General features: G+C 40.3%; 4 protein-coding genes and 2 long non-coding RNA genes across 8 annotated transcripts; 4 read left to right on the top strand and 2 right to left on the bottom strand.

Moving 5' to 3' along the window:
• The first annotated feature begins 25,003 nt into the window (after window positions 1-25,003).
• On the top strand, window positions 25,004-31,072 carry LOC5569540 (cAMP-regulated phosphoprotein 19). 2 transcript variants are annotated; one of them, XM_021850969.1, is made up of 3 exons: window positions 25,004-25,157; window positions 29,948-30,052; window positions 30,111-31,072. In XM_021850969.1, the coding sequence occupies exons 2-3, from the start codon at window positions 29,987-29,989 to the stop codon at window positions 30,414-30,416; spliced, it is 372 nt and encodes a 123-aa protein (XP_021706661.1). In that variant the 5' UTR covers window positions 25,004-25,157; window positions 29,948-29,986; the 3' UTR covers window positions 30,417-31,072. The 2 variants fall into 2 exon arrangements, with proteins under 2 accessions (XP_021706661.1, XP_001652852.1); XM_001652802.2 differs by having other exon boundaries at window positions 30,108-31,072.
• Window positions 31,073-42,922: 11,850 nt separating this feature from the next.
• LOC110679336 lies at window positions 42,923-44,486 on the top strand. The gene is made up of 2 exons (XR_002502405.1): window positions 42,923-43,760; window positions 43,822-44,486. It is a non-coding gene; the product is annotated as an uncharacterized LOC110679336 (long non-coding RNA).
• A 3,510-nt stretch (window positions 44,487-47,996) lies between these two features.
• On the bottom strand, window positions 47,997-69,595 carry LOC110678340. Its single transcript, XR_002501513.1, has 2 exons — window positions 69,483-69,595; window positions 47,997-48,433 (listed from the first exon to the last, which is right to left on the bottom strand). It is a non-coding gene; the product is annotated as an uncharacterized LOC110678340 (long non-coding RNA).
• LOC5569539 (viral IAP-associated factor homolog) lies at window positions 49,113-50,409 on the bottom strand. Its single transcript, XM_001652801.2, has 2 exons — window positions 50,165-50,409; window positions 49,113-50,076 (listed from the first exon to the last, which is right to left on the bottom strand). The coding sequence occupies exons 1-2, from the start codon at window positions 50,168-50,170 to the stop codon at window positions 49,384-49,386; spliced, it is 699 nt and encodes a 232-aa protein (XP_001652851.2). The 5' UTR covers window positions 50,171-50,409; the 3' UTR covers window positions 49,113-49,383.
• Window positions 54,180-101,041, top strand: LOC5569538 (tuberin). 2 transcript variants are annotated; one of them, XM_021851080.1, is made up of 6 exons: window positions 54,180-54,588; window positions 64,637-65,544; window positions 86,248-88,655; window positions 95,919-98,202; window positions 98,270-98,437; window positions 100,603-101,041. In XM_021851080.1, the coding sequence occupies exons 1-6, from the start codon at window positions 54,513-54,515 to the stop codon at window positions 100,846-100,848; spliced, it is 6,090 nt and encodes a 2,029-aa protein (XP_021706772.1). In that variant the 5' UTR covers window positions 54,180-54,512; the 3' UTR covers window positions 100,849-101,041. The 2 variants fall into 2 exon arrangements, with proteins under 2 accessions (XP_021706772.1, XP_001652850.2); XM_001652800.2 differs by having other exon boundaries at window positions 86,248-88,685.
• On the top strand, window positions 81,171-83,695 carry LOC110678339. The gene is made up of 2 exons (XM_021851081.1): window positions 81,171-81,802; window positions 81,877-83,695. The coding sequence occupies exons 1-2, from the start codon at window positions 81,316-81,318 to the stop codon at window positions 83,664-83,666; spliced, it is 2,277 nt and encodes a 758-aa protein (XP_021706773.1). The 5' UTR covers window positions 81,171-81,315; the 3' UTR covers window positions 83,667-83,695.
• Window positions 101,042-122,379: the final 21,338 nt, after the last annotated feature.

Here is a 122,379-nt window from a genome sequence, read left to right as displayed (position 1 = left end):
GGATCGAATCCTAGGATTTAATCCTCCCATACAAAGTGCATGATTCAGTGCAAGCCTGGATTGGAAGATAATGAGCGCATGCAATCGATCTTGTCCTGTGAGTTTTCAATCTCAGCAACTCTTGGAGAGAGATTTTTTGAAGACTGCTCCCATACTAAGGTGGGCCAGTCTAATTTACATAAGTTGCCATTTTTACAGTCGTATACCGTGTGGCAGGCACGATGCTACTTCATGAGCAAGGAACTCAAAGAAAATTTCCATAACGTAAATATCCTGAACCGATAGGTAATCCAACTCAGACATCTTCAGCATGGATTTGCTTTGTAGCCGCCTACTAACGAAGGCTGTGGAAGGTCCTGATTTACACTATGTATTGTTAATTGCAAAGTAATTTTTTATGCTGTTGTAGCACTTAAGTGAAATATGTTATTATTCCCAGGAAGTCGAGAAATTTCCCAACATGAAATAATCCTATGTCAGAATATCGGAATCAACCCCGATATGTTTGAATTACCAATCCTGCACTTCGCTCACTAGGCTGACTAGAAATCTTAACATTACCATGTATAGAACCATATATTTCGCACCTTTATAATATACATACATTAAGGATCTTCCAATGTTTTTTAAATAATTATATCAAGTACCGTAATTTCGGGTGAAATTGATTATTTTCAGCGTTTTCTATAATATTAGCAGTGTCAAAAACTGAATGCGGGAAAAAAGTACTGTGGTAAACCAAATTAACTCATGTAGTGGTTAAAATAATATTTAAGATTAAAATCGGAAGATCATATTTCGTTTCCATTCTATTCTTGCTGAATATGGTGGGTCGACAATAATAAGTTCAATTTGTTCTTCGTCACAGACTATCAGTATAATAATGAGCAACAAATATCATACACTGAAATGAATTCTATTGTAGAAACTACTGAATCCATGGTAAAACTAAGAACTACACCAACAATTTTCAAAATACTACATAAATCTGTTAACTCTTTTGAAGCGTAGTCAACATCATTACACAAGAAAATTTATTTATTTAACCAGAGTTGCAGTATTTATGACCAGAAACAAACTTGATTTGAACCACACTGTGCTGTACGGTAGGTGTCACGGATTAAAATGCTTTGTAGTGAATGCTACTATGAACATGATCACATTTACTGCACAGGATGTTAACCAGATTATGGTAAACTAAACAGATTTTAGTAGTCGGTTGAAAACCGTTGATGAAGTTCTTAATCCCACCTAATTCTAGTGGTAACGTCCACGTCTACAAAGTAAAGCCATGCTGAAAGTGTCTGAGTTAGATTCCTGGTCGGTCGAGGATCTATTATTAACGGGAATAATATTGACTTCGTGCAAGACATATGCAAAGAAAGCTCTCAGTTAATAACTGCAAGTGCTCATATGAATACTGCTGAGAATATGTAGCGGAAAACAGGTTCTGTTTCAGTGAAACGTAATACCAAGAAGAAGGAACTATTCGGCACATTCAGAAAATCTTTTAAACTTCCTGTAACCTCCTGTAAACAGGGTAAAAATCAATTAGTTTGTTTTGTTTCTTGAACAATTTCGAGGAGGGGCGAAAATTAATGCACGCACCACTGAAAGAACGTTATAGGTAGTTTCGCCAGGGGCGAAGATTAGAATCGTACGAAAATGTGCTTTAGTTTTCGCCACCCTGAAAAAATAGTTTAAAACTGGTTATAATTGCTGGAATAGTTGAAAAAATGTATTCGTGTCTCTTGTTGATGCATGTATTATCAGAACTATTATTTTTTACAGATGAAATAGTTATCTTCATATGTTTTCCTTGCCTTTTAAAATAGACGCTTTTCTCATTGAACGCAAAAAATAGCGTGTCATCTTTTCAACATTTTTATATGTGTTTATTTGGCTATTTAGAAGAATGCTTTTGTTAGTAACATTTGGAAAATAAGTATATTTTATTCCAATCTTTTATATAAGTTAAAAAGTAAAACATTTTTATAATATTACAATCCAGAACAAGCAAATGTTCTACCAGGGGGGCGAAAACTAGGGAGGGGGCGAAGATTAGTACATCTACCCTACTTGAGCGATTTACGTTTCAGGTCCGTACTTGGCTTAAACACGTAAGTAAGGTACAGTGGGGGAAGTGTATCAGTGGGGTAAGTGGATCATTTGTCCATATTGAGCATAAATACTTGAAAATGTTGAATGTTATCGCACCATTGCTTCGTTTTAGGTTATGTTCTTACGTCCACACTGAAACTAATGCAAAACTGGTACTACACGTGCACTAACACAAGCAAACTTATTGGGCCGTATGAATAAAATGTAGTAAAGTTGAGTTTACTACATACTCGGTAGTAAACGCTATATGTGGAACACGAGTGGAACATGTTTGTGTCATTTTCCTTTCTACACCTTTCGAACATACTACAAACAACGCATTGCTATGAATAAAGGTAGCATTTACTACAAAGCTACTGGTAGTTAGCTTCAGAGGTTGCTACACATGCTTTGAGATTGCGGAACTGAATGGAATAATTTACTTTTGAGTAAAAATCATGGGAAAACGGTATGATTTTTGATATTTCGGAAGGTATTTTGAGTTTTGCTTAGGAATTCTGAGGTTACGAAAACATTCGCCCCGCCAATGCTGAGATTCCGGTAAGATTACCGGCAGTAGCAATTTGTAATATCCGTGTGAATTCTGGCATTACGATAATTATGTTATTTTCTAGGAATTTTAGGATGTCGGTAGGAATTCAGATATTTATAATGTAATTTGGAATTTTACTTGTAAACTCTGACATCTCAGATTTCCTTTTGAATTCCGGAATTCCTGTAGGAACTTTGGGATTCCGATAGGGATGTCGGATTTTTTATGATAATTCTGGAAGTTTAAATACCATTCTAGGAATATTGCGGAAATATTAGGAATCTGGTAAAAACTCTAGAATTGGGATGGGAATGGGATTCCGAATATTAATCTCTTGGAATTCTGTGGGTATCTTTGAGACGGTATTTCTGTAAGAATCTATGAGATTGCGGTGGGATTCCTGCGAATTATTGTGTGAATATTTGTAATTCTGAAAATCAATCTTCGTAATTATTGTAGAAACCTTTAAGATTCCGTTGATCTCCAGTTCCGTTGGAATTTCAAAGCAAAGCTTTAATATAAACGATTTGAATGTCGGTAAATATTTTATAGATTTCAATGGGATTTAAAAATCTCGACATTCTAAGTTCTAGACATTCCAAGGATACTATCAGAAACCCCACCAAAATAACGAGAATGTCGCAGAAACACTTAGAACTTCCGGAATTCAACATGCTGTTAAGAAAACACACGGGGAGCATCAAAATTCTACCGCAATTTCACCAGAATCTCAGTACTGGTGCTAGAAAATATGTGGTTCCAAATTTGATAGCTGTAATCTCAAGATCTCTTCATAGATGTTAAGCTAGTATTTAAAAAATCATCAATCACTGGCGTTGGCGAAGGCCGAAAACCACCCAGAAAATTCTTTGATGTACCATCATCATAAAATCATAGACATAAAGAGAATACCAGACTAATCGCAAAATTACACTACAAATTTTGTCAAATAACAGCACCTTCATGACTTGTGCAAATTGTCGCGTAATCGATTAGATTCCATGCATTTTCTTCATATGCATGATTGTATTAATTTTTGGCGTCACTCTGAATAGATTGTTCTTTACGTGCAGAATCACTCTGCACTCTGAATGGAAATTTCTTAACGTGCAGCTTCAGTCACTGCTCATGTTCGAAAGTAGTAAGTACTACATGTTCGAAAAGTTTTTTATTCATACCAAAAGTGTAGTAAACTTGGTGGATTTTGTTTTTGAGTAGATGCTACATGTAGTAAAGTTCAAAGTTTTTTATTCATATCACCCATTGGCTGCAAAAATCAATTAATTTCAAAATTGTTTTCCGTCAATCAAAATTCCATGCTATCTCTGCCTTAAATCAAATTCTACTAGTTTTTTCAACGCATGGTGAACATTTCAGTTCTAATTGAATAAATCACAATGAAAAATATGTGATTTTCATAAACAAATACAGATAAATTGGACATGGTACACTTACCCCCACTTTTCAATGGATTGGGGTAAGTGGATCAAATTTTATTATCATTTATTGACAGACTGCTTACGATAATTTGAATAAGTTTGAATACTTGCAAATATTGTTTTGTTTTTACTTGTTCTCATTACTAGCTTAAATTTGTCTAATTGACCATAGAAAATTTGAATTAATCCACCTGAAACTTATTTTAATCTTTCTGGTATAAGAAATTATAAAAAATGAATTTTGCAAAATTCAAACAAAACTTTTCGTGTTTCATTAAAGCTGAGTTGCAAAAGAGCAAAATATACAAATTTTCAATTGAAAACATATTATCGTACCTTATTCAACCATATAAATTGTTCTAGACAGATGATAGAAATACATTCATAAATAGAATACACTGTAAGACCAAAGTACCCTTTAAAGGGTAAAAAAATACCCTTTTTGAGAGAAACTAGTTTAACTCATAAAAAGAGTAAAGGGCCTTTACTCATTAAAGAGTAAACGGCTTGTACGTCAAATCAACGAGTAAATTTTACCCTCTATCCAAAATATTTTTTCACGAGAGACAGAGTAAATTTTACTCTTTTTAAGATGAAAATGTAATTTAATTTTTATATTACTTTTCGTAGCATAATCAACAATGAAATCTCGAGAATATAATACATTTTATTCAATATATTTATTACGATGAATTATTATTGCTCCAATGCAGGAGAATGAGCCATCTGACTAATTTGTTGATCTGGAAAATGGGGCCACTGCTACTAGAGGTTTCGGGAATGCGGAATGTTCTCAGCAGCAAAATAATCCTGCAAAATATGATAGGATAATAAATAAAACATACAAAAAAGGCAATTTATGTACCTACTTTGAACCTTTCTGCATTTCTTCGAACTTATTGTATTTTTATGAGAACAAAACTTTGTAGTATTTGGGCTGCTGCATAAATCTACCGATTGTTGCCAAGGATTTTTTCACCCATTAAAGGGTAAATAAACGGAATATGTAAAAGGGCACTTAATACCCATTATTGGAAATTGTTAAGTACCCATTATTTTGACAGCTGCATATATCGGCAAAAAATGGGCATTTTTTACTCCTTAAAGGGTAATGCCGAGTTTACAGTGTAAGAAGATATCAGTTTGTTACACAAAAATAAATGTAATTAATATTTTTAAACTACCAGTGTTTTTCAAAAACATCGTTAGGAATAATCCTACAATACTTCAGTATAACTTATGTAATTATATAGAAGAATTTTCTCCAAATAATTCTAGCTACAATTTTTTTGTTCGAATTAGTGTGAACTAATTTATAAATATTTTCAATAATAAAATAAAGACACCTTTTAATTTTTAAAGTATCAAAACATGACATAACTAGCACTAATAACAAGAACGAGAGCAATATCATTCTTAGTATACATAATTACACCATATATGTTTTGAGAATAGATTTTTTTTAGTGGTGGTCCACTTACCCCACCATGCTGTGGCAAGTGGATCATTTGGCGCAAATTTTCAAGTCCCTCATACTCAATACATACAAATCAGAAAAATCTAAATAAATGATGATATGAAGTATATTAGTCCCTCATTTGTTATCCACAGAAAAAAGTTTGAATTACATTATTCACGTAAGCTGTACATAACAATGAAGTTGACTCTTGGTTTTTCTGTATCCACTTACCCCACGGTACCTTATTTTAAAAGCTACCAATTCTCGCGTAACTTTTCAAAACGTCCTAAGTAACAAATGTAAACAAATCGAGATTATCATTGCAAATCATTTGCGTTGCACCACTTAGCAGCACACTAGAACACTCGTTCTGATATATTAACAATAAATTAATCTATTAAAAGCTTAACAAAATGACCAATGTTCAAAACTGCATCACTTTTAATCAATTGTTACATTGGACCTTTGATCAGAGAACCAACCACATGTCCTATGTAACATTTATGAATAAACACGATTCTAATGTTACATTGGACATTCCTGAATAAAGCTTTGGAATGGAGTTTAAAAGGTAGAATGATTTGTAGAGCACAAGATTGAGCATCATGATGTCATTGTATCAATCTGATTCAGATGCATGATCGATCAAGCATATAAATATGCTTCCCGGCAGCAACACGAGCAACGTACATGCGCGACTTGCTCACACATATTTTCAGAGCGATCAATCACCGAAGGCAGGAGAAGCTGTATGTATTTGTTAGGCGTGGGCTCCTTTCTCAAGTTCCTACAACAAGATGGACGGTGTCGTCATCGTCATCATTCCCCACCGCAATTTCTTGTTTCAACCGACGGCTGGTGCTGATTGCAACACAGCCGTCACCACCACCACGTCATGCAGTGGGAAACTCACACATGATCATGTGGGCGAAACCGTCATAAAAACGGGGGGAAAATTGAGGGAGAATCAGTGAGAGAGCAAAATGTCCTACATATAGCTCAACGTTTCCCCTCCTTCTGTTGTTACATAGGACACATATACGGAGGGAAGAAGTGACGTCGTGGGATTGAGTGAATCAAAACAAAGCACAGCTGGTGTCTGCGATTAGCACACCGCAACAAAATGTCGATATTTGCAGAGTCGCTCTGCCTCGCAATATTGAATACGTTCAAATAAATAACAAAAAGAGAACGAGGTACACAAAACTGTGTTTTGGCACGGCAGCAACACGAGCAACGTGCATGCGCGACTTGCGCACATATATTTACAGAGCAATCATTCACCGAAGAGCGGAGAAGCTGTATGTATTTGTTTGGCATTGGTTTTCTACAACACAATCGACGGCGCCGTCATCGTCATCATTTCCCACCGCTATTTCTTGTATGCGCCGACGGCTGGTGCCGAATGCAACACAGTCGTCACCACCCGTCGTGCAGTGGGTAACTCACACACGAACAAGTGTGGGCAAAACCAGCATTGAAACGGGGGGAAGATTGAGAGAAAAACAGCGAGAAAGCAAAAAGTCCCATGTACAGCTCAACGTTTCCCCTCCTTGTGTTGTTACATAGGACACATAGACGGAGGGGAAAAAGTGACGGCGTGGCATTGAATGAATCAAATTGTTGTTGTTTGTGAGGGATGTTGGCGCGACTATTCACCGCGCACTAAATCGACGAACTTCAAAACCTGGCAGCCTTTTAATGATCGAATGGGGGTGGATTTACGATATATGGCTGGGGCACACTGAACTGGAGAGAAAAAGCACTGACGAGAAGTGAATGTGGGGATCTTCTTTCACCGACGCGAGAGATATTGCAAAGCATGTGTACTGTGCGATAGTCGAATTATAACTGATTTTATTGCTCATCGTTAATTGTCTCCTTAGTGTCGATGCATGTGTGTGCAATTTAAATGGTTGTTCTTCGTGTATTGTGTATGTATAAAACAATAGTAATGAGGGTACTATAGACTAGGTAAGGATGTGTAGTGGTTTATAAATTGTGTTCTTAAATTGTAGTATTAAATGTTAAGGTTCAAATCATCTCCAACACGCCGGCCTCCGTTGAAACGGTTGTTTCAACTATCCACGTCCTAGGTTGACGGACCGACGGGTTCTCCACCTTTGTTCAATGCTTGAGTTTCAACGGCTGACTCATCAATAGGCAGCACATAAACCTCCGTTATTGCTCGCTTGTACGTACCCTTGGCTGTGCGGACTTCAACGACCCGTATATGACCGTCAGATCCTGGCAACACCGCCACAATGCGGCCTAAGTTCCACTCCAACGGTGGTAGACCCTCTTGTTTCAGTAGGACTAGCGATCCTACCTTAACCTCGGCACGCACACGTTGCCACTTGGAACGCTGATGAAGCTCGCTGACATACTCTCTTGCCCAGCGTTTCCAGAAGTCCTGAATGCTGCGCTTCATCTCTTGGTAACGGTTTAATCGACTAACAGACTGTCCAGTGTAATCGGGTTCTGGTATTGAATACAAAGGCTCACCCACTAGGAAATGGCCGGGAGTAAGGCTGGACAGATCTTGTGGATGGTTTGATAACGAAGAAAGGGGGCGAGAATTTAGTATACTTTCAATTTGAGCCACAGTAGTAGTTAATTCCTCCAACGTAAACGATCGACTGCCTAGGACTCTACGCAGATGGTATTTAAAGGATTTTACCCCCGCTTCCCACAGGCCACCGTGGTGGGGAGACCGAGGAGGGATAAAATGGAACGCTATGCCACTCTCCAGGCAATACCCATTCCATTGTTCGGTAGAGAACTGTTCAACGTATTGTCGGCGAAGCTGTTTCAGTTCTCGATCAGCACCGACGAACGCTGTCGAGTTGTCACAGTACAAATTCACTACGCGACCGCGACGTGCAATGAACCGTTTCACTGCATTGATACACGCGACGGACGTTAGATCGCTCACGACTTCGAGATGTACCGCCTTCACCACCATACAAACGAACACGGCGACGTACATTTTTACGTTTGCTCCTCTCCCAACTAACGGACGAACACTGAATGGCCCGCAATAATCCATGCCACTATTCGAAAACACTCGTGCGGGCGTGATGCGCACCGATGGAAGAGGACCCATGAATTGTTCTGTTGGTTTCGGGGCGCAACGGAAGCAGGTCACACATTGTCGAACGACTTTCCGGGCTAGATCACGTCCGCGCAATGGCCAAAATCTTTGTCGAATAGTCGCAAGAAGTAGTGTTGGTCCCCCATGTAGGGTTCTTAGGTGAAGCGACCGAGCGATCAGCCAAGAAAGATAATGTTTGGCCGGAAGTAGGATAGGCGCTCGAGTGTCCAGAGAAGCTGATAGCTTTGTTAAGCGTCCTCCTATCCGAAGGAGGCCAATATCGTCCAGAAAGGGATTGAGCGACTTAAACGACGACTGGAGCTTCTTATCCTTGTTGGTGAGTCGTCGTTGAGGATTTGCAGAGAGATAACGAAATTCTTCAGGAAATTCCGTTCGTTGAACGGATCGAATTAGCGATTTCAGCGAGTAATCTACCTCTGAGGGCTCCAAAGGGCCAACCTTGCGACAAGTAGGCGAACTTCGAGAATTTCGACAGAATCGGAAGCAGTAACCTATTACCCGAATTAGCTTACCGAGATCGGAATATCGTTGGATAATTGAGTGATCAATTTGGGCCACAGCGAAGGTGACTACTGGACGTGCTTCTGCATCACGAACTTCTTGTTCATCTCGAGAGAGAGAAACGATGTCTTCTGGCCAATTCTCCACGGTCTGTACGAGGTAATCAGGTCCGTGCCACCATAACGCATCATTGAGTATTTCGGAAGGCGAAATTCCACGCGACAACCGATCTGCTGGATTCAACTTAGAGGGAACATGACGCCAGCAGTCATTCATCGACAGTTTTTGAATTTCCGCTATTCTGTTCGACACAAATACTTTCCACACAGTTGGCGGCGTACGGATCCAATGCAGAACTATACTGGAATCTGACCAGAATGTCGCCGAGCCAGCGAAATTTGTTGTGTTTCGTACTTGCTCCAGCAGTTGACACCCTAGTACCGCAGCGCAAAGTTCCAGTTTAGGTGTAGTAAGGCCACGCAATGGTGCAACTCTAGATTTGGCGATTAGTAATTGGCTGTAATATGTTCCAGTTCCAGTAGTCGACACCACGTACACACACGCGCCGTAGCCGTGGTTGGATGCATCACAGAAGCAATGTAATGCGTAACTGGTGTGATCGTTTGCAAGCACTTGTCGTGGAACCTTCAACCTTGAAAGTTCCGGAATTTCATTCCGGAAACGCAACCACCAATCTCGCAAGTTCTCAGGAAGCTCGTCATCCCAAGGAATCCCAATCGCCCACAGTTTCTGAATAAACATTTTTGCACTCATCACTACCGATCCAACTAATCCGAGGGGGTCAAACAACTGTGCCATCTCGGATGCTACCACTCTCTTTGAGACTTTGTTTAAAGAGGGCAGTGATGGGATTTTGAATCCAAATTCATCAGTAACATGTGACCACAATAAACCCAACGTTTTAATGGTTCCGGAATCATCAATTTCTGTTTCCGGCGCTAACTCCTTCACTTCATCAGGCATGTGAGCCAGAATCCTGGGATCGTTGGCACTCCATTTTCTCAAATTAAAGCCCCATAATTTCAAGAGCTCTGTCAGTTGCTTGCTTGATTCTATAGCGGTTTCCAGGTCGTTTTCCCCGGATAGAGCGTCGTCCATGTAGAATCCTTTCAAAACAACCTTTGCCCCAAGCGGATATCGGTGCCCTTCGTCTTCGGCCAGTTGGTTTAGCACTCGAGTAGCTAAATAGGGTGCGCAGGACGTTCCGTATGTTACCGTGGTGAGTTGGTATCGCTGGAGTTCCTGAAATGGGCTTGTCCGCCACAGGACTTGCTGAAACCTGCGGTCAGAAGGATGAACCCAAATTTGGCGGAACATCTTCTCTACATCCGCCTTGAAAACATAACGAGGAATCCGCCAATTGAGCACGATAGCGAGAAGGGGTGGTTGTACGATGGGACCGACGAGTAACACATCATTTAACGACAACTGGGAACTTCCCTTGCAGGTGGCGTCAAAAACGACGCGAGTCTTTGTGGTGGAGCTGTCAGGGCGAAATATGGCGTGATGTGGCAGGATGAACTGTGGATTTTCGATACGAGGGCTCAACTCCATATGGCCTAGTGCTGCGTAATCCTCCATGAACTTCACATATTCACTCTTGAACTCACTGTTTCCAGCAAACTTCCTCTCAATGGCCAAAAACCTACGTTGTGCCACCGTGAAGGAGTCTCCCAACATAGCCAGCATTTCTTCACGTATCGGAAGACGGACCATGAAGCGACCATCACTTGTTCTGGTTACGGTGCTTCGGAAGTGTTTCTCACACTCTTCTTCCAAAGGAGTCATCGCTCTACGATCTTCGAAATTTTCGACTTCCCAAAAGCGCTGCAATTTACTATCGAGACTAGTTGTAGCGCTTACTACACAAATCGAAGGCTTGCGTAATACATTGGATAGCCGACCAGCAACAACGTACCCGAAAACTGTCTTCTGGAGTATCGGGAATCCGGTACGCAAACTGATCCTATGTGATTGCATGAGCGAATAGAAAAGTTCTCCACCGACGAGAATATCGACCCCAGAACTGATGTTAAATCTTGGGTCTGCGAGAGGGACGTTTTTGGGGAGATTCCAATCGGATATATCGATATGCTTGCTTGGAAGTGTGACTGTGATTTGCGGTATAACGAGACATTCGAGAAGGTAATCGAATCCACCAAAGCGAGACGAGATTTTGACCACTACCTTTGAGCGAATGTGGACAATTCCTTGCCCAATACCACTTACATCGACACTGATGCGATCACGCTTCAACTCCAGCTTGCGCGCCAGAGCTTCAGAAATGAAATTAGCTTGAGAACAGCTATCGAGAACGCCGCGGGCGTAGTGTGCGTTACCGTTGATGTCCTTCACCTTGGCAGCCACTGTTGACAGAAAGACTTCCTCGCAGGGTGCATTAACAGAACCGCCTTGCGGTGCAGCGTAGGAGGCCACAGTAGAAGAGTCCGATTCAAGATTTTTCTCGATCGATAGCGAAACGCACGGATCGACCGATGACGGAGAGGGAGAAACGACGACCGAAAACGAATACTTGTGCACCGGGTTGGACGAGCTAGCCCCGACGGTTGGCTGTAGCGCACGCGATGGTGGTGAAGAAAACGATTGCGGGTTGAACACGAACGAGTTGGGCGACACTTGAGGTTGCTCTGGAGGAATCACTTCACTGGAAACTGTCGAACATGCCAGCGTCGTTTGGGATTGCGACTGCACAGCCGCGGCCAGTGGCGGCAGATGCAAAAGCGTGTGGTGCTTCTTGGAGCAGTTCCTGCAGCTTCCACTGCTGCAATTCTTAGCAAGATGTGATCCCTTCAAGCAGTTGATGCACAATCCATTTTTCTTCACCAGCTCAAAGCGTTGCTTCACCTCCATTCCAAGAAACTGGTGGCATTTGAAAAGGGGATGGGCTTCCTTACAAAGCGGACATTTGCAAGTAACTTCGGTTGCGATGTGGGTGGAAATCGGTTTGGGTTTCAATGGCTTAGAGTCGGGAGGGGAATATGGCGTTTGTATAAGCTTAACCGACTGGAGCACTCGAGACGTTTTTCGGATGAATTCAACAAGTTGCTGATAAGTAGGGCGCACATTTTCCTCACAACTATTCTCCCATTCCTTCAAAGTAGCGGGATCCAACCGCTTACTGAGGGTTTCGACGAGCACAGTGTCCCATAAATCAGCTGCCGTATCCAGCTTCCTCAAAATGCCCACGTGATGATCAAACTCATCGACAAGCTCGTACAACGACGACGAAGTCGCTCTTTTCACAGAACTGATTGCGAAGAGAGCTGCGAAATGATGTTTCCGAAGTAGATTGGAATTATCATATCGCTCACAAACCGATTTCCATGCGGTGGCATAGTTGTCGGAATTGACTTCCAAATTTGCAATTATGCGCGCGGCCTCGCCTTTCAGAGCAGCCTTAAGGTAGTGCATTTTTTGCACTGACGAGAGATTGGTGCTTGAATGGATCATGGAACGAAAAATGTCCCGAAATTCGATCCATTTCGACGGATTTCCACAAAACTCTGGAATGTTGATTTCCGGTAACCGCACAGAATGCATTGGTTGCGCCGGAGGACGATTAGCAGCTGAGTTCCCGGATGGCGGGTCGACTGGCAGCTTACTCACGAGAGAGGCTTTGAGGTCAAAATACAGATTTTGGAACTGAATTCGCTCCGCGGACATGGTCGGTTCCGTTTCTTCATCGGAATCGTCACCAGAAACGGCATTTTCTACATCCTCAATTTCGTCCTGAATGCGTGCAAACTCAGCCCACAAACGATCGAGCGTATCGATCCTAACCTTAATTTGGTGATGTTGGCCATCCTGACATTCGTTGTTGAATTGCTCAATCAACTTGGCAGAGCCCATAATGTTAGCTCGGTGCCGCAAAAGCGTTTTCAAGGTCTTCATTTTGCGTGTAGTAGGTAGTATGGAAAAGATTCACCCACCTGGTATCGATGATTTGGTTTGACCTTACCGCTCTCTATCACTCCGTGTCGTTCTTGCACACACCGCAAATGGTCCAAAGTCCAGGCAGATCGCAGTGCCGAAATGATAAAAGCGGGATCGACGATGTATTGACCCGCTCCGAGGCCGATTTCACTGCGATGCTCAGGAACAATAGGCGACACAATGGAGTCACGTGGTACAGCCAACGACGACAATAGCTGCCTTCGAGACCTTTCTGCAACGTGGTCCCGGGTTTCGGCACCAAAAAATTGTTGGCGCGACTATTCACCGCGCACTAAATCGACGAACTTCAAAACCTGGCAGCCTTTTAATGATCGAATGGGGGTGGATTTACGATATATGGCTGGGGCACACTGAACTGGAGAGAAAAAGCACTGACGAGAAGTGAATGTGGGGATCTTCTTTCACCGACGCGAGAGATATTGCAAAGCATGTGTACTGTGCGATAGTCGAATTATAACTGATTTTATTGCTCATCGTTAATTGTCTCCTTAGTGTCGATGCATGTGTGTGCAATTTAAATGGTTGTTCTTCGTGTATTGTGTATGTATAAAACAATAGTAATGAGGGTACTATAGACTAGGTAAGGATGTGTAGTGGTTTATAAATTGTGTTCTTAAATTGTAGTATTAAATGTTAAGGTTCAAATCATCTCCAACAAGGGACTTTAACCCGAAGGTCATTCGTCCCTTCTTCAAATGAATCAAAACAAAGCACAGCTGGTGCCTGCGATTATCACACTGCAACAAAATGAGCAGTTCAACTTGAATGTTGAATCAGTTCAGTGCACGTGGATACAAAATGAAATAAAACATGCTTGCTGTGTGCTCAAATCAAAATGTCCGATGTTACTACAGTTAACTCTCCCTAACTCGATATTTCGTTTCTCGATATCGAGTTAGAGAACCATAGATAAAGTTGGTTTTCATGGCTACCTCGATGGTCCCTTGAATAGCATTTACACTGGTTTTGTGTTCTATAACTCGATACCTCCCTAACTCGATGGTCCCTTCAATATCGAGTTAGGGAGAGTTGACTGTATAACTGAAACAAAATGACCGAAGTGAATGTCCAATGTAACAATTGTTGAAACAGAACGACCTATGTGATTTATCCTATGTACATATTTTTGGTCAAAACGTCCTATCTGATGTTTTTATAGATTTCAGTGTAATTTCCAAATAAATTGACAAAATTTCATTTCTTACGTTGAACTCTATTACACTGCTTCCCTCTACAAGCAACATAGTGGGGAAAAATTGTTTCATTTTGATACAGTTTCAAAATATATTTTCACAACCTTCAAGCTCGATTTACTCGAAATGTGTGAATTGTTAGATAGGCCGTTTTGAAAAGTTACGCGAGAATTGTTCCCTGGGACCTGCCATATTTTTAAATCGATCGTTAAAAATTGTTGAGATTGTAGTGTCGCACCCGTAGGTAGAATATACGGGAATCGTCGGTGGTAGTATTTAGAGGTACGTTATGCTGTGCTTAGAGGAAATGAATAGGGTCCTAAAGCCCTGTCTCAATTTTAGTACCACACGTTTAAGTTTAGGGCAGAAACACATGTTTACTCAATTTTTAAATGATTTTCATTGGTTTAAGTACAAAAAACATTTTTTTTTATGATTTTTGAGATTTTGTCACACCCTTTGGTTTAAACTCAAATGTTGGGTATTTTTTGTTTTCCGTGTCCCTTTCGAAATGTCAGATAGGAACAACCCCAGTGTTAAAACTATATGCCCTGTGGCATTTTTGTCGAAAAGTGAATGTCAAACAAGATCACAAGTGTCAAGGTTCATATTTGGAACCATTTTTAAAATTGAAGTTTAAAAATGTTATAGCCGTTATTTGAGCTGGAAAACTTGCTAAAGTAGTTGCAATAACATGCTATTTTGTATTATTAAATAAAAACAAGAATTCATTTAACATTTTAGGACCCAATTGTAGATACCTGGATGAAATAAAAGGAACAGCAGTTGTTAGTTGAGTTATCAGTCAGTAGCTGTCTGCAGAGGAATTGACTAGCTTGTTTTCTTTGTACTCAATAAGCTATCCTGGAATTGGAATTGTCTTTGTGTACTTCCAATAAAAATGTGGTCGATGGACATCGATGAGAGTGTGACGTCTGTTGGTCTTTGCTGTTACCATACGTTGTATAGTGTTTTTGTATTGTTGTGCGGCGCTCATTTCAAATCCACATCCAACGGCGGCGATAACACGCTTACAATATATGCAACTAAGTTCTTGTAAAACGTTTTTGAAGCTGAAAATTAATGTTGATATTCAACGACATGCTTCAAAGTTTCTACAAATTTGTGTAAACAACGCTTGAACAAAGGTTGGCCATGAAAAGTACTAAAATGTTATTGAACATGATTCTGGAATAAAACTGCCATGTGTCTGTTAAATGAATGAATGTTTGTTGGGAATTCAGATGCAATGTCGAAATTCAAGTAGTCTTGGATTTTTTTCGTTCTTTAAGGACGCGAATGTTTCAAGTTTGTCTAATCTGCAACATAATATGTTATTATGGAGATTTTTATTATCACTGCGATGGTAATGGTAATATCAACATTTCAGACACACAAATTTCATAACGCTGAAGGGGGACGATGGGTACCCTCAAAATGTTACAGCTCATTTTAAATTTGCAAAATATTCATACAAAAAGTGTTACGAGGGGATGGTTGGGTGTCGAAAATGGTTATTTTCGGCGTTATGAAATTTTGAATAAACCTGTTCGGTTCAAAACCGAAGTTTAGTTTTATGTCATTTTTGTTTTATTTGTTTTACACCATTTTGTTTGAATTTAGCCCTAAAATCCATTACCTTTATGTAAACCCAAAATCATTGCCCCCTTTTCCCCAATCCCCATGTTAATTAGTCATTGCGCCTTTTCCCCAATATCCACAAAAGTCAATACCTTTCCCCATTCCCGAAACGAAAAGTAATAAATGTTAGTTTGTAAGTCAACCAATCCAAAAGTCAGCCAGAATGACAGTATTTCCCATCGCAGCAACCCTGTCCCATCCAGCTTTGTAGTTTTTGTTCTTTTTGTTGTTTTTGTTTCGCCTTTTGACGTTTCCATGAAGATGGGAGGAGCCTATAAGCCATTTTATGAGACGTTTCGAATCATATGGTTTCCGTTTGTTTACCAGCTTTGAAAGTTTCTGGCGGGCCGATTTATTTACGTTTCTTCTAGCGCTACATTTGGAAGGAGCTTATTCAACAATGGCGCTGGTGGCAGTGTAACAAAGTTTTTAATTTTCGCATGTAAAATTGAAATCAGCAGGCAGAGAAGATATTTTTCATTTACAGGTAATATAATACATGTAAACCGAGTAGAACCATGCGCTGAAAGAGACGCGGACGTCATCGCCAACAAAAATGTGACCAGCGTCATTCAGATATCAGGCTAGTTTTTTGAAGAACAACAATGAGCGGCCCGCCAGAAAACGTCATTCGAACGTCTCGTAAAATGGCTTATTAGAATCAGTCGATTGCCAAGATGCTAAAAACATAGGTATATAAGTGAACCACATTGCGCAATGCGCATCAGTATTTTTGTAACCGTTGGAGAGTGAACACCAAGAATAAATCGCCGATTGAATTAGAAACCACCAGTTTTTCCTTTCACCGAAGAGCATCCAGTTCCTGTCCTCCACTGCTAAGTCGAGCCGATCGCTGCTGCTGCCGAAACCATCGATTCAAGATACAGTCCACCGTTCGTCGCTGGCAATTGATTTGTCCGTTCGTTCCTGTCCACAAATTGATCCCACCCGAGGTAGTCGATTGTGGACACGGTTCGTTTGCACGCGGAAAACCAATTGTCTAGCAGCATTCGAGTTCCGCCGCTTCTGGAACAGCAACAAGGGTTCCATAGTAGCGTTTGTCCCCTCGATTCGATCCACAGTCAGACCTTTCCGGTAAGGGCCCATTCACAAATTTCATAACGCTGGAGGGGGTGGGTGGGTGTCCAAACAATGTTACGGCCCATACAAAAAACTGAATAATATTCATACAAAAAGCGTTACAAGGGGGTGGGTGGGTGTCCAAAATAGCCAATTTTAGCGTTATGAAATAAATGAATGAGCCCTAATCTGCTGTGGGCACCGTTTCGACTGCACACGGACAACCTACTAGCCCTGGCCTGTTGTTGTTAGCCAGTCGCTGGAACCGATTGCGCACCCGCCAGGATCCCGTTCCCTCCCGTTTGCCACTTTGTGCACCGCACAAAATCCTTCCGTGGATTTTTCTTTCAGAGCACTGGCGATCAAATGTGAGGTTATGTTGCGAAAGTTTTGCAATTTCAAATGAATATTTACGCTTCCCTGTGCTTTAAATTGCTAACTTTTTATCAGTTAAATGATTATGGTTTTTTTTTTCTTCCACAGTTATCACAAGTCACTTCGACTAGAATGCGCTAATCACCATTCAGAACAACGCCATCTTCGTATTTTAGCTTTGCGTTAGATCACCAATATTTGGACCCATTCACATATTTCATAACGCTGAAGGGGGTGGGTGGGTGTCATCGTGCTGTTACGGCTCATACAAAATTTGTAAAATATTCATACAAAAAGCGTTACGAAGGGGTGGGTGGGTGTCGAAAATGGCATTTTGTTTTTACCTTTTCGTTTATTTGAAGGCTCAAGCGCCCTAAGGCATTACGGAGCCGAAATCATGATAATCATACAAATAAAATAAATTATTTGATAATTGAAAATTATTGTTTTCGAGCATTCTTCTTGGGTGGAGATTGCAGTTGATTTTCCACCGGAAGTGTTCGGTGATGTTGAGACAGATCTTGTTTATATTTCTCTTGCCGACTTTTCCTCTCCGCTTCCCAGTGCTCCTTCTGCTCCTTTTCCTGCCTTCTCAAATTTTCTTGGTACCGTCGCTGCATGGATTTTTCATTTTTCCGGTATTCTTCTTGACGTCTTCGCTTTTCTGCTTCGTGCTTCGCCCAATTTTCTGCCAAATTCTTTTCATATTTGTTTCTATAAACAACCGGTTCCGTTTCTATCGATGCTCCTTGATCTTCGATGTGTGTAATCTCCGTTGAAGCAGGTTCCAACTGCACCTCTTCAACTACTTCTTCCTCCAAAACTTCTATGATTTCCGGTTCAGCTAATACGGGACTGCCCTGAATAACGGCAGCAGCATAAGTATTAACTGATTTATTACCTTGTCTTTCTTTCGTATGTTGCTTCCGTGCCGCATTTTGTGGACAGGAATTTCTACGGTGACCCTCCTGTTGGCACAGAAAACATTTATTTTTCAGCTCCTCATAGAACACCTTCCCTCTCCATTGAAGAACGTCCACCGTCGGGGGATGTCTTTGTCAACTTCCATGTACACGCCTCGTACACCATTGAACATATGGTCGAGGCCTAGGTTCGGTGGGAACTTCTCTCGAATCACTATTTCAATTTTTCCATATACTCCTAATACCAACGCCACATCCTCGTCAGAAATCTCTGGAGGGATATCAAAAATCCGCACGTAAGAGCATCTTTAACGGGGGCGACTATTCGGGTGATTAAAATGATCACCCCCAGAGTTGTCATTTTAGTTTAGTCACTCATTCTCACACCGGTGGCTACCATATTTAGAGCAGCCGTAACGGTGCGCGACTAAACTAAATTACATAGCGCAGTATCATTACGCTGATCCGTACCGGGCGCTGCTAACCGGGGTAGCAAAATGACAGCGCTCCCTTCGGAAAGCATCGGGTGAGCAAATTTAGCAGCGCGATAGTTGCGCTGCTATTCGATTTGAATTCAAGCATATGGTGTGGGATATGAAATTCTGGTTGGAGTTTTGGAAATCTGATGCGCATGAAGTAGAAATTTCAAAATTTTGGGAATTCGGGTAAACCTTCAAGATTTTGATAAGAATACTAGGAATCTGATGCAATTATTGGAAATCCGATAGAAGTTTATGAAATATTCGAAAATCCTCGTGAGAATTTATCGATTTCGGAGAATTATGGGATTTTGGGATTCCGACTGGAATCCACGGGATTTCGCCTGGAATCCTCGGGATTTCGACTGAAAGCCTTGGGATTCCGACTGGAATCCTTGGGATTCCGACTGGAATCCTTGGGATTCCGACTGGAATCCTTCACTCAAGAAAACAGCTCCCTTAAATAAAGGTGCATTTGCACATACATTGGTCGAATTTTCATTCTCATTAATTGTATGTGTACCTCATGTTCATTATGCTAGTAATAAATACCATGTATTTGAGTAACATCTATATCATTTGAAGAACATTCGAAGTATGTGCAAAGTTCATACCCTTCTCGAATACATGGAGTAAACAAACATGGCCTCTGAAAAATGTTTCCGCGATTGTAATCTTCTCGGTGTACTCTAATAGCTGTATTTCGGTGATATCTTGATTGAATACACAGGTATTTATAAAAGAAAAAAAACTATTCTAGAGGTTTTATAACACTTATTTACATTTGTGCAGATGCGGGAATCATGAAGCAGAGATTTCCTGAATAGCATCGGGACCAAATGTTGCAAGCCATAAATTAAATCGAAGATAAGTTCCACCAAGAATGTTAATATGCGGATGTAATTTCCGCGTGATAAATAATCTTTTAATAATTAGTTTATTTTAATAAATGTTTATTTCGTATGCTCATTATAACTGTTCATTATTTATTGTTTCTTGGATCTTATTTCATTGGAATCATGTGTGTGTGTGATTCCGGTGAAATATTCCTGATCCTAGGAATGAAAAGTGGAAATTCTTGCATTTAATACTAAGAAAAAAAGTCGATATAGGTGACCAATAAATTCCATTTGAGCCAGCTATGAAAAGTATGTGTTTCGATTATGGAGTAAATATGAAGTAATCATGATTTCAATGAAGATGAAGATTGGTGATGATTTATTGGTTTCGCACATACTATGTATGTGCAAACCCCCATTGCAAAAATCCATATGGGTTGGCACATGAATCAAATGAGAAGTTTATCTTGAGTGTTGGGATTCCGACTGGAATCCTTGGGATTCCGACTGGAATCCTTGGGATTCCGACTGGAATCCTTGGGATTCCGACTGGAATCCTTGGGATTCCGACTGGAATCCTTGGGATTCCGACTGGAATCCTTGGGATTCCGACTGGAATCCTTGGGATTCCGACTGGAATCCTTGGGACTCCGACTGGAATTGGAAAGAGATTTTGATAAGAATACCGATTGGAATCCTTGGGATTCCGACTGGAATTCTTGGGATTCCGACTAGAATCCTTGGAATTCCGACTGGAATCCTTAGAATTCCGACTGGAATCCTCAGGATTCTGACTGGAATTGGAAAGAGATTTTGATAAGAATACCGACTGGAATCCTCCGAATTCCGACTGGAATCCATGGGATTCCGACTGGAATCCTTGGAAGTGCGACTGGAATCTTCGGGATTCCGGCTGGAATCCTTGGGATATCGTCTGGAATCCTCGGGATTTCAGCTGGAATCTTGGGGATTTCGGCTGGAATCCTCGGGATTCAGACTAGAGTCCTCGGGATTCCAGTCGGAATCCCAAGGATTCCAGTTGGAATCCCAAGGAATCCAGTCGGAATCCCAAGGATTCCAGACGATATCCCAAGGATTCCAGCCGGAATCCCGAAGATTCCAGTCGCACTTCCAAGGATTCCAGTCGGAATCCCATGGATTCCAGTCGGAATTCGGAGGATTCCAGTCGGTATTCTTATCAAAATCTCTTTCCAATTCCAGTCAGAATCCCGAGGATTCCAGTCGGAATTCTAAGGATTCCAGTCGGAATTCCAAGGATTCTAGTCGGAATCCCAAGAATTCCAGTAGGAATCCCAAGGATTCCAATCGGTATTCTTATCAAAATCTCTTTCCAATTCCAGTCAGAATCCCAAGGATTCCAGTTGGAATCCCAAGGATTCCAGTCGAAATCCCAAGGATTCCAGTCGGAATCCCAAGGATTCCAGTCGGAATCCCAAGGATTCCAGTCGGAATCCCAAGGATTCCAGTCGGAATCCCAAGGATTCCAGTCGGAATCCCAAGGATTCCAGTCGGAATCCCAAGGATTCCACTCGGAATCCCAAGGATTCCAGTCGGAATCCCAAGGATTCCACTCGGATTCATAAACAATCTCAAAAATTTCCGATGGAATTCTAATAATTCCGCACCAGAATATAATAGATATGCCAGCAGAGTTACAAAAATTCCCAACCTGAATTGATCACCATTATTTTCACAACTCATATGTTAACCCAAAAAGCAACGACCGGTACGGAAACGAGTTACTAAATATGGTAGCCACCGGTGTGAGAATGAGTGACTAAACTAAAATGACAACTCTGGGGGTGATCATTTTAATCACCCGAATAGTCGCCCCCGTTAAAGATGCTCTTAGTAACTCGTTTCCGTACCGGTCGTTGCTTTTTGGGTTAACATATGAGTTGTGAAAATAATGGTGATCAATTCAGGTTGGGAATTTTTGTAACTCTGCTGGCATATCTATTATATTCTGGTGCGGAATTATTAGAATTCCATCGGAAATTTTTGAGATTGTTTATGAATCCGAGTGGAATCCTTGGGATTCCGACTGGAATCCTTGGGATTCCGAGTGGAATCCTTGGGATTCCGAGTGGAATCCTTGGGATTCCGACTGGAATCCTTGGGATTCCGACTGGAATCCTTGGGATTCCGACTGGAATCCTTGGGATTCCGACTGGAATCCTTGGGATTCCGACTGGAATCCTTGGGATTCCGACTGGAATCCTTGGGATTCCGACTGGAATCCTTGGGATTTCGACTGGAATCCTTGGGATTCCAACTGGAATCCTTGGGATTCTGACTGGAATTGGAAAGAGATTTTGATAAGAATACCGATTGGAATCCTTGGGATTCCTACTGGAATTCTTGGGATTCCGACTAGAATCCTTGGAATTCCGACTGGAATCCTTAGAATTCCGACTGGAATCCTCGGGATTCTGACTGGAATTGGAAAGAGATTTTGATAAGAATACCGACTGGAATCCTCCGAATTCCGACTGGAATCCATGGGATTCCGACTGGAATCCTTGGAAGTGCGACTGGAATCTTCGGGATTCCGGCTGGAATCCTTGGGATATCGTCTGGAATCCTTGGGATTCCGACTGGATTCCTTGGGATTCCAACTGGAATCCTTGGGATTCCGACTGGAATCCCGAGGACTCTAGTCTGAATCCCGAGGATTCCAGCCGAAATCCCCAAGATTCCAGCTGAAATCCCGAGGATTCCAGACGATATCCCAAGGATTCCAGCCGGAATCCCGAAGATTCCAGTCGCACTTCCAAGGATTCCAGTCGGAATCCCATGGATTCCAGTCGGAATTCGGAGGATTCCAGTCGGTATTCTTATCAAAATCTCTTTCCAATTCCAGTCAGAATCCTGAGGATTCCAGTCGGAATTCTAAGGATTCCAGTCGGAATTCCAAGGATTCTAGTCGGAATCCCAAGAATTCCAGTCGGAATCCCAAGGATTCCAATCGGTATTCTTATCAAAATCTCTTTCCAATTCCAGTCGGAGTCCCAAGGATTCCAGTCGGAATCCCAAGGATTCCAGTCGGAATCCCAAGGATTCCAGTCGGAATCCCAAGGATTCCAGTCGGAATCCCAAGGATTCCAGTCGGAATCCCAAGGATTCCAGTCGGAATCCCAACACTCAAGATAAACTTCTCATTTGATTCATGTGCCAACCCATATGGATTTTTGCAATGGGGGTTTGCACATACATAGTATGTGCGAAACCAATAAATCATCACCAATCTTCATCTTCATTGAAATCATGATTACTTCATATTTACTCCATAATCGAAACACATACTTTTCATAGCTGGCTCAAATGGAATTTATTGGTCACCTATATCGACTTTTTTTCTTAGTATTAAATGCAAGAATTTCCACTTTTCATTCCTAGGATCAGGAATATTTCACCGGAATCACACACACACATGATTCCAATGAAATAAGATCCAAGAAACAATAAATAATGAACAGTTATAATGAGCATACGAAATAAACATTTATTAAAATAAACTAATTATTAAAAGATTATTTATCACGCGGAAATTACATCCGCATATTAACATTCTTGGTGGAACTTATCTTCGATTTAATTTATGGCTTGCAACATTTGGTCCCGATGCTATTCAGGAAATCTCTGCTTCATGATTCCCGCATCTGCACAAATGTAAATAAGTGTTATAAAACCTCTAGAATAGTTTTTTTTCTTTTATAAATACCTGTGTATTCAATCAAGATATCACCGAAATACAGCTATTAGAGTACACCGAGAAGATTACAATCGCGGAAACATTTTTCAGAGGCCATGTTTGTTTACTCCATGTATTCGAGAAGGGTATGAACTTTGCACATACTTCGAATGTTCTTCAAATGATATAGATGTTACTCAAATACATGGTATTTATTACTAGCATAATGAACATGAGGTACACATACAATTAATGAGAATGAAAATTCGACCAATGTATGTGCAAATGCACCTTTATTTAAGGGAGCTGTTTTCTTGAGTGAAGGATTCCAGTCGGAATCCCAAGGATTCCAGTCGGAATCCCAAGGATTCCAGTCGGAATCCCAAGGCTTTCAGTCGAAATCCCGAGGATTCCAGGCGAAATCCCGTGGATTCCAGTCGGAATCCCAAAATCCCATAATTCTCCGAAATCGATAAATTCTCACGAGGATTTTCGAATATTTCATAAACTTCTATCGGATTTCCAATAATTGCATCAGATTCCTAGTATTCTTATCAAAATCTTGAAGGTTTACCCGAATTCCCAAAATTTTGAAATTTCTACTTCATGCGCATCAGATTTCCAAAACTCCAACCAGAATTTCATATCCCACACCATATGCTTGAATTCAAATCGAATAGCAGCGCAACTATCGCGCTGCTAAATTTGCTCACCCGATGCTTTCCGAAGGGAGCGCTGTCATTTTGCTACCCCGGTTAGCAGCGCCCGGTACGGATCAGCGTAATGATACTGCGCTATGTAATTTAGTTTAGTCGCGCACCGTTACGGCTGCTCTAACGAACGTTGGTTCCTGCCGGAGACATAAGAACGTCTACCGTTTTTCCATTGGAATAGCTGAATTTGGCTGATTCCAGGTTAGACTGCAGTGCATCCTCCATTGCGGCAGTAGTTCTGAATTTAATGCACAGACTCCTGTCCTCCCCCATCTTATACACGGTTTCCATGTCCATTACATCGGCATTTAACTGCTTTACGAACAAAGAAATTTCGATCCACGTTGGACGTGGTGCCGACGTAGGAAAACGAAATTTCACCGTGTTTTCAATCATTACGATAATCGATTGGTGTTGAAATACCGCACAAAAATAACGAGCGATACGAACTTGAATACAAAGCCGTTTGATAAAATGCAAAAACAAACTACCGTGTGCTATTCATCAGCACTCCGTGTACCGGCTGCTGCTGCGTCTGAATGCGACGAGAGCAAAACAACAACTGTAAATGGCAATTTTTAGCGTTATGAAATTTGTGAACAAACCCTTTTCTATCCGGGCAACTGCGGATGAAAATTAAATGTGATTTTTTCTGCGTGTGTTGACCTGGATGTCGACTTAGGGTTCATTCAAATATTACGTAACACAAAATTTTCTAATTTTAGACCCCCTCCCTCCCCCACGTAACAGCTTTTGTATGGAAAATTTTAATTTTTTGTATGGACCGTAACACTATGTAACACCCCCTGTTGCGTTACGAAATATTTGAACGTTCCCTTATGCGCTTGACTGACACCCCTTCCGAATCGATATAAGGATTCTGCAGTTCGTTCCGTTTGACGTTTGTTCGATTTGCGTCAAGCTTGAAAAAACGAACGCGATTTGGAACGAAAAACAGAAGTTTTGCACTTTGCTGTTAGAAACGTATTTTGTGCAGTGAAATATACTGGAATATTATTCATCCTTTCAATTGCAGGTGAATATTCAATCGCTACAATATAAGTAAAAGAAAAATTACTGTAAATTTAGTGATATTCATTGCCAGCATCACGGGGAGTGAATCCTCCAAACAATGTCGGAAGCAAACAAAACAAGCCTCCGTCGCATTATGCGATAAATTTGCGACCACAAAATGCTTTCAAGGCTATTGATGGCTGCTACAGAGGGTGAATTTTTCTGTACTGCTAATATTTAAAAGTTAATTTTGTACTCTAACTTGATCGGTTCATTAGAATGCGTCATTTATCAATTTCCTGGTTAATAATGCTTTCCGCAATGCATATGAAGGGAAATCTGCACAATACAGTGAACTCTTCCTTAGTCGATATTGTCCTGACATTGTCAAGACAAGCGGCCTAATATTGTGCGATCCGCGACTTTTTTTCTCATATTTATCTGACTCGTTGATTGTTCAAGCTACTTCAAGTTAGAACATACCAAGGCTATTAACAATTTCAAGCTTAGGATTTCAATTTGATGATTAGGTACATTATCTTTTCGATTGTTGCAAACTTACTTAATTTCATGATTTAATATAATACAGAATTTACGGTTACAGCTCTCTTTTTAGAGACTAAGTCTTGGTCTCTTATTTTTATGTTGGTCTATTTTTAATGGAAGGTCTCTAAGTCTCTTTTTAACCAAAACGGTCACTAAAGTCTCTACTTTCCTCTTTCCACTTGAAGTGAATTCTGATACATAAATCTAGAGGCCAGAGAAACCTACATAGAATCTTAAGCGCATATTCTCCAGGAATTCCTTTTCAAATCCATAGAGGAAAAGCGCTTCAGGAATTCTTCTGGTAATATTTCAAGAGGTCTCTACTAAATACGTTCAGGAGCTCCTCCAAGCATCTCTCTAGAATTCCCTAGGAGACCGTTCCCAAAAACTCTTCTAGGAATTCGTCCAAAAATTTCCACAAAGATATTTCAATGAATTTCAATTTTTACAAGAATTACTCTCAAGATTTTCCCAGATATTATTCCAGGGTTTCATCCACAATTTTTTTTACACTTATTCTTCCACCGATTTCTCCAGTAGTTACTCTACCAGACCTACCAAATATTTCTAAAGTTCTTACTAAAAAAATCCTAAAACTTCGTCCTAGATTTTTTTTTTGACAAACAACCATAGGCTCTTCGTTCTGCTGAACCATCCGGCTGGAAAACCTTTGTACAAATGTTTCCAGTTTAAGTAAAGTCTGTCGGCTGAAAAAAATCCTTGCAAAATCTAAGGATTTCTAAGTGAACGAAATTCGCTTACCTAATGGTGACTTTACTTCTTCTAATGAAGAAGTCTTAGAATGTTTATCCAATACACACTTCCCCGGATGTGTGGACATAGCATCTACGAATGAATCAAATGTCTTTTCATGTAGTTATGAGTCTCTGGCTTCGGCTATCAGTTCGTAACTACCTACTGAATCGATTCAATGGGCACTTAATAATTTCGCTCTTTTCAAATTTCCAGGAGCAGATGGGATTTATCCTGTTCTGCTCCAGAAGGGAGAGTTCATCAAACATGTTTTGAAAAAGGTGCTTGTAAGGAGTTTTGCCTCCGGGTATATTCCCAGATCCTGGCGTGATATTACTCTAAAGTTCATCCCGAAAGGAGGGCGTGCGTCGTATGAAGAAGCGAAAAGTTTTAGACCAATCAATCTAACCTCTTTTCTTCTGAAATGTCTGGAACGCATTATCGATCATCACATCCATGATGTTTATTTGGAAAACATGCCTCTTCATGCGAATCAACATGCTTCCCAATCTAGAAAGTCCACAGTGACTCTTACACAAAGTTGTATACGATATCGAGAAAGCATTCGAATGCTCGGAAACCGATATCTCTTCTCGGCATTGCGGCAAGCTGCGATTTGAAAATTGAGTGTTAGCGGATTGCAATCTCGTAGCAGATATGCTATTGAAGCAACTCAACAATAGGGTCCTAAAGCCCTGTCCCAATTTTAGTGCCAAACGCTTAAGTTTAAGCCAAAAACACATGTTTACTCAATTTTCTAATGTTTTCCGTTGGTTTAAGCCCAAAAAAAATTTTTTTAGATTTTGTCACATCCAACTCAAATTTTGGGTGTATTTTGTTTTCCGTGTCCCTTACGAAATGTCAGATAGGAACAACCCCAGTGGTCGAACTAAAATCCCTGTGGTATTTTTGTCGACTAAGCGAACGTCAAACATGATCAAAAGTGTCAAAGTTCATTTATGAACCAAATTTTTAAATTAAAGTTTAAACATGATATAGTCATTATTTGAGCGGGAAAAATTGCTAAAGTAGTTACAGTAACATGCTTTTTCGTGTTATTAAATAAAAACAAGATTTCATTAAAAATTTTAGGACCCAATTGCGGTTTTCCAACTTATACTTCCCTGGGCATAAAGTATCATCGTACCTGCCAGTCTGCCACACGATATACTAATGCAAAAAATGGCAACTTTGGCCAAGAAAGCTCTCAGTTGATAACGGTGAAAGTGCTCATAAGAACACTAAGCTGAGAAGCATGCTCTGTCCCAGTGAGAACGTAAATGCCAAGAAGAAGAAGAAGATTAATGTGACTGATCAAGTAAAGTATGTCGGAGTCATTCTAGATTTTAAACTTTCATGGACAACTCACATTGATTTCAGAGTCAAAAAAGCTTGCATGGGCTTCGGACAATGCCGGCGAATCTTTGGTAAAACTTGGAGCCTTAAATCCATGTATATCAAATTGATTTACACAACAGTTGTTCGACCAATATTGACATATGGATGTCTTTTGTGGAGGCAAAAGTGCGAAGTGAGAACAATCCAATCCAAATTGGACCATCTCCAAAGGATGTGCTTGATGGCGATGCCTGGTGCGTATTCACTATGTGCCACTACACATATATTTTAAACAAGAAGCACTTTCTTGCTCTTACCGTTGGATCTACTGAAGAAAAATCCAATGAGTCGTAGATCAAAACACACTTCGTTGTTTCCACTTTTGGTGAAATGGGACAAAATTGTCCTTGCTCCAAGTGATCTCACAATTGCTTGTCACTTCCTTACAGGACATTTACCACACAATTCCCTTCACGGGAAGACTGGACGTCTGGCTATCTGGAAAGAAGTATATCAAACAATATAGAGTGTCACACGGATGCCTCCCTCCTTGAAGCTAGAGCTGGTGCTGCTGTATATTCTCGTAAGCTAAGGCTGAATCAATTTCACTCACTTGGTAGACACTGCACCGTTTTTCAGGCTGAAATATTTGCTCTTGTGTGTGGAGTGCAACTTGAACAGCACGTAATGGGTAGTCTGAATATTTTTATATGTATGAAATCACCTCGATCTGAAATGTTTGATGTAATTCAAACAAGTTGGTACCGTAATCCATAACTTTAAAATTATCTTTTCAACGGGAGCAGCTTATTTGACATGAAGCCATGTTGCATAAGGTTATTTGGCATAACACCGTTCGGCATAATGATCATTTGACATAACTAGAATTATATCCCTTCTTTCTAGATGGAATTTGTTTATGTCAAACTGTGTTATGCTGAATGACCCAGAACCCGTTTTTACTCGTCACTAAAAATATACAGACTCAGAATCTTTGTTTTTTAGCATAAAACCGTGTATCGTCTAAAAAATGTGCTTATTTTAAAGGAAACGAGGAAAGCTTACTTAAATGTGTATTATACGGATTTTCGTACTTTATTTCAGTAAATAAAGGGCGCAATTTATAAGTTGCATAAGTTTTGGCAACTTTTTCTAGGGACTCAAATTTAGTGGATAAGATAAATCTTTACTCTTACATATAATTTTGTCTGTGTTTGATTTCTTATCTTCTTCTTCTTTCTGGCGTTACGTCCCCACTGGGACAGAGCCTGCTTCTCAGCTTAGTGTTCTTATGAGCACTTCCACAGTTATTCACTGAGAGCTTACTATGCCAATGACCATTTTTGCATGTGTATATCGTGTGGCAGGTACGAAGATACTCTATGCCCTGGGAAGTCGAGAAAATTTCCAACCCGAAAAGATCCTCGACCGGTGGGATTCGAACCCACGACCCTCAGCTTGGTCATGCTGAATAGCTGCGCGTTTACCGCTACGGCTATCTGGGCCCCTTATATGGTAATCAATTTCGCCTCAGAGTGTGAATTTTTATTTTTGAGGTTATTTTATCATCTGGTCAATGTTGTTTTATCCCAAATCAATTACGTAGGCTGACAGTGATCAGCTAAGAACTGATTTTCTCGAAATTAGTTATCTGGAATAACACACTGAACCCTCACTCGATATTTCGTATCTCGATATCGAGTTAGAGAGCCATAGTAAAAGTTAGTTTTCATGGCTACCTCGATGTTCCCTACTAGAAATCAAATTTCATGGTTACTATGATGGTCTCTTTAAACAGCTTTCCAAGGAGTTTCTGTTACATGACTCGATATTTCCATAATTCAATAAAAAAAAAAAATCTGACAAAATTGTCGGCATCGATGTAGTCCTACAGTGATACCTCCATGAGTCGATGTTCCATGACTCGATATCGACTCATGGAACCATACTAAAAACATAATTTCATGGTTACTATGATGGTCCCTAGAAGCAGCTTTCCAAAGAATTGCTGTTCCATGACTCGATATTTCCATGAGTCGATGGTCCCTTCAATATCGACTCATGGAGGTTTCACTGTATTATTGACCCTAAATTGATACATCAATTTGAAAAAAAATGCACCAATCAAACCAGAAAAAAACATCTGTTTATGAACAAACTGATATTTATTTTCAGAATATATTCCCAGAAAAGACAACGTTTTACGCAGCCATCATGAGTTCCGAAGAAAGCACAGAACCAACCACCACTGAGCAAACTACCGTCGATCAATCGGAAGAAGTAAGTACAAAAAAGCATACAAAAAAGAATCAATATCAGGGTATCTCATTTACAGCAGGAGCAACAACAGTCGGTTAGTGAATTGGAGAAGCAAGAGGAAGCTAAAATGAAGGCCAAGTATGGCCCAAATGCAGGCCTGGGTGCTCGTGGCCTTGGCGGCCATTCAGCGTTCTTACAGAAGCGTCTCCAGAAGGGGCAAAAGTACTTCGATTCAGGCGATTACCAAATGGCCAAACAGAAAGGTGGTGGTGTGAAACAGGTGTTTGCCAATAAGGTTCCCACCGGCGAGGCCATTCCGACTCCAGAAACGGTCCCAGTGAGAAAAACCTCGATCATCCAAACCTGCAACAAGTTTCAAAGTTAAGTAAGCTTTTTATGTACTTGCCTGTTTCATATAAACATTTATGATAGCCGCCCTTTTCCATCCCCGATCAATTTGGACAAAATATGTTTTAATTCTCATTGTACTATGTTGGTTCCCTTACACGAATTCCAGTTATCCGGACATGCTTATCCTTCACCCCTCCTTTCCGACATGTGACTATTTGTCAGTCGATCCCTTCCGCACTTCCGATTACTAGAATCAAATCATACAATTAGATACATATTTCAATTATTCAAAAATGTGCATTGCATCATCGTTATCAGTTTAAAAAAAAATAAATTTCGTAATTTAATACTTTAGTTCAGCAAGCAAACAAATATTGTAGGAAAGTACTATATATTAATAAAGAAAATAATTTGGTATGAAAAATCTCGGAGAGAAAAGGAATTCTAGCTTTTCAGTTGAAGTGCACACGTTACAATTCACACTGCACGCACCACTAGGGGATTCACACAGAAGGTTCATTCACTATCGTACGCCAATTCCCCGGTGGGCTTCAGAGGCCACAAGGGAAGAATAGAGAAGTGTCATCCCACGGAACGAAACTTGTTCTTCTGTGTAAGCGGAGAGTGTGTTTCAGTGTTCCATACTGTATATGTGAATAATTATCCATTTTAATTTAAATGCTGGGAAAACACATTTTTGATCGTTATGAGATATCACAGCCATGGAGGGTAGGATTGTTAAATTAATGTCAATGATTTCAACTGAACAATAAGATAGACCACTTTTTTGAGGTAAAACGCGACAAAATGAACCAATTAAGGAATGGACCATTGCATCTTTCTGAATACAAACTAAATAGAGTCCATGGAGAAACACTTAAAAAAGGATTGAAAGAACTTTCAGAAAAACTTCAGATGGAATCCCTACAATTTCTTTTAGAGGAATTACTAGAGGAGTCTAGTGGAATATCTGGAAAAACCTCGAAGGAATTCTACAAAGAACGCTTACCTAGCTAAATTATATAGAGAGATATTCGTGGAGGAATCCTCAAAGGAATGCTTGAATAAATTTCTGTATGAGATTTATTCTTGAAGGAAATTTTGTAAGTATTAAAGGTTGAATTTCTGTACAATTTTTTGGGGAAATTTCAGGTGGCAGATTTCTTTAAGAAAAGCGTCGGAATCGTTAAAAGAGATTTCTTCTTGAGTAATTTCAGAAATTTCTCTAAAGATTCTGCCATCAGAAATTCTTCCGCATTTCAATGGTTGTTTAGAGGATTTTCTCCATGATCATTTACAGGGACTGCCTCGAGAAAACGAGTCGAATTTAGCGTTTCGTTAGTGCACGCAAAAAAAAATCTGCGGTAAAAACTACCATTACTACTTAGCGCTCGCACCGGCAATTTTCAGCAGACCAGAAACGCGCTTGATTTTACAATGCCTGTAGTCGAAATCAGATTGTTGTAGAGTGTCCATCCCGGGACAAAAAATCCCGGGATTCGACAAATTTCGGGATTTCCCGTTTCCCGGGATTTTATTTCTGATATCCCGGGAATCCCTGGATTCCCGAAATGTACGTAGAATTTGATGAAAACCACTAAATTTCAATGAAAAACAATGATATTTTTCCTCACAATCAACCTTATTTGATAAAGCATAATGAAAAAGAGAATAAATTAATAATTCTAATTTACCAAGTAAGAAACGCATATATTTATAAGGCTATGCTGAGATAACAAATTTGCAAGTACACCTCTTCTTCTTTCTGGCGTTACGTCCCCACTGGGACAGGGCCTGCTTCTCAGCTTAGTTTTCTTATGAGCACTTACACAGTTATTAACTGAGAGCTTACTGTGCCAATGACCATTTTTGCATGCGTATATCGTGTGGCAGGTACGATGATACTTTATGACCTGGGAAGTCGAGAAAATTTCCAACCCGAAAAGATCCTCGACCGGTGGGATTCGAACCCACAACCCTCAGCTTGGTCTTGCTGAATAGCTGCGCGTTTACCGCTACGGCTATCTGGGCCCCTCAACTGCTGCAAATCGCAAGTCGGTACCATCTGTAAAAAGTTGTCATTGAGAAAATTGACTTTTTTTCATACAAATATTCAGAAAAATCCAGGAGATTGGAACATGTTTCGATTCTAATGAATTTGCTTTTCACTGTGTTACCTTTCCAAGAAAAATATAAAGTTTGGTCATCTTTCGATTCATTTTTGTGTTACACGATGCGAAAATTTTCAGTGGGACTGACATGCGTTTACTTTTCATTATGGGTCAATTCGACATGTTTTTTTTTCTTAATTTTACTGAACAAAAAGTGATTTCTCGTTAGTGCAGCTGAAAGATCATTAGAAGATATGATATAATGAGAGCTGATGTCAACTCAATTTTGACCAAAATGCAGATGCCACTGACTTGCGATTCACAGCAGTAAACTTCAGTCAGTAATTTTCAGTAATTATCTTTTAGCATGATCAACAATACCTACAATGATCTTTGATCGTTTCTTTTGTTCTAAAGTTATGGCTTTTCAAATGTTTGAAGCAAATTGCTTTAATATTATGACTTAAGTTTTTATACTTCCATTCATAAGTGTATATATAAAAAAATTGAAAAAAATTTATAGCAAAGCCGTAATTAGTCAAGCTCAGTTTTGATTTTTGTAGAAACCTAACAGATAATCTCATATTTCATTATTTCATTGAATAAACATTGTATTGTTAAATTTGAACTTCCATTTCAACCGAAATACTAGTTTTATTGAAAAATTGATAAATCCCGGGATCCCGGGATTTCCCGGGACAAGCATAGATTTTTGTCCCGTATCCCGGGACGAGAAAAATGGCCGGGAAATGGACACTATAGATTATTGTAAATTATTTCTGTCAAATGTACCAGTAATGTGCTGGGATGTGCCATAAACATAGTAAATTGATCTGAAATTCCATGGTAGTTTCATGAATAGGCGTAGTCAGCTAAAATAGTAATTTTTACCACAGAATTTTTTCCCGTGTGGTTTTGTTCTTTGGGTTAGTTTTGTTGGTGACAAAATTGATTTGTAGTAGACCAGTCGACGATGCATTATCAACTGGTGAGCTCGTTTCTCGTTTATGTAATTATGCAAAAAAAAAAATTGGTTCGTCAATCCATGTTTCGGCATACTCTTATCCATAACTTACATAATATATATTGAAAGACACATACCTTTTCTTAGGTTTTTGTAATTGCAAAACTCTGAATAGTTCGACACAAGAAGTGTCGACGTTTTCTTCACAGACTGATTAAAAACTAAACATGAATCAAAATCACTTACCCAATTGAATCCATATGCAATTCTCAAATCCTCCCTATTGACAGAATCTCTCCCCGTGATAATCATGAAGAACCTCAGGTACATACTCGGTCTCTAATAATAAAGAATACCACACTTATATTCCTTCCATTGCTTAAAGGCCGTAACACATACCGGAACATGGAAACACTTCAAACATGTCATGTTTTGTATTTATAAATTCTTTGAATGGTCGCGGTACCGACATATTTTATATTCAATCTTTATTTATGTAAATTTATAACTTTTTTAAATTGAGGTTACATGAATCGCATCACTTACCAAGGTGCACCCAGGTACCTAGTTTAGCTTCTGACTACCTGTTACTGCATCTTTAAAGGAATTTTAAACAAAATATATGCTTTTCACAAAGGTTTTGCATTTTTCCAACGAAGTAGTAACTAAAACCGTTCGGAAGATGTGCCACAATTTGTGCACATTAACGATATATGTAAAGCGCCCCACAAATGTCGAGTTAATGTTACAAGGTACCCACTTTAAATCAACTTAAATTGTATCTACTTATACAGTAATGCTAGCTTATATATACCGTTTATGTACATAAATTGCAGCTGGAGCATTATGGTTACTTGGGCAGTTATATCTTTGCATTATAATGGCACGCTATTTCGCTTTTTCTGGCATTATATGCGTATATAAACCTGTCAGGAATCAAATGACTACCCTATATGCTTATCGTACTCACTGGTTTCTCGGGTACACTCGGTCTTTCATTCATTCCATTCTCCAATGACCGGCGTCGTTGTTATCAATTATTCTTCCAATCATTTTGAAATTGTTTCATAAATTCCTTTATTTATTTATCCATAAATTATTTCAGGAAACTCTACAGCAATTATTTTAGTAATTCATCCGATTATTCATGTTCAAATATCAAACTTGAAGGATTCGGTCCAATATTTTTCAGGGATTTTCTCAGAAAATTCTACAGGATATTTTCTAGAAATTCAATTATTTGTTTTTCAAATAATTACTTACTCCTTGATACTTGATGGGCTACAATTCGCTACGATGAATCTGCGCCGAATGGATGAGTCTTCTCCACTGGGCTCGGTCTTGGGCCAATCGCTTCCAGTCGCCCTGAACGTTAAGTGCCCTTAAGTCCTCCTCAACTGCAAAAAGGCATCTTGTGCACGAAGTCGGCGGCCTCGTCCGGGTTCTCTGTTGAATATTATCTTTGCTTGTCGTTCTTCCGGCATACGGGCAACGTGATCAGCCCAACGCAGCCTGCCGTGTTTTATGTGCTTGACAATATCTACCTCTTTATACACTTGGTACAACTCGTGATTCATGCGACGCTGTAAGATGCCGTTTTCTAGTTTACCGCCGAGTATTGTTCGCAACACTTTACGTTCAAACACCCCGAAAGCTCTCCGGTCGACTTCCTTCAATGTCCACGATTCATGGCCATATAGGACAACCGGAAGGATCAGTGTCTTATACAACGCGAGTTTTGTTTTCGTTTGCAGGCTACGGGACTTCAGCTGGTTACGGAGCCCGTAGAAAGCCCGACTCGCAGCTGCAATACGTCTTTTCACCTCGCGGGTAACATCTTCAAACTTTTCACCACCTAGCATCATTTCGCTACCACTAACACGTCCGGACCCACGTTGACCACCAGCTATCATGTACTTCGTTTTTGTGGTGTTGATCGTGAGCCCGATCCTCGCTGTCTCCCTCTTGAAAGGCACGAACGCCAATCCCGATGATATCGATATCGTCCGCAAAGCCAAGCCGCCTCTTCTCTGCACACCGGCTCTCCTGATAGCACCTTCGAGCGCTATGTTAAACAACAAGTTAGAAAGAGCATCACCCTGTTTCAATCCATCTAAGGTTACGAACGATGACGAAATCTCGTCCACTACCGCACACTACATTTCAATCCATCAAGCGTTGCACGAATCAGTCACAAACAGATGATGAGTCTGCAAGTTGTACTCCCGGAATTTATCTAGGATTTGACGCAGGGTAAACATCTAATCCGTCGTTGATCGGCCCTCGAAAACCAGCTTGGTATTCGCCTCCTAATACGGTCTAAATCTGTTGAACAGAAATCCGGACATGATTGTGTACGCTGAATTAAGGAGTGTTATCCCTCGGTAATTGGCGCACTCCAGTCGATGCCCTTTCTTGTACAAAGGGCAAATGAGACCTTCCAACCAACTAGTAGGCATTTGTTCTTCCTCCCATATCCTCGAAATGATACGGTGAAGGAATTCGTGCAGCTGCTCACTTCCGTGTTTGAGAAGTTCGGCCGGGAGCTCATCCTTCCCAGCAGCCTTGTTGTTCTTCAGCCCATTGATAGCTTTCTTTACCTCATCTAGCGTTGGAGGTTCCACAGCCTGTCCATCGTCATCGATTTGAATTCTGCTACCAAATCCACTTCCGTTATCTCCGTTCAACAGTGACTCGAAATACTCTTTCCACCTAGCGGCCACCATTGTTTTATCCGTCAGCAAGTTTCCGTCGCGGTCATTGTACATGGCGAGAGACGGCGCTGTTTTTGCCCGCACATCATTGACGGATTCGTAGAACCGTCGCATGTCGTTCTATTCCATAGCTTCTTGCGCCTAAGCAATTACTGCCTCTTCATGCTCCTTTTTCTTTCTGCGATGGATCCATTTTTCGGCTGCCCTTGCTTACTTGTACCGCTCTCTGCTCTGACGGGCACCAGCATCCGGCATCTAGCCAAGTTCATCTCGTTCGTCAACCTCGTCGAACCAACCGTTCCTTGGTCTTCGTTGAGCCGTACCCACCACTTCTCGCGCTACTGTGCTCACCGCTCCTTGGACTGACTCCCAAAGATCGCTGAGGTTGACGCTTTCGTTGATTTCGCTAATCCGCTCGTCGAGCTTTGTATGGTAGTCCACTGCTTCACTATCTACTGATAGGCGTTGGATATTGAAACGCAACGATTGTCGGTTTCTAGAACTCGAAACGGTTGATTACCGCGCTCGAATTTTGCTTATAACAAGATAGTAATTTGAGTCTGAGGACCCCTGAAAGTTCTAACATCGATGACATTGGAAAAATGTCGGCCGTCTACACTCAAAAAAATCCAAACGTCATTGCTACGTGAAAAATCACGTAGATCATTCCAAATTCATTTTACCTCCACTTTACCTGACTAAGATAAAGATCACTAAGCCATTCATAACCATCAAATAGTGAATCGGTAATTGTTACTGAAGTTACCTATCGCACTTACGTGAAGTTCACGTAGGTGCCTAAGTTCATTTTGATATCTGAATGTTGTGCGTACATTCGGTGTTGAGCGCAAATCCTAAGATGGCGCCCGCTTGATTTTTGAGGAACTTCAGAAGCTGCTGGACTTTAAACCCTGTGTTAGATTGATTTCAAGGTAAATATGCTTTGAATACCGAAGAATCCCTGCATTACATCATATTTTATACCTGATTTATAATCTCTATCAATTATAGCACGCGAAGGCGAAGGCTACAACAAGACAGAATCAACTCACAACATTTGGGAAACAGGATTTATAATGCTCCGATTGAATATATAAATATCACAATCTTTTAGGTCTGTTTACATTTTCCAATTGGGAATTAGTTTTCTCCCAAAGCCTATTAGAGATAAGGTTGGTCTTTATTCCAGTTAAATTTAATGCAAAACCATCTAGGTCCTATTGAAACGCTTCGTAAAGGCTACCGGAAAATCCACGTAGCTCTTACGTGTAGCGCCGGTGGAATGGACGAAGTTCAAAAGTTCATGCGTTCATTCTGGGCTACCTATGATTAACGTAAGAGCTACGTGGAAAGTGCGATGGAAAAAAACCACGTATGTTTTCACGTAACAATGACGTTTGGATTATTTTGAGTGTACCAGAACATGGTCAATTTGGTTGCAAAGCTCGCCATTTGAGGGTTGCCAGGTGTGCTTGCGAATTTTCTTGCATGCAAAGTAGGTGCCACTTATGGCCATCCCCCTGGTGGCAGTAAAGTTCACTAAACGTAGGCCGTTGTCGTTGGTAACAGAGTGAAGGCTCTCTTTACCAATGATAGGGCGGAAGAAGTCCTCTTTTCCGACCTGCGCATTAGCGTCGCCGACGGAGCCGTGGTACCTGCGAAGGACCGGAAAGCTAGAGCCAAGGTAATTCTTCTCCTCGAACCGGTGAATTATGTTCACGTCAAGGAGGCGAAAACGACACAGGAAGTGTGGGGAAACCTGGAGCGGGCGTTCGAAGATTCAGGCCTAACCAAGCGGATCGGTCTCCTTCAAAAGCTGGTGAAAACCGATCTGATGAGCTGTTCGTCGATGTCCGAATATATGAATCGGATAATTTCGACGGCCCATCAACTCAACGAAATCGGATTCAACATTTCGGAGGAGTGGATTGGTGCCCTGCTGCTTTGCGGTCTGTCGAAGAAATACAGACCGATAGCAACCACAACCGTGGAAATCAATCGAAGCAATCCACATCATCGAAGGGACCGAAATGTAGGAAGTGTCACAACTACGGGCACATTGCGAAGGACTGCAGAAGCACGAAAAAAAGGAGACGTTTTCTGCACCGTCCTGTCTACGTTCGAAGCCGCCAGTGATGCTGACTGGTACTTCGATTCTGGAGCCACGAGTCACATGACACGAAGCAAGGCTCTGTTGCAGAACGTGAAGCCGTCCAGTGGCACTGTGGTGGCCGCGAACAAGGCCGCTATGAAGATCTAGGGAACAGGAACCGCTGCTCTCAAGCCCGTCTGCAAGGATCAAGGAAGTGAAATTTCCGTGAGCGATGTCCACTACATTCCGCAGCTGTCGGTGAATCTCCTCTCCATCAACAAAATCGTAAGTAAAGGGTACTCGATGATGCTCGACCACGCTGGCTGCAAGGTGATGAATTCGACCGGCGACCTGGTGGTTACTGGATGCCACGAAAATGGACTATTCAAGCTGGAACAGCACGGCGCAGCGGAGCCGGCAAGGCGTTGGCTTGTCCGTCGGATGATCCCATGGACGTCTGGCATCGGCACATGGACCACCTCAGCGAGGCGAATCTGAAAAAGCTAGCGAGCGGTCTGGTGAGTGGCATGAATTTCAATTCAAATAGCATTAGTGATTGTAGCGTGTGCGCCAAAGGGAAACAGTCCCGATTACCATTTGGCAAAAATGGTTCCCGAGCCAAAGAATTGCTGGAGGTCGTTCACTCGGATATTTGCGGTCCGATGGACGTACCGTCGCTAGGATGTTGCAGGTTGCAGGTACTACAGTCGCCTCTCCACATCTCGATATCGAAGGGACCATCGAGATAGGGAGAGATCGAGACAAAGAATAAATTTTTGATGAATACTAGATTGGAAAACTTTCCGTTGCCAAGAAAATAATACACAAACAGACGTCATTTTGCGCTCTTAATTTGTTTTGAATCTCAAAACTTTGATCTAGTAACCTTCGATATTGGTCATATCGACATACGGAGAGAAAATTGCGAACGAAAAATCAACAGAAACACATCGAGATATGGAGATATCGAGATAAGGAGGATATCGAGATATGGAGAGTGAAAATGTATACAGACTGAAGGGACTTATGAAATCATCGACATAGGGAGAGATATCGAGATGTAGAACATCGAGATGTGGAGAGTCGACTGTACATCCTGTTTGTGGACGACAAATCACGCCGCATGTTCGTATACTTCCTACGAACGAAATGCGAAGGTGAAGTTTTGAGGGCGTTTCAAGCTTTCCACATGATGGCTGAGCGGCAGACCGGTTCGAAAATCAAAACCATCCGAACCGACAACGGGCTGGAGTATACCAACAGGAAATTCCAGAGCTATTTGGAGAAGTTTGGTATCCGGCATCAGCGAACGAACCACACCACAGCAGAACGGTATGGCAGAGAGGGCAAACCGGACAATCGTTGAGCGTGCTAGGTGTATGCTATTTGAAGCAAACCTGCAAAAATCGTTTTGGGCAGAAGCGGTTTCGACGGCAGTGTACCTCATCAATCGATCACCGACTCGCGGTCATGGAATGACACCCGAAGAGTGCTGGAGCGGAAAGAAGCCGGATTTGTCCTACATTCGGATCTTTGGAGCAAAGGTGATGGTTCATGTCCCGAAACCGAAGCGGCGTAAGTGAGATGCGAAGGCCCATGAATGTCGTCTAGTTGGATTCGATGAAGACACGAAAGGCTATCGTGTATACGACCCGGCAACGAAGAATATATCAAGAAGTCGAGATGTAACGTTCATCAATGAGAGCGACGCCGGTACACCGGCGGCAACAATCAAAAGCAGCGCGGATGGTGCAACTGATACAGGTGAAGTCGATGAAAGCGATTGGGACGAAGAAGAATTCGAAGAAGCAGCAAGCAACATCAGTAGTTCTTCCACAGATACCGTGACTGACATCACCGTGCTCCCCCCATGACAAACTTCAAATCCACCTCCGTCACAGGTGTTGAGGCGTTGTTGGGTCCTGAGCGCTCGAGCCAATTCACTGGTGTGGCCTCTCAGCAGCAGAGTTACGAACGAGCCACGATTTCTGACGACCCGATCACGCATCAACAAGCAATGAGTCGAGATGATTCAGACAAATGGAAGGTTGCCATGCAGGAGGAGTTTGACGCTCATATGGCGAACGAAACGTGGACCTTGACGAAACTTCCTGAGGGTAGGAAGGCGATCCGTTGCAAATGGGTCTACAAAACGAAGCTGGATGCCAATGGAAACCTTGATCGACACAAGGCGCGACTTGTGATCAAAGGGTTTTCGTAACGAAAGGTGGTAGATTATGACGAAACTTACTCCCCGGTAGTCCGTCACAGTTCGGTGCGATATCTGTTCGCCATGGCGGCGAAACACAATTTGGAGGTTCAACAGACGCTGTCACCGCTTTTCTCCAAGGTGAACTGACGGAAGAAATCTTCATGGAGCAGCCTCCGCTGTTTGTCGATCGGTGGAAACCATCCCTAGTATGTCGCCTCAACAAGGCACTATACGGGCTGAAGCAGTCCAGTCGAGTCTGGAATTAGAAGCTGGACCACATGCTGAAGCAGTTCGGGCTAACTCAAGCAAAGTACGATCCCTGTGTGTACTATCGAATCGAGGGTAGCAGCATGATATTCGTGGCAGTCTACGTGGATGACGTCATGATATTCTCCAATGACAGCGGATGGATTGAGCAAACGAAGGCGTTCCTGAGTGATAATTTCCGGTTGAAGGATCTTGGTGCAGCAAAGAACTGTCTTGGAATCCGAATCACACGGAAGGATAGAACCATAGCGCTTGATCAGGAAGCGTACGTAGAAGCGATGCTGGTAAAGTTCAACATGGCGAACTGTAAACCAGCGCAGGTGCCAATGACCGACAAACTCACAAAGGACATGTCTCCCAAGACGGATCAAGAAGCGAAGCAGATGACCAACATTCCGTTCCAGGAAGCAGTTGGAAGCCTGATGTACCTCGCTCAGTGTACTCGGCCAGACATTCTGTATACCGTGAATCAGTTGAGTCGGTACAATTCCAATCCCGGAATGCAGCACTGGGATGCTGTAAAAACCCTGTTTCGCTACTTGCGCGAAACAGCATCGATGAAGTTGGTGTACCGCAAGGATGGCGACAACAATATCAACGGTTACAGTGATGCAGACTGGGCGGCCGACGTGGACGACAGAAAATCCACCACCGGCTACGTTTTCACGCTACAAGGGACAGCTATCTCGTGGTGCTGCAAAAGCCAACCGACGATTGCCTTATCGACCTGCGAGCAGAGTATATGGCACTGTCTGCTACTGTTCAAGAATCATCGTGGTGGCAAGGACTCACTGCACAATTCGGAGCGACGGGTCCAATATCCATCAACTGCGAGCACCATTGCGATTGCTAAGAACGGTGGCTACATCCCTCGGACCAAGCAAATCGACATCCGTCACCATTACATACGGGATGCGCTGGAACGAAGAATGATAAATATCAAATATATTGAATTGGACAATCAACTCGCCGATGGCCTCACGAAACCATTACCACGCATGAAGCTTGAGAAGAGTGTAGCCATGGACCAATGCACGAGTTTACTAACCTGACATTTGAGCGGTGGCAAATTCACTTGTTGCCATGGTCCCATAAATAACACGGCACCGCTCAAATGTCAAATAATGAACTCGTGCATAGGTCCATAGGAATCCTAACTTAAGGAGGAGTGTTAGATATAAGTAAGCCATGACTTTGGTTTGAATAAAATTTTCACTTTCTGTTCAGATGTTAAACGACTTGTTCGTTTTGTTCGTTTTTCATTCTTGTCTCAAGATACAATAGCATAGACGTTGATCAGGCTGTAGTTGAAGAACTTATTGCCCCGTATCCTCAATACGCAGATCCGCTCGTTGATCGGCCTCCACCTAATACGCGCTTCATCTGCTTCCCGAGGTTGTGCTACTTTTCCCCGAATGCCGTTTCCCCGAACGCCAGTTCCCCGAATGCCAGTTCCCCGAATATCCCGTTTCCCCGAATAACCCACTTCCCAGAAAAGTTTTTGGAACTCATAATTTTCATATCTTTATACAGTTCAGGGTGGTGAACGTACTGGTCATCTAATATGCACCCTTCTTTATTTGATTGGCGATTCTTACGAGTTTTACCGTCCTCAGCATTTTTGGCAACATGTGTATAGCCAAGAATGTCCAATTACCTCCTTCTTTTGATTGCTCAACCTTCTTTCTAATTCACCAGCCTGCCACTGAAAACTATTATTGTGCCTATTTGAACTACACCTCTTTTCGGGGAAACGGGTCATTCGGGCAACTGGCGTTCGGGGAACCGACATTCGGGGAAAAGTAGCACAATCGCTTCCCGATCACTATGAAACCGACTCCGTGTTCAGCTTTATCGCCACCGCTGTGGTAGATGTTGTATTTGAATGCGGTGTTAGCGATATGGTCAACCGCTCTGAATTCACGTTGTCCAATAGACATAATAATTAGACCGCTATAGAGCTTAGTGACATTTGAACACACGTAGACTAGCATACGCTCGTCATACACAGTTTGTTTTTGTTTTCCTCACAGAAACTTGCACACACTTTCCAGACTCATCAAAATGCATAGGGAAATATTACCCAATTTGAAATATTTACACCCGGTTTCTGGGTGTTTTTCTAGACTGAGTGCATATTGTTTTCCTCTAAGGTTCACAACTACATCTACACTAGGGCACTCATACCATTGGGCGTGATAACCACTATTGTCGCTGCTAATCTTGTGCCCAACATCTAGTATGCGAATTTCCGAGGTGGTACTAGAAGTGTCAAATTTCCTTCAACTTATCCATAGCAACCTGCTTTCGAAACCAAAATATTGATTCTGTCGTATCTCTAGCCTTCATCCGAGCGTGTTAGGTGAAATAATGGGTTTTCGCGTGGTTTGTGTGTCCTAGAGAGTTTTGATTCTTCATGCATTGTCGTCTAGGTGTGTGATTTATTTTAAATGAACGGCTATAAAAATATATTGATGGGTTGGTGCCTGTTATCACTGGGTAGGCATTGATTGAGTCCTCACCCGGACGCTTTAATTTGCATCATCATGAGTGTTGGAGCAAAAGTACCAGTAATATGACGGAAGGGAAAATGAAAGGCGCAGCATCGGTACCGAATTGAAGTTACACGCAGAGAATTACCAGCTGTTTAAAACAATAATTGTTCTTGTTATTTTTGATGAACACTTTTAATTTGTTGCAACTAAACGAATTGCGTTGAAGCAGCAATGATTTTCATTGAAACAAAACAGAAATATTATTGAGTTTTCTGACAGCATTTCAAATCATATTTATTTTTGAAACAACGACAAAAATACTTCATTTTAAATTGAGGATTTGTTGTTTCAGTGCGTTTGATTGTTGATACTGGTAAATAAAGATCTGATCTGCCATTTTGTTTTACGATCTTTTGTAAAAGTGAAAAAGACCAACGCGGAGAAATTACAATGCAGTAGTGTAATAAATCGACTAACTATTGAATTTCGATACATCGGAATTCATGATAGAAGTGTTTTTTTGGTAAGTTATGACTAATATTTTCTATAGTGTTGAATTAAATTAGTCATTTTTATTATTGCAGTTAACTCCTACATGAAACACTGAAACTATATCAGCCGAAGGAAATTGAGCTGATGAGTCCATCTCGTCGTTTGCGGTGCGGAACAATTTCATTTAATTATTGGATACTAGGAAGCGGCGCAGGTACATACCTATGACCATTTTTAGATTTGTTCATCATTGTGAATTTTAACTGATGGAAATTGAAATAAATTAATTGATTTTCCACACCACAGTCGATTGTCTTCATGTCAAAAGAGCATAATAGTAGGATGGTAGGGGAAGGGGGCTGGCATCAATAAACAGGTTTTATTATTTCAAATAAATGTATTACAGAATCAAAAAAGAACAAACTTTGTTTCAAAAAATAAAATTTTTATTTCAATACAAGAATATTGTTGTTTCAAAAAAATAAATTTTTAAATCAAAAATTAAGTTTATTGAACCGTATTGAATCCAGCTGTCAAAATCAAAAATAAAAATTGTTGAACCAAAATGATGGTAGTTATTAAAATAATGAAAAGCAATTATAAGCCGGCAAATAATACAGAAATATTGTTGTAATGACTCAGAATATATTTGATATTAAAATTGTTTTCTCTGCGTGTATACAATTGGTTTGCGTCTACGCGGAAGCTTGCGTCTACGAATCAGCTAAGCTCTAGGCAATATACGATTTTTTTTTTTCAACGCATTCAGAATGGTTCTCTTACTATGAAGGATACCATCGTGTTGTTCTATCGAGATGCGTGTAATTTCCGTTCTTCCATACGTAAAGATGCACCATAGAGACCTGTTAAGTTAAAAACGCATTGCTTGCACTTGTGGGTCACATCAAAACTTCCGTATAAGTTAGATCCCGGCCAATAGAGCTTATGGAATAGCAACTCTCATTATGAAGGTTTTTCTTCCACACTTGTTTCAGGCTTTTTACTCATTTCATTTTTCCTTCAACATCAAAATGTGCGATAAAAACAAAACAAATGATTTGACAGTTTCAGTACCGGTTGCTCGCGCCAATGGAATTCAAGGCTACTGTGGTGGATTCATCTGCATCACAGCCATTGTATGGAGGAAACAGCGCCTCTAGCGTTCTAATTCTAATATTTCTATTCGTTCTCCAGATCTTAACCAACGCACTTCCTGAATAACAACCACGCACACGCCAACTTTTCGCAATTCACGAGCCAAAAGGCTCACTCGCCCAGGTTCATTTAAGGTCGTGACGTCCCAAGTACCGAGTTTCCAATCATAGTCCTTATTTCGTTGCCAGGTCGGTTGCCGAAAATAACATTCGTTTCTTCTTCTTTCTCCATTTTTCGTAATGGATAATCAATTCGGTATGCTACCTTACCGGGGTAGATCAAGGGTGGAGCGCGGCTGTCAACTGGGAGTAAAATTGAAATGCCGACCACCAAGTCCAGAACCAGTTTTAAGGCTTAACGCGAAAAAGTAATAATATTTATTCGCAAAACTTCAGCTAATAAACCCTCTAATACCCAACCCCGATGTGGAGTATTTAGAGGTGCGGGCAAACATCAAATTAGTATATGTGATAACATCAGTTTTGAAGTGGTAGTTGTGCAATACCAACTTCGGCGAGCCGAAAGTTCACGAAGTAGCCGAAGTTGACGTCACGTTGCGAAAACTGCGAACAAAATTTGTCGTAGCCTTGTTGTCACCATCAGCTGATCGTTTTGTTTACATCTTTTTCGTGATCAACACTAGCAAACACATACTAAGAGCCGAACCTATATATGACATTGACCCAACCCCGCCTTTAGACGGGGTACACTTTGTAATTTTGTGTATTTTTTCGTGACTCGGAAATCAAAATAATTTTATTTTTGGCTTATACCTTGACTCATAACACGCATATGAGAAAAGTTTTTTATAACTTTTGAAACCTTATTGTATTTTTGAAAAATTGTATTCTTATATAACATACAAATGCCTGGGTTTATTTAAGGTGAAGATGAATCGAAGCCAAAGTTCAAATTTTCAAGAACACGGATCTGGTGAACCAAACATCCGTTTGAGCTGAAAACTTAATCGATTGGTCACTAGCTGGTGGTTCATCTTCACCTTAACGTGTAATAAAAAATCGTACCTTTCATATTTTTCTACTATTAACCTATAACAGAAGAAGAGCTTGATGGTATTAAAATAATTTCAAACCTGTTTTTCCGTTAATTACACGGAAAATACAAATATTTTCAGAAAAATATTTCAAATTTATTATTTTTAAAAGTACCGTAAAAACTTGAATTTTTATTATTGCCAAAAATCAGTAACTAAAAGAGGCTTCAAGAAAAAATGAAGGTTCAAAAATAAAAATTAGTGCGTTGCTGGCGATTTTTATCAGCAAATTATGCTCAGTTCATAAAAGAAAGGGGTCCGCAAAAATTGATTACTCCTTCATCATTGTTTGGTCGTAATTTTGTATGGTTGTTTACATATTAGAACCAGCTACACGTTGGGGTAGCAATAAAGAACCGCCAGTACCACCCTTGTGGGGACGGACCTGGTGTAGTGGTTAGAACACTCGCCTCTCACGCCGAGGACCTGGGATCAAATCCCATCCCCGACTTATGACGTAAAAAGTTATAGTCAAGGGAAGTAAAGCCGTTGGTCCCGAGATGAACTAGCCCAGGGCTAAAAATCTCGTTAATAAAGTCAAACCAACCAACCAACCACCCTTGTGAGCAAATCGGTGGATCCTGCTTAACATTGGTTCATTTTGCGTAAACGGGATGATTCTTTCCACCACTGTCTTCTTCTTCTTTCTGGCGTTACGTCCCCACTGGGACAAAGCCTGCTTCTCAGCTTAGTGTTCTTATGAGCACTTCCACAGTTATTAACTGAGAGCTTACTATGCCAATGACCATTTTTGCATGTGTATATCGTGTGGCAGGTACGATTATACTCTATGCCCTGGGAAGTCGAGAAAATTTCCAAACCGAAAAGATCCTCGGCCGGTGGGATTCGAACCCACGACCCTCAGCTTGGTCTTGCTGAATAGCTGCGCGTTTACCGCTACGGCTACGGAACGCAAGAGTGGATGTGTTAACTTTGAGACGTATATTACAGTAAATATGGGGGCCCGATAGCCGTAGCGGTAAACGCGCAGCTATTCAGCAAGACCAAGCTGAGGGTCGTGGGTTCGAATCCCACCGGTCGAGAATCTTTTCGGGTTGGAAATTTTCTCGACCTCCCAGGGCATAGAGTATAATCGTACCTGCCACACGATATACACATGCAAAAATGGTCATTGGCATAGTACGCTCTCAGTTAATAACTGAGGAAGTGCTCATAAGAACACTAAGCTGAGAAGCAGGCTCTGTCCCAGTGAGGACGTAACGCCAGAAAGAAGAAGAAGAAGAAGATTACAGTAAATCGGGCCTTTGACTTCCTTCAGACCTTGAGCAATATTAGGACATAATAGGTTCAACTTTACAAAGATATTTTGCTTGATATTTTTTGTAGGCATTTTAAATATAAAATTAGTTTAAATTCTCATAACGACAATGAAGGTCAGTCAAACAACATTAAATTAAGGAAATAACATTACAATTTAAAATTCTTCTACATTAACGACGACCAATCAATCAAATATATTCGATAACTTCGACCTCTTGTCCTTGTATCTTATACTACTTATTCTTTGCTATAAAGAATGAAATGTTCTGCAGCATTGATCACATTACTGTGTCAAATCTTCTCCAATTCCCTGTACCCTACCGCAACTCTCCCTATCCTATCCGATGGTGTTCATGTAGTCCGCACAGACACTCTCATTGCCCCACCAAACGCTGCAAAATGAAATAATTCCTTGGCAGTTGGCTGGAGACATCCCGGGACATTCCTGGATAAATTCTTTGAAGAATTCTCATTGAACATTACTAAAGGACCTATGTACAATTGAGAAATTCTCTCCTCTCTCACTCTCTTTCGATCATAACAGTGGAATACTAAAGCTTTTGGGAAGTTTTTCACAATAGATCGAAAGGCAATTTCCTTTACTAGCGTTTCATACAGAAAACACAACAGAAGAGGTCAATGTGACTCAGTTATTGATTAAAAAAAGTAAATAAAGAGAGCCTCTCAATGTTAGATAGGTCCTTTTGTAAGGTTGCGAATTATTCTTTGGGAAATGTCACAAAGGACTTGTGGAAAAAAAACTGAAGGAGAGGAATCTCGGAAGCAATTTCTGAAGGTATTTTATTTATTACAAATACTTGCTAAGTAAGAACAATCCTTTTAAATCGGATCGTTGGTATCGGTATCGTTGGAAATTTCTTATTGAAATCTTAAAGAAATTCTGAATCAAAATTTTAGGGGAAATCCATGGAATCATCTCTGTAGTATTTCTGTAGATATCCTTAAAAATCTGGTTGAATTCTTGAAGATGTTGTAAATTTAATTCTTGTGAGAAATCCTAGTAATATCTGTAACCTAGTAATAAGACAGTCGCTATCAGTCCTGATCCATAGCTATTCGTCAAAAGTGCAGCTGAATAGGCATATTGGAGGAAGGAATGGTGGAAAAAATCACTATCCGACAATAGTATGGAATCGCATCATCATTCGATGAAGCGCTTCCATAATTGAGACGGGTAGGACACATACCGTGACCTGCTCTAATTCCGTGTGTTGCCTAATACCGTGTATTTGGGAATTATGTGGATTTCTAGCATATTATCTTATTTATTTTTCTAAATGATTGTCACAAACGTTAGCACATTAAGTAGTATTTAGAAAGCCATTACAAACTTGAACTAAAGTTGCACACACAAACAAACAAAAATAATGTTAGAATGTAATCGCCTGGTGCCAACACACGGTATTAGGGCACGGTTGCTTATGTGTTCCAAATACCGTGTTTCAGTTATAATTCCAAAATGGCGAAGTGAAACATATATTTTATTTCCCGAATCAATCATGCAAACCTCAATGCATTGTTTGATACAAAAGTTTTATTTTTGATGCGCTTCGTTCGTTCAATTGCGAGATGTTTTAAAATATGACCCGGCAGTCGGGGTCAGATGCACGGTATTCGGAACACTGGTATGTTTAACAACATCAACTGTAACTATGGTTAAAATTTTCAAAATGGTTCAAATCATATTTTTTATGGAATGCATATAAAACGGTCTACTATATAAAACATGAAAGACTTGAAAATAATCATACGTTATTTTTATCTGATCGATTGAAACTTGAGTTTTTTTAACCTCACGGTAATAGAGCATGTCACGGTATAAAAAAAAAATAACACTAAGCTCATTAATTGTAACATAATTGGAAATGAGACTCAAGTTTTTACAAAATTTTACGTTATGTATTCGTATCATGTAAAAAATTACAATATATTTTAAATAGGTTCCAAGATGTGACGCCACGACGGTAAGAATCTTAATTGATCGTATAAATAACGTAAAATGTATAAATGTTTATTGCATTTGTATGAAAAATTATTTGGTGTTTGATTTTGAAGCGAGATGATTAAACCGAGTCCAAGGTTCGAAGGAAAGCAACAAAAAATAAGCTTTTCGCCATGCCGTAAGCGCTCTGTGTTGAACAGATCACCAATCGTTACTATCGGCCAAGTCTGCAAACATCTTGTCCTTCACGGCTCTTGCTTTGCGAGGATCCTCCGTAATTGTCGTATCGATCGCCTTGGCCTGTCCCAGCATGTACTCCAATTCTTCACAGCTTAGATTAGGGCCTCCTAGTTCGACCGATCCCACGAATTGTTTCTTCATTTGTCCCTCGTAGTAGATGAAGATCGTCGGCAGATTGCGTTCTGGATAGTTGGGAATGCAAGTCGTGGCAATAGCTTTGATGAACTTCGTCGCCGGAAACCTCATGGCCAGTTGACTCAGATGCTGATTTATCAACGTACAAAATGGGACACCGCGGCTATATAAATGCAACACCACATAGATCTCTGATCCCGCCTTTGTCACTTCTTGAACGTAATCCTGTCCGGAAATTTCCATCACTGTTCCAAATTTAGCCTTCTGTGCCATAGCTTGCATTTCGGCTATTCTTTTCTGGCGATACTCGAGTAATACCGCTTCATCCTCAGAGTCTTCCAGTTCGTCTAGTTCATCTAAACCCATGTTTGAGAGGTTTTTGCTTTGGTTCTGCTTCTGTTCGATGGTGTTCTCAATCATTCCGATAATGTCATCCTCAGTGATTTCCTTCTCCTTCTTCGGAGGAAGGATTCCCTTGGCTCGCAGTACATCATTCCATTCGGTGTCCTCATTGGGGTCCTAGTATCAAGAACGATATCAACCTTGTTGATCATTTCATCCTTATAAGGTAATGTATTAAGACACAGATGCACATGGAATATTTTACCTGCATTTTAACTTTAATTTATTGCAACACAGTTGCACTATATATTGACAAATGCGTGCCAAATAGTCACTTGAACCTTAATTTATAAGTTGTACAGTTATTCAATGACTAATGCACCAAAATAATTCAACTTTTCCTTCGATTGAAAAAACTTGAAACTTGTGCACGAATGAAGATTTTAGATCTATTTCATGTGACATGACTATTTTTTTACCATTTTTACGTCTTCGGCAGATGTTTGGGTCTGTTTGTCAGAAACTCGCTCACATAACTTTTCAAAACGTCCCACAGTGTGATTAGGTATGGGATTTGCTATGGGCAGGCATAGGCCTATTCACATGACGTCTCAAATCAGCTGATCGGGAAGCACTTTGACAGTTGTTCTATGAAAATGACAGGCCCGTGTTAGCACCGGTCCTCCACCGATGTAAACAAATGCATAGACGGATCTGTCACATGAAAAGGCCTATTGCAGAACATCGTTCTCATTTGATTTCAAAGCGAGCGAAGAACAACATCGCATTTCTAGAAAGATTCGCGAATCAGGCGAAACTGACAAAATGTACACAATTTAAGAAAATATAGCGTTGAAATTGTGGCTTGATTGTCTATTCACTGCACTTGAACTTTTCCCCTATCGATAATTTAACTATTCAAAAAACGCAAATTTGTAGAAGGCGAAACTTCACGTCATGCAAAACCACACACTTTATTGATTACGCCTGTGTTTTTGTTTATCAAAGTAATGGGCGCATCTGAAATCGAAATCAAAACACGGCGAGAGTAAACGGCGACACTGCAAACAAAAAATAAACAAGGCGTACATGGCGGGCTTAATTGAACCAGAATGTAAACACGGCGCAAAGTGACAGGCGACACTGAAAATAATATCGATTATAGGCTCATAACATTGGGCGATACTGGCATTCTCGAGTACGTTTAAGGCGAAACCTTTAAAGATTTTTCGAGTACGAAATAGCTAGGGGAATTGTAGGAGATGTGTGTGGTATTGATAAGGATTTTAAAACTAGGTTTATGAAATGTGTATTAAGGTGAAAAGGTTAAAGTTTGAGTATATTTTCTCCAATTGGGATTTAAAATTGTACATGAGAATTTCATTGATTATTTTCTCATTGTTATTGATTTGTCAGATAGGCCCTTATCGCGAATCTCTCTAGATTTATATCGGCCCATGATCGGCAATGTTTAATACTGCACTCAGACAAATGGACTATCGAAATTCATAAGAACCCCTTATGGAAATTCGCCACAAGGAATCGGGTTGAAATTCATAAATTTGCCTTATGAAACCAAAATTTGGAAACAAAAAATGTTTTCGCGGCAACCTGGAATCGAACCAAGAACCTTGCGACCGATAGGCCCGTGCGTATATAAAGCGCTCGCATTGCAATAATCGTTCCACCTTTCATAAGGCAAAATGTATGAATTTCGATAGTCCAGTTCGCTGCGTGTAAGACAAATTTATGAATTTCAACCCGATTCTCTGTGGCGAATTTTCATAAGGGATTCTTATGTATTTCGATAAACCATTTGCCTGAGTGTATACCACGCGCCTATCGACGCCTTGATGTGGAGTGATGCTGGAAGGGTACATAAAGCGCTCGCATTACAATAATCGTTGTACCTTTCATAAGGCAAAATGTATGAATTTCGATAGTTCAGTTCGCTGCGTGTGCATTGCGCGATTATCGCGACGCCGATCTTGAGAACTTCTTAAAATGCGCGTAGCGGCTACTACAAAACGTTTTGTTGTCTTCTGCGTGATTATGCGCAGAAGACACCAAAACCAAGGTATATTGAAGAAAGGTACAGCAATCTAAGCAGTCAGTGGATGCGGGGAGTGGTAAACAGTGGGGAGTAGAAAATGACATCTGGCCGGTCGGCCAGCTGGCGAGTTCGTTGATGTGATTTTCCCCTCTAGTGGTTGCCTGTGGTTGCTATCGTTTCTATAGGATTGTTTATTATTGATATTAGTGCTTTGGTAATGAGAAAAAATCTCAAAGCACCAAGTAAGTTATTTGATATTCTTTGATATTATTCTAATTTTACTATTTTCAGATTAACAATGAATTCTACGGAGCAAAATACCCAGTTTAGAGTTGCTTTCTTGCAGGGGACTGGCCAGGATAACCGCAGAAGTATTAAATGGAGGCTGTAACCTGTAGGTATATGGCGATGGTCGACGATAGTAAGAGAATCGGCTGATCAAGGGATGAGGAGAGTTATGAAATTATTGACGATGCCATTTACTAACCATTATTTTTATTTTAAGCAAACAAAACTAATCGTAACAGGTAGATGGGTGGGTGGGTGTTTTCTTGTATGATATTTCCACTGTTTTTGTATGAGCCGTAACAACTTTAGGACACCTACCCATCCCCTTCAGCGTTATGAGATTTGTGAATAAGCTCTTGTGTTTTGTTAAGCTTAATCTTTTCCCGTACAACTCCTGCGTGGTGAAAATCCACTGTCAATCGCAGTTGTTTTGTAATTCGAGATTGGCATGATGCTGAGTGTATACTTTGGAAGCGTTCCAGAAAATTTCAAACAACTGAAAACACAACTGACGTTTTCGAAAACAAAATGAATTGAGGGGAAATATCTTTTAGTTTCATGGCTTGCTGACCTACTTGAGCATAACTAACCAGCTGTCACCTTTTTCTCCAATATGGTGGAATGCTCTGTTTGACACATCGAACTACCTCCCTTCTAAATACCTTGACCAAAACGATCTGAAGTAACTGCGAGCATCTACAAGCGTTTTTTAAGATCACCGGCGCGAGAATTTTTCGCGCCACGCATAATATTGGGAAGTTGAGAATACGGAAAATGTGCTTATTTAATATATACTGTACGGAACAAATGACGAACTGTATTTATCTATGTGGGCATGTTGTTTACATAGATGGAGGACCGGTACATACACGGGATTGTCATTTCCAAAGAAGAACTGCCAACTGCAGTGCCGTATTAGGCATTTCACGGCGAAATGGATCATTAAAATAACAAAAACGGCCGCTATGGAAAGCATAGATAGCGCCACCGTAGCCTTGTGTATTTGACAGAACAGCAATGCTGTCACAATGTTAAATCCCATATGCAGTGGCTCCTTTGTTTTGATGCGGTGAGCACTGACAAAAACTACATTCAATGATCCATTATCTCTCTTTCGCTCTTCAAGAAAACTTAAAAACAATGGTGCCAGTACCTGTCAACTTTGACAGGTACTGGCACCGTTGTTTTCAGACTTTCCAAAGAAGGGAAAGAGAGCGATTTTCTGATGACGTCACCGTGCAATAAACAATTGCACAATATTTATGCTCTATCTTTCATTCTGCCATGTGATTAGTAAACAACAATATCAATAAACGTAAAAATCCCCTACAAAATCAAAACATTTCAGAGCAGCTAAAGAGCGCTGCATATGACGAGCCTAACCTCACTTATTTGACAGCTGCTGGTCCTGTTGTTTACGTTTCGGACTAAGTCGTTTTTTTCATCATTTTTTCATCTTCGCATTTCTATCACCAGCTTGCTGATTGTAACGATTTTTCACGGTAGGAAGATAGAATAATACGATCCGTGGGTATCTGCAGTGGATTTGACCTCTCCTCGCAGCAAACTTTCACGAAATTAAGAATGATTCGAAAAAAGTACTAAGTCCAAACTGTAAACAACAGGACCAGTACCTGTCAAAATTGATGCGTGACGTCACAGTGCAGTGGAGTATAGGCCTATTCATATGACGTCTCAAATCAGCTGATCGGGAAGCACTTTGACAGTTCTTCTATGAAAATGACAGGCCCGTGTTAGCACCGGTCCTCCACCGATGTAAACAAATGCATAGACGGATCTGTCACATGAAAAGGCCTATTGCTGCGCCTGATTGATCGTTTATTTCTCTTGCGGTGCTTGGATGAAGCAAAGCGACAATCATTCAGTTCAAGGCTGGTGATGTCGTCCAGTGTAGGTCCTGAGCTTAACGTTTATCCGTCAGTGGCACAATTTTTCACAGCTGTGTGTTTTAAAAATAGATTGTTCACCATCACAAGAATATTTCGGCCACAAAAACAACTTTTTTCAGTGCTTTTTTCACGAAAAAGTGTGAAAATACTATATGTTTTGCAACTATTGGCCTTTCTATTGCTTCGCTGAATACTTTGGAAACGGTTGTTGATATTTTGATTAGGTTTAATATGAGTGATACTGATGAAAAATAGAATTGAACTGGTCGTTGAAGCTCTGTTCCCGATTTTCGGCTGCTTCCATATTTTCTTCGATTGTGATCTATTCGGCTGCCTGTTAGCTGAAAGCAGGACTCGGAAACATGAGCGGCAAGGATAAGGATAAATTTCTGTCCAAGCTAAAGCAGTACTTGTCGCGCACTAGCAAAAGTGTTGATGGTAAGGAACTATTCATATTCTATACACTCCCGTACAAAAGTTTGGGGTCACTCCCTAAAACACATACAGAAGTGTTTTGTCCATATCTCTGGGATTACAAATCTAATAAAAAATCTGGTTCATTCGAAAGGAAATGTGTTCTTGCTTCGTAGGTATTTTTGCGAAACCTTTTTTTTTTGTATAATTTGCTTTCAAGTAAAAATTCTTGAGGTTGCGACATTTTTCAAAAATTACACTGAGAAAACATTGCTATTTTGCAGCATTTGATTGACCAAAATTTAAAACCGGTCAAATATTTTGGGGAGAAATTCTAACTTAGAAATTTAAAACTATTGTTCATAGCATATAGATAGACATATAGTGTCTTCGTCGAATTTGAAATAAATTTGCCGAAGATGTGATTTTTCTATTTTTTATACTTTTTGAGATACAGTCAACTCTCCATAACTCGATATTGTAGGAACCATCGAGTTAGGGAGGTATCGAGTTACAGAACACAAAACCAGTGCAAATGCGATCCAAGGGACCATCGAGGTAGCCATGAAAACCAACTTTTACTATGGTTCTCTAACTCGATATCGAGTAAGAGAGAGTTAACTTTAAATGCCGTTGTATGCAAATTACCCGAAAAAATCATAACTTTTTTCCAAGATTTTTAACATTTTGTGTTTTTCACAAAGTTTTTGTTACATAAAAACTTGTGTTTTTGCTGAACATATCGTCAAGCTATTTTTGTATTTTTATTGTATTTATTGTATTTATTGTTAGCTATTGTGTACGATAACTTGCTGTTTATACAAACATTTGCTCAAGTCAAGGAAAACAATTTTAGGATTAAATTACATTGGATAACAAAGCTTTCAACATAATAATGAAAATAAAGTGTTTGCTTCCTTAATTACTATGCGTACGCTGCTTCAAAGCTTCCTTGAAGCTTGTTGCTGATGGCATCGTTCGAAGTGCAAAGGGGAGATTATTCCACTGGGAGATGCCACTCACAAGTATACTCTTTCTAGCGATCGAAGAATACCGTGGAGTTACGAAGGTTCTAGCTCGTTCCATTTGTCCTCGTTGCATATGCTGTTGAAGATACTCAGGCAGCTGTCCATGGTATCCTAGTCTCATAAAGCAGCATACTCGTAGGTGATAGTATTGTTGAAGATCGCAACCAGTGATTGTGTTTCTGAAGGCTTGCGTCGAGTCCCTACGCCGTAGACCATAGACGAAGCGAATTGCAGCTTTGAAACATCGATGAAGTTGTTGTTTTTGCAGGTTCGTAAGTCCAGGGTAGAATACTACATCACCGTAGGTGAGGATCGGCATCACAACCGCTTGGATCAATTTTCTTCGCGTGGGCAAAGGTAACACAGGTGAAAAACGTTTCATGACTCTTACTGAGTTGAATACTTTAGACGTGATTGCGTTTACCTGTTGTGACCAACTGAATTTGCTGTCCAATTGCAAGCCTAGGTTTGTTACCAATTCTGATAATTGAATTGCTTCACCACAGTAAATGATATCAACGTTAGGTGGAAGTTCTTCTCTGCTAAATATTATCGCTTGCGTCTTTTTGGGATTGGGGTGTAGGCCGTTTCCTGCTGCCCATCGTTCAATCGCATGAAGGTCTCTGTTGATTTCTTGAATTAGTAGATGGAGATCCTCCGTTGGACCAGTGGTGTAGATTTGCAGATCGTCCGCGTAGAGTTGGTAGTGGCACATCAAGACCGAAGGTAGGCTGTTCACATATAAGCTGAAGAGCAGGGAGCTGAGACACGATCCTTGTGGGGTGCCTTCCAGGAGAGTTCGTGCGCTGGAAACATTGTCTCCCATTTTGACCACTTGGCTCCTCTGGCCGAGGAATGATTGCACCAAGTTGCAAGCAGTTGTCGAAAAACTGAATTCGTTGCGAAGCTTGCTGTGCAGCAGAGGATGAAGTACTGAATTGAAGGCTAGTGAAAAATCAACCAAAACCATCACTGTGCACTGCCTTCCATCTAGCCCGACCAATACGTCGTGAGAAACCTTAGCGAGGGTGGTTGTTGTACTGTGACGTTTGCGATAGCCGCTCTGATTCGTCGCTAGCATTGATGGCTCGGAAGAATTGAGATGCTCAGTAATCTGAGCGAGCAAGATTTTTTCCAGAATTTTAGACACAGCTGGCAGAACACTTATTGGTCTGAAGTCTTTGTGTGCCTCTGGAAGAGAGATCTTTGGAATTGGGTGCACGATAGCATTTTTCCAAATCTTGGGAAACACTTGGGAGGCGATGATTTTATTGAAAAGGTCTACCAGTAATGGCAACACAAAAGGCGAAACCATTTTTATGAAGGATATGGGGATCTCGTCACTACCAACTGCGTTAGATGTTATTTGGTGCATATATTTGTTAACTTCGTTAACATTCACAGCTTGAAAATCGAACGGAGCATTAACTTCCCTAACTGGAAAGTTCTGGGTGGTGTATCTGCTGATTTGCGCCGAGAGATGCTGTGGCTGCCCGGTGTCGTTTCCAAGTTGGCGATGCCCTTCGGCGAAGAACACATTCATCCCGTCAACATCTAAATCACCATTGCTGCAATCTTTTCGACTGTTGTTATGGACTCCCTCTCGGCGAAGATTATTCCAAAGCTGTTGTGCGGGTAGATTGGGATCGAAATACTTTTCGCCATATCGTTTTTTAGCCGCAGAAATGAGTGTAGCAGTTCTGCTGCGTTTTTGCTGATAGTCGTTCCACTGTGGATCCCCCTTCTTCCTGTTAGGGTTTCTAGCATACAATGAGTAAGCCAAATCCCTGGTCTTAACAGCTTCTTCGATTGCGTTGGTCATCCATGGCGTTCGCTTGTCACGGACGGTTATGGTTTTCTCTGGTGCATGATTGTCGAGGAGCGTACGTAGTTCCGTTGTTAGTATTTCCGTCTTAACGTCGATGTCCTCACACTGATAGAAGTTGGTCATATCCCTGCTTACGAAGTCAGCTTGTAGTCGAAGCGGATCGATGCGCCGTAGGTAACGTATTTTGATTCGTTGTGGCGGAGGTTTAAGGACCTTAACGTTAGCGATGAGGAAAATTGCTTCGTGGTCGGAAATAGTGCTGGCACATGAGGTTTTGCTGGTGATAATCGTTTCTGGAGAGCTAGTGATCATTAGATCAATAGTCGTTGAACTGTGTTCGGTGATCCGAGTAGATGACGTGGGAAGCAGTGTCAAGTCGAAGATGTGGTTAACTCGGTTGAGTGCCTCATAGTTCGGAATAGATTGCGTGGCCGCTACATTAATATTGAAATCGTTAATCACAAAGAGACGATCGATTTCGAAGTCCTGTAAATCGAGCAGGAGGCGCTCATAGCACTGTGAAAATTGTTGATTACAGGCTGTTGCGTTGTAGAGGACAACTATGCAGATGTTCAGGTTGCTGATTTTTGCTTTTACAGCCAGGTATTCGACTCGATTGGCGATGGGTTGACTGGGATCAAAGGTAGACTTGAGAATGGGTGTGGCCTTGATTCCTTTACGAATGTAAAGCCCAACACCTCCACATGTTTTTGCACCACGACCACGTCCAGCTGGCAATGAATGTCGTATAAAGTTGAAACCGGGAATGCGAATTGGTCCTAGGGGGGCAGAACCTTTAAGCTTGGTTTCTGACAGTCCAAAGAAATGATAAGTCTGATCAAGCATGATTTTTACGCCATCTATGTGGCGCTCTAACCCTCGGACATTTAGATGTCCGATCCGAAGTTTGTTCAAGTAGGTAGTCATATTCGGTGTAGGTTACGTCAGCGAGGTAGTGGAGAAAGATGTTATTGTTGAGAGGAAGCGAAACCTGAGGATTCGGCATCGAAAAATACCGAGGACTCGTTTCCAGCAGGTTCGGGTCCGACCAGCGAAAGAAGATGATGCGTATCTCTTTTATGGGAGTGTAACGCATTTGTCCTGGAAGCTTGACCGATACTCGATCATTTTTTACGTACACGGATGAAAGTTGGCGTTTGATTTTCATCCGAAGAGCAAGATTGCGGATTCTGAAAGTTTGGATAGACAGCACTTCGTTCACAGTAAAGCGGTATTCAAGAGAAAATCCAGCTTTTAGTGAACTTAGCTTCGCTGTTTTGTGCTTCTCAAAGTAGCGTCGTAGCACGTCTTCCTTTGCGTTGACAGAACTAAAGACGACGATGATTGCGGGAGTGAGCGTGCGATCTGACCACTTTGATTTCCCACCGTCGAGACGAAAGCATTTTGTTACTTGCTGCATCGCATCTGTAGCTTCGAGGAAATCAAGGAAGTTTCGCACGAGGTTCCATACGTTTTCACCCTGACGAAATGGCACTTTGTTGATCGAAATACGAAATCGATTCACCGACTGAGTACAAATTTGTGCCTTTTCATCGATCTGGATTAGCGCTTTTTTGTGCGAAGTGTATTTTTCGTCTAGCTGTATCACTTCGTTTAGTTTGCACTGTAGTCGGTCAATATTTCTCTTGTGTAGGACTTTGAGAGAGTCCAGCTCAATCTGAAGTTGATTGATGCGATTTGATAGTTCCGCAATCTGTTCCTCTGTCTTAGAGGTCTTAGATAAGCTGACTGTGTTGACTGTCGCTGTGTTGGTGGCTTGCTTCCAAATCAGACTTCCTTTGACGGCGCACTCCTCGCAAAAAAACCAAAAGTTGCCAGCCTCCGCCAAGAGCTCATTTCCGATGCAAACGCAAACTCCGTGAAACCATTTGCAGCAGCCATCACAGCATACCCATCCAATTGCTGACCTCTTTGCTTTCTTGCATCTTCGCTTTGCTGGTGGATTTTCTTGTCCACAGGTCGAACAGATGTCTTTGACCATGATATGAAATCACTAGGGCTGACGTTTTCCGAGAATTTCACAGCGCGAGCTACCGAGTTCTCGAAAATAGGTTATGTCAAGCGAATTAATGAAAAACACAAAAACTTGGTAACTGAACCGCAACTATACGCGAAAACACGGGAAAACGGACACGGACGGCGTTCCCGCAAAGGGAACAGGAAAACTTGGTGGAATTGGTTGGTTTTCCACCGGAAAATGTTTAAATTGCCGGAGCGAAAAAATACCACGACTTGATGTTCGCAGTGTTGCCGGAGTGTTTCGAAGTTATTCAAAAATTACTCTTTTTTAAAGGGCATTTTAGGGCACAATATTTGCTTCTGGTGCAAAATAGCGAAGACAACTCTAGAAAGATTCGCGAATCAGGCGAAACTGACAAAATGTACACAATTTAAGAAAATATAGCGTTGAAATTGTGGCTTGATTGTCTATTCACTGCACTTGAACTTTTCCCCTATCGATAATTTAACTATTCAAAAAACGCAAATTTGTAGAAGGCGAAACTTCACGTCATGCAAAACCACACACTTTATTGATTACGCCTGTGTTTTTGTTTATCAAAGTAATGGGCGCATCTGAAATCGAAATCAAAACACGGCGAGAGTAAACGGCGACACTGCAAACAAAAAATAAACAAGGCGTACATGGCGGGCTTAATTGAAACCAGAATGTAAACACGGCGCAAAGTGACAGGCGACACTGAAAATAATATCGATTATAGGCTCATAACATTGGGCGATACTGGCATTCTCGAGTACGTTTAAGGCGAAACCTTTAAAGATTTTTCGAGTACGAAATAGCTAGGGGAATTGTAGGAGATGTGTGTGGTATTGATGAGGATTTTAAAACTAGGTTTATGAAATGTGTATTAAGGTGAAAAGGTTAAAGTTTGAGTATATTTTCTCCAATTGGGATTTAAAATTGTACATGAGAATTTCATTGATTATTTTCTCATTGTTATTGATTTGTCAGATAGGCCCTTATCGCGAATCTCTCTAGAACTATTACTTATTTGATGAAATTACCATATCTTCCCTTCCGACAGGCGATAAAAACTTTTGTCAATGAGAGTCTATGCGTTTTAACCGTCAAATAAATAAGCCTTATGAAACCAATAGCGATCGGTAGTTGCAGTACTTTAAGAGATAGAAAGTTGCGATGCTCAGCGAAAACACGTGCTTTAAGATATTAAACAACTTTGTAGAAGACATGAAAAATGTCGTACAAGAATTATGTAACTTTTAACAAAATGTGCACAAGTTTTGAACTATGAAATGAATTTAAATTTTTAATATTAAATATTTAAATAATTTTTAATCCATAACTTTGTAGAAAACACAAAAAATATAAAAAACTAGGAAAAAATATATGATTTTTTATTTTGAACTAGTGGTCCCGGCAAACTTCGTCTTGCCATCAAGTAGGCTGTTGAAATACGCTTTTGATCGTCCCATATAAAATGATAGTTTGGTTCGCGCTCGTTTTTCAACTTTCCCGTTGAATATCCTGGGATTTTTATACACACAAACACGTCGGAACCCTTGACGAACAAAACAGAGGAAGAATCATTCAAATCCGTTGACCCATTTGTAAGGCATTTCGTGACATACAAACACCACTCCTTTTTTATTTATATAGATTATCATCATGATATTTAGGGATTATTCACATACAACGGCATGTATCTCAAAAAGTATGAAAGATAGAAAAATCATGTCTTCGACATTGTTCAAAATTACCACTTCTACAACTTTGCCGAAGACATCATATATCTATCTTAATGTTATGTAAAAACAGTTTTTCCCCGTTTGCTAGGTGGATTAATCACGAAACTTATGCATCAAAAGATGCGCTTCAATATACCAAGAAACTTCTCCAAACATACTATATCGCTAAAATCAACGAATTGGGCGCTATTCAAAAAGCGCATGAAACCGACAAAATAAAACAGTGCATATTCTCCAGAATTAACCATTCCCCAAAAAACTAAATACCTACTTCAAAGTTAAAAAAAATTTGTTCAATATATTTATTTGAAACTCCTTACAAATTTTGAAAGTTGTTTTCAAGTACAAGAAAGCCCTTCGTAGTATCATCATGGGGCCCAGATAGCCGTAGCGGTAAACGCGCAGCTATTCAGCAAGACCAAGTTGAGGGTCGTGGGTTCGAATCCCACCGGTCGAGGATCTTTTCGGGTTGGAAATTTTCTCGACTTCCCAGGGCATAAAGTATCATCGTACCTGCCACACGATATACGCATGCAAAAATGGTCATTGGCATAGTAAGCTCTCGGTTAATAACTGTGGAAGTGCTCATAAGAACACTAAGCTGAGAAGCAGGCTCTGTCCCAGTGGGGACGTAACGCCAGAAAGAAGAAGAAGAAGAAGAAGTATCATCATTATGTTTATACATCTCCAAACTTATTAACTACATTATGTAAATTCGGCAAAATAAATAGGTATTCATCACTATTCTGCACATTCAAATACATCCTACTCTACGTCAAATCTAAAAAAATGTACAAATTACTTGTTTACAATATACATCCATGGGCTGAAAGTCTTGTTAATAAAGATAATAATTATAGCGATGATGTTTTATCCGACGATATAGACAAAATGTTCCGTATGGAGACCATATGGCAAGATGTTCATTTATTAACTCATTACGAGAAACTCGGAAATATTCCTGTGGATGGAGTTGTACTGGGTCAAGTCAAGTAAAAAAGAACATTTTTTTTGGGAACATGCCAAGTTATTTTTATTTATTTCCAACATTATACATTATTATTCAACATTATAAATAAATAGGTTTGCACCGTTTAGAATGTACCGGATTTGGCCATTCGGACTTGATGCCCAGAAGAACCTGCTATAGATTTTTCGGATACTTAACCGTTCCAATTCTCTAAAAGTAGAGATCAAACATAATAGTTCACTAATAAATAAACACTCAAAACAACCTTATTCCTATAAAAATCCACCGGGCGAACTTTGATTGCATTGTTAGTCAGCAGTCTCATTTGGTTTAAGACGCATAAATACAGATATTTGAACAGTTTTGTAAATGAAACCACACAAGAGGGTCCATAATACGCATTTCCAGGTGGGTCCATAATAGGCACGTCGGCAGCGTGCCGGATTAAATGGGAATCAAATGGAGGGTCCATAATAGGAAACGTCAAATTTGTAAACATTCCTATTATGGACCACGGGAGGGTCCATAATAAGCATTCAGATAACAGTTTTCCAAATGCATATCTCGCTGGAAAAATCGTATGATTTTGTATGTTTCATAGGCGTACTATAGTCATATATGAAGTAAAAATATTGAACTTGTTGTTAGACTCCACGAAACGTATATGCGTCGAGAATGAATTTCAACTACTAAGGGGTCCATTACTAGCATTGAAACCCTAGATGTTAAGATACAAATTTGCTACTTTATCGTTAATATAAGGCGTCTCGTGGCTCCGTAAATGGTCATTTGTAGGATCAATCAAATGCAGTACCCATGGCTATCTTATTCAATCGTTTCTTAAAACGTTTACGCTAATGCGTTTTTTCTTAAAACTCCTTAATATAGTGGCCACTTTATAGCCGATTCCGGAAATTATCTGTGACTTGGGTTTAAGCCCTGAGCTTGGGATTATATTTTCCAGGGAGCGATGAATTTTGATAATTGATCGCTGTTGTTATTAGTTTTGATTAAATCTTGGGTGAATTTCAAAGCAATGGCAACCTTTTTATTACAAAATTTAGATTTTATCTTCTGACCTAAAGATTCTGGTTAAACAAGTGTACTATGCAGTTGGGCTGCACTAGGCTATCACTCATCAAAATTACTTTCACATCGGGAAAATATAATTTCAAGCTGGCGAGAAGATTACGAACTGAGGGTGGGTTAGGAGCACAATCAGACCCTTGAATGTGCAATGTGAGGTAGTAGTTGGGAAAGCCATTGACGGTTTGTAATCTTCTACGAGGTTTTCGAAACCCAACAGGGCGCGTGCACCGGGTTGCGGATAGGGGCAAAGGGAGATCAATAGCATCTACTTAAAATAATAGAGCAAAAAGCCGTTCCATGATTAGGTAATGTTTCGCGATCTTCTATGGTGTTCTAGTACTATAAAATTCTTCACTCACTGGGAATTCTGGCCTTGATAATATCAATAGTGATAAAAACATAAAATAATACCTAATACTTAATAAGTACAATGTAGCTTCAATATAGTAATACATAAAAGAAAATCAATTTTCCATACTTGACAAGGTTTTGAAGACAATCAATGAGTGAAAGAACTACCTATTAGAAAAGCCACATCAGCTAAGGCTATACATATACAAATGTTGGTCATAGGCTCATGGCGAGCATTCGGTATGTATGTCTAGAGGGGCACTAGAATACCACGCGGACAATTTCGAAACAAATTATTTGTATACATCGGTCTTACGATCCGAAAGGCTCAGCTATGCTGCAAAGTCATTTTATAAGCTATTAATTACTACTGTTTAATTGTTTATAATTCTAACAAAACTTCATAATTAACTCATTACTAATCACTGTTCCTATATTCTCTCTTTCTCTCCTTCTTATCTGTTGCATGATTATGAGCATCACTAATATAATGCATGAGCATGCACAATAAGAATAATTTCAGGATTGTAAGCAGTAAACGGATACCTGGATAGAATAGCTTCGAAAGGGTGCTCAAAATATAATATTTCTGGTCAGGGAAGTATTGTCATCAAGGGTATGTACAATATTTCCATTATTAACTCCTAGATCACACAAACAAATGAACTAATAATATCAAATATTTTTATGTAAATCAGCATCGTCAATCAGTGCAAAAACAAATAAAGTTTGTAAAGTTATAGAATTTACTGAAAGAAGGGTGTAGGTATGTAAAATAATCATGAATACCTTAGCCTGTAACATCAGTGACAAACGCAAATGAAAAAATAGAAAGGGATATACCTAAATACAAGCAGCTTTCTGGGGAATGGAATTCTGGCAAAAAATTCTGGGGAATGAGATTCTGGCGGAATTCTGGGGAATGTTACAGAATCTCCCAGAAATATGGGCAAAACACTTTTGTAGGTTTTTTAGGAAGTGAACACAAACTTCTGCACGGGATTGCTTATATTATATACTTAGTTCAGTATAGGGTTTAAAATGAATTTTTGTTTCTAGCTTCCCACCATGATCCAAACTATTTTCCGATATCCCCCGAGTTGGAACGAGAGTTGCAGCCGGAAACACCTGTTGGCCAGCGTTGCAAGGCTTTGAAGGATTTCAGCGACAATGTGATGAAATATCGCCTGGAAGCGGATGCAGTGCAGCTCCTGTGGCAATGGACTAAGGATCTTATCGTGGGCAATAAGTCTACCGAACAGAGGCATGTTGCCCTCAACTTCTACTGCAAACTGATTCAAGGGCAGTACGACAACCTGAAGATGATGAGGGCTCAATTTTTTCGGGTGATTGTTTCGCACGAAGAACCGGAGGATATTGAATATCGACTGGAGATGTTGAAAAGTCTTACTGAGAATGGGAAAAACATTCAGTACTTTGAGAAGGAAATTGGTTCCTTTCTCGTGCAATGGATCCCGCAGATAGAGCAAGTAAGCTACATCATACAGCTGCTGGATTTGATTGTAAACCTCGTCAAATACAACGCGGCCAGCTTGGAGAAGAACTTCTTGGTCGGAATCGTCAACTACATATTCGACATAACGTGCAAAGTAGAAGACACCCAAACAATTCTCATATGTCTATCGGTTCTGGATTGCTTCATCTGCTATGCCATCATACCCAATGAAACGTTGACTCTGTTCATTGTGATCCTCTGCCGTACGGTGAACAGGGAAGCCTTTTGCCAAACATCGTGGAAAATCATGAAGAACCTTTTCGGAACGGCCCTGGGGCATGCGACCCTGCTGACAATGTGCAACATCCTGAACGACAAAACGTTCTACCGCGATGAAGCTCTTCTCCGGGGTGCTATTTTCCACACCAACGTCGGTTTGTGGGGCGTTAGTGGATGTGTCGTGCCGATATTGAACTGCTCACCGTCGATTGTGCTGACCAGCTTCCTGAATGTAAGTACCTACACGCTATTTCGCAAGTTTGTATGTTGTTCCAGGATCTAAATTATCGGGAAATCTAACACGGTCAATTACTCTTTCTTTGTTCCCCTTTTTACGAACGAAGATGATAACACAGCGCAACAATAATAACATTTTTGCGTGTCTCATGAGAGTTCAACATGTTAAGAGCCAACAAGGTGAAAAACTCATCCTCTACTTAAAATCAAGATGGCGCCAAAATCCAAGCTGGCCGCCAGATGTTTTCACTTGAATTGATTAATAAATATTCTTCAATCGACTCGGAGAAAACATGAACGGTTGGAAACTTGTTTCTTTGTTGTACAATAAATGAAGTTTGCATTGATTGCACTCGTCATATATATCAAAATCGTAGAATATGATTTAGTAAATCGGTCATTTCATAGAATAAATACCATTGCTCACCTAGTTTTTGTAGCCTTTCTTATTCAGTTTTCTCTAAGCTTTCTGATACTAATGGTGAAATTGGCCGCAAAGTTCGGCACGTCCACTGCAAGGGCGACTTCGAGCTCCGCCACTGGGTCTCAGACTCCGAAGAGTTTCTGGTCGAGATGGGAGAACAGAAAGCGGATCAGTGCGTCCGGTTGAGCGAAGGAGTCCGGCATCAAGCGCGTATTGGGGATCGTGTGGAGTCCGGCAAGCGACGAGTTTTCGTTTTCCACTAAGTTGAGCGACGATCTGGAGCCATTCCTCTACGGCCAGCAGCTGCCGATGAAAAGGATCGTTATGAGCTGCGTAATAAGCTTTTTCTACCTGTTTGCGCTACTGTCCGTCTTCACGTTTTATGGCAAGATGCTGATCCAAGATCTGTGGCGAAGTGATTGAGGGTGGGACCAGCCGATCGACAGATATTGCGTAGAGAAGTGAAACAACTGGATCAGAAGATTTCCAGAGGGTGAGGGCGTTCGCATTTCCCGTTATTTCTTCCAGGGAGGGCGTACCCTTAACTACAGTACCCTTCAGCTCCACATTTTCGTCGACGCAAGCCAGGACGCGTACGATGCAGCAGATTACGTCCGCATCGAGACGACAAACTGGCCGTTGTGTTCCCTCGTGATGTCAAAGTCAAAGATGGCCCCGCTAGATCACCTATCTCCTACCCCCGCTTAGAGCTGCAGGCAGCAGTCCTTGGAGCAAGACTGGCCAATTCTGTAGTCGACGTACTTTCCCTCGATGTGAAGCAACGTGTTATGTGGTCCAAGACTGTCTTGTGGATCCACTCCGACCACTTGTGATATGAGCAGTACGTGGCGTTAACGATCAACGCTCCGTCATCGTAATCATCGTCATCATCGAAACTTCAAAAACAGTTTTTCTGTTCAAAACTGAAAATTATTCGATGAAAATGTGTTCACTGTGTTGCGGTTGGAGAATTGGGTCCTAAAGCCCTGTCCCAATTTTAGTGCCAAACGCTTAAGTTTAGGCCAAAAACAAATGTTTACTCAATTTTCTAATGTTTCCCGTTAATTTAAGCCCAAAAACATTTTTATTAGATTTTGTCACATCCTTTGGCTTAAACTCAAATTTTGGGTGTATTTTGTTTTCCGTGTCCCTTACGAAATGTCAGATAGGAACAACCCCAGTGGCCGAACTAAAACCCCTGTGGTGTTTTTGTCGACTAAGCGAACGTCAAACATGATCAAAAGTGTCAAGGTTCATTTATGGACCAAATTTTAAAATTAAAGTTTATACATGATATAGCCATTATTTGAGCGGGAAAAATTGCTTAAGTAATTACAGTAACATGCTTTTTCGTGTTATTAAATAAAAACGAGATTTCATTACAAATTTTAGGACCCAATTGAATACTGTGAACACATTTTCTAGTAAATTTTCTTGATTTTGATGGAAAAAACTGCTTTTGAAGATTCCGAAATTGATGACGGATCCTGCCCCCTTAAGGGCAGGCGAAGTGGCGCTGGGTGCCAATAAAGTGCAACGTAGCTAATGCGTTGACCAAGTGGGAGTCCATTCCTGGACGACGATGGAGTGTTGTGGATGGACGGCAGAGCGGCGCGAGGATTGTCGTTACCTTCCGAGCTGCGTTTCCCGTTAATTCTATCGAAGCAGCATCCTGTGACACAAGCTGCTAGAGTATACCACCACCAACGAGTAGCCTACGGGAACGTGGAAACTGCCGTAAACGAGATCCGGCAGCTTTTCAGGATTGTAAACTTGCGAGCAGATATGAAGCGCATCGGTAAATTCTGCATCTGGTACCAAAAGGACAAGTGTCGCCCGACGAACCCCAGGATGGCTCCACTTCCGGAGTCACATGTCACGCCGAACCTACCACGGACTACTGCGGACCGGTGACAGTGGCTGTTGCACTCCAACAATGGCATGAACTTCCAAGCTGCAAGCAATTCGATCGTGCAACAGATTCAAGCCGCGAGCGAGGACGAGTTCACGGATTTCAGAACCCGGTGGAATTTTAATCCACCTAGCGTGCCGTTATTTCTATGTTATGCGGTTGTCATTCGACTTTGCTCGGGAAGGCTGTGCAGGAAATAGGTGCTACGAACAGTGATATTCTTTGATGCGGCAATATAAATCAGCCCTACCACTGAGTCCTTCTCGTTCGTCAACCAGTGAGCACTGAACTTTTTCAATAGCCGGCGTTTTTCTATTTTGAGGTGTCGTATTCGCATTGACGGCCAAACACTGTACGTTTTTCTAGAACCAAGAGTAATTTTGAGACTTGCACACCATATTACAATACCTATTGGATAGGTACTTCTAAGCTGGTAGCACGTCTTTTTTAGGAGACTTGGTTACTATTTTAAGCCAATTCTTAATTTTTAATACAAGGTCTCTACATTCTCCTGTTCGGCCAACATAGTTTCTAAAGTTACTTTTTCCCCTTTTCGGCTTGTAAAAGCTCCAAAAGGCCTCGAAGAAATCTTTAGAGACTATAAACGTCAGAAATCTTCAGAAACGCTAAAACGCGACTATTCCTTATAATTACCAGAAGTTTCTGTCGATAAAAAGGTTTCAGGAATTTATCTACTAGTGCTTATACCATAGATTTTTTTTCTAAAGCACTTTCTTCCAGGAATCCTTTAAATATTCCATCGCTAATTATCCCGGGACTTCGCCTAAAATTCCTTTCGGAACCTTTCAAGGTATGTTTAGAGGAATTTCTTAAGAATTGCTCCAAAAACTCCTTGAGTACTCGAACACTCAAGTAAATCCCACAGGGATTACCCAGTATCCCAGGATTTTCTCTATGGATTTTTGCACCAATTCTTCCAAAGATTCCCATAAGAGCTCTTCCAAGAAAGTTTACAAAGTTTTATTCCAGAGTTTTTGATGGTATTCGTTTGGGGATTTTTTAAATAAACCCTACAAGATCCTGAGTTTTTTTTTCGATTATGCCTCCAGTCATTTCGGTATGGATTTCTTCAAGCATTCATCCACGGTTTCTGTGAGAAATTTCTAGCATTTCATCCAGGTATAACTTCTGTTGTTCTTCCAAACATTTATTGAGTAATTTAACCCTCTTCCGCCCATGGTGTCTGTAGAGCCTGTAAATTGTAGAGTCTGTAAATTGTTTTCACGCTGCTTCATAATTACACATCTCCTCTTTCACTTCAATGCCTTATTTTAGTTAAGCCAACACATTTAACATGCTTTTTTACGATAAACAATGAAGGAATGGGTTTTACCGGTCGAAAAATATTACATGATTTTGAAGCCTGATGTAACAAAGAGAATGTATCCCCACGGTAGCAACAAAAGTATTTTCCAATTGATTTACTCTTTATTTGTTCTAACATAAGTTTAGAAATGCACAATTTAGTTTCGCAATCATTGAATTTGATGGATTTTGTATGGTGCACACATGCACCACTGGGCGCACGGCACACAAAAATGCGTAATATCGCGATTTCATCATTGTGTACCGTGACCTGCTCTAATTCCGTGTGTTGCCTAATACCGTGTATTTGGGAATTATGTGGATTTCTAGCATATTATCTTATTTATTTTTCTAAATGATTGTCACAAACGTTAGCACATTAAGTAGTATTTAGAAAGCCATGACAAACTTGAACTAAAGTTGCACACACAAACAAACAAAAATAATGTTAGAATGTAATCGCCTGGTGCCAACACACGGTATTAGGGCACGGTTGCTTATGTGTTCCAAATACCGTGTTTCAGTTATAATTCCAAAATGGCGAAGTGAAACATATATTTTATTTCCCGAATCAATCATGCAAACCTCAATGCATTGTTTGATACAAAAGTTTTATTTTTGATGCGCTTCGTTCGTTCACCGAACACGAAATTGTTGTTATCAGCTCAGTTTGCAAATTTAACTGAAACATCGTCAAGAAATAAGGCAAATCTTTACGGTAGTGGTGCAGAAAGTGATTTTATCGGATTTTCCGATGAAGATTTTGATGCTTTGAATGGATTTGACAAAATACTGATAAAGTGGTGAAAATTTCTAAGCATACTCCAAAATCGATTAGATCAAGAAGTAAGTTCAAAATTAGAATCGTATCGTAAGCGGAATATATATATAGAGCTATATTACAGATTCCGTGCACTTTATCATTGTCCCGAAGGAAATGAAACGGAAGTACAGTATAACCCATAAAAAAATGCGAAAATTGTTTGAACGTGAATATAGCATCCACAAGCGTTATTTTCATTGTACTTGCATTGCACCAAACACTCTCGCGAGTTGATGAATCTTGCCAATATCCCGCAGTCCGGCTACCAACTGAAAGCTGTTAAAACTGGTACGCAGCTTAATGCCACGGACGAGGATGTTTTCAATGCCGTCATCAAGATACTACAAGACTCCAACACGGAATTTTTCACCTACACTCCGTCGCACCAACAGCCCGTGCGATTCATACTCTCAGGTCTCGCACTGTATGATTTGGCTGAGCTGAAAGAGGAATTGTTGCTCAATGAAGTGCGCCCGTTGGACCTCAAAATTTTCTCTCGAAAAAAAGTGGTCCTGAAGAAAGTGTGCTGTACCTGCTTTGTTTCGTGAAAGGATCTATCAAGCTCTCGGAGCTGCAAGGAGTAAAGACACTGTTCAACACGGTGGTGAAGTGGAGATTTTTCACCAGAAAACCTGACGATTCCGTCCAGTGCCATCGGTGTCAACGCTTCGACCATGGAATGCGCTTCTGTAACATCTCTCCATCCTGTGTTAAATGCGGGGAGAAACATCTCACAGCAAACTGCAAGCTCCCGGTGAAGGCCAACCTCAAGGATGCTTCCGTCTCACGCAGTCTTATTCGGTGCGCTAACTGCAGTGGTAATCACACAGCCAATTTCCGAGGCTGCCCCTGCCGGCTAAGTTATATCAAACAACTCGATGAAAATCGTCAGCGTGCTTCGAAGAAAACTACAGCGCCCAACACCCGCGCACCACCGACCTCTCTCCCTAGGATCAATTCCAACATTCAAAATCGTCTGAACAATCGTAGTGTTGCCGGAGGACCTTCTTACTCGCAAGTACTACAAGGTTCTGACCAACCAGATCGATGCGCAAATCTTTTTTCGGTCAGCGAGTTTCTTTGCCTGGCGAGGGATCTTTTTCATCGTTTGCAAGGCTGCCGTTCTAAGGAGCAACAATTCCTAGCTTTATCTGAGCTAATAATCAAATACGTTTACAATGACTAGCCTACCATGTCTGCGCGTAGTTAATTGGAACGGAAGATCGGTTCACAGCAAATCACTAGAATTTTTCGATTTTGTACAACGTCATGGCATAGATGTTGCTTTCGTCACCGAAACCTGGTTGCGCCCAAATATTTCATTTATTCATCCAAATTTCTCCTGTGTTCGTCTCGATCGGCCATCAAGTGATGAAGGCAGCAGAGGAGGAGGTGTACTAATAGCTGTTCGAAAAGGATTAGCTTTCAAGCAGCTGAATATTTCGACCAAAAAAATCGAGGCAACAGGCATTACCATCTCATCAGCTGGTAATGGTCTTCGCATTATCGCTGCATATTTTCCTGGAACGCGTCGGGGCTCTGAGTGGTCCAAATTTCGACGGGAAATTCGCTCTCTGGTTACGCAAAACTCACCGTATTTCATCATTGGGGGCTTAAATGCCAGACATCGTTCTTGGAACTGTGCCAAGAATAACAAAGCTGGAACTATCTTGTTTCAGGAGGCTTCACACTTCGGCTTTAACATCAACTTCCCGGACTCTCCTACGTTTATTCCTTCAGGGCGAGGGCACCCGTCCACGTTAGATATTGTGTTGTCCAATAATTTGATCAACATGTCGAAACCAACCGTACACAACGAGCTGTCGTCTGACCACCTGCCCGTTACCTTCGAGATCAGTCTGTCGTCCGATCCTGTGACAACTACTGAATCTGTTCGCTGCTACACACGTGCAGATTGGCCTGCTTTCCAACGGTTGATAAACACAAAACTTTGCCCGAACAACCCAATGTTTTCAAACATCCGTGATGAAAACGGAATCAATGCTGCGCTCAATTTCTTCAAAGATGCTCTTCTCGACGCAGAATCTGTTGCTGTGCCACTAGTCACCCTTCGTCCGTACGATGTCGCGCAAATCCCTGACGAAACAAAACTCCTCATCCAGCTTCGTAATCGACGTCGGCGACAGTGGATGAGAACCAGAGATCCTATGCTGAAACACATTGTTCTTTCGCTCAACGATCGCATTCGTGGGGAGTGCGCAAACGCACGGTTCAGCAAGTTTTCTCAAACCTTAGCTACAATGGAGCGTGGCGATAATAAACTTTGGCGCATCACCAAAGCGCTGAAGAAAACGACCAAGTACAGCCCCCCGCTGCGCAGTGGAGACACGTTCAGGGTGACCAGCGCACCGGGAAATCGGGAAAAAGCCGGGAATTTCGAATCATCGGGAGAAAACCGGGAAATATACGGGAATTTTAATTAGCACCGGGAAAATTTTGCATACCAAGTAAACCAGCACGATCTAAACCTTAGTGGATTTTTACAAAAGCTTCTAAATTCGAATCCCAAGTTAGTCAATAAAGTTTACAACATATTCATTGTACAAATGTTACTACTTGCTCTAATCCAGTAATACCCAGTAAATTAAAAACTTTTAATGAAGAAACATCTTGCGCAAAGTTTTTCATATAGTTTCATGAAGCATTTTATGTGAAAAACTACAATGTTTGGATGTTATAAATTTCTGTGCCCGATTAATTTTTAAACTATGATTTATTCAAAGATGGACTCGATCCCATCATATAAACAAGGGACAATTTTTTTAACATCGAACTTTTTCATAACAAATTCCACGATTACTTAAAGTGACCGTCGTAAAATATCGTTTCATAGATCAAACTGGAATTTAGCCAAATTAGTATAAGCCCAGAAAATTAAAATGCGCAGCAAAACATCTGATTTCCGTCTACCCCTAATAGAAATGATTTGGTTTATGACCAAAAAACTTGTACATAAAAGTCTTTTGAAATGGTAAAAAAATCGCAATAATGTTTCTTAGAATACAGTCCAAGCTCGTTATAACGACAACTTTTATAACGACTAAAGCTCTCTATAGCGACATTTTTCGGTCCCATGAAACACATTTCGATGTAATAATTATTCTCTATAACGACTTTTCTCTATTGCGACAGTCCCTTGCGATGTCGTTATAACGCGCTTCGACTGTATCATTAAACCGGGAATATTTTTGAAATACCGGGAAAAACCGGGAGAAAACCGGGAATTCCAAATTGACTTTTCACTGGCCACCCTGCACGTTATTCGCTTGTCCTAAGGGATCGTACAAATATTACGTAACGCAACAGGGGGAGGGAGGGGGTCTCACATAGTGTTACGGTCCATACAAAAATTTAAGATTGTCCATAAAAAAGCTGTTACGTGGGGGAGGGAGGGGGTTTAAAATTGACAAATTTTGCGTTACGTAATATTTGAATGAACCCTAAGGAGAAAGCCAAACTGCTCGCTGAAAGTTTTGCACTTGCTCACAACAATCAATCCACTAGCGACAGGGACACGGTTGAAGCTGTTGAGCGTTCCGTCGAACAGATCGACCTTTCTCCGCCTGTTGCCGACATCTCCTGGTTAGTTCGCCCCAAGGAAATTGCCCCAATTATTCGTAATTTGAAACCCAAAAAAGCGCCTGGTCACGATGGAATCAAAAACATGCTTCTAAAACGACTTCCTCGAAAAGGGTATGTGGTTCTCGCTAAAATTTTCTCCGCTTGCCTGAAACTATGCTACTTTCCCGATGACTGGAAACACGCTATAGTTATCGCCATTCCGAAAGCGAATAAGGACCATTCCATCCCCTCTAACTACAGACCAATCAACCTGCTGCCAACATTGATCAAACTTTTCGAACGCATCATTTTGACGAGTATCGAGAAACATCTGGAGACAGTTCGTTTGATTCCTCATGAACAATTTGGGTTTCAAAAAGGGCATTCTACCAGCCACCAAATCGTACGGCTGGTGAAGGAAGTAAGACGGAACTTCCAGCAAGGAAAATCATCAGGCTTAATCCTCCTTGATGTAGAGAAAGCCTACGATTCAGTATGGCATGAAGCGATCTTGCATAAAATGTTGGTGGGCAATTTTCCCATGTCGATTCTGAAAATAATGCGAAGCTTTCTGAAGGATCGTTCCTTCAGAAAGTGGCTGTTAACGGTTGTACGTCCGATCGAATGTCCGTACCATACGGTGTTCCTCGAGGTTCTGTTCTGAGCCCAACACTATACAACATTTTTTCCGCCGACATAGTAAAAGTCAACGGAGTCCAGTACTTTTTTTTCGTTGATGACACTGGTTTCCTTGCCTCACATCGCGATGCAGGAACAATAATCGAAACGCTACAGCATGCTCAGAACTCCATCCAAGAGTACCAAAGAAAATGGAAGGTGAAAGTCAACCCAACGAAATCGCAAGCCATATTCTTTACTCGGCGTCGTAGCCCTCGGCACCTACCCCAGAGTAACGTGTCTTGTAACGGCGTGGACATTCCATGGTCACCAAATGTTGGCTATCTTGGTATAACCCTGGATCAGAAGCTAAAGTTTGGTTGTCACGTGACCAACTGCCTCCAGAAATGCGATAAGCTCGTTAAAATGCTGTATCCTCTTGTTAAAAGACGCTCCCGTTTGGACCCTGGTACCAAGATCCTGCTATACAAAACTGTTCTCAGGCCAACGGTTGCGTATGGCTTTCCTGCTTGGCATGACTGTGCACAATCCCACCGGAACAAAGTCCAAGTTAAGTAAAACCGTTTGCTCAAAATGACGCTGAATTTAAGCCCTTTTCATCCGACTGACGACGTACATCGACTTGCTGGCGTTGAGCGGATCGATGATTGGTTTCGGAGATTAATGCCCAAATTCATGAACAGCTGTTCGTCATCTGTAAATCCTCTTTTACAAGAGCTGGCCGCATAGATTGATGTGATATTAGATTCAAGCTTTTCTTTTCTGTCTTTTTCCTAAGTAAATTCGAAGTTTTTTTTGTTCTTTTCCTTCCCGGTCCAAATAGTTGCTTGTCGTTCATTAACACAAAATGTACTCATTTGTTCTATGTCATTGTTGTAAGGAATTCCATATCTCGATTGTTAACCTCTTAACACAATTTGTAATTGCTAAGGTCAAAATAAAAATAATTGAAATTGAAAAAAAAAATAAGTTCAAAGGTTTTGTCCGCCCAAAGCTAGAAACAGCGTCTGATTGTCGTATACTCTGGTCTTAAACTTTCCACCTTCAAAAATCACACTTTATTGTTGAAAATTTTAGTTTGATACCAAAATCAGAGGATGGAGGAGTTCTTAGAGAACGTTTTTTTCATGATGACAATAAAATATTTTGCCAGGGTCATAGTTTTGAGGGCATTTTCGTTTTATAGGTTTGATATGCCTTTATTTTTTGTTAAAATTGAATAAAAATTAAATACGGAGTCGGTTTAACGGTTGATTCAAAAACATGGTAGGTGGCCAATCCGCCACCAGAAGCGCTCCTATCGTTTTTGTTCGCGTTTGACGTTTACACACTACCGCCATCTGTTGGCCTGTCGGCCAAACAAACCGATTTTAGCATTGGGCGTACATGTCCTCGTGACTATGATTTTGATCGAGATTTGCTCTAAGTGTTACGTCTGTTTGTCTGTGATACTTCCATTGTCGGAAAACATCGAAGTATTGGATTGTACTCATGTAACAAGTTAGGGGTCGTCCATAAATGACGTAGCATTTTAGGGGGGAGGGGGGGCTTCTCGAATTTGTGACGATGTGTGACGAGGGGGAGGGAGGGGTCTCAACTTGTGGACGTAGCATTTTGAATTATTTCGTTAAAAAGAGTAGAAAAATTTGACAAACAGTTTTTTATCAAACTTCTTTGTCTGAATTTTTTAACTTAAGTTAAAATTTCAAGCATTCAAAACATCAATTTTATAAAATTCTAAAATATCTAAGCAATTTGTAATTTTTCTGACAATTTAACAGATTTTATGAAGCTTTAAATAGTTATGTGAATTTTATGGTTGGTTGGTTTGACTTTATTAACGAGATTTTTAGCCCTAGGCTAGTTCATCTCGGGACCAACGGCTTTACTTCCCTTCCGAAGGAAGTCGTCACTATAACTTTTTACGTCATAAGTGACTATGTCGGGGATGGGATTCGATCCCAGGTCCTCGGCGTGAGAGGCGAGTGTTCTAACCACTACACCAGGTCCGTCCCCATGTGAATTTTATATTTTATATATTTTAATATATTTTAAATATTTTATGTGAATTTTATATTGTAGTTGTGTCCAAATTATTTGATTTATAAATTAACAAATTAAAAGTTTAATAAGTTAAGTAAAAATCAACGCTTCATTGACTTGGAAAATAATGTTGTTTTCATTTATTAACAAGACATAGAATAAACTGTTATACTTTATTACACATTTTTTGTTAGAGCTTTATTTCCTCAAAAGAATATAATATGCTCATTTAGATAAATATTAACGTTACTATAGTAAAACAAGATGTTTAAGTTTTACATGATATCTCCACTCAGTCAAATCAACAATTTGTTTTGATATATCAATGATCTTGATGGAACATCCTGGATAATAATAATCTGGATTATTGTGTTAGGTTTTAACAATATCAAAGTACTACTAATGAAATTTAACCTAAATTTAATTAAATAAAATTTAAACTGCGAACCAAAATTATGTAACTTAAACAGGAAATAAGTTAGTTTAATCTGTTTTCCAAATGATTTTTGAGCGCAACTGTATATCAAACTATCATTCGTCAGATTATCCTGACGTTTCAGTCAGTAATTAATATCAAAATTTGAATTTCTGGATTTTAATGTTTCGTTTTAGCCCAATGACTGAGGAAAACCAATTAAAAAAAACTAAGGGGGGGGGGTGCTTGATATGCTACGTATTTTCTAAGGGGGGGTATCGACATTTGTGACGAAATGCTACGAGGGGGGAGGGGGGTGTAAAAAATCAGTGAAAAAATGCTACGTCATTTGTGGACGGCCCCTTAGGTAAAGAAAGAGATAACAAACGACAATTACAAAAGTATTTGCATATAGCTCATCTGAAAAAAATCGATTAAGGTGAAGCGGCGTGTAACTCAAAGAATCATTAGAATCATCATTGATGTAACAGTAGTAGTGTCGCCTTTCCATGTATATTTTCAAAACAAACAAACAAAAAATATAACATTTGTGTTAAGTATATTTTTATGTAAACACATGGGAAACTTAGTAGATTGACGAGTATTGGAAATCAAATTCAACTGTTCAATCGTACATATCAAAAGATAACATTACAATTTAATGAAGGGCAACGGAATTTCTCTGTTTTTTATTGGATTTATCGTATATTTTTGTTATGCATCGATACGGTTTATGTTTGCAAGGGATGACGGTGTTGCCAGGTGATTGGTGACAGATTTTTCTAGCAATTGTTATATGCTTGTTTTCGGAACATTTGCTGCATATCATAAAAACTTATCATTTTGCAGTTTTCCATCATAAGATCACTGATTTAATAAAATTTAAATGATTTTTGTGATCAATCCACATTAAATGCTATGATTTTACAGATAGCAACTCTGACATCACTGCGCTCAACGATCGCGATGATTGTGCACACACGATAGACGCATCCCGACGCATCGCACTGTGAAGCTTTTCAACTATTTTGGGTGGTCGAAATTGATAAACACTTGGTATGATTTTATGCTTCGTAAAGATGGTTTCTGTAATTTGAGAGAATCGAAAAACAAACAACGTATGAGATTCAAGTTTCTATGCTTTGCCCGACCTTTCCGCACTGAAAATCAATACAACAGAAAAAAAGGTGGATATTTTAAACTATAAACACAGGCATGTCTCAGTGTGCGGTGGCGGCGTCGATTCGCAACAAGTGAAAACCATCGCCATAATTGTTTTGAGTGATGCGCTTGATAAAACTTTATAAATATTGAAATCTCGGTGGAAATGTGTTCCTTTAAAGAAAGTGAATAAAAGATTTGTTTAGTGGAAGTGTAGTGAACGCAATATGGGATCCAAAACACAAATGCTTGCCGCTGACTTACAATCGAAAAGGTAAGCACCTTCTATTTACAAGTGTAGTTTTTTTTTTTTCTATCTTTATTAACGAGATTTTTAGCCCTGGGCTAGTTCATCTCGGGACCAACGGCTTTACTTCCCTTCCGAAGGAAGTCGTCACTGAATTTTTTAGTGACTATCTCGGGGATGGGATTCGATCCCAGGTCCTCGGCGTGAGAGGCGTGTGTTCTAACCACTACACCAGGTCCGTGTAGTTGTGTGAGGCAATGAAATGCGGCATGAAATCGGAGATTTTTTTTGAGAATATAAATCTCATGTATATTGTCGCTGAATTGATAATGTTGTATCTGAAAGTGTTGATCAAATATTGAAATACCACCTGAAGCATTTTTCTTCGCATAAATTATCCATTAAATCAGGTGATTAGCAGTTATATTTCATCGATGTTGCAAATACCAATACTATCATAACAATATGTTAATGATTTTAGAAGAAGCCATTTTGGGATGACGCACCAAAAGGCCTTAAGCCATAAAGTACTCTCAGTTCCTAGTGGTGCATCAGAGCACCACCTCATATTTGATTTTAAGTTACTTTGAACACTAATTCATAGTTTAAAAACAAGGTTTTGTTTTACGATTTTGCGCAAAAATGTACATTTCTATTTTTAATCATGAAAAAAAGTCATGGGCGGGATAGGGTTAAGTGCTCGGTCTCGTATAGCGAGGTGACAACACTCAAATGAAGTGACCCTCCATGCAAACCAAATGGGCTCTCACCTTATTCAAGTCAAATCGAGATCTCTCACTTCACGCCACTCGTAGAACAAAAGGTGTACGGAATCAAATTGCGCCACTTTTAAATGACTGTAGCATCTTACCCGTTGGGTATTTTCTGTTGAAATTTTGGGTGTAATTTGTTCAATGTGTATTGGTTTCCGCTGTAATAGTTTCACTAGCAGATGTGTAATCGTTGTGTAGATAGAGTCAAAAGAACAACAGCGGCGCAAAGTAGTTTTGCGCACGTACCTTGAAAATCCGAATCTATCTCATCGAGCAGCAGAATGCTGGAAATGGTATTTTCTACGGTTTTTCGTGTTTTAAATCGGTAACAAGAACGTTCGACCATTGATCGAAAAGTAAAAAGTGGGAGAAATGGATCTCCGTATAGTGTTAAGCTTGAGCTTGAGCTTGAGCTTGAGCTTGTTTGGCCGCCCGTGGATGCACTCCAGTATCGCCAGATCAGCTGCACTTACACAAGGAACCAACCGAATGACTGCTTGGGACTAACAGGCATCCTCAGTGTATAAGTGCTGGTGATCTTCTATTTTTAGGCAACAATGGCACCTGCCACGTCAGAATGCAGACCAATGAGGGGAAGGGGGAGGAATTGTTGATGCATTGAACTGACTCCCACGTAGACCGTATATTCCACTGCATCCACGTCAGTTCATGCGGGAGTGTATGGATTGGGGGAAAGGCATGGCAGAGAGGTTTGCTTTTGTGGTTAGCAGACTGCCTATGTATCAGGCGTAAGAAAGGCGTGCGCGTGGAAGTAGGAAGCGTTAGGGAAACGGTTTCTTGTCCGTCTCTGGTTCTAGCGTTTGCTATGAACGAATAGTTTGAGTGTGATATATTTAGAATGGAAGATAGAAGCAAGTGAGAGATATACAACTACAAAGTACGAGGAAAGGGACGGGCCTGGGATTGAACCCATGACCTTCTGCATATGAAGCAGAAGCGGTAGCCATCAGACCACCAACCCCGTCAGGATCTCCGTATAGTGTTAAGGATCACAAACGGGTAATTCTAGCTTTCAAGAGGAATCCCAACAATTCAGTTCGAGATGTGGCAAAGAAACTGAAACTATCCAAAACTTTCGTGCATGATGCGAAAAAAGCTTGAAGGATTACATACCTACAAAGTCCAAAAGGCACCTAATTGCGATGAAAGGCAAAATACGGTAGGCAAACCACGTGCACGGAAGCTCTGCACCCAGATGTTGACGAAACCACATTGCCTTGTAATAGATGATGAGTCGTATGTAAAAGCAGACTTACGGTTGTCCGACATTTCGCGGTAAACCATTCCGCGGTCAACCATTTCGCGGTGTACCATTTCGCAGTTTGTATCATTTTGCGGTTTACCGTTTTGCGGTTAGTACCATTTCGCGATATGCCATTTCGCGGCCTATACCATTTCGCGGTGTGGTTTTTCCTACGAGTTGCACTGAAAATTGTTGGCATTTTCACTAATAACATTTTTATAGGTGATTTACCCTTCTTTTGAACACCGGAAGTCCTTAAATTTGCACTGTTGAGATAAATGAAACATCTCAGTATAAACCGCGAAACGGTACACCGCGAAATGATATGCCACCAAATGGTACTAACCGCGAAATGTCGTACCGCGAAATGGCAAACCGCGAAATGGTACACCGCGAAGTGAATTACCGCAAAATGTTATACAATCGCTAGAAGAGCTCCTGAACTTTTGAGGAAGTCTTGAAGGTACTACTTCAAAGGTTCAGAAGCTCTTGAAGAATTTTTTAAGAAACTCATACAGAAGTTTCATTAGAGATTACATTTATGATTTCCTTTAAAAATACCGCCGTTGGTTTATAGGGTACTAAAAAATCTCACAAATTTGTGAAGACATAACTAGAAAAGTTCCCTTTATTGGGAAATTTCTCAAAATAATTCCTTAAGGTAAAATTAGAGAAATTGTTAGTTGAAATTTTAAAGAAATCCTGATTGATCATTTTTAAGAAAATCCTAAGAACTCCCTGGAAGTATCTTTGCAAACAATATTGGTTGAATTCTTGTAGTTATTCTCAACGATGTTTTAAGGAAATACTAGAGAAGTCGATTGAAGATTTACTGGCTAGATTCCTGGAGGACATAGGACTTCCTTGAGGAATTTCTTATCCTTAGAAAAAATCTGAGCTGAATTATTGCAAGTGTTTTGAACAAAATTCTTGGCGGAATTCCGAGAAAGAAAAAAAATATCTGAGCTAGAAGGGCTCCTGAACTTTTGAGGAAGTCTTGGAGGTTCACTTCGTACTCGTGTAATTATGAAAGTTGTACCCGCTGCTACAATGTCCGAGCATCGTTTTTCAGACATTTTAAAAAGCACTTCAACAATGAACTCGATCATAGAAACACGAACTTTGATGCGGTTCCTCAGAATAACGAATACTTTACAATGAAATCCGAAGCACAAACACCGCAACCAAACGACCTTCAACCTGAAAAAGACGAGCATAAGGATTCCTACAATAATATCGAAACACCTGCCACCGACGCTGAAAATTCCAATATCATTGATATTACAGCACTAGAAAATCAAATGCGTAATCTGAGTATCGGTTTCAATTTGAAATGGTTGGATGTCAATGTGTTACCGAGAAAAGTTGTTTTTGAAATACAACATGACGTGCAACAAAAAATTCTCAAGCCTTTAGAAGATGTTGTCAATACTATGCAAACCGTTGGCCTACTTTCTATGGAGGCTCAAACTATTTTCAAAAAAATGTTTGCGATGTTTGACGGAACAGAAACTGAGTATAAGTTTATTGAATGTTTAAAATCCGCCGACTTATATGTAGTCCCAAGAGAATTTGTGATAAGCAATGAACTACGCCCTGGTGTCATTCACAACGAACAAGGAATGGATAACGATCCGATTACAGGTAAATATAAAAATACGAAAAATATATAAATATTTACTTACATTATAATACGGTAATTGATGTATATATTTCAGGAATCCTAATGCCAATAAAATTTCAATTAAGGAAGTATTTGGAATCACCGTTAGTTTTTGATACAATTCTGGACAATCTTACACCATCACAAGATGGTTATATTCGCAGCCTCGTGGACGGAACAATATGGCAACAAAGAAGAGCCAAAATAGACTGCAACATTGTTATTCCGTTAAACTTCTTTTTCGATGATTTCACCACTAAGGACACGGTTTCACCTCATGCATCCCGCACATCCATATTAGGAATATATTACTATATTCCATGTCTTCCAGGATATATTCTTGCAAAATTAGCCAACATATTAGTTGCCGGATATATGTTATCGGAAGATAGGAAGGAATACGAGAATGAAGATTTGTTCAGCAATTTAGTGCACACCTTGATAGATTTAGAAGTGAATGGTCTAACAATATCATACAATGGTACAGATGTAACAGTTCATTTTATGTTAGGATTTATAACTGGCGATAATCTGGGTGTTGCAGGAATTTTGGATTTAGTTGAATCGGCACGAGCCAATTTTTATTGCAGAATGTGCAAACGTAACCGCGAACAAAGAGAAAAAGATGCTACGGAATATGAACAAACATTCAGGACCATTGACGGTTACGAAAATGATTTACTACTTAATGATGTTTCTAACACTGGTGTTCATAAGAACAGTGTATTCAATCAAATCCCATCATATCATGTTGTTTTAAATGTCTATTTTGATCTCATGCACGATCTATGGGAAGGAGTGTGCATGTATGGCCTTTCGCATTGTTTGAATTACTTCATCAAAGTTAAAAAAATGTTTAGTCTTAACGAACTCAATTGTAGGAAAAACGTATTTGTTTTTGGGAGCACAAATTCATCTAACATACCAAACGATATTAAAGATACTAACATAATTAAGAGTAAAATCAAAATGACTGCCAGCGAAATCAAAACTTTAATAACATTTTTTCCACTGATAATTGGAATGTTGATTCCAGAGGATGATCCAGTTTGGTCATATTTCTGTAATCTTTTAAAACTATGTCATATTCTAATGTTACGCGAAATACATCCAAAATTGTTAGATACATTGAAATCATTAGTCGAAACCCATCACACGCAATATCAACAACTATTCAACGACACGTTAAAACCCAAACATCATAATATAATCCATTATGCATCTTTTATTCTCCGTTCGGGTACACCACGACATCAGTGGGCAATGCGAGGGGAAGGCAAACACCGAGATGCCAAACAGTACAGCAGGGTCAATAACAACAATACAAATCTATGTAAATCTTTAAGTATAAAAGCCGGGTATAAGTTTGCTCAGAACGTTTACAACAGCAGTTTTGTTACTCCTCAAATAGATCTCAGCAATTCCAAAATTCTCGATTATCCATCAGATATTACTTTTAATTCATTTGTAGCTGAAAAAATACGTCTTTTAAATAATTCAGTACATTTCATAGATAGTTTTATAAAACAAGGATCCACATTCAGTCATGGTACAATTTTTTATGTAACCTACTGTAATATCATTAATATTTTTGAACTGGATTGCATACTGAAAGACAAAAGCAACAATTTAATTCTAGTCTGTAGTAGCATCATGTGTCGTAGATTTGACGAGCATTTGCAATCTTATGAGGTTTATAAAACACAAGTACCCAAATTGATCTCAAATATTGGTTGTTACGAAACACACACCATCAACATACATAGCGTAAATGATAAATTATATTTCAGATTTTGTAATTTTAATGTAACGGATAAGGTTATTGAATCATTATTTGTAAATTAAATGTAAATAAAATCAAAATGGAGAGAAAATTGTCTTTTTATTTAGAATTATTTGAAATAAAATAGAAAATAATGAAAATATAAAAGCAATCTAAATAAAAAATAAAAAAATTGGATTAAAAATTATATATTTAAAAACAAAAATTAGTTTTTTTGTTTTAAAAAATACTTTTTTTGATTCAAAAAATATAAATTTTAAAAACAACACAGATATTTTTCGGTTCAACATAAGGTTTTGTATTATCAAATACATTTATTATTAATCCAAAAAAATTTTGTTTTGGTTTGTGTTCACGACTGATTCTAGAAACAAAAAAATATTTTTTTAAAACAACAAAGTTTTGTTGTTGAATTCAAAAAAAAATATTATTAGCCGAGAAATGATGATTTTTTTTGTTGATTTCAATACAGAATATTATTGATTTTAAAATTCCTTTCTCTGCGTGAAGGTTTTTTTTTTAAGAAATTCATACAGTAGTTTCATCAGAGATTACATTTATGAATTCCCTTAGTAATACCACTGGTTGTATTCAAGGTACTATCTTTGAAAAAATCTCCCTTTATTGGGAAATTTCTCAACGCCCTGGAAGCATCTTTGCAAAAATTATTGGTTGAAGTCGATTTTTTTTAGGGAAATACCTACTAGCGAAGTCGATTGAGATTTCTGGAGGGCATAGGGCTTCCTTGAGTAATTTCTGATCGAAAGAATTCTTGGTTGAATTTCAGGGTTTATCCTTAGAAAAATTATAAGCTGAAGTTTGCAAGTGTTTTGAAAGAAGTTCTTGGAGGAATTCCGTGAAAGAAACGCTGTACAAATTTCTTAAGGAATCTTCGGAGTACTATATGAATGGGATGGTTCACAAATTATGTCACGCTAAATTGAGACTTTTTCATCTCACGTTTGGCAGTACAAACAGCGCGCGTTTTTCTCGGTTATATAATATGGAATCAGAAAAATATGCACAGAAGGACAAATTATTCATTATAAACTTTTCCACAATGTGACCAAACTTTTCTTTTTCATCTTCTCCTTTTTTTAAATTTGTTTATTAGTATTTTTCCAAACATTACATTCATTTCTTATTTGTAGGTTAGACTGGCCCTACAACAAAAAAGTTGTAAAACTCAACGGGGCACCCCCTAGATATGAGCCTTAGGGTAAGAAAAACGCTCTCTCAAAATTTCAACTCAATTGGTTGCTCCACCAGCTGGCGCATTCAATTTGAAGTTTGTATGGGATATTCGTTTCAAACATATTGAAAATTGATCCTATGTCACTGTTTCGTTCCGTATACTAATTGTTCGCGTTCAAATAAGCCCAGAATGACAAATACACTAGTTGATACCCTAATGAACATAATTGCAGAAGGTTGTATCTTGATTTAATCTCATTTTCATTACTCTTTCAGTTGTTGAAAGTTAGGCTTAGATCAGCACTCCCGTACAGTCACTTATATGCATGCGACATGTGCCTCAGCTCGCCCAGCGTCATAGGTGGCTATGATGCGCTTAGTGGCTACCTCCAAGCTATGTTGAAGAAATACAAGCAGTACTGCATGATATACTTCAGATGGTTAAAACACCAACTTTATTAATTTTGATCATGGTACAATCTTCTACAATATTATTCGATATTACATCAGATAGTGTTTTTGACATTCTGGGTCCAATTGAACGCGATCATCAATTTTCCTGAACCAAACAGTAGATGATGTGCTGTTGCTAATATGTTTGAGCTGTAAATCCCATATTAACTTCAATTCAAATGCGCCAGCTCATGGAACGACCAAATGAGCAGAATTTTTCAGAAAGGCTTCCTCTAACCCCAAGAAATAATCCTGGGGGGTGCCCCGTGGAATCATACAACTTTATTTTTCTCCCATACTAAGCTGGGCCAGTCTAATGTAGGTGTTCTGTGTTATTATACAACACTATCATCCTAATTTGGTAAAACAAATTTAAGATTTTATTAACATTTTGTTAACAACATATTACATTTCATTTGCCGTAGCAGTTCAGATTTTTTACAGGTGAGTTGATTTCACCTGCTTATAAGAGAAAACAAAACGCTTTGAATCTTCTTCTTATTGATATTACGTCCTCACAGGGACAGAGTCTGCTTCTCAGCTTAGTGTTCTATAAGCACTACCACAGTTATTAACTGAAAGCTTTTTTGCCAAAGTTGCCTTATTCACATTCGTGTATTGTATGGCAGGTACGATGGAACTCTATGCCCAGGGAAGTGAAGGAAATTCCCATTTACGAGAAGATCCTTGTCCGACCGGGACCCGAGCAACACATTTGTTATAATTGAGTATTATCAACTCATATATGACTAGTTTTGGTCATATATCAGTTGATAGTACACAATTATAACATGTGTGTTGCTGGGAGAATCGAACCCAAACACCTTTAGCGTGGCTTTGCTTTGTAGCCGTGAACTCTAACCACTCAGCTAAGGAAGGCCCCAACCAAACTTTTATGAAACGCAATAAAAACTAAAATTAAAAAGGTTTTATAATGAACAACATACAAACTTTAGTTTCTGTTTCAAACCGCTAACAGTGGATTTTTTCTTCTAGGCCCTCAAAAGTGAACACGTTGTTGTCACTTACGAAGTCATTCTCAGCATCCATCGTTTGATTCAGAAAAATGGCGCAGACCTCAACGAGCCCACATGGGACATCATTTGCGACATCATGAACGAGATATCGTCTAATTTGGCTAAATATAAACTGCCCAACGAAAATAATGTCGTAAGGCATTTTCATGAGACGATTGATCTCATCGAGGAGTTGTTGCAGAAGGGCGATATCAATGCTGATCCGGATAAAATATATGGGTTGATTGAAAAAGTGTCCACCGAACGTCCAGAGGCTTCAGTAAAAGGTTTGATTGAGTACATGACAATGAAAATATCAGCAACGCGCCCTCAGTGGTTGTTGGAACTTTGCTCTTTCATGGATAGATTCTATAAGATGAAGAACACCATGATTAGGGTCCATGCCGTTCAGGCATTGGTTCGCATAATGGCAATCAATCGGGCTATCTACGAAGAGGAAATTCTAGAACGAATTGTAATAGTACACTTGGGAGGTGTAGTTCACGAGACAGATGCAGAAGTAAGGAAAGCCGTAGCCGTAGCCATGATTGAATTTATCTTGCACTGTGACACAAAGCGTTGTTTCGAGTTGCTAGAGATTGTTGGAAAAATGCTACATCGTCCTTATGATTGCTACACACAACACGGGACAGTGTTTCATTCGGTCAAGGAGGTCGAAGACATTGTTATCCTGGTCGATGGCTTGATCCGTGTTTTCACTGTAAAATTGTATCGAGTTCCCTCGACGCATGCAATTAAAGTGTACCATCTGCTGATGCTGTTGCTGGAATCACATTACGAAAAACCGGCGGTTTTACAGCACGTCAATATTATCAGGTATAAGATATTCGATTGGATGTTGCAAGCTCGGGCCAATGCGTCGTTTCACATTGGCTACCCGGACGCCGAGAATGGCAACAGAGTTCGATTCAGTCACTACCTCGGCATTGAAGGCCCTTATCAGCACCAGAGTATGCAAGTACAACAACAGGTAGGCTTATCACAACAAGCTCAGTCATCGAGTCAACTGAACCTAGCACTACAAGAAAACATGAAAACGGCTGACGTCATGCCCACGACAAATCTTACAACGATTTCAATTAAAAGAGGATGTCAAACGATCGTCAATTGCCTGAAAGAAGAAAAAGATTGGCAAGTTATTCAACTGGTGCTGTCCGAGCTGCCGAACATAATGGAAAACAAGGCTCTGATCCAGGGCAATGATATCGATGCTTTGGCAAAGACACTATTCAAAATGTACAACGATAGGTTGATGGCAGAGAAGCTAATGGGATACCAAGCTAAACCCACATTGTCCGATATACATGATTTGGTTTTGTCAGCTTTAGCCAGTCTGGCTTCGTACCATCAGTTTCTTGAGGCAAATACTAAGAAAAGTATAATCGATATCCTCAAATCGGGTTTGATTTCAAGAAAGCCACAGGTTTGCATTCAAACGCTTACAGTTCTATTGCTAGAAATGCGCGACCCTTTGGTCGCCAGGCTTGGCGATCTGTTGTTTGAACTAAGCAAGATGGCCAACACGACTATAGTTGCTCTCCCGGTACTTGAATTCTTATCGACGCTGAGTCATCTGCCAAACGATCGCATTGCAAATTTTCGGGTCGTAGAGTTCATGTATGTGATGGCCATGTCATTTCCATACACGAATCCCTACCGCTATGATCACTACACCGTTTCCCTGGCGCATCACGTAATCGCGGGTTGGTTTTTAAAGTGTCGACTTCCGATGCGCAAAAGTCTCGTTTACTACATAGTCAAAGGTCTCGAATCATATGTCCACATACCATTCCAAGATGGGTCCAAACAGCGCACAGACTATTCGACAGCCAATGAAGATTCTTCAAATCGGAAGCGAAGTTCAAGCCTTACTGAACAAGGATCCAAGCGAAAGGATCGCACCGCTGTTCAACAGCAGCAGCAACAGCAGCCAACTTCTCAACAGCGATCCAATAAACCACCTTTCAACAGCGATTTGTACAATTTTCATTCCGAACTGGCGGAAACTTGCATCGATTTCATGGCTAACCATACGTTTTCGCCGTGTTCGGGTTTGGCTAAGCGGAACCCTGCATCTGAGTTTCTCCTTAAGGGTGGTCAATCGAACACATGGCTTTTGGGGCACAATCTTATCACCATCACTACCAGCGGATGTTCGGCAGTTCCGTTTAGGAATGGGCTATGTGATCGTTGCTACGCCACATGCAGGGAAAGCGCTACCAGTAAAACGGATCCGAGCACTTCTACCACCGGACTGCCAATGTCTCCCGAATCAACGAGTGTTGCATCGAACAAGGACTCTGGAATTGCTGTGCCGGGAAGTGCCAGCACTACTGGTGCCGAAGGGCAGTCTGTCCCTAACAAAAGGTATACCAAAGCAAGTTTACAACACAGTAGGTAAGATTTGGTTCTTGGTTTTTATTTAGATAGATAGTTTGCTGTGCAAGTATTTTTTCTTCTCCAGTTGCTTCATTAAATACTTCATGAATTAAAATTGTCCACCAATTTCAACTGGATAGGATGAAATCACGGTTATAAAGATGGTTGACTAGTTGAATGTTCTTAACTCTTCCTCTCCCTTTTTTTTTTCCTTTTGTTGGGATTTGAACCACTGCGACCATTAAGTTGATCTATTGTGGTATACCCCTGTTTATTTTTCGCATATTTTCAGGACGACAAGTTACTATTGAGAGTAACTGCAGTTGACTGATAGTGCGACGTACCCCAATCTGGTATGATTCTTAAAATGAATTCAACTACCTTATTGGGATTTCCTTGCCAAATTTCAAAAGGACTCAGTATGCCCTTGTTGAAATACTGTCTTCTTTGCGCAAATAGTGCTGAGCATTCACAAAGCAAGTGTTGAGAGGTCTCTATCTCACAGTCGCAAAACCGACAGATATCAGTTGGACTTCGACCCATCTTCTTTAAATGATATCTAGCTGGACAATGTCCTGTAAATAGTCCAATAACTATACAGAATGATTTTTTATTTAAGTTTAGAAGTTTTTCTGTAATTTGTTTATTTGGAGTTATAAACAGTTTAGACTGTCTTGATGTATTTGTACCAATCCAGTTCGACTGTATCATATTACGCTCCCATTTTTTTATTTCCATTTGTATTACACATTTTGAAACTCCACAAAAGGGTTCTGGTCCTAAAAACTGAGTATTCGATCCTCGTCTAGCCAGAAAATCAGCTTTCTCATTTTTTTCGATTCCACAATGGCCTGGTACCCAGTACAGGGACACCTGGTTATTCATAGCCAGTTGCTTCAATACTTGTATGCATTCCCAAACCAGTTTTGATTGGCATGTATAGGATTTTAATGCGTTCAGAGCCGCCTGGCTGTCTGAAAATACGCAAATCCTTGCATGTCTATACTTTCTTCTAAGACATATAGAAGCACACTCTAAGATGGCGTATATTTCTGCAAGGAAAACAGTTGTCCATCGTCCCATTGGTATTGAAACATTAACTCCTGGACCTGTTATTCCAGCCCCTGTGTTATCACTCATTTTAGAACCATCGGTGTAGAACATAATCGATCCTGGTGAAATACTAGGCCCACCCGATTCCCACATTTGGCGGTCTGTTTCAACCACCTTATATGGTATATCTAGGTTTAGGGTTCTTTCCATCCAGTCTTCGTTCATGACTACTAATGGATTAATTTGAAAATCTTTCAGTATACTTAGATGTCCGGAAAGATTTCCTTCAAGAAAGATATTCGTTCTTCGCAGTCTTAGTGCATTCTTTTCAGCTTCCATTTGCACGTGTTGATGAAGTGGAAGCTTATACAGAACTGCCTCTAAGGCCTTTGATGGCGTACTACGCATTGCTCCTGTCATAGCCATGCAGGCCAAACGTTGCAATTTTTCTAGCTTTTTTTGGGCTGTGCTTTGCTTTGTTTTAGGCCACCATACTAGTGCGGCATAAACTACCCTGGGCCTTACAATAACCGTATAAATCCAATGAATCATTTTAGGTTTGAGACCCCATTTTTTACCAAAAGTATTCTGACTCACCCACAGGGCAATAGTGGCTTTGCTTATTACCTGCTCTAAGTGCAAGTTCCAATTAAGTTTATCATCTAGAATAACTCCTAGATATTTTACACTGGATGCATATTGGACAATACATCCCTCAATTGTTATATTTTTAAAAGTTACTTTCCGTCTGCGAGTGAACGGTACCAAAACGGTTTTCGATGGGTTTATATTCAACCCTTCGTTTTGGCACCACCGCGAAATGCAGTTTAGTGCAGACTGCATTAAATCTGTGATGGTATGTTCAAACTTTCCACGAACTATTATGGCCACATCATCAGCAAAACCGATAACTTCGAAGCCTTGTTCTGTCAATTTATTAAGAATATCATCAACAACAAGCGACCATAATAAAGGCGACAATACGCCTCCTTGAGGACATCCCTTAGTGGTCTTTATTGTTATAGATGATACTCCCAATTCAGCAGATACTTCTCTATTTTTCAGCATTTCCATAATCCAAGCTATAATGCCAGGATCGAAATGCCTATTTTCCATTGACTTTTTTATTGAACTGAATTCCTCTCCCTTGGTTGTGTACTTTTTTAACGTGCCTTCGTCCGACTTTTTTCATTTAAGGGTAAACATATAGGGCAAAACCATACCTATACTAAACTAAATATTTTTGCCAGGGGTGCACGACAACGTGATATCCCTAATATCTCAACATCACGAATAGCCTTTAATGATTTTCTAAAGAAATTATTATTGAATAGGGCTCTAAAGTCCTATCCCAATTTTCGTACCAAAAGCTTAAGTTTAGGCCAGAAACACATGTTTACTCAATTGTTTAGTTTCAAATTTTTGGAAATTTGTCACATCCCTTGGTTTAAACTCAAATTTTGGGTGAGAAACCAACACACAATGGGAATTTCTTCACATGATGGCGCTAGCTTAGAAAATGTTACTATATCGAGCTCATATATTTGTTCTGGCGTTCTGTATCTCAAGATACTTAGGATTTGGACGAATTATTGCTTAAGCAAAGTTGCTCATTGAATCAAGGGATATACGCTGCATGTCGTTTAGCTCAACAAACTGCCACTAGAAGGCGCTACTGAGCATCAGATATTTCAAACATATATATCTCTAGTTTGAGCTATGTTAGAAAACTAGTGTATTTAGTAAAGTCGTTTATTTGTTCGACGACTACAAATTGCCCGTCCATTTGGTTCCATATCGTGCCATTAGGAAGAGCTAGAGAGCATTAAAATTAAAAAGTCATATATTTCAGGATGCAGATCAAATAGCAGGCTTTGTAATCAGTAAAGTGGCTAGTTAAGCCAAGAGAAATGATTGGCATTCCTGATTAGTGTGAAATAGTGTCATTAGTTGATATTTCTGAGCATCAAACATTTGAAGACCATATCGCATCAATGCACCAGATTCCGCTCATTTGAGGGAAGTTATGTGTTCAAATGTTTATTATAAAATAACCATTATGTCGATCAATACTATTTTTTGTCACAATGTCCCGAGCAACACATTTGTTATAATTGAGTATTATCAACTCATATATGACTAGTTTTGGTCATATATCAGTTGATAGTACACAATTATAACATGTGTGTTGCTGGGGGTAGCTCCAAGTATAAGTAGGGGGAAGTCCTCTATGCCCGAACACTTTTTGTTTTTTGGTAATATTTCAAAATCTACATTAGTTTTACCGTTAATTTCCGTACAGTATAAAAAGAATCACATTATTTTAAGTAAAAACTCACATGCGAACAAAAATAAACCTTTACAATTCATTTTTATGATGGATTACATTATGTACCAAAAATGATGTGTACTGAAATGTGTCCTCTATGCTCGGACACTATGATTTTCACCATCAAAGTTTACACCAAACCCACAGAAAGGCCAAGGAGTGCTTCGTATGTCAGCACATACCTTGTGGGTTCAATCTTTGCATGATGTACAGCGTATGTAGCATATTAGCGAGATCATAGGTCAGTTCCTTAAACTCCTTCTTGATCAGCGCCATAAATCGATTCGCCATATGTCGCCGTCTATGTTGCATAAACGGTTGCTCGTATACAGATGAAAATGTCTTCGAGAATTCAACGCGTTTATAGTTCTTCACAATTTATTTGTCAGCTCAAAGATTGAAGTGTGCTCTTAGGTACAGTCAACTCTCCCTTACTCGATCTCCGTATCTCAATATTTATCTAGTTAGAGAACCATAGTAAAATTTGGTGTTCATGGCTAACTCGATGGTTCCTTGAATCGCATATTTGCACTGTTTTAGTTTTCTGTAATACGATATCTCCCTAACTCGATGGTACCTTCATTATCGAATTATGGAGAGATGACTGTACATCTTATCTTGTGGCTGCTTCAGGTGCGCTCATTTGCCTTAAAAGCATCATGTTTACAGCACTTTATAAGGCCTCAAAGGACCGAAAGTTTTGTTGTTTATGCTTTATTTTTGTTGCTGTTTGTTTTTTGTACCCTACATTTATGAAAAAGCGAATTATGAATTATTAGGTTAACATTTTCACTGTCCGGCCATAGATGACAAAAGTGTCCGGCCATAGAGGACTTGCAAGGGTTTACAAAAAAGGTTGCTTTTCTTAGAAATTTTCTAATAAATTTTGCATTGTGAGTGATGCAAAACTTACTGAAGTCAACGTACGGAGACAATTCAGTTCAAATTATAAGAAACATTTGTAGCTACAGTTGCATGAAATTTTATCGTTTCACTTTTTTTGGTAGATTGTATCAGAGTGAAACTTTTAACAGCTACTGTTTGTTTACGTTTGGACATGAAAACGTCATAGTTTGTATACACTGCAAAAATGGGTTTTGGTATAATCCTGGAATACTAAAATCTTAATATCATTATTCATTTTTGGAAAATTCAAACTGTCTGGCCATAGAGGACTTCCCCCTAGCTAGCGGCAAAATAAAAAAAAAAAAGAAAAACTTCCATAAAAATATTTAATTGCATTTGTTACTGCATATAAATGTTCCTATTTCCGCTCACGGTAAACAGATTTCGTGACGGACTTACTAAAAATGCATTATTTCGAATTTCGTTATTTATCTCGATATTTTTTATGGTCAAATCATAGCTACTACTGCTATAAAGAAAGCTGTATACTAAAATCGACATTTCTTTAAAATTTTGTTAAAATTTTTGCATGAGCGGTTATTGGAACACACAAAAAACCTAGTGATCCAATAACCGCTCACGAGGTCTTGTGTTTTGAATATAACTAATTATTTTATCAAATGAAAATAATGTAAGGCGACTTCATTTGATAAGTGTTGGTTTTTGACACGAAAAATCAATTTTTACTCTTGTGAGCGGAAATAGGGGCATGAGCGGATACTGGTACACTGATGGTACTTTAGTTCGTCATTATCGAATTATAACGAGTTCATTGAGAGTCGGATCCTATTCGTGGCACTTTTGATTCACTTCGGCAGTGGGGTTTTTTGAAAGCCGCAGATCTCTTATTTGACCAAAGTATGCATCGTAATGAAACGCTTCTTTTTTGCAAAGTTTCAGACAATTCGGCCGGGAAAAAACCCCCATGCCAAAGAGAAAGGTTTTAACATCGTGATCAATGGTTCCCAACTAAGAAACAACGAACATTTTTATCGACAATACCTACAACTAAGTTATTAGCATTTCGATGTACAAGATTTTGAAACATTCAGCTCACAGAACAAATCAGACATGTATCGTAAGGGCTGTCTATCAAACAACTTTCCCGACAACAACAACTGTCTCGCTGGTCCATTGGCAGAAAAAAAAACAGTTTTGAATTTCCAATGCTTATCAGCACCAATACCTTGTTAGGTTCAGAACTGTGTGACCGAATGTCGTAATAACAAATAGTCCTGAACTTAACAAACAATTTTGCTGAGAACATTGGCTTAATAGTTGCTTTGCATCATGAGATATATGAGTTGAAAATATGTGATGCTCATATAGCATGCAGTATATAGCCGTTGATCTAACATACAACTTTCCCAAAAAACTGCTTTCCATCAAAACAACATTGGCCAATATTTGACTTTTAAATTTGCAATGCAAATGCGTTCTCAATTTTGAAGCAAAATCAAAGCAAGAGAAGAAAAACATCACAAATGTATCGGTCTATGATCGGCAATGTTTAAGAAGTTGTAACAATCTTAATAAATAATAGCAGCGAACGAGCTCAAAGCGAGAACCAGTGTTGTGAAAAACTCAATATCTCATAACTCACGCTTGAGATTTTTCATGCGTTAGTTGTCAATCACGCAACTCAGCAGTCAAAAAATCATGGATGAGTTGGCTCACCTTTTTGACGTATTTCCACAGTTTACCCGCGCACTGCAATAATTTCTTGTTTGTCTGGTAAAATTATAGTAACATTTTCTAACGTAAACAATAACATTCGGATTTCTCGAGTTTTTGACAAGTTTTGCGATTGAATATTTTTTTACGGTTTGAGTTGGATGAGTGATTTTGCATCAAAATCTCAAGCGTGAGATTTGCGAAGCAGATCTCTAATGAGTTTGCTCTTACGGGAGAGCGTATTTATTAAGATTTGAGTGTGCGTCTATCAACACTGTCGAGTCGCTTATTTACCATTGGGGTAGGTGTTTTCTTTTACAGGGGTGATAAACAATCCAAAAACATCCGATAGCAACACAATCCCCAAGGTTTGAAGCATGATTAGAAGAGTTTTATCATGCAGATCATGCGATAATTGATAGATACCCACTCTCAATTTTTATTTTTTTTTTCAAATCTCAATCTCTGGCCAAGAATAAAATACACCTCCCTACATGGAAACCTTGCAAATTCTGCTAGCTTTTTGTCAATAAATAAAGCTGCTGTGAAGATTTCAAGCTGCTTGCAAATGGGTTAGGAGCCAACTATTTACAAGGGGAGAATTGCTACTAATGATCACTGCGACATTTATTTGTAGAAATTTTTAATAAAAATCTAAATTCGAAAGAGCTTGGCCAATGGTTTTGGTGAAATCAATCAATAATTTCTCATTGTTAAATCCTTCCAATAACTACCTTAGTGTTGAGGAATTTTTCGAGGATCTCGTCAGGAAATTTGCAAAATCTTCCAAGGATCAAGCAATTTCCTATGAATACCGCCATATATGATCATAATTTAATTTCCAAGATCACACTTGGTAGAACGGATGAGCGTTAGGTGATTATGACAGAATGACATTGAAGGTATTTTCCCAGTACTTTCACAGTCAGGAAAAAATAGGTCACAGATCAAAAATATTTGGAAGATTAAAAATTTGTAACTCGGTAATAATGATCTTTTGAAAACATGTTAGGTAACAGCTTCCTCACATTTATTCATCAATCAAGAAAAACAAAACTTATTCTCAGTAACTTCGCTGACTCCGTGAGAACTCGTCACGGCTCCAAGGGATCCATACACCACCGGTTGGAAAGCCCTGCTTTAGAGCATTCAATTAGTCTACCATCTTTATTGCATGTATTTTGCCTGTTGCATAATTGGATGATGTTTGTGTTCAATCAATCAAAATTAGAAAATACAGTTTCCGATCCCCTGGAAGCAGTCAAAGTGATACCATCATTTTTTTCCAGCGCCAACGAATCGGACAGCACCGATTTGACGAGTTCGACATCTTCCTCGACGGCAGCAACACCGTTTCCTCAGAATGCAATACCAACCACAACCAACCGGTTCTTCCGCCAAGGCTCCCATGAGGGTTACTCTTCTGGATCATTGGAGACTTTGTCGCGACGGGGTAGTAACCCAGATTCAGTAGACTATGGTCCAACAACCGCTGGTAGCGAACAACAAACCGTTAAACAACCCGATGGTCGATCCGATGCGGGCTTGGTAACGACTCTTGGTAACAAGTTGATTTTACCGCAGCAGCAATCATCTAGTAATACCAATAGCAGTACGGTTGTAAGTGGTACTGTAGTGGACAAACCAATTCAGTTATGCGCATGTTCTTGCACCGGTTGGGCAGAAATATGTATTCGGCGTCCGACTGGGGTGGTGTCCTGGATGATGCGAGTACAAAACCAAATTAACTACGATGCTACATCTGGAGAGTTCCCACTGCAAGACTTGACTGCGTTGTTTGCGCCAAGTCTCGGTGGGGGTATTGTTGGAGCAAATGTACTCAATCGAAATAATCCTCATTTGAACGCTTCTAATGCTTCTGTAAATTTCCAAGCAACCGTTAGCGCTACTGTGAATCTTTCGCATGAAGAACTAGATACGGTTCCAACACAGCAACTACCACAGACTCTTGCCCCAGCGTCCGTTGCTCCTAAAGCGAAGGTATCCATATCGGATGAGGTTTTTGAAATAAAAAAGGATGAAGAAAGTAGCGATGCTGGAGATGAAGATGGATACGAAGATGTACTGATATCTGGAAGAGACGGAGCTACTGGTCCTATCGACATACCTTGGCATACCAAGAAAAGCAAATCTGGAGATGAAAACGATGATTCGAACCTTTCTGCTGATATGAGAGATGACGATGACAACCCGGATATTGCTTTTGATGATCCTGAGGGGCGCTCAAGAAATCCTGTGCGCAGGGTTAATTCTAGTCCCGAAATGAGCTCCAATTGGAAGAGTCAGTTTTTAAGTAAAATAAGCAAAGAAGGCCCCATAGGGATGCCGACCGATGGTCATGATACTCTGCTTGAAAGTGATGTACAGCAGAAGAAAAAGAATTACAGCAAGGGCGTAAGCTGCGAAGCAATTCCGGAAGAAATTGCCGGTTCTACTCCTCCTAGTGTTCCACGTAACCCTGTACAAAGCGAGGTGAATGACAATGTTACCATTCGTGCATCAGGAAATGTGAAACACCAAGGTGACTTTCATGCACTGGGAGCCACATTGCATCCTTCTGCGTCTCTCCCAGAATCTGCTGGACCAGAAGCATCTGTCAATGTTGTGCCACGCAAGCAACATTCAGCAGATGAGGCATTTTCAGCCAAATCTGATGCAACTAGTTCATCGACTGAAACGATTGCCTCTTCAGCTATGATGCCAGCAATAACTCCAACCTTATCGTCTTCTTCGCTGAATTTGAAGCTGCCGATGGAGAAAGTCACTACAAAACCACCACAGTCTCCTGCTCCACTTTCTCCTAGATTGCTAGCTCGCAATCCAATCAATGGAAAATTGTCCAACTCTGGTACTGCGTCACCATCATTCCCAGCTATAACTGCTGGCGGAATCAGTCATGGGATGCATTCGAATGAAAACGACATACCTAGAGGACGGTCCAAAACAATTTCCGTCGTTCGAGAGCATTACAGCAGAGACAAGCTCAACCGCAACAATCTTGCTAATGCAAGATTGCGAAATGAACCATCTGGAATTGGAACAGCTTCCCGGTCCGTTATCAGTCCCAGTTTCGTGTTCTTGCAGCTCTATCATAGTGGTACTTTCGGCACATCCGATAAACCTATTCTCATGGACAAAGAAGTATGCGACAGGGCTATACATCTGCTGGATTTGATTGCACCTTTTGAAAAGCACAAGATCGGTGTTCTTTACGTTGGACCGGGACAAGCCGGATGTGAATCTGAAATTCTCAAAAATCGCTTCGGTAGCTTGAGATATGCAAAGTTTCTAAGAAAGCTTGGAACACTGGTAGCCATTAAAGAGGCTAAAGAGAACAACTTCTTCATCGATTTGGAATCTAACGGTAAAGATGGTAATTTCACCTACATTTGGCAGGATGACATTGTGCAGGTAACTTTCCACGTAGCGACACTGATGCCAAATAACAAGCAAGATCCCAACTGCAACGAAAAGAAGAAACATATTGGGAACGACTTTGTAACGATTGTTTACAATGAAAGTGGAGTACCTTATAATTTGAAAACCATTAAGGTAATCAATGTTGTTACTGGAATAATGGAACCCTCTCATTAAGTTCTCTTCTCTTAATTTTTACTAGGCACAATTTACCTACGCCTGTGTGGTTATCGAACCCATAGAGCTGGAGAGTAACCGTGTATTTGTACTCGCCCGAGACGAAATAGCGCAGCACGTGTGCAGTAAACCGAAGATCGTTTCAGATTCCAGCGCACCGTTATTGGCTCGTCAAATGGCACTACACGCTAATGTAAGTAGTTGACATTATGTCCTAGAAATTGATGCTAATTCTCAAGCGCCATTCGCATAATTTCTTCTTTGCATTACGTCATCACGGTTTTTTGATTCCCTTGCGTGCTCCTGTATGGGCGAACGACAGAATCAAAATCTATCAATCGTATTCGCGTTGTATGAGTGTGAAAAGATGTTCAAGTTCAGTCGAGGATGAATCGCCAACTGGTGAGCTCGTTTCATGCTTATGATAACAATTTCTTATCGTGCAAATCAACGTTTATTTAATTTTCATACAAACTATGGATGGTTCATCACCAAGTGTGGACATAATATTTTATTCCTGTTTCATTTTTTTTAAAGTAAAAGTCGTATTTATCCTCTTTATCCATGGATCGCATCAGCGACCAAAGGTGACTCCCAAATCCTTATTCTCCCTCACTAATCAACACCCTTCCCGTGGTGATTGCGGTGATGCAGAGGATTTCTCAGTCTCTAGAAGCAACAATTACCGGGTACCCCCGTTGGTTTGACCACTTCTAATCTGAACACTTTTTAATCTGTACCCCGCTAATTTGCACATCGTTCAGATTAAAAATGGTTCAAACGTCATGCAGCTCATGGAACGGAGTTAAGGGGGCAGGATCCGTCATTAATTTTGGAATTTTTAAAAGCAGTTTTTTCGTTCAAAATCAAGAAAATTTACGGGAAAATGTGTTCACTGTATTCTATTCTCCAACCGAAACACTGTGAACACATTTTCATCGAATAATTTTTAGTTTTGAACAGAAAAACTGCTTTTGAAGTTTCGATGATGACGATGACGGAGCGTTGATCGTTAAGTGAAATGGAACGCTGTGGAACGGAACGCAGAATCAAAACAAAACAGTGAAAGAAGTAACCAGAAACACGTTTCTAGGGTGACTAGGGAAAGTGTACCAGTTATGGCCATAGTGGTTCCCTATTTGATCATATGTACAATTTCGAAAACTTTCACATTTTGTATCTCTTCGAATGTTTCAACATCAAGTTAAATAGTATATCTAACTGCTGAAATACACAAAACCTTTTGAAATGTAGAATTATTCAAATTAACACGTATGGCGAAATAGGGAACCACTATGGCATGCGCGGCGTGTGAGGTGAGACAAGCAGAGCTGGGAAAAGTTCTGAAATTCACACTACAGTAGGCAAGCGTAGCAAATCACAGTCAGCGGAGCCAGTGAAACTCTCGCGTATCGCTGCTGTAGGCAAATTGCCTTGAAAATAGCAAAACATCCGTTGCTAAGGGCAACCTAAAACTACTGTAGAAAAATGTTCTATTTCCCGCTACATTTCACGCATTTACAGCCTTCAATGAGGTGGGCTTCGTAGCCGTGCGGTTAGTGCTACCAAGCATTTAGCCGCATCGTGCTAAGGAGTGTGGGTTCGATTCCCGCTGCAGGCCGGAAAACTTTTCGTGAGAAATGTTCTCCGACTGTACCATTGGGCGTTGCATGCTAGTCCGTTGTCTAGTGTGGTGCTTCCTTCAAAGAGCAAATTGCCCACTGGAAGCATTAACGTGTGGGTGTTTTTTTTTGAAAATGACACACTGATTTTGAAAATTCATGTACCCAACATAGGCTACTTGATGAGATTCACAATTTTGAACTACTGTATTAGAAGAACCACGTGATATTCGCAAAAAACTACTACTATTCCCATTCCCAGCTCTGGAGACAAGTTGAATGAGGTGACAATTGTCGACTCGCTCCCATTTGATTAACATTAGCCGTCTCACGTCACTCGCGGTGAGAGCTACTTATCTCGACTCGCACGTCGCGCAGAATAAGCACGACTATCATTCCTCCTCCATCCCAAGTGACTCTAGGGACTTGGGAGTATGAGAGCTGCTAAAATGTGCATGTTGAGAGTAAGCGGTAAATCCCATCCATTGAACAGGTGAAACAGTTTTGAACCCAACTTTCGAGATTGCACTAAAACTTCCAAGGCACTAATCTCGCGAAGGAAGCATCTAACAACAGTGCACTTTTATTTTGGCTTTGTGCACGACCCGAAAGCTTAAAATAAGAAGATCAGGAACGTTGGCCTAAACCATTAACTGAATAAAATGATTCATTTTTCTGGAACCTGACTGGGTTGATCGTGGACTAATTAATTACTGCATACTGTATCTCTTTTTAGCTGGCATCACTAGTGTCGCAATCCTTGAAGATTAAAAACCAAAACCCGTACGCATCCAATTGGCTGGAGAGATTGCGTTACATAAAGAACATTCGGGCCAAAACGACCAATAATTCGGATCAATCGCAGGAACAAACCGGCCCTGGTGGAGGAACTCGAAGTGCTGGAGGAAGTATTGGATCGGCTCAGGACCTCAGTACGGCTTCAACCACTCGTGGTGATGATTTCACACTTTACACTCAGTAGATCAACATGTGCTATGGATTATGTATCGCATCAATTATCAAAAAATACTATCATTACAAAATTGCATCTACTATCTAGGCAAATAAACGAAAAATGTATTGCCTGGCGCTTTGATTGAAGTGTTTTCATCGATAGTTCTTAGAAACTCAAAGGCTTCAAATAAACATCGTTCAATAATCTGTTATATAGAAAAGTTTTACAAATATAAATTTATCCGAAAGCACGCGTTTATTTGTGACGTCTTTGTTTCCATTATGGGAGTACACTATGAATAGCTACCGTGTTCCGGAGGCAAATTAAACCCATGGGCGAATAGACCTGTTCGGAATCTAATTACAGTTTCTCTAGAGAAGCGCGCTTTGGTGTTTCACACTCATCATATGAATGTGCATAAAACAGTGTTTTGTGCTACATGGTAAATAGATGATGAAGATGTAAAGTGGGCGAAGGATTTTAAGGAAAATTGTATTACGTCTGGTTGTCTGTGATGGTAGTTTGATTAGAAAAAGTGTAGATTGCATCTTACCATTGGGTAGGTAAAAGAGAACCAGACAACGAAACCAGACGTTTGTGCTGGAATTCAACTCACTGGTCACTCGCTGGTGGTGACCAATCGATCAAATATTCAGCGCGTACGGATGTCAGGTTCCATAGATTTGTGATCTTGAAAATTCGAGGTTTGGCTTCGATGCATCTTCACCTTAATCGTTTTCTATATCGCGTTCAACTTAGTGAGAAAAATCTTGGTGTGGCAGGTAATGTCCTCAAATTTTCAAAAGCACAAATCTAGAGAACCAGACAGCGGTTTGAGCTGAAAACCTTATCGATTGGTCACACGCTGGTGGTGACCAATCGATTAAGTTTTTAGCTTGAACGGCTGTTTAATTCTCTAGATTTATGCTTTTGAAAATTTGAGGTTTGGCTTTGATACATCTTCATGAACTGGAAAAGCTGATTAATCTGATAAATACAATCAAGTGTAAGAATTGCATACGAGGTGTCGTCAACTCCGTTTGTAAAATCACATTGATTCAAAAAGAGATGCGTTTCCGAATTTACTGTTCAATATTGCATTCTATTGCATGCAGGGTAAAGGATAGGTCAATGAGTCACCTAAGAAGAGGACCCACATATCTTCCCATATACAAATCGAATTGGCACCTTTTCCTTCCTGGAACCTTTCACACACTAATAAGATTTATTTCTTTCGCAGTTAGTCTATAACGTTAAGTGAAGCTGAAAGAGGATTGCGACTGCTCAGTCAAGGATGAAGGATCAATTGGTGAGATTGTTTCATGCTTTTATTTGAAATCTGTTAAATATCGTGCCTATTCTGCGCGGCGTGTGAGGTGACACGAGTCGAATGAGGTGACAATTGTCGACTCGCTCCCATTTGATTAGCATTAGTCGTCTCACGTCACTCGCGGTGAGAGCCAGTCGTCTCGACTCACACGCCGCGCAGAATAAGCACATATGTATCGACACTCGACACTATGAGTGTAGACTTGCAAAAGTTCACTTTATTCAACAAGCTTTGAATGGTTTTTCATTGTAAGTGTCAGCATAAGAGTGTTTTGCGATGGTCCAGCCAATTCGCTCCCAATACGACAATTCGTCCGGTGGGGTGTGCTGCTGTCGTCATGATGATGGTTGACGAGAGCAATGTCAAACTCATTCATGGTTTCAAAACATTCGGAACAAAATGTTTATTTTCACCGCTTACTTCACTTATGTATGAAATTGAATGAGATCCAATGGTAGAGAATTCACACACAATTGCCACATATAACCATCCAATAAAAGTGTTTTGAACAATAATCTGTCCGATCACGGACACTTGATGGGTGGACAACTCCTTCCTCTGAAAAGAGTGCCAGCGGGAACAGCAGCTGACGATAGCTCGACTCGGTGAATAATTCCAAACAACTCAGAAGCCTTCAAAAAGGCTGTTTTTCTTTCGGTTGTCCATATAAGGAGAAAACCTTTTAACTTCAACTTTTACCGACTCCGATGTTTACCTATTGTTCGATGGTTAAATGAAAACTGATCCTCTACAAACCAACTCATTCCCTTATATACTATTGCCTAATCTACCACCCACCAATCAGCATGAGCCTCTACATGTTCGTTCACACGTTCGTTCGGTCACTTGTTTATAATGATATTACAAATGCCTAACATAAACTGTAAATCTTTATTTATTTTCTTCTTCTTCTTCTTCTTTCTGTTCGGTAGCACTTTCCTTTGTGTGCTACCTCCTAATGGACCGGCATCTTAGGCCATATGTCCAACCTGATCTATTTTTACAATTCGCGTTCTTCTTTATCGACACTGCGGTGTGTTTATTTTTGAGTCCGTAGACTTATTCATTTCTTTTATAGTCGGTAGACTGTATTCTACCCCTCCACCCCTGGAGGGAGTGTGAATTGAATCCAAGACCATCTGATCCTCAGTCAGAAGCGTAGACCACTACTCTACACCCCCCCCCCCCCCCGGTTTATTTATTTTCATTGAACATAATTCTAATTAACGCCCTTTTTCTGGCGCACTCCATAATTTCATTGAGTTTGACAGTACCACGGACCAAAATTTTTCGATACACTGACGTTGTACTGCAGCTGTCATGATGCTCCCGGGTTGGTTACACGCGATGTGGGGTATTTAGAGGTGCGGGTGAATATCAAATTAGTATATGTGATAACATCAGTTTTGAAGTGGTAGTTGTGCAAAGCCAACTTCGGCGAGCCGAAAGTTTACGAAGTAGCCGAAGATGACATCACGTTGCGAAAGCTGCGAACAAAATTTTTCGCTGCCTTGTCGTCACCATCAGCTGATCGTTTTGTTTACATCATTTTCGTGACTAATACAAGCAAACACATACTAAGAGCCGGACCTGTTATATATGACATTGGGTTACACGTCTCTCTCCACGTGCAGTCCGCGTGATGCTGGTGCAGTCTCTCTGCTGGTGAGGTTAGCCGCCGCACGACGCTCATCAGCCGCCAGCCAATACCTACATAATCATTGCCATTCGGGTGGGTAGTGCGTGTTACAATAATAGGGTGTACGGCGATAGGGTGATGACTGTTAAAATATTCTCAAACGTTCGCTCTGTGCGCGAACATAATCATGTCATTTTTTTGTTTTTCATAACATTAATCTATAACATTTCTCATAATTCGATTTTTCAAAACATCAATTTCCAGGTTTTTTACCGTCTTTTTTTACTTTTGGTTAGAGAAAATATTAAAATTTCAAATTGTTTTGAAGCTTTTTACCATTGAAGGAACGCTGCATAAATGTTGCAGTTGGATGCAACATTAAACTAAATTTAGATTATTTTATTTTGATTTACCATATATGTAACATTTTGTTTGTAATAATATCTTACTAGATTTGAATAAATTGAATAAAATTGGCTCTGTGAAACATATTGTTTTTCTATAAGCTCTTGTACCATGTTCTTTGCAAACCTGAGCGACTGTGAGATAAACATAGGAAGTGGACGAACGAATCAGCACAGTGAAACGCCTTTTGCACCTGGTGTTTCCCAGCAATCACCCGATGAAGCAAATCCTGCTGATGAGAGCTTTGCCTTATTGTTGACCACCCAGTGAACCACGTATCGTATAAGAATGTGTGCCAAAAATCTCATATTCATACGTCAAAAATCAGAATCGCACAATATGCCAAATCAAAACGTATAAATGTTAACACAAATTGTATATAATTCTCCACTACGATAAAGTGACCAGACGTCCCGGATTGTGCGGGACAGTTCCGGATTTGAGCAACCTGTCCCGCATCACCAAGCGTCCCGGAAAATGTCCCGGGTTGTAGAGATAGCCAAAAATAACGGAATTTATACTTGAAATATGAACAATGTAATGTTATTCATTGTTATATGGACATTCAATATTAACATCCACATACTGGTCGGCTTTCTCCATGGTCCAAGAAGATTCTAATCGGGATCTTAACAAGACATTGTTCTTATTCCTACAAAATTTATGTAAAATATTGGCAAAATATTATTGGCATTCTAACATAATTCTCTTTACAATAAAAAATTGTTGCAACTAGGGTAAAAGCACCGGTTTTGGCCAGCCTAAGAGAAAATGTCAATAAAAATTAAATGGGAAGCCGTATTTATACTACAAATATGTCAAATGCAAGCTTTCAATCCATATTATGTGTGTAAAATATCAAAACTGAGCTAAAACCATTTTTTCGGTTTCAAAATCCCGTTGGTCAATATAGGCCAACGGAACCAGTTTCGGCCAGAGATTTAACTTCAGTTCCTAAATTGGCCAATTGCATTAATTTCTCATGAGAGTGGCCAAATTAGGAGTTCTGTTCCTAAATTTACCAATTGCATTGATTTCTCAAGAGAGTGGCCAAATTAGGTGTATGAAACTTAAAATTATAAAGAAAATGAATTGTTTTTCTTACGTTTTGAATCAATTTGGACGAGTAAATGAATGTAGCTCTATCATATGAATGTGATCTACTGAACACAAAAGGTTTCATGCTGATTGGCTATTGTAACGGATGAAGATATCATACCTTGGGGAACAATGACTTTGATTTGAATGAGATTTAGTAACGGGTTTACTTGGCGTATGAATGAAAGACGGAATAAAAGAGAAAGCACGAGAGAAAGTGGTAGAACCGGGATGACCGACAAGAGCTGGGTCAGTCCAGAGTGGATCTAGATAAGAGTGGCGTCAATGTCAAAATTGGAACAGCGGCGAACTGTCATTTCCATACAAATCCACGTTCCAATCGAGCAGGAGACCTGTCAAAACTGGAACATGACGTCACTCTTGTTTACAGGCACTCTAGGTCAGTCGTGTTCGGACGGTGATGACGATCGGTTGACAAGCAAGTCGTGGAGTGAGCAATCAGGCGGAGAAGAGATTCGGACGCGGAATTTTACAATGGCGACGAGAATGAAAATCGGTACGTGCAAATTATCAGTTTAGTGCAAATTGTAGTTTTAGTGTTAATATTACAGTATGGTGTGATCATTTGAGCCAAGAAAAAAAATATCTGGAAATAAATTGCATGAAAAGTGAACAAAAAACAAAAGAGGAATTGAAAAAAAATTGAAACCAACGCAGAGTGAAGAAAAACAAAATGGCGGTAAAAGTGAGAGAGGAATAATGGTGAAAAAAATTCTTTGGCAAGAGTGACGCCATCGATAAAGCCAGAAAACATGAAAAAGAAACAGCGGCAATGGCTCAGGGTGACTTAGAAAATTTTGTGCGTTTTACATACAACGAAGATAATTAAGCACAGTTGCAGATTTGTTTTGGCCAGTGATCATTTTTCTTGACGATTCCAATATGTTTTTTTTTGCGATCGAATCAAACAAATTTAACATAGATGAGCTTCGTGCAGTAGTAGTAAATGGTTTTTGTGTTGCTTCGTGCATTCGATGCTCTTGCAGGGAATCCTGAAAGATGGAGTTGCTTTGTGCTGTTTATTGTGCTGCGTGTGCATTTTTTGCTACGTGCTGGATATGCTGTGTGATTGCTACGTGCTGGGTTTGCTACGTGCTGGGGTAATTGTCCAGTTTCGATGTGTTCCGTACGGAACGTGCCGTAAACATGTGCGATTTAAAATACATCCGAGTGCAGCCCCTTACACGACCCACCCTGCCGACGCCTCTGTGGTCGAGAGTTCCCACAGTGAGCGAATGAACTCCGTGAGTTACCGAATGATCTCGTGAGTTCCCTTCCACGAGTGAGTGACCGAGCTACGTGCATCGCGACTATTCCACGTGATTCTAGAAGCTTCCTCGTGCTTCTAGATCACTTGGCGCGGTGCTATAAATACGTGATCCCTTCGCGTTGTCGAACCAGTCTTGTTTCTACCGCCGCGAAGTTTAGACCGATCCAAGTGAAGTAAAGTGAAAGTATAGTGAACAGTAGTGTAACTAGTGAACAGTGTAGTGTAGTGTAGTGCAATAAAGTGTACTGTGGAATAGCAGAATCAGTGGTGTTGTTCCTTTCATTCCGAAAAATACAGTCCACTACGACCCGACCGGAGTTGGCCACGGTTAACGCGCCAACATAGTGGTCCTTCGAGCCGGATCCAGCGCCGCCCGCCGTAGGAAAGGAATCGACACATTCGCCGCTCGTCGAGAGAATTCCGGCACGCTTGCGTGGTGACCCAGACCAGAGCGTGTATTCCAAGGAGGATTCTGCTAGTCATCGCCGCCGACACGTCTGCCTGGTGGTCTTACCAAGACGTGTACCACCGACCCAAGGAAGTGATCATCTACCAACACCGCCACTCACCGCGAGTAGTTCCGGCACGTTTGCCTGGTTGTGAACCCAAACGTGCATTCCGAGAGGAGAGGATCACTATCGCCGCCCTATTCGCACGGCTCCGTGGTGCCTGTACCACACCGTGTTCCAGCTGTTCACTGGATCCGACCGTTTAGCCGACACGTCTGCTTGGTGCCCTCACCAAGACGTGTACCACCCGCCCGAGGAAGTGATCAACCACCAACGCCGCCGCTCATCGCGAGAATTTCCGGCACGTTTGCCTGGTTGTGCGCCCAAACGTGTATTTTCGAGAGGAGTTGGTTGTTCACTATTGCCGCCCAATCCGACACGTTCCCGTGGTACTCTGACCACAACGTGTACTGCAAGAGGAGCCAGCTATTCAATCAAGCCGCCCATTTATCCGACACGTTTGCGCAGTACCCATACCGGGACGTGTTTCGCCGAGGAGAGTAGATCCGTTTTCACAGCCGCCAATAATCCGACACGTCTGCCCGATTTCCATATCGTGGCGTGTATCACCAAGAGGAAGACATTCGTTCCGCTGCCCAACACAAATCACCGACACGTTTTGTGGCACTTTCCCAAAGCTTGTAACTGGGACGAACCATCACCCGACTATTCGACACGACTGCGTGGTGCTTCGACCAGGACGTGTATCCGTCAAAGTGAGTTTGTTCGACACCCGCCAAACACCGAAGAATCCCAGCGCAGAGTGACTATTTCGACACGACATGAATCTCAACGCAATGGAGTTTCGAATTCCAACAGAAGGCGCTATGTAGCAGAGTTTCACGCCGAAAATGAGATCCACTAAGCCGAGCAACCAGGACGCCGCTCTGATCGACCCAAACGCCGATTGGAAGGCAACCGTTGATCCGAACACGTTGAAGGAGTTTTCGTCGCTATCACGCCTCCAAACTCACGTGAGCCTGAAGCTAGAGCGAGTGCAAAGCGCACTTGCTGCCGCCAAAGATCCGGTGAGCCTACCGCGACTCAGGACGTATTTGAAAAACATTGAGGACGCCTACGCCGAGTTCTGCGCCGTACATAGCAAGGTGATAACGACCGTTCCAGACACCGCTCTACAACGCCAGGAGGAAGTATTCGCCGATTTCGAAGACCGATACAATGTTGTACGCACGACGATCGAAGACCTGACAGTCGCCCAAGGAAAAAGTCCCGCCAGAGGTCCGAATCCACAACAACAACCGTTCAACGACCCGATCCGTGCTGTCGATGAATATCGCGCCGACTGGACGAAGCTTTACTTCCTAGCGCCCGTAGTACAGGAGAAGCCAAAGAAGATGAATTGTGAAAACCCGCAGGACAACCACGAAGTAGCGAATCACGTACAACCGAGGAGCCATTTGATTGAGCACACAATTCGAAAGTCATCCGATCCACACCCGAAGCACTTCAAAACAACATTAGAGGATTTCAACCGCCAACGACAGTACCAGACTTAAGATTCGAGTCCATCAGTAAAGGGAAAGCACGATACTCAAACCGATCCAAACGACCAACGCACTGGACATAGATCGAACATCCGACAGACAGCGAATTCGGCTAACACACTGCAGTCACCGAGTAACAACAGTCCAGAGCAGCGACAATTCCAGAGTAACGAGTTAGACTTCTACCAATACGACCGACAGGAATATGCACCAACATCGAGCCATCAAGTTCCCGACACATCGCACTCCACTATAGATCGTCCGACCTCTCCAACGATTGAGCAGCATACCATAAGGAAAATACCGACCGACTCCAAGAAAACCATACCCAGTCGACAGGATGACAACCTCTCCGAACGAAAATTTTGCTCATCGAATCCCGTCCAATATTCTCCTAGTAAGAGCGATGCGACAGAATTTCGACTCATCCGACCCAGATTCCGCCCGCCGAAGAGAATGACCATGGAGAACCACAAACCCGAAACCATACTGTTGAACCTTCGTGTCAACCGGGGGGAGTATGTTCCGTACGGAACGTGCCGTAAACATGTGCGATTTAAAATACATCCGAGTGCAGCCCCTTACACGACCCACCCTGCCGACGCCTCTGTGGTCGAGAGTTCCCACAGTGAGCGAATGAACTCCGTGAGTTACCGAATGATCTCGTGAGTTCCCTTCCACGAGTGAGTGACCGAGCTACGTGCATCGCGACTATTCCACGTGATTCTAGAAGCTTCCTCGTGCTTCTAGATCACTTGGCGCGGTGCTATAAATACGCGATCCCTTCGCGTTGTCGAACCAGTCTTGTTTCTACCGCCGCGAAGTTTAGACCGATCCAAGTGAAGTAAAGTGAAAGTATAGTGAACAGTAGTGTAACTAGTGAACAGTGTAGTGTAGTGTAGTGCAATAAAGTGTACTGTGGACTAGCAGAATCAGTGGTGTTGTTCCTTTCATTCCGAAAAATACAGTCCACTACGACCCGACCGGAGTTGGCCACGGTTAACGCGCCAACACGATGAGAAGTAATATTTGAAGTTATGCTTCGTGCCGAGCTTATGTGTGTGTGTGTTTGGTTATGCTTCGTGCCGAGCTTCGTGCAAAAAAAATAGAAACAAGAAGAAACACAGAGGAGTGAATATAGAAAAACGCCGGCATTATGTATTGATCCGAAGAAACGACATGAAATCGAAAAAATGAGTTATATATGATAAGTGCACGCATGATAAATAAAAATAAGTGATAATGGAAGCAAAAAAAATGTATCGGGAGAGTTATTTATGATGTTTGGTTTCAGATGCATCGGTCATGCCACCGTTCAAAATTGGCAGTGATCCTAGAAATGATTGGCTCAAATGGAAAAGAGCGTTCGAAAGGTTTCTGAAAGCAAATTCAGTTGAAGAAGATGGAGAAAAATGCGATCTGTTACTGGTGCTGGGTGGCATGGAGCTACAATCCTACTATGATAAGGTATTCAAATGGGAGGTGCAAACGCCTACGGCTGATGGAAGTCTTTCAGAGTTTCCCAAAGTGCCAGACGTGTCATTGAGAATACAAATTGACGAAAGCGTTCAACCAATTGCACAAGCTGCCAGGAGATTCCCTATTGCAATGGAGGCAGATGTTGAAAACGCCATACAAGAACTTATTCAAAAGAACATCATCGAAAGAGCAGAGGGTCCATTGACGTGGGTTTCACCGTTGGTGCCAATTCGAAAAACTGATGGACGGATTCGTTTATGTGTGGACATGAGGGCAGCAAACAAAGCAGTACGACGAGAGAACTTTCCAATGCCGAACATCGACGTGGCGATGGCATCCATTCGTAAGGTATCAAGGCTCTCTAAAATTGATCTTGAAGCGGCGTATTATCATTTTGAGCTGGATCGCCAAAGCCGAAATATCACCACATTCGTCGCACGCAGCGGCGTATATCGCTTTTGCAGACTGATGTTCGGGATAAAGTCGGCACCTGAACTATTCCAAAGAGATATGGAAAATCTCTTCAGGGGAATTAAAGGACTGATTGTCTACATGGACGACTTACTGATCTATGCAGAAACGGATGAGGAGCACGACGAAATCTTAAAGCAGGTTTTGGAACGTATTGAACAAATGAACATGAAGATAAACGAGCAAAAATCACAGTTTGGTGTCAAAGAAGTCATTTTTCTGGGCCATCATGTTTCAACAGAGGGAATCAAACCTACTGACGAGAAAATCAGAGCAATTTTGAACCTGCAACCCCCCTCATCAACGACGGAATTAAGATCTCTTTTGGGTTTGATAAATTTTGTCGGTAAATTCGTTCCAAATCTGGCGACTATGACCCGGCACATGCGATCCTTATTGCTAAAACAAAACTCTTTTGTGTGGGGCGAAGAACATTCACGGGAGCTAGAGGCTATCAAGACAGTCCTAGGGAAGGTGGAAACCTTAGGATATTTTGACCCGACTGACGAAACGCGATTAATCACAGATGCGAGTCCATTTGGATTAGGAGGCATACTAGTCCAAATTAAGAATGGCGTATCCAGAACCATTTCATGCATTTCTAAGAGTTTGGCAGATCATGAGAAGAAATACTGCCAAACAGAAAAGGAATGTCTTGTCATCATATGGGCAATGGAAAAACTGTTCATCTATCTGTACGGAATACGTTTCACTCTAGTAACGGACTGTAAGCCGCTTGAATATCTGTTTAACAAATCACAGTCTAAGCCTTCCGCTCGTATCGAGCGTTGGATTCTGCGTCTATTGAGCTTCGATTTCACCGTGGAATATGAACCCGGACAGAAAAATCTAGCCGACCCACTATCCAGATTAACACAAGGATCGGACATTGCTGAAACTGAACCGGATGTGATAGCGTGGTTATCGGAACAAGTACGACCAACCGCTATTAGTTTGGATGATTTGGAAAATGCCTCTGAGGTGGACGAGGAGCTTCAAAAGGTCAAGGAGGCAGTACATTCGAGAAATTGGGATGACGTTCCGTCGGAATACAAAAACGCAACTATTAAGGAAGATTTGTCTTTGTTCGGAGAACTAATCCTTAGGGGCGACAGAATTGTTATACCCAAAGCGTTGAGGGAAAGGGTGATCAATCTGGCCCAACTTGGACATCAAGGAAGTACTTCCATGAAAGCCCAACTTCGAGCTAAGGTGTGGTTTCCAGCCATGGACAAAATGATAGATTCTGTCGTAAAAAATTGCAAACCATGCAGAATGACATCTTTTCCCGACAAACCCAATCCAATGTCCAGACGACTTCCTACAGAACCCTGGCAAGATGTAGCAATTGATTTTAAAGAAGGCCTTCCTGGAGATATGTCCCTGCTGGTCGTGGTTTGCTACACTTCACGTTTCATTCAAGTTGAACCGATGAAACCGGCCACCACTCAACGTGTTATCGGCGCCCTTTTAAAAATGTTCAGTTCATTCGGAATACCAAGGTCAATCACTGCTGACAATGGCCCACAGTTCAAAGCCGTCGAGTTCAAGAATTTCTGCTTCAGTTACGGGATACACCTAAACCTTTCTACCCCATATTGGCCCGTGCAAAATGGCGCTGTAGAAAGACAAATGCGCAACATAGGAAAACGGATTAAAATCAGCTCCATTCAAAATACTGACTGGAAAACTGATTTGAACGAGTATTTAATGCTGTATCACTCTACTCCACAAGAGACCACGGGGTTATCCCCATACAAGATGATATTTGGGAGGGAGGTATACAACGGCATACCGTCCATACACCAGCCACCAACACTGGCCTTGGAAGCTGCCAAAGATAGGGATATGGCATTGAAAGAACATCAAAAGGAACTCGCAGATACGAAGCGGCAGGCAAAACATCATGACTTGGAGAGCGGAGATACAGTATTACAGCGGAATCTAAAAAAGTATGCCCTTCAACCGAATTTCACAGCCGAAGAGTTCAAAGTGGTTGGTGTTAACAAAGGAGCAGTACAAATCGAGTCTAACGAAACTGGTAATGTTTATGTGCGGAACAGCGCTCATCTGAAAAAGCTGAAGGGAAATTCAACATCGAACGACTACACAATTTCGGAAACAGCGGGTCCCAGTAACACGACAGGACTTGACGAAGACGATGGAGATAAACCGGAAGCGTCGTCAACGAACAATCGACAAATGCTGGAGAGACGCCGAAAGATACCAGCTAAGTATGAAGGATTCGTATTGTAAATAACGATAAGGATGCGGGTAAGTCAATCTTTATTGTAAATAAATATCGGGTAATTCAAAAGAGTTTTATAGTTTTCTTGACTAAAAAAAGGAGGGATGTAACGGATGAAGATATCATACCTTGGGGAACAATGACTTTGATTTGAATGAGATTTAGTAACGGGTTTACTTGGCGTATGAATGAAAGACGGAATAAAAGAGAAAGCACGAGAGAAAGTGGTAGAACCGGGATAACCGACAAGAGCTGGGTCAGTCGTGTTCGGACGGTGATGACGATCGGTTGACAAGCAAGTCGTGGAGTGAGCAATCAGGCGGAGAAGAGATTCGGACGCGGAATTTTACAGCTATGTAAAATGGTGTATAATCCACTATGGCAACAACTGGTGTATGGCCAAATCCAGTGCTTCTACCCTATTTATTTTCTGATCCAAATTTATAGAATCCACAAATTTTCCTATAAACCGGAATCCATACAAAATTCAAGTAAAAATTATAAATTCCAGATTGTTCACGCTTAGAAACTTTTATAACATTTCAGTCGAAGTCTTGTCAAAATACTTTTTATTATATTTTGACTAATGATTTGGTTCACAATCTTCTCATGCAAGTGTTAAGAAACCTCTCTTGATTCTGTACAGAATCTTCCAATAATTTAAATTTATTCTGTTCTAAAAATGTTTTCTCAATTTCTGGTAAAAAAATGAATGGAATCAGTTCTGAAATCTTAGGATTATGCTAAGCAATAGTACCTGAAACAAATTAAGAATCGGTGTAGATTTAGATTCTTTCTTGGATTATATATATTCCACAAACTTCCAAGGATTTTGATTGCAACTCCTTAAAAATTCTGGATCGAAAATATCACCGTGATTCAGAACTAAACTTATACTTATTTTGTCATCATCAGGGAATGTCTGAAAACTCAGTGCAGTGCCAAAAACATGCGTGCCACTCAGAAATTGATTGTGCGTCTCCCATTCTTTGCGAGTAAACTCAAAGCAAGGCGCAGGAGACAATTTCACGGTGCTCCCCTGACCGTTATTATCAGAAAAAAATCTCCATCAAATCTGTGCTCACCAGTCGATTTCTATAGCCAAGCTGCATGTCTGGGCAAAATTTTAAAAAAATCGTAGGGCCCGTTTTGGAGTTACGCCTTTTTGAATGTGTATGTCCACTAATTCTAATAAAATCTGAGATATTTAAACGAGTTTTTATTGGCCGTGATTATCAGAATAGATATAAAATTAAAATTTTAATCAAAGTTGGTTTATATGGTTATTTGTAACTACTGAGAGTAGTTTTGAATGAGAAGATAGACGAAATTTGGAGTTACGTCCTTTTGGAAGTGTAACCATTGAAAACACTAATTTCCAATAGATTAATTAGGTATTCTTTTAGGCAGGCATTCCGTTAAGCATGTTCAAATGTGTTCAATGCAACATTGCACTTATATGTTGCCAAAGTATTTAACAATTGATTATTTTTTCAAAGGCTCAAGCGCTGTAAGGCATTACGGAGCAATTTTCGTGTCATTATTATTCATAAAATATTGTTATGGCCCAACTAGCTACCTTGGGCCTTCCCAAACCGAGTGGTTAGAGTCCGCGACTACAAAATAAAGCCATGCTGGATGTGATTGGGTTCAATTCCCGGTCGGTCCAGAATCTTTTCATAATGAAAATTTCCTTGACTTCCCTGGGCATAGAGTATGTTCGTACCTGTCACACGATATACGATGCAACAATGGCAACTCCGGCAAAGAAAGCTCTCAGGTAATAATTATGGAAGTGCTCATTGAACACTAAGTAGAGAAGCAGGCTCTGTCCCAGTTGGAACGTAATGCCAATAAGAAGAAGCAGAAGCTACGGGCTATTGCGGCTAATTTTGTACTGCCCCAGAACATAAAATTCAATTGCTGAGTAATGCACAATTGGCCAAACTATAGAACCAAAGACACATTAAAGACCTCCATGTCCCTTGCAGTTTCCCAAAATTTTATGGCACATAAGATAATCTAGAATGCCGTGAAAAGTGTACTGCGATCTGTCAAACTTGGGTACCTTTTGCACTACCGAGGGACCAAATGCAGTACTAGAAGTGGTACCCAATCTGAGGCCGAGTGTGACGGACCTAATAGAACTCTAGACCACTGTCAATAGTTTTGTGATCAGTTGTAGCATACATTACTACATTTATATTTTTTAAAAATCTACAATTTTACCATTGGGTTTCTCGGTCTTTTCGATTTCACAAACACGTAAGAGCTCTGTATAAATAGAATAGTGAAAGAATTGTATAAATCAAACAGTCCATTCTCATGGTATGTTGTAAAAAAAAATGCCTCAGTACTTGAAATATACTTAAAAAAAGTAAGAAACATTTGTTATTATTTAGTTTTATTAAATTTAAAATCATAACACTTTCAGAGCTTTATGTTATATGGCTCCTTGAAAATCAAACTCTCTTGAGAAGATTCTATACCTTAACTCCGAATTTCATTAACCCGAGTGTCATCACTCTTAACGCACTATTAAACTGAATTCAATTGTCCCGGATATATAATTACCTTGTATGACATTGTCCCGTGATAATGGAATTCGAAGTAATGCCATTCTAGAAACTGGAACTTGCGAAGATGGTCTTCGGGTATTCGGAGTAATGGAATTCAAAGTCAAGGGGTATAATTTTGAAAAGATATATAAAATATGGTTATAACAGAGTTGTTCATGGATTTTACGTAAATTCCAGTTATGATTACCGGAAAATCGTAAATTGTTCTGTGGCCCTGTTGATAACCTGCTGGACTATATACCAGAATATGGTTTCAATTCTACACAATCTAAAGATTTCCATGTACACTTTTATTTGTTTTCGATCGCAGACTGTGCTTGTGAAGTAAAGAGCTGCTATGACTCATCACAAACGAAAAAAAGCATACTTTGGGAGCCTCACAAAGTTTTCCAAATTGACAAAGACAAACATTTAAGCTCTGTAAATGCTACAATTTTGAACTCTATTAAACAAAATATTAACGGATGTTCTAAACTTTGCATTGCTTTCTTCCATTTTGTATCGCTGGTTTCTACGTTGTTAATTTTATTTTATTCCATACACTGCTATCCATAATCGAAAACTTAACTCGTAAAGTATTCCTTGACGTATACTTCGCTTCGATACACAACAGGTAACAATAGTTGCATGTTAAATAAACTGAATCGTGAGTACATGGGTTCACAAAGCTATCCAGAATATTGTGCTACAAGAACTAATTTGGTTACATGATGAAATTAGCTCCGTTATGCCTTAAAACACTTGAGCCTATGGAAAATCAGTTGATTGGGAAATACTTTGGCGGCATATAAGTGCAATGTGCCATTGAACACATTTGAACATGCTCAAAGGTATAAGAATACCTAATTAATCTATTGGAAATGAGTGTTTTCAATGGTTACGCTTCCAAAAGGACGTAACTCCAAATTTCGTCTATCTTCTCATACAAAATTCTCCCCAGAATTTATAAATAACCATATAATCCAACTTTGATTCAAATTTTAACATTATATCTATCCTGATAATCACGGCCAATGAAAACTCGTTTGAATATCTCGGGTTTCTTTAGAATAAGTGGACTTGCACATTCAAAAGGGCCTAACTCCAAAACGGGCCCTACGATTTTTTTTAAAATTTTGCCCAGACATGCAGCTTGGCTATAGAAATCGACTGGTGAGCACAGATTTGATGGAGATTTTTTTCTGATAATAACGGTCAGGGGAGCACCGTGAATTTGTTTTGGTGCGAGACAAAGCAAAGCACAATCTCTACTCTTTCAGTCTCTTTCGTGAAGGCACAAAATCCACTCTAGAATATTTTCAATAAAGTATGCTTTGAAAGCGGACAAGCTTAATAAGTGCTTTGCAAAATCTTATTGTTGTGGATCTTGACATATTTGGTAAAGTCAGAAACATAAGGTGGTGACGAATTATGTTTAACGTGTTTAAGAGTTTTGACAGTCACATATTAATGAAATGAATTCAAGTGAATTTGTTTACGCGTGTACGAAACGCAAAGAGTGAAAATGAGACAACTCAATACTATGCATCCCAAAGCACATTGCGAGTCAGCACAGCCAGGGTGCAGTCCAGAGAAAAATACTCCTGCACGTCTCTTTCGAATTTTGGGTGCTATCTCGCAGCAGCGCGTGTAGCACCGAAAGAGGTTTGAGTCGCACCCAATCCCTGGTCATCATTTATCTGCACAATATTTAAAAGAACAGGTTTTGGAAATCTCACAACAATGGGATCATGCACAAATTACGTCACGCTCCAAGGGGGGGGAGGGGGTCAAGCCAAGCGTGACAAGCCTTACAAAATTTTCAGAGGACTCATACAAAAAACGTGACAAAGGGGGGGGAGGGGTCGAAAAAGTCGAAATTTAGCGTGACATAATTTGTGTACCATCCCAATATTAGAAAACACATGTAAATTTTTGAGCAATAGTAATAGTGCAAACTATTAAAATAACTGTTGAATTAAAAATTTCATAGAAATAACCTGAGCAATCTATTATTTTTGCTCGAAAATTTTATTTTTTATCGTTTTCAACACAAACAATAAGAAAATGTGTACTTTTAAATATTCCTTACACTGAGAACAGCGTTGCGGTTGAAAATACTATATCGGAGGGTTAAATTAAATACACAACGCCACTTGATTTGTGCAGACTAAATTCGCATTTATTTAGAATATTTTGTGCATTCAATTTTACCATGGCACCATATGTATAGTAAAAATTACTATATCAAGGTTAAAAACTTGCAACAGACCAGAATCGAACCGAGGATCTGGCGATTACCAAGCGCGAACGCTAGCCGCTTGTAAGTAACGTAGTTTAACTTTATAAGGAACATTATTGTTAGGTGTTTGTCTTGTTGTGTTTGATTTGATATGGATTGTTTCAGATGTAGTTCGATTATTTGTTGATGACATTTGTGTATTTTGAATATGATGTTGTTTGTTGTTCGCACGTACCTATGTATTATAGATTTAAGAAAATTCAATTAGACAAATCAGTCCGTTGAATTATACCAATAAATAAAAATAATAATAGTATTTGAATATGCATAGGACGGCAGTACCGTAATGACGCCATTCACCGCTCACTTAACAGCATTTCGACATGTAAAATTCTGTCAAATATCGGCTGTTTGATCTTTTTCACAACTGTTTGCACTAGACGCAAAATTCAACATTTGTTTTTGTAGGAAAAAAGCTGAAATGTGAAAAATGTATAATAGTACCGAATGACATGTATGCCAATGATACAGGTTTAGGGCGCCATTCACCGCTCATTCGAAATATGAAGCCATATATACAGCTCTAGTTGGAATTAATCTATTTTCATTAGTATTCTTTGTACCTAAAGTACGACAACATATTGAATCGTGGCAGCTTAGAAGCATTTTGCGATCTGTCATAATAAAATCATTGTTAATCTCATGTTTACCGGTTTAAACAGGTTAAAATTATTTTTTATAAATTATCTATAATACAAAATCATATGACTTTTATTCTGATACAATCCATTTTGGTATACTAATACATGCTGATAACTTTTATTGCGAAAATTTGTTCAGATTTTTCAAAACAATTCAATGAGCGGTGAATGGAGCATGAGCGGTGAATGGCGTCCTTACGGTATAATATGTTGTAAGTAGGGATAGGGGCTCAGATAGCCGTAGCGGTAAACGCGCAGCTATTCAGCAAGACCAAGCTGAGGGTCGTGGGTTCGAATCCCACCGGTCGAAGATCTTTTCGGGTTGGAAATTTTCTCGACTTCCCTGGGCATAGAGTATCTTCGTACCTGCCACGCGATATATACACATGCAAAAATGGTCATTGGCATAGTAAGCTCTCAGTTAATAACTGTGGAAGTGCTCATAAGAACACTAAGCTGAGAAGCAGGCTCTGTCCCAGTGGGGACGTAACGCCAAAAAGAAGAAGAAGGGATAGTAAAAATTTGCAGTAAAATTCTTTAAATTTCACGGGTGACAAAGGCGATGAAACTAAAATTTCTCGGCTTTGTCGTGGCCCCATACTTTTGGTCAAATTTGCAACTACAGTACATATTCTCAGTGAAAATACATTTCAAATGTGTTAACTCAGCGGTGTGTTAATAATTGTAATTTGTATTTTTCAGATCAAGATAATAAGTTTATTACCAGAATGGTAATTTAAAATTTACCAATTTAAAATTTAAAACAAAATAAGCAATCAGAGGAAGTCCAAGATAAACTAAAAAACTCGAATATTAGCTTAGCTTAGACTGACTACACATATCAATGGTTGCTATTCCGTGATTGACCGAAGTCAGTGAAAATGCACAAAGAATCAACTAGAAGTTCGGCTGGGATTGGCCATAATCTTCTTCAGTGTGCATAATTCAGTGCCTCTATTTATACATGGTCAATAACGGCGCCGGCCACGTCCTTGCAGTCAGGTGGGATTGAGGGAAGGAATGTTAGTGTGTAATCTTTGCTATTTGGAGACCGTGTTTGCCTCTGCATCTCCACAAAGGTTACTGGGAGGGATGTTTGTTAATGGGAAGGATCGTTGGGTCACAGGATTCACTTTGATAAGCGATTAGACCATGATAAATAATTATTTGTGAGATATAAACATACTTATATGTAAATATAATATTTTCATTTGATATGAACAACATCTATGTAGAGAAAAAATATGCCGACACTTGATGTGACGAACGTTTCAAAGTTTGTTGAATAAAGTGAACCTTTTGGAAGTCTACACTTGAAGTGTCGAACCATTCAAAGTTTTTTTTTAATTACAAAAATAAAGGTAAAAAGAAGAAAGTGTTTTGAAAAAAAAAAATTAGACATAAATAATTTATGAATCAGAGTTTATGTCGACACTCACAGTGACGAACCATTCATATTTTTTTGAAAAATCATATTTACGTCTCACCGTTGTAACGATTAAGGGTGCAATCATACATATTTTATAGATTAGAAACAGTAGCATAAAACAAGCTCACCAATTGATCCGTCATCCTTGAGCAGCAACAATCCTCTTTGAACTTCACTCGTTTAATAGGCTATATAAAAGCACTCAGAGAAAATAGGCGTGCAACCCGTGAGGGGAAACAACTGACGACTGCTCGGGCTTTCTTGACGCACTGCCCAGGAGCAAGCGTCAACGTCGGAAGATCAAAAAGAACTAATCGAAAGCGGCACTTTTTCACTTTACTCGATCGACGCGCGACATGGTTGATCCTTCCCTCATCGCCGGCCCCCGCAAGAGCAAGCGTCAAGGTCGGAAGATCAAACACAACTCCATGCCATGGAATCGGAAGACCACACACTACAAACGCGAATCTCTTTTCGCACTCGCGCCACGCGGATCGAAAACAATTGGTCTTGATTCCATCGCTCGCCCTGCAAGAGCATGCCATGGAATCGGAAGACCACACACTACAAACGCGAATCTCTTTTCGCACTCGCGCCACGCGGACCGAAAACAATTGGTCTTGATTCCATCGCTCGCCTTGCAAGAGCATGCTATGGAATCGAAAGACCACACACTACAAACGCGAATCTCTTTTCGCACTCGCGCCACGCGGACCGAAAACAATTGGTCTTGATTCCATCGCTCACCCTGCAAGAGCATGCTATGGAATCGAAAGACCACACACTACTCGATAAACTAAAAAACTCGAATATTATTGGAAAAACATTGACTCCAAAATTAATAAACCATTTTCGTATGTAATAAACTGAAAATTGCAACGTTTTAGGACTTATAATCCAGTAACACTTGTTGTCTTATATAATATTGTAAGGACGAATTACAAAACAAGCATAAAACACACAAAAAACAGTGCAAACCAACACTGAAAATAAGACATTTTATTTATTTCTCCCCTCTGACTTGATTTTGAAGGGGGGGGGGGGGGTGACAAAAGTAAAATTTAAAATTTGTTCCGGCCTAATAAGTCATCAAAGATTTGAAGTACTTGAGCATTCCATCAGATTGGAGCTTCTCAAATTGATATCTGAGCTGCGCCAGATGATGTCATGAGTATTAGCATCACTGTCCACAATCAGCAGAAAGCCTTTTCATAGGCAGTGTACGATAAGTCGTTTGAAATCATCCGTTGGGGATGGTTCATCATGTGGTAAATACACCACAAAACAAAAGACGTATTTCTTATTGAAGTCACCAATAGAAATATCAATTGTGACAGCACGTACATCTCTGGTTGTTAACTCAGAAATGAGTGTAACAACGATAACGCTATTTCCGAGCGCGCATGCACGAAGCCTGATACTCGAGTTTGCCATTTCATGTTTCTGATTGTAGCAATAAACTAGGTCCACAATGTTCCCCTAGAACTAGCGCCACTTGAGCTGTACCATTTTGCATGTGTCTACAAAGATTAATCGTTGCTGATATTTTATGCTGAAGATTGATCTAAGCTATCTTAACCGTAGCCACTACCCAAACTAGGCAGGATATGAATCATCCCACCCTTATTTAGCCTCAGGCTTGAGACTGAACAATGGCACTACACTTTTTATATTAAATTCAAAGGGAGGGATTATTAGAGAAGTCGAGCACTCGAAACTGAAGAAGTCTGTAAGTCGCAGACGAAATAGGCCTATCTGTCAAGATAAGCAGCACATACCGTTTTGATTCATATTACGGACAGCTTCAAATTCCGGACACTCTCGTTTGTATGGGAAACATTTCACACGAAATGTTTCAATTTTCGCCGTCCAAAAGTTCTCATTTTCGAGGCTCGTTTTATTAGGTTTTTTCCATGAATATCATTGCAAATTTATAATGCCCAACTACCTTAGACGTCTTTTAAGTGGTTGAACGATTTCAATTGATGATTTGACTGTTCCATCAATGATTATCATGAGCTGTCCGTAATTCGAATCAAAGCGTCCGGAATATGAGGCAAAAGTGAGAGAGCGTCCGGAATAAGAATCGTGAAAAGGCCACACGTTTTGATTTATTTAAATGTATTCAAGTTGCGGACGCGTATTCTTCACCCACTATCCGAAAGTTAAGGGCTTCCGACGCTCGATAACGCTAAAAAATCATACAGAATGATTTATTTTGTATGGTCCAAGCTCGGTTATACTTCACTGAGGCCTTAAGTGTCCGTAATATGAATCAAAACGGTATTAGAGTTTAAAGGTACCTGCTCGCCTTACTAGTGATTTTAGTATTTTTTTTTTTTGTAAAAAGTGAAGTGTTAAAGTTCAATTTGTAGTTTTGAAGAATGGCAGCCGATTATCTCGGAGAAACACAAGGTCACCAGCACCATTGCTCCGGGTAGCACAGTAAGGGCGTATACTGTAGAGGACGCCATGGTACTCCACAAGCTCCGTTTGCGGTTAGGTTTTATTTCGACCCCCCTAACCATTCATTCTTAGGCACGGTAAACTTAAAGCCGCATGAATTGGGGGTCACCTGTGAGGTGGTTTTTTATCACCGGAACAGGCAGTCCGTAGTAATAATTCTTAGCCAATGGATCATTAAAATAACCAA

This window comes from Aedes aegypti, chromosome 3 (assembly GCF_002204515.2).
Source record: "Aedes aegypti strain LVP_AGWG chromosome 3, AaegL5.0 Primary Assembly, whole genome shotgun sequence".
Lineage (NCBI taxonomy): Eukaryota > Metazoa > Arthropoda > Insecta > Diptera > Culicidae > Aedes > Aedes aegypti.
Note: the sequence above shows the minus strand (reverse complement) of the source record. Positions and strands in the feature narration are given on the sequence as shown.

Coding starts and splice junctions, on each gene's coding strand:
- LOC5569538 (XM_001652800.2), top strand. CDS start 54,513: ATGAGCGGCAAGGATAAGGATAAATTTCTGTCCAAGCTAAAGCAGTAC. Junction 54,589..64,636: donor CACTAGCAAAAGTGTTGATG/GTAAGGAACTAT, acceptor TTTTGTTTCTAG/CTTCCCACCATGATCCAAAC. Junction 98,203..98,269: donor ATAATTTGAAAACCATTAAG/GTAATCAATGTT, acceptor AATTTTTACTAG/GCACAATTTACCTACGCCTG.
- LOC110678339 (XM_021851081.1), top strand. CDS start 81,316: ATGAAATCCGAAGCACAAACACCGCAACCAAACGACCTTCAACCTGAA. Junction 81,803..81,876: donor GGATAACGATCCGATTACAG/GTAAATATAAAA, acceptor TATATATTTCAG/GAATCCTAATGCCAATAAAA.
- LOC5569540 (XM_001652802.2), top strand. CDS start 29,987: ATGAGTTCCGAAGAAAGCACAGAACCAACCACCACTGAGCAAACTACC. Junction 30,053..30,107: donor CCGTCGATCAATCGGAAGAA/GTAAGTACAAAA, acceptor TCTCATTTACAG/CAGGAGCAACAACAGTCGGT.